The sequence below is a fragment of the Nothoprocta perdicaria genome, unplaced genomic scaffold, assembly GCF_003342845.1.
Source record: "Nothoprocta perdicaria isolate Ctin4 unplaced genomic scaffold, notPer1 scaffold_22, whole genome shotgun sequence".
In the NCBI taxonomy this organism is placed as follows: Eukaryota; Metazoa; Chordata; class Aves; order Tinamiformes; family Tinamidae; genus Nothoprocta; species Nothoprocta perdicaria.
Window position 1 is genome coordinate 5,634,788 of NW_020455415.1, and position 144,179 is coordinate 5,778,966.

The 144,179-nt window shown below is 44.9% G+C and overlaps 1 protein-coding gene across 1 annotated transcript; it reads left to right on the forward strand.

Moving 5' to 3' along the window:
• The first annotated feature begins 35,045 nt into the window (after positions 1 to 35,045).
• LOC112947066 (vascular endothelial growth factor receptor kdr-like) lies at positions 35,046 to 114,690 on the forward strand. The gene is made up of 28 exons (XM_026039073.1): positions 35,046 to 35,223; positions 45,942 to 46,069; positions 49,986 to 50,145; positions 51,600 to 51,736; positions 53,230 to 53,389; positions 53,709 to 53,826; positions 55,625 to 55,800; positions 64,758 to 64,908; positions 66,980 to 67,085; positions 75,072 to 75,180; positions 81,546 to 81,839; positions 83,323 to 83,469; positions 84,693 to 84,818; positions 84,907 to 85,013; positions 86,294 to 86,429; positions 87,816 to 87,920; positions 90,447 to 90,560; positions 92,538 to 92,626; positions 94,002 to 94,167; positions 94,705 to 94,802; positions 95,535 to 95,657; positions 95,755 to 95,866; positions 100,272 to 100,371; positions 100,963 to 101,068; positions 102,798 to 102,919; positions 103,613 to 103,691; positions 105,314 to 105,408; positions 113,745 to 114,690. Exons 1-28 carry the CDS (start codon positions 35,112 to 35,114, stop codon positions 113,953 to 113,955), a joined length of 3,687 nt encoding a protein of 1,228 aa, XP_025894858.1. The 5' UTR covers positions 35,046 to 35,111; the 3' UTR covers positions 113,956 to 114,690.
• Positions 114,691 to 144,179: the final 29,489 nt, after the last annotated feature.

The window sequence follows — 144,179 nt, forward strand, 5'->3', positions numbered from 1 at the left end:
CATATTCTCTATAATATCTTTCCCAGTGTTACGGAAAATAGATAGCTAAGTTTGAGACAATCACCTAAAGAGCATGTTAAACTCCTCCCAGAAATCTTAGAAGTTCAAAAACAGCCCTCTAGCAAAGGGTTTCATCAGTAGAAGTGTCCAGCTTGACCCAGGACAAGGCAATTCCCTATCGGATGGGTATCAGTACCTTGCCTTGCACGTGGTGTTAGATTGGAAGCTAGTGCAGTCCTCAGAGAGTGTCTGTAATGTGCTCCATCTGGCTGACACGTGCAAGGGAGCAGCCAGCTGCATGATGCACCGCGTTTTAGAGGTCTGAATAGTCTGGAAAGGTGGCCTGCAGAAGGCATATTGCAGAAATCCTGATGAATTTCAGAAAGTCTTGGACATTTGTGCATCAGAGAGATAATAAGAAGCACTTGGCAGAAGGCAGAAGGCATGTTTTGCCACAGAGGGTTCCAGAGGTTGCCCAAGGAAGCAGAGTGCATGTACTGCAATTGCTGCAAAGCGGGTAGGGGAAGAGTCCAGGTAGCCACTTCTCTGTGCTGACTTTGTTCCTAATTTCCTAGTCATTTTAGTCCTAATAATTTTGGAATTTCATCCAGAGTCACATCAGTGCCTGGCATGGAGAGGGCAAGAGAAAGCCATGTCTGCATCTGGTGACAAAGGAAGATGGGCAGAACACAAACTGTCCCTGTAGGCAAAGGCTGATGATGGATTTGGAAGCAGCTTTATGGATGTCAAACCTTTGTCCATCATTAGGAAAAGATAATCTGTTAGCACAGTCTCTGTGCGCCCTAATTAGGCTGGAAGCCAAACTGAAACAGGGCCAGGAAGTCAGAGTATTCTAGATAGCACTGATGTTACTGAGATATTAACATCTTGGTGCCCGTTTGCTCCAAGTTCCCCTCCAGCAGTGCTGGCTTCCCAAGGCACAGGAGTGGAGCACAGATGCATCTCTCTGCAGGCTGAACCTTCTCTGGGAACTTTGTGGACTAATTAGGCATCACTGCACAGAAGAATTTGGAGCTGATCTACATCCAAACCACCTCTGCAATGCAGATAGAGGACTTTGCAATTAGGAAGCACGTTCACAGGGCTTGCTGCATGAGGGCAGTCCAGCCCAAGGGGTGCTCCCTGCTCAAATTACTGCATGCCCAAGTGAAGGAAAGTCTTAGCTCTTACCAGATCTTAGCATAGCTCTCCTTGCATATTAGCGGCAGATTGCAGCCATCATGTCCTTTTGCCTTGCTGTGAGCAGATCGTGCAGGCTGCCTGCATGTGTGGTATAAAAGAAGAAAAATGTTTCAGTTTTGGTCCTGAACTGACCCAGGCAGATGGAAGTTAACCAGAGCTATAAAGCTCATACTTACACAGACACACGATCAGCGGATGGTCTCCCGCTTTGCAGAGTTCCTAACCTGTGTGGCTTAGTCTGTCCTCATATTTTGCTGGCTTGGGTGGCCATGCCAACTTCAGCCCAGCAATTTCCTCCTTATAAAAAAGAATTTCAAAATGTCATACAGGTCTTTAAATTTCCTAAGACAGTTCTACAGGTATCATGACATTTCTTGTTACTACTCCTTATAGTACTCCTCAGAGGGCTTCTGCTCAAGACCTTTCTGTAGTAATTGCTGCAGATAGCAACAGCTGGTCCATGTTTTTGGTAGGGAGTGGGTTGGTTAAGAATTATTGACACTGGCAACACTTTATATCTTGTACGAAAAATTTAAAGCCTTTCATCCCCTGATCTTATCATCAGGATAAAGAAAAAAAAGTTTTAATATCTTAGCAGTCCAAATAACTTTTTGCAGGGTTGAAATAAACTCAGTTATTTCAATGACTTAACACTGGAAAGCTAACAATATTCAAGAATAAAAATTAGGTCCTGACCAATCCCTTTGAAATTAAAGCAAGCTTGATTTTTTTTTTTCATTTTGCAACATATCCTACAGATAAAACATATATAGCTTATCTTCCTAATATATGTGTTTCAAATATGCCATGTATAGGTGGCTGAGACACTCGCTGGTTTAGTGACTGAATAATTGTTGCAGGTCGTGAGAGGAACGTGAGCTCGGTGGTGCCGCGGAACTGAGCGAGGCGCAGGGAGGGTCTGGAGACCTTCCTGGAGGCAGTCGCTGCTGCAAAGGCGAGGATCAGATAGCGGACAATGGGGGCTGTTGATCACCAAACCAAAAATCTGTCTCTTAATTGGTGTTATTTGTAAATATTTGCTTTACTATGGGAAAATGTTATAAACAGCAGAGAAAACTTCTTTTAAGCTTGTGATATATGAGCCTCCCTGCCTGAAGCTGCCACAGTCAAAACCAACTGGAAATGTCTTTACACTAATTAATTTATATAAGGCAAGGAAAAAAATGTAAAGTATTTCTGAATTCTTCCCTAACTTCTAAAAACCAGCCTCTTACCCAAAGAATATTGAGAACACAAACCAGATTGTTTGCAAAAGGTTTCTGTATGAGAACTTCATATCCTATCTTCTTTAAAAATTTCTACAAAATATATCTCTACACATTTCCCCTTTGCTCTGCTAATATGCATGAATCAAAACAAGATCAGAAAGATGCATTTGAGTTATCTCTGTGCTTTTATATGTGCTTTGAATTGTTCGCTTTATGATGAAGTACTTGGGAAAAGCAGTAGTTCAGTCTGCTTCAGTTTGAGGCAATATATCAACTTGAGCCACAGATGAAGTATTTATGTTGCTAGCAGGTTTATGTGTAGGTGAAAAAGTTTGCAACAACCACAGGAGATTTCTCTGGTACAGTCAGTGATAGGTGATCTTGTCTTTTCCTAAATATGTCTTCCAAATTGCCAGCATGATTTGGAGGGTGAGAATCTGCCGCACGCTGCGTACCGTCGCTGAGATTAAATGTGAGTTTTCCTTCCCAGGACATTTGTAGCAACCTGCAATGAGGACCTGCTCATCAGCAAAGAGCAGGGTGATCAGGGAAGCTGCTTTCAGTTTATGCTTGCAAAGCAGTTTAGGGGCAGCAGCAGCAGCAACCTGAATGCTGACAATTTCTAGGAGTCTGACTTTCTCAGTGAGGGAAATGTCCTGGGAAGGACACTGACAGGCTTGGCCCTGTTGCAGATCACCTGGTTTGACATTTCCCCTGATTTTGTCCCTTACTCTGCCTTTATTTTTTCTTTGGACTAGCCAGATGTCTTTGGAATGGGAACTACAAGTGGAATTAATTAAAAGATGTTTCGAACATCTAAACAACTAGGAACAAAAAAGGGCTGTCTTAAACACTGTCCTTCAGCACCCGTCCCAAAGGACTGACAGGGCACTAGGGCTCCTGAGTGCTCATCATGACATTCTTGTACTTCTGCTCCTCACCTAACTGTAAAGCATCTAACTGTAGTCAACGACAGAAAAAGAAAATAGGCTACTTAAATAAACTGGCATAAAACATGTGTGATAGAGAACTGATTTCCTCATTAAGTTAGACACTTCTTTTAAGGCCACAGAGAAAATAGCAGAACCTGCCAAAACCAACCAGCCAAGGTTATTATCTGGAAATGGCATTTAATATAAGCACATATGCTTGAAGCTTGCCCCAGGGAGCAGAATTTGAGCAGCAGAGAGCTTGCAATCACCACGAGCAAGGCAAGATTAGAGCAAGTCATTTGAAGCGAGGATTTTTGTATGAGAGGTGTGATCTTAAAGACTCATCCATGAGCTGTTTTCCTCAAGTGGGGAAAGAGGAAGATTGAGAGAAGGTGGGGATTCAAGTCTTACGAGGCTGTGAGAGCAACCCTGCTTGCTGCTGTTTTGCGCCAGTCGCAAGCTACCCAAGTGCTGAGCACACACAGGTGGGGAACCTGGCTCACCTGAAACCCTGGGGTAACATAAATTAGGGAAAAAAAAGCTAAGCAAATCTTATGGCTGCTTTTATGACCTGATCACATCTCCTGCATTTGCCAGTGAGTGGATAGAAGACAAAGAATCTATTGGATGAAGTCCAGTCCCCAGTTCACCTGGTTGAATCTGGTGCAAAGAAGATGGTCCCTGCAACGATGCAGCTTTGCAGGATGTGTAGGCATCACTGCATTGCTCCATATGTACCAGAATGAATATCTTAGGCCTGTGTTTTCAAAAACTTTGAAAATGGAGCAAGGAATTGATATAGAGAGGGCAACTGTGCTCCTAGTCTGTGTAAATGTTGCTATCTTTGTCTTAGGCTGTTACGAACAGTGTGATGCAACTAAGTGCTCTCCAGGGTAGTGACTCAAGGCTTTGAGCCCTTTCAAGAGGGAGTCTAATGCCCACGTCTCCAAGTCCTTGGATTAGTGTGTCTTTACAGTACATACGTTCTGTCCTTACTACATCCTACGTCCCGCTGCTGCTCTCACCCCCCTTTCCTGAATGTCTCCAAAACTCCCCTCGGGGCTCAGGATTCCTAGAATTTTTACATTACAAGAAGCCAAGAGGAATTTCTCAGCTGTGTCACAGCAGGGGTCTGCACAGTTTCTCTGCCCTCTACCAAAATACATTTTGCCTTTCACATTGCGCCTGGTGCAGAGGTTTGGCTGGGATGGGATCAGCCAAGCCCTGCAGCTGAACCCTTGGGTTTCTGCAGACAGATGAGCTGCATCTTCACGTCTCCTGCCAGCCCCCAAGAGCGTGTGGAGAGGCAGGAGCAGCCCCAGCGAGCGGGTGGTGCCCTGTGAGCAGTGCAGGGGCTTCTGTCATGGCTCTGAGCGGTAAAGTTTCTAGCACGGCGATGGAGAAGGAATTCCTGACCTTGCTGAGCAAGGGAGGAAGAGCCTTGTCCAACCCTGCAGCCGACGAGAGGCTGCACAAGGCACTCTGTCTGCCGTGAAGGGAATGGCAAAAACACATGGTCCTCAAGCTTTCAAAATTCTGCCAAAAACTAGACTCAGGTCCAGAATGTAAAGGAAATATATGGACTAGCCTTCTATTTTCAGATCACTTGCTTTGTCTTTTGCATTTCCACATAGGTTTCCTTAGATCTTCCTGTGTTTTTGTGAACTGTGGGAACCTGATTGCCAAGGAAATAGAGAGGGGAGTTTTCAGCCTTGCTGGGATTGTTCTTGATTTGAGGTCAAGGAAGTTTGACCTAGTCATTACCTGTTCCATTTTTTAAATTAAAAAAACTCCTCAAATCTAAAATACCTCAGTCGAAATGTTTGCTTCCTTCGAGCCTTCAGCTCTGAAAGCGCACACCTTAAATTGCTCCTCAAAGATACACAAAGGTCAGTTTGCAGGAAAACTACCCACCACCAGGGGATACTCTGCCTATGCAGTTGTGCATAAAATGCAGTGACCCATGCTGCTCGCAGAGGTAATGTGCCCAAAAATACACCCTAAAGCAGCAGTTCGAGAAGGCATCAGGTTTGTGTGTGGTGTCAACTGCTCCCCAATGAACTGAAGTCAGTGCTGGGTACAGTGTGGGCACTCAGGCCTTATGCAAAAACCCTCTTCTGACTGCTTTCTAGATAGGTCAGCGTAGACTTGGGCCCCACAGAGAGAACAGTTTTAGGAGTGAAAGCAATTTTCTTTCCATGCCCAGAAAAGTACAGCTGCTGATGTGGAGCCTTCCAAATCCCTGTCCTGATCCTACAGTCCCTCATGGCTCCTCAGAAGGCCTTAATTTGGCCCTGGGGAGTCATAGGGATCACGCCTGGAAGTCAATACTGAGCCTGGCCTTCCTTAGCTTTCGGATTTGGTTGCACATGGGCTGGTGTTTCAGACCTTTAATGTGCTGATGCCTACCAAAACATGTCCTTCAGGGCTATAAAAAGTGTTTTTCCCCTCCGCTTCTTCAGTTGTCCTTCCAGCTGCCTCCCAGCGGGGCCGTAGGCCTTGCCCGCGCAGTAGCGATTGGAAGCCCTTCTTGTGGGCAGCGCTAATTACAGTGCGTCTCCGTGCAGGAAATGCCTGTAGGGAGAGATTGCCCGGAGCCTGAGCAGGAAGGCATATGTAGCTGTGTTTGAAAGGAGGGAAGTGCAACACTGGGGGTTATAATTTGCCAACCTCAAGGTCTCTGTCTTTCCTTGCAGAAAAATAAATCCCGCAGGTGTGCAATACGCAGCGCTCGCCAGTGCGGGGTTGTCAGATCCATTCTCCTCTCCGCTTAGGGAATTGGACCCGCTCCGATCGCGGCCACGTCTCTCCCGAGTCGATACTGCCATGGCTAGTTTGCTTGGCAAAGATCACAGGATCACGGAATCGGAGAGTGGTTGAGGTTGGAAGGGACCTCTAGAGATATCTCGTGAAACCCCCTGCTCCACCAGGGACACTCAGAGCATGTGGCACAGGGCGGCATCCAGGTGGGTTTCGAAGATCTCCAAAGGAGACTCCACAACCTCCCTGGGCAGCCTGTTCCAGGGCTCTGTCACCCTCACGGTGAAGAAGTTCTTCCTCACAGGCAGGTGGAACCTCCTGTGTTTTAATTCATACCCCTTACCCCTTGTCCCATCACTGGCCACCACCAAGAAGAGTTTGGCCCCATTTTCTTTACATTGTCCCCTCAGGTTTTATATATATAAGGAAACTTTCTGAACAGACAGATTCATGAAGGAACCTGCTTAAAAGGAGACCTAGGCAGTGCCTTAGCTTCTCATCCCATAAGGGATGAGCCGGGAAATAATGTGGTGCCCGGGCGTGCGGAGAGCTGCTTTTCCCAGGTCCCTCTGTCCATAGGGATGAGGACCAGAGGTTCTACCAGTGTTTGCTGCATGACCCAGCAAGAGGGAGCGAAGCAGCAAACGGGGCTGCTTAAAAGGGTTTTGTGCTCCTGCAGTCAGAGGATGATCCGAGCGGGTGTAAACAATGATGTCACCCTGGGAGCCTTTGCAACACCATTTAAGCCATTACATGGTGTGAAGCAGGGCGAATCAGCTAACCTTTTGGCCTGCCACATTCTTCCTGCACAAATGCATGGTGTCTGGATTATTTTCATTTCATGCACAAGCATTTGGGACAAGCCTCACGCTCAGTTACATGAGTTTACAGTGGTAGCTTGGCTGGAGACAATTGCCCGTCTTTGAATCTACCTGCCCGAGAACATTTATTTTGTTATGGTTCTTTATAAACCTCGTGGTAGAATCGGAATGAGAAAAGCTCTCCCTGAAAGCTGCTGTAACGCCTGCATAATGTGTAAAGGTAGAGATTTCACTGACCCCGTCTGAAAATCCCAATTTGTTTTGAAGGGAAAATTCACTGCAAGAAAGCCCAGTGACACGTAGCTACTTTCTCTCTGCCCTTCCATTTAAGTATTCCTCTGTGAATATTCCCAGCTATATGTTGAACGAAGTCAGTATATGGCCCTTTCCCATAGTCTAGCATAGTCTGGTTGTAGAAGGCAGCACACAGGAATGCACCTGGGGCTGATAATCCCCTGCCTGTTTATTTTGGTGCCAAAGAGCTCCCCAAAAGGTTGCTCAGCCTTCCGAGGGCTCGCATACTTAAACGTCTTTTCCTCAGTCTTGGCAAACTTTCTGTTTAGTAAAGACTAAATAACAGGAGAAAGAGCAAGGTTTGGCCCATTGCACTCACCCAAGGAAAGGATTAAACTGCAGAACCACGTGCAAACAGGGAGACAGCAGGGCAAGCAGCACAGGAGGATTCCTGGGGCAGCAGCTCCTCTGGCTGTAACCTCAGTGCTCTTGTCCGGTGATCCCGCAGCTCTCTGGGAAAGGAAAGCCCAGTGGTTACCCTGAAGCTGCTAACAGTTGCATTAATGATTTTATTCCTTAATCCACTTTTACCTCAGGTTCAGACTCTGTGCAACTCAGTCTTCGTATAATGTATTTTTAGGCTTGGAATTGTTCCTGTGTTCCAGCCTGTGCTCACATTTGGACTGTTTTTTCATGGCTTTCACACCAAGTCAAATAAACAGTGGCGGCTTCAAACTCTAGGTCACTGTAGCTCTGTACATTTTGCCTCATGTAAAATGCAGTTTAGCTCTAATATCACCCTGCCCTAATGGAAGAGAAGGGCAGGTCAAACCAACTGGCCCAATGTGCCACAGATAGCGGGACGGAGGAGCAGGCAGGAAGCGACAGGGTGTGCGAAACATTCCCCTCACCTGCCACCTGATAGTGCCCACAGCTGCAATCCCCACGGGAGGTTGTGTTGTTGCATTTGAAGGAGGGTCTATGCAAGGCTGATTCCTTCTTCTGGGCTTTCCACTCGAGTTTATTCAGGGATGCTGTGTAATCTTTACACTTTTCAACTAGAAAAACTTAGTTATTCATATGCTATTGCCTATATCAGGAGCAAACTGGTAGAAAACTGGGGTGGGGGAACACAGAGAGACCCCTAAAAACATCTGGCTTTCCGCATTATATTAATTAGAGTATGATTTTTCTATCAGAGATAAAAAAAAGATTGTTTTGTACTTGGTCTTTTCTATTGTTATATAGTTTTGAAATGTAATGTTCAAGCCGGCATGGTCAAATTCCATAATTAATTTAATAAATTCTTTTTAAAAATAAATTGTGAAGGAGTGTAGTATGCCTTCTGCTGGTTGCTGAAGTTGATCTCTGTTGAAGTTTGTGCCTAACTGTGGTGGTTATAATGTTGTTATCATCAAAGTGCCAACTTTCCTGATGTACGGCGCAGCATGTCAGAGCTGGAATCCCATCTCCTGGAGGGCAGGCAGCCACAAAGAGGCACTGCAACATCCCGCAAGGCTGCGAATGCCGACTGATGCTCCCAAGAGAAGGCTCTGCCTTTTCCCATCCTAAGAACACATGCCACATTTTGTTTTAACATTCTTCATGATCGTATCTTCAACTTTCTAGAGGGTTTCTGCCAGAAGGACAAGGGAAGAGAAAAGGAGATTTTTTTTTCCAAATATAAACCGCAGTTTTAATCTGCCAAACCTGTCCTGCACTTCTGGGAAAATCAGGGCAGAAAAGCTGAAAAGCCTGTGCTAAAGATGAGGTTCCTGGAAAAGCTAAAACTGAGCTCGTTTGGATTTCCACGGGGCAGAGTTTGCACAGCTGCTGTTCAAAGGCATCTGCCCCTCCACTGCATCGTGTCCCAGGATGGGTGTGCTTTAAAACGTTTATCTTGTCCTTTAAGTAAGACATAGATTTGTGGCGTGTTGTTGAGCAGCAAACCTGTGACAGTCTCCTGCCCACCTGGGATGGTGACATCCTTCAGTCCAGCCACTTGAGCTGAGGGCTTTGGTTTAAACCAGTCCTGGTGGAACTGGAACTTTTCTATAGGGAACTTTTCTGGATAGTTTTCATGAAAAAGATAAAGGCAACTTTCAGCAATGGGCAGCTGTCTCTTGGGAAGAGATCAGGAGTGATAACGGCAGGAGAAGGGCCTGGAGAGAAGCAGCTGAGCCAGAAATAGGTGATGTAAAGCTGAGAGCCTGAGCTCTCACAAGGGTGAAACAAATCAGCTTGGAACAAACAGCCAGGTATAATCTACAAATTTACAGTCCAGTGCATGAAGGAGATACAGAAGGTTTAGGCTGGGATTCCTGCTACAGGTTGTGGACATTTCTGAGGTAGAGGTCCTGTGGGCAGCAGAGAGGGCAGTTAGTAAAGCCGTTGTTAAAACCATCATCCTTAGGGTGCAGGGTTAATGCTTCACCATGATGAATCACATAGCTGAAGCCTTGCAGAGTCTCCGTTTCAGACTTCTGGTCAGCTCTTGCCTGGTGTTCCCTTACACGAGCTCCTTAAATTTAAATCTTTCCCCTTGTAAGATCTTTCTGCATATCAGAACTCAGGTCTTGACATCTGCTGGTAGTGAATGCAAAATTGTGACAGCCGGGTGTGGTGGGATGTGAGGAGAGTATCTGATACTGCCATCTCCTTGCATGAATCTGATGGAGGAGTTGAGAGGAATTCTGGACATACACAGGGCAAAGGTCTCTCGCCGCCGCGCTTTAATTTCGCCGCTGAGGCGATGTCCTTCAGCATGCATTGTAACGCTCGCCTTTGAAAGGCTGCCTGTTTTGTTTTGATTCTATATTGTTCTGAGTTAAATACTAGGAAAAGAGAAATCTCTGCTGCCATAACATTCTCTTATAGGTCTATTCATTATAGATCCTGAGAGGAAACTGCGAGCTCCCCGGGACAATGCTCTCATATACAAACGAGCATACATTAACTTTCTGTGCTTGGGTAGTTCATTTTTGGCCGTGTTTCCTTCATGTTCTTAGGAGCAGGGATTCAGGTGTGATTTTGGTTTGATGTCTCTCTCTGTGGTTCAGAAATGCTTTCTGCTTCTTCAGTGCCTCTGCTCTTCTGCAAAACAGGGAGATGAGCCTCCTTCCTCCCTGGGGTGTAAGGACTATCAGCATTTTGAAGAGAAAAAGCAGCTCCTGCAGTAGTGGGAGTCATAAATTTGCTTCATCTTTCACTTCCATCACCACAGAAAAAATCTTTTGAACCTACGAGGATATTGAGGCATTTCAAGTAGTAATGTTTAGGCCTGGGATAGCTTGGTAGGCCATAGGTCATTTCTGAACGGACAGGAAGGAGCTTGGCGTTGGCTGGTGCTCTTTTGCATTAACGTGTTGTGCTCTCAGCTGTTTTGCAAGGGAGGAAAGCCAAGTAAAAAGATTAGAGCCTCGCTCCGTCCTTGTTAGCCTGTCTTCTGTCAACAGCTCTGCCCTGGCTGAAGGGAGACGTCTGCTCCTAAAATGGAGCCACCCGTACGCGTAGGTTGCTGCTGGCTTCCTTGGAGGTAGCGTGAAGAGCACAGACACACATAGACACACATATCTACATGCACATGGGTGTGGACACGTGCGGTGTCACTCCACTAGCTACCAGATTGCACAAAGCTTCTTGGTGCATTCTCACCGTATCTTCTGGTGAGTAAATCTCAGATTCCAGATTGAGGATTCCAGGCTGAGAGTTTGTTCTGGGCTCCCCTAGGCACACTGTGTCGGAGGGGCTTCGTGGAGCGCTGGTGCAACCTGGTTTGTGCTGACATGGGAAGACGTTCCCACACCTCAGCGCTGCTGGGTGTCCCTTGCCCCGTCACAGCCCACACGTCTGCTGCCGACATCCAGCCCGGCAGAAATCGGGCATTTCTAGGTGCTAGAGTGACGGTGCCAGGGCTGAGAGGGAACATGGTGTTTATCAAAGCAGGAGGAAGCTCCCGTCCTGGGAGCTTGCTTGTTATGAAGTTCGCAAGCCACAGGGCAAGGACCTGCAGCTGGGCTGCAGCCAGCAAGGTTTGGAATACGCTCCCCATCTGCTCTTTTCTCCTTACTCTGTTTGAAGTTTACCCTATTGAACACCTTCACAGCAGAGAGCATCGCACTCCACAACACCAGACCCATCAGTCTCAGCTCTTTCCAGCTCCAGGGGCAAGCGGGGACCTCCCTCTGGACAATTCTGCAGCTCAGGCACAGGACTGGGAGTCCGTTCGCTTGAGCCCTAATTGCTGCTGTGCTGCAGGCTTCCTGCCTGACCTTCAGCAAGATACTTATCTGTCCTCAGTTTCCAGCAGTATATAATAGTAATTACCAACTTCACAAACACGTTGCAAGGTTAAAACCCCTTGCGAGCCATCCCACAACTAATCTTAGAAGGGCAGAATGTTAGGATTATTTTTCTTACCATTTCAGCACTGCCTTTTCTCTGCCTCTTTTCTTTTTTTTTTTTTCACCATGTCCAGACCTACCTGAACCCTACAGATAGGGGTTATCTATAAATTTCCCCTAGAGACTCTATGACTTTCTAAGCCCAGCATACACGATCCTCATTCCCAAAGGCCCTTAGAAAGAAGACCCCTGTAGGTCTTGCTGTTCTCCTGCTGTCCTAAAAGAGGAGCTGCAAGTCCCTGGCAATGGAATGAGCAGGAGGCAGCAGAAGGATGCTCCAGAGGCCAAAATGTCCCACTGAAGCCCTGTGTGGTGGTCGCTGGAGGTGACAGAGGTGTCAGGATGTGCTGGCCAGGCTCTAACTGGTAGAGGAGAAGACTGCCTCACCACTGGGGTACACAAACACCTTGTGCTCTGTTGAATTAGCAGGGATCTGGTGGGTTTGTGGATGGCTCTCATTCAGACACTCCTTTGGATACACAGGACTGATCATCTGGCACTTTCCACATTCAGTTAAGTTGAGTCATTTTAGAAAGATTGTTCAAGAAGTAGAAGGTTGATCTTTGCACTCAGGCTAAGCAATTCATTTGCTTAATCTCTTACAGAGCTGTTTCCCTCACTTGAAATGGGACAGCATAAATGAGTTTTCCTTGGAATATGCTATCCTGACCTTTTAATTAAGAAGAAAATGTCTATTTAAAACAAAATACCTGCCCATTATCAATTTTCATGGCTATTATTCTATTTGTCAGCTGTGGCAACGCATTTGCTGTGTGAACTGCAATGCTAAGGGTTCAGTATCTTTGTGCTCAGGAGCAACATATTCCCAAGCTTGTTGTCTTTGGCTTGGCCAATATTTTATCTGCCAGAGCCAACGTTAATGAAAAATTCCTGAAAAATTCCACATTTCAGCACAGCAGCCCTCTGATGGGAATAACAATTTCTTCTGACCCCGTTCAAAAGCGGAGATTGGGCAGGATACAAAACAGTGGAGGTATTTCCAAAATCCCCTACCCAGGAAGGGGGGTCGGATGCTTTATGCTCAGATTTTGATCTTTGCCAGCCTTTATAAATGATACCAACTGCTGGGCTGTCTGCTCCCGTCTCCAAAATCAGGATTTCTCGGAACTGACATGGATGCCATCCGCAACACGGGTTAGTGCAGCACAGATGAGTGGCCTTCCAGTGTTACTGCACAACAGCCTCATCTCTTTGCAGCAATCCAAACAATACAGCTCCTTTACGAGGAGCTTCTCTAAGCTGGATCTTGTCTCTGTAGAAGTAGGTTTTCCCTTCTGAGGCATCACCGGTGCAGCCCTGACTTTGTCTCTTTGCCATTACACTCAGCAGTAGCCACATCCTTTGTAATATATGGGCTCAGCTCCTCTTGGCCCAAGACAGCATGGAAAATTAAGGTCAGTCAAATAAAGCTGTGAAATAAAAGCCTGCCCACCAGTAAGGTGGCCTTAAATCACTGCTAGTGACTGCAGTGTGCCAGTGCAGGGACACGGAAGGCATTAGTTTACTGTGACTTGCGGGAATCACATTCACACAGCCAGTCGTTCGGGCCAGACTACTGAAGGAAAAGGAAGATCAGGGCTTACAAGCAGCAGGCCTCCAAAGCTGCCGCAGACACCTCACACCTGGCAAAAGGCCGGGAAGGGAGTGGGGTTTATACCTTCTGCCACTGTCAGAGTAGGTGGCAGCGGCTCCTATCGCCGCGGGCTGCCGGGCCCTGCAGCGGTGGCAGAGATGCATGTGGATAAGAGCAGGTGCTAACGGGATGTGGGGCAGCACGTAGGCACAATGCTGAGCAAAGACCCTGGTTGCAGCCACTGGAAAACCCCATCCTGCCAAATTCTCCTGCGCTTTGGAGCCGCTCTGACGAGCAGCTGCTGGGCTCTGTCCGTGGCGGGGACAAGATCTTAGACGCACTCAGGTTCGCAGTTAAAGGGGACTGTGAAGCGAGCACCGTGCTCGTGCCAGTCACAGCCTCGCCGAAATGTTTCTCTCTGCTACAAACAGCTTCGTTCCTGGAGTTAGCCCAGGGTTGATTCTGATGAGAGACATCAAACATAACATACAGGAATTGGGGACGGCACATCTGGCGTTGCCTTGTGCTGTAGGAATATAAATAAAGGAGCCAGTAAACTCCAGGTGCTGAGTTATTCCTACCGCAGCCCGGCTGTCAGCCTTCGAGGGTGCCGCGAGCCTCGCGGGGCTGCTCGGGGTCTCGTGCTGACCCAACTCTTTCTCTTAGCGCACAGCAATGAGGCGAGGGATCAGAAACGCTTTTTTTGCAAGCGAGCCACGAGAGGACTGTATTCCCTGAAAATCGTGGCAGGCCAAGGCAGTGGCACTGCCAATATTTAGGGCATTTCTCTGACACGACGGTATTTTATTTTTGGAAGTATCTGATAGAAATGCTCTTTTCCTGGAAAGATTCCTGCTCCTGCCTCCTCCCCCGCCTCCCCATGCCTGCCGGTGCCAATATTTCTGTTGCAACTTCCTTGCTCCCGGCAGTTTCCTACTATGGATCTCCGCCCCGCGCTGCTGCGGTTGCTGGTCCAGGTTGCACCCTGCATTGTTCTGGTCTCGAAGGAGGCGGATGTCAGACCTTGATTCTCTTGCCCTGCAAAGGCACCTTGGGCTGTCAAGATGTCCCAGGACAACCCTGATGGTTCCTAGTGCAGACAGAGGAAGGACACGAGCATCTCTGCAGGGTCCTGTGCCTGGTTGTCCTGCAAGGATGTCTCCAATACCCAAATAAAACCTTTCAGTTGATGCCCATCTTCTTTCTAGCTGCAGCGTGATCAGAGCACATTGCAGCGCTGCAGCCAGACGTGGTGTGGCCAGTGCAGAGAACTGACAGAGCTCTGCACACAAGTGCATGCGAAGCCATCTACTTATAAGCAGCATCTTGCCCCTTCCCATCCAGCACTCCCGCCCAAGCGGAGCACTGTCCATCGGTGCTTTTCAGTCCCTCATGCTGAAAACTGTGTGACCTCCTTGCAAGCGATAAGCATGACCTTCACCCAGGCAAAATTCAACATGGAGACGGGAGCTGAAGCGGCAGAGCAGAGAGTTAATAAAAACTGCAGTGCTCAGAGAAAAGTCCACTTTGATCACCTTTAACAAAATCACTATGCAGAGCAGCCGTGGAGAAAGACTTTGCCGGTCCTTTCCTGATTAGCACAGAGCACTGAGTTGAGGTGCTGGTAAAACAGTGGAGGTCAAATTTACTATGGAGGGAAAAGTCTAGTGATTCATTTTTCCTTATTCTTTACAGTTACTTTTCACCTTGAAGAACAAAAGGGCCTAAGACAGAAAATGTTTGTTCTTGAGTCTTGCCAAGGCCTTAGTTTTTTTAATAAGCCATAATTAAAATCTGGGCCTGTTGCCTCGACAAAAGAATATATTTGTGTATACTTAGGAGACGGGAAAGAGACTGGGAGCCAGGCCTGGTCACAGATAAAGGAATTCCGGACATTATTCCTTGTGCTCGTAGGGGTTGTGACATGGGATTTCCTTTCGAAGTGGTAAATAGCCCCACAGTTGTTGTACAACAGGGTGGAGCGGTCAGTGGCTGCTTTAAAATGGTAAGAGATGAAAGGCATTATGAGAAGCAAGAGAAGCTGAGCCCATGTGTGCACAGGGAACCTCGCAACGTGGCGGGACGGGCGTGAATTCAAAGCCGGGTGCTCCTGGGTTTCCGTGGTTTAGAGGTGCTCGCAGCTGAGCTCTGCTTTGGGTTGTGCTCACAGTGAGGTTTAACACTTAGGAAGTTGCTTGTCAGCACCTTGATGGTTGCTCCTGGGTCTGCGGGCGATGGAGCTTGTGGAATAACATCTTAGGGAGGCTCCTGAGGCTTCACGCCTTTTCCCACACATGGGGAAGCTGGAAGAGGGAAGCATGTGAATCACAGGGCTAGGGAGAACTTTGAGCTGATTTTATGTCTGAATCTGAATACAGAACAATTCCCCCTTCCTTCTTCCTTCATCTGTCCTAGAGGGCTGGCAAAACCTGCAAATCCTAAACATCATAGTTCAAACCGGGTTTAGTGAGAAGGGGAAAGAAGCTTTGCATGCTACTGTTCTCCACATCCCAGGATTCAGGTCTTTAATCCTAAATGTTCACTGCAGAGAGCATCACAACAGAGAATTTAACAAACTGCAGTGAATCAGACACCCAAGAAAGGCTGGAGAGACTGTGGAGTCCTGGCTGCGTTCAACCCATAGTGCAGAACAGGAGCTGGTGCCCAGCAGTGCAGCTCATGTGAGTCAGGCCCAGAGATGGCACCCAGACATCAGTGCATCTCTCTGTGGGCACAGGGCTGGTCACGCATCAGGAGGGCACCCTCGTGCATTTGTGAAGCGGATCGTGTTTTCTGAGCCACATAGCAGGTTCCTGAATCATGCTTTCTTGATCTCCTGGTAAATTCACATTAAATCTCTTAAGATGAAATATATTTTCATGGACCAAATCCAAACAAGCAAAATTCATTAAAAATAAACAAACAGAAATCCTTTAAAAGGACTTTAGAAAGCTCAACAGACCCAATGCTTCATTCAGGAGCTCATAACTTGAAAACAGCCCAAATGTATAAGAACATCAAAATTCAACTCCCATCCTTTTTCCCAGTGGGGTGCGAGCACAGGGGACATTGTGTTTTGTGTTCTTAGCAGTGGAAATGACCCTGCCCACTGCCACGGGCTCCATGTCTGCTGCAAGGTGGAGCAGCTCATGGCAATGGCTTTCTTCCCTGTTACAGCCTTCTCCCCACCAGGCTTGGGTCACAGTTTTCTCCTCTTCGAGTCCTGCTCCTCCAACTGCTGTCACAGAAGCGTTCTCCTGGACCGATGTCCCAAATAACACAATAGCTCCCAAGAACAGGGACTCAGGATGGGTGCATGGCAGCCGTTTCTACTCTCAACCCATTTTTTTTTTTGTTTCTGAATCCGTTGACCTTGTAGTAAAACCCCAATGAAATGCCTTGCAATCTTGCTAAATACTGGCTTTATTCTTAAGGCTCCTGTATGAACCACTGTTATGCAGTTAATGCTGTGCAGTTGTTTCTACCCTAAGACATTTTAGCCATGGGTTTACAACTTGGCATCTGAGGGCTCAGCCTGAAAATTCATCTTTGTTTTCGTACTCTCCCCAGCAGTCTGTTTTAAATTGATATAAACATTTCAAAAGCTTAAGAGTACAACAAAGTGGTTGGCCTCCCTTTCCAGCTGGAAAACAAGCATGTTCCTTTGAGTCAAATATCTCTTGTTGGCTGGACTAGTGGTTGCTCTCAGCTTGGCTTGGTCCTGCAGGTTCAGGCGCCTGCGCAAATTTAAGGCAAATCTAGAGCAAATTTAAAAAGCACCTTTACTTGAGTGTGCAAGGTTTGCTTTTTCAATGTACATGTCTTTGAGATGGGCTTTGCTTCCCCATACGTATCACACACAAATACCTCCGTATTCAGCAGGAGGCACTGGGAATCTGTTGGTTTTCTTCAGTACGGGGAGGAATAGCGCAGTCCACATCTGCCGGGCCAGAATTCGTATGTTGTACTAAGAACCGTGCTGACAGACGAAGGCAGGCGGGAACAGAGCTCTCATCGGGGAAAGACTCCAGCTCGTGACGGCTCTGCCTTGATAAGCTGTTTGCTTTCACTGCAGCCTGGCTCAGATCTGAGTTTCATTGCTGGGATTAATCCTCTGAACTCTTAGCATAGCAAATCAAGTGTGGATTCAGTATGGCAAGAAACCCTATTAATTGACTGTGCATTTGCATTATTCTTTCATCTCCTGCCGCAGTTCTTCTCTTTTCCTGAATCCAAGTGGTGACATTTTTCTTTTTTTGGTGATATTAAGGTTTCCCTTTGCTTTCATTCACTACTCACTTAACTTTCATGATTCTCTTTTCTCTTAATCATTTCCTTATAGATCTCTGTTTCTTAGCAGGACTTCTGTTACACACACAAAGTAGTCAGAAGACAGCTCCAAAAACAGGAGGTGCTTTCTTCATTTAATTGCTTTTAGAGTCATATTTGTTGACTTTGTTAACTATCTGGCATGAGAACTAATTTTACTCTTCAAAGGGCACCTTCACATTTTGTCCGTGCATGGGAACTACAATAAACTCATGGGCTGAAGAGGTGAAATTTTTAGGAAAACACAACGGTGGTGGCTTTGCCTCTGCTCTCTTTGAAATCCACTGTAAAAATATAATGACAGGGGGGGTTTATGGCAAAATAGATTTCCTTAGGAAATTACAACGTGGCAAAATTTTGTGTAGATCAGAGCAATGCCAGCACCTTGTTACCGAGAAGCATGTGGAGGATGTTGGAGACACCATGTTCCTTGGCGGGACTGCGCCTCCGAATCTGTGTCTTCCACTACTGGGGACTGCCCTAAATATCCGGCTATTTTTAGACAAGTCTTTTTCTGTTACTGCTTTTCATAATAATCATCATTAAAAAAAAAAAAGAAAGAAACCTTTGAAGGATTTTTGTTTCATCCCTATGCACAACGGGGATTAAAATAAATAAATACGTCTTAAATATTTAGGCAGGAAGAGAGAAGAATTTCCTGCCCAGCTTCTGCTCAATAGCGTAGGTGGCTTCAGCACAAACAGGGCTTGCTCGTGAGTACCCAGCACTGTTTGCTTTTTCCTGCGAGTGATTGTAGTGGAAGAGCTTTGAAATTGGGATGCCCCAAGCAAATCCTCCACTTCCACCAAAGTGAAGAGAGAAGGGGCATTTCCAGAGGGTGACCGGCTCCGTGGCTGCCTATCTCACCTCTCTCCAAAGGGACTTGCTGCAGCCACAGGGGCCGGGGCAGCAGCGGGGACACAGCCGGCAACCTGACAGCAAGGGCAGCGCTTCGCACCGATTCCAAGGTTCCCTAAAGAACCCGGCTCTGCTCTGGGTGTTGCACAGGGTGCGTCTCCCACCTCTGCCCCTTCCCAGGGCTTCCGGCAGCTGCGCTCACTGCCAGTGGTGGCTTTTGCTCCCAACCTTTGCCGGTCATGTTGGCTGAGCTGGAAACCAGTGGGGGAAGCGGAGCAAGGACTTTTGTCAACAGGCAGCCCTGCTATGCAGCCTCGCTCCATGGGCGCAGTGCTAATTCGAAGCAGATTCCTGCTTCACCACGAGCAGAATTCCTCCCGAGGCTGCCATCAAAAACATGATGTCACAGCTGTGGAGCAGCCCGACAAACAGGGAGACGCGGGGTCAGGCGAGGGGAACGGCGCAGCAGAGCCCGCCAGGCAGGGATTGAAGCCCTGTCCGTGGCTCGGTGCAGTTTGTCATTAAGGAGGATTTCACAAGTGATTTGCAATCGATGCCCTGGCTCTGACTGGGACTTTGCAGCTCCCAGACCACGTTTGGCCGAACGGCGCGGGGAGGCTGCCAACGAGCATGGCCGAAAACCACCGGGGCCGAGCAACTGTGACGGAAATGGCGGCGGGTTTAAGGAGCTCGTTAGGTTCCCTCTGCCTGTCTCAAGCAAACAACTTTTATCTTGTCGCCCAAAATAGCAGCCTCCCACCCTTCAGAGCAACTAAAAATAAGAATAAAAAGCAAAGCCTCCCGAGAGTCACACACGAGGAGACAGCGCTAATAGAAAACAGATTCTGGTGGCAAGGCCAAGGCGGTTTCAGGCCATTTCTTCTTCATGGGAAAAGCTATAAAAAAGGGGAGAAGACAAAGTATTCCCCCCTCAGAGCAGGTTTTACTGTCAGGTTTTAGCTTTTGCCCTGTGGTGACATGCACAAACCTTGCAGTCTGCTCAAACCACCCCTGCTCGGGGCAGAGCAGGGCGAGCTGCCCGCAGCAGGGGCCGGCTCGCTGGCCTCCCCCCGCGTTAGGCTGACACGAGCCACATGTGGCTCAGTGATCCGGGGCTACTCTTGTTCTGCCTCACCATAACCATCCACCTTCCCCATCCTGATGTGGAGTCCAGGCCTCCCTGTGCCCTCCGTTGGCATCAGCCTTCTGCAGGTCAATGATTCATCACACAGAGGGACACAGATGTTCCTTACAGAGAAGTGTTTCTGTAGAACTTAATGGTTTTCCTAGAAGAGAGCGCTGGGGTGGAGAGGGGAAGGAATTCACCACTGTGCAGAGGCCTGAGGTTAAGTGTCACTGGGTTCCTCTGGGGTCGCTGTGATGCTGCTTACACAATGCCCTGGAAGTGATGGGGAGCAGTGGCCAGGGCACGTGGGCTGTGTGGAGGTGGGAGGATGCATGGACACTGCCCAGAAGCAGTTCAGCAGAAGCAAGTTGACACAGAGGTGCTACCTCACCCTTTCCTCATATGATAGATGCTCCAGGCCCTTCATCGTCTTAGTAGCCCTTCACTGGACTTGTTCCAGTAGCTCTGTTGCCCCTCTGTAGTGGGGAGCCCAGAATTACACACTACTGCAGGTATTCCAGAATCTTCCTTCAATCAGCTCTTGCTTCATCAGTGACAGCCCTAGTCCCCTTCTGAAATCCCCTTCACTCCACATGTGAGAGCAACCACCTTGCCTTTGAATCTCATCAGTGCTGAGGTAGTACCAAAAAAGTTTGGAAGAGGAAAGGACCTGTTGGCCAGGTCAGACCCTGGTAGACCATCTGAGCAGAACAACATGGCATTAATACTGCCCTAAATGTGGCAGCTGAAACACTTGAAGCTTGCTTCATGTAGGTCACCAGCAAATGTTTTCTGAAGGACATCTCCTAGTACTTTATCTGGTCTAATTTTAAATATTCCTAAAGATAGGGCTGGCATCATTGCTTCCTTTGGGAGAATTATACAGGCTGAACTCAGCCTTGGGAAGATTTTCTCTCCCTAGACTCTTGCCACTTGCAACAGAAAAAAACAGATAAATAGCTGTCCTTGCCCCATGATTCCAACCCTCTTGACTTTTATTTACCAAACTATTATTATTGTAGTACCTAAGGGCCCATGGCAATGTGTGTATAAGGAGCTAGCCTTAGACCAAGCCAGAGGGCTCTGGGTCTTCAGGTTTAGACAAAGTGGCAGTGTTAGGTAAAGGAAAAGAGAGGGGGCATTTAAACAGCAATGACATTTTTGCCTGAGTCAAAATTCTTTGTATGAATAACAGCTGACACCTGAGACATCAAATTTGAGATACAAAACAGAGATCCAAATGCTTATACTTAGTAACCTGAGTTTTCCTTGGCCTAGGTTTGAGTAATTGATACTTGACTGAATATCAAAGAACATGCAGAAAATATTAATGTGCAGTATGTAACTTCTCTTTTCCTAGAAATCTCCATGGCACTGCTAGATTTCCATCTTTGGTGAATTTGAGCCACCAGCCTTGATGCAGGGCCAAATTTCCATGTTCTTTGTCTTGCCACTGAACAGGTTCCCTCACTGAACCATGCGTCCATTGAAGGTTCATGGTGCTGAGTTTAGGAGTGTGTTGGTCTTATCTCGGTGTTTTCACAGAGCCTGGTTGAACAAAGGGCCATATTACTCAGTCTCCATCTTAAGCCTCATCTGACTCTACCAAAGGGGCAGACAAAACAAGAAGCAAAGCTGGGGAGCCTCTAGTTTACTCTGGGGATGGTAGAAGAGGCGTGTGCATGGGAATCATCCTCCCATTTGCTAAGTGTTGCTGGAGGCTGATTGCTATCAGTCCTTACCTGGCAGTTGTGGAAATGTGCTTTCTCCTGAGTCCGGCTTGTTGGGATTTCATAATCTCTCTCCTCTTCCTCTCACGTGATGTCAACACCTTTAGGATATCCTTACAGTTTTCCAAAGAATTTAATTGGATCCTATTTCACTGACTTGTAGTGCAGTATTTCAGTGGGCTCAGTAGTTTGAAACATTGTGCTGTGCTTAAGTATTGCCATAGGTTGCATGCAAAATATTTCTGTTAATGCACGTTCTGGCTTAGAACTTAAATAGCCAGGTTAGGTTAATTTAAAAGTTATGATTCCTTAACAGCATTGTAACTATGTGCTATATATTTATACATATAAACATATCTATATAAGCCTTGTAGGATCATACAAATTCAGGGATGATTTGGAGTATAGTGGCCATTGCTTTGATATGTGTGTTATAGGCAAGTGAAACTCTGCAGACTGGCCTCTCTAACTTGAGATATTGTCCTTTTCTCCCTTCCATTTGTTTCGGATTTCTGCAACTGTTATTTGCCCAGACCTCCACGATGTCAGGGTTCTCCTCCCGAAACAAGTGTGACTGCTAGAGATTAGCACTGAAGTCTGTTTCGTGGTTGTACTTGGGAGATGAGGAGGATGGGATTAGGCTTCCGAAGGTAACAGTGTGCTTTGGACGCCTGCAGACAGACAGCAGGGCAGATTTTAGGCATATGTGAAACAAGAATCATGTTATTGAGTCCTGTCAAAAGTTTCATTTCACCCCGATGTCCTCTCCTGTGAGCATCTTTCCAGGTCTTAGCATTTCATGTTGCCAGTTTAAAGTCTGACCTCTACTGGCAGTAGGGATGAAGTATTAACTGGAGTGTGTACGGACTATTGCCTTGTCTCCTGGACACCAAACTGCAGGTGGTTTCTTGATTTCAGAACAAATCCCATGGCATTGATCCTCTCATCTGCCTTACTAACAGAGTGACCTGCAGGTAGCTTTAATTTTGCCTTGGTGCCCTCTGTTCCCCCTCCAGGAAACACTCTTATGTTGTAGGATCCATTGGATGTATTCCCAATCTGCCAAAAGTGTGTAATAGCATCATGATTGACAAGTAAAGCAATATTACTGTTTCATATCCACGCTGAAAAGAAAATTACTCTTTTGTGGGCTTTGGGGGAATTTAGTGGTTATTATCACTTCAATATGGAAAGCTTAGAAAGGTATGAAACTATACAGAAGACCTGTTAGAAATCTTTTCTATCAATGCCCTACCCTAAAAAAGGCCTTTCTCTTTCATGAAAAAATCATCTTAAAGAGCTTTATTCTTGCCAGAGCAAAGGCAGGCACTTTACTGCAAGTTAAAAATCCAGCATAAATGTTAAAACTGGGCAGGACCAGGACAGAAATCATTGCTTGCATCAATAGAGATTTACTGCTTGTTCTTTCACGAGAGGTCCTGGCTTACATCAAGACAGTTTTCTCTAGTGACTGATTCCTTCTGTGAGCAGGTTGGGGAATAGTTCTTGGAATGGAGTCAGTGCAGCAATTGCTTTCATTATTTGCAGCTGTACAAAACAAATAAGTTTGAAAGAAATATAATAAAGGTGCCAAATTCACTGCCATTGATGTGTGAGTGAACACAGTGCTGTGCTAAATGACACATGTGAAGTCTGTGAGTTACTGCTGTTGACTTTTCAACCTCACATCACCTCTGATAAATGAGCTAATCTGCTGATAGCTACTCAAAATAATAAAGTAATTAAATTAAAGGCGTTTTAAAATATTCCTTCTTTAGCATCCAGAACTCACTGCATACAAATTATCCTCCATAGAGCAATTCTGGTTAGATTAAAGGGATGAATGTAGTGTTTTGACAAGCAGGAGTCATAAGCTGGTCCATGATTTACTGTCTGTAACTATGGGGTAGCATGTTGTAAAATGATCTATCCATGAACATACAAATGGTTTCCCAGGAATTCACCTGTGGTGACAATTCTGTGTTGACAAAGTGACATAGGAATGCCTGGCAAGGACCTAGTAGAGACCTATCTGCACAGTCTTCAACTTTGCCATTTTATTAGCCAGTGCTCTGGAGGAAGGAGAGAAATCTTGGCCAGATTCACTTGCAGATCCATGTTAGGTCATATCTGAAGACAGAGAAAATAAAATCCTCATTTGTTGAGCCTTGTGGGAAGAGTTAAAGAGCAGGCAGAATATAAGCTGTGGTGGATTGCAGTGACCGAAGACAGGTCCCTAAGATTGTGGTGGGAAAGTGGAGTGTGAATCTTCCTAGGGATTCTTTTAGACGGTTGGTAATGGAAAGATCCCTATTGACCTCCGTGTACTTGGGGCCAAGCCCCAGGATCGGAGAACTAGGACAAGCTCTTGGGCTGGCTGTTCCCCATACTCGTGATCAATATGTGCCCTTGTTCCTCCTTGGACTAGGAGCCTTGTGTGAAGAATGTGCCCTCTCCTCATGATAGTCAAGGAGAGGAAGAATGAAAGTTATGTCTGGAGCTCCTATGAAGTAATCCTGTCTGGGAATCCTTGGAAACACTTGCATCTGTAGCCCTAAAACTTTCTCAGGAAATCACGCTGGGGGAGAAGCAAAGACAGTTTCATAGCCCACATTTCTTTCTTTTTTTTTCTTTTTCTTTTTCTTTTTTTTTTTTTTTTTTTCCTATAAAGTCTTCAGTACATAGCATAGTTCCTTTTCTCCCTCTCTTTCTCTCCCACTGGGTCTACATATCTGATAATCATGGACATGTGCCAGGCCTCCTCTTTCCCAGAGGAATTGCCATGGTTGGGATCAAGAAATAGTAACATTCCCAGCATTTTTTTTCTTCCCATTGACATGAGATTACTGCATTTCCTAAATACTTCACACTGTGCTTAAATGCACGGCAGATGACAGCAGATGTTGCCACCTCCTTTCCCAGATCTCGTGTTTGGTTTACGGCTATAGATCTAAATTCTGGGCTAGTCATACAGCTACGAAGAAAGGACATGTCCCCTCTCTGCATGACTCAGTGGAGGCACTGGGCAGCAGTATCTGTCATTCCTCAGGGCTCCACACTCTGCCATGTCAGAGGGAAAACAATAGCTCTGATTAATGAGCTGCTGTCGCTGAAGACCAAACAGTTTTGACCTAGAGTTGCTTTCTGTGGCCTCTTTCCATAACTCTGCAACTGATACAGTGATCCAGATGATGCGGAGTCGAGGAAGCACATGGCATCACACACTCAGGGAGTCACCTCTGAGCAGGTGGTGTTGAAATCCAAAGGTTAGATTTAGAATAGAGAAAAACAGAATAAAGTTCCTGTTAATTAACAGGGGGGCTCTAAGTGTCAGCCCAGCCTGCTGAGCAATCAGGCAACCTTGCTGAAGGGTTTCTGTTGATTACAGAAGGAAGCCAGAGCAACCCTGTGCCACTTCCCAGGAAATGCTGATCCGTCTACAGGCAAGGGAAGCCTTGTAGGAACAAATCCCCAAAGAAAGGCCAGTGTCTTATCTTATCTTTAAACACTTGCTGTACTTAGCAGTTGTTTTTACTGCGCTAGGGTAGGTGTCTCCTCCACTTGAGACTAATGATTTAATTTTTTGTTATTGTCACCAGGAACAAACTACTACACCCAAACTACTGCCCCCTGGCTGAGCCACACACAACTTCTATTAGTGGAGGGCAGAGGACAAGAAGGGGTGTGAACTGCTCCCCTTTCTCATGATTCAGCTGAACAAATACTAGCTCCTCTCACTTGGAAAATCAACAAAACCATGGAGCCTGTTGCTTTGCCAGCAGAAACTGCTCTTGGGTTAGCACAGCACTGCACTGCCCTGGGAGTCAGCTTTCTCTCCTGATGAGTTTGTGATTGCTGACTTAATTTTGTTGAGCTTTGCAGGGATGGAAGCTCAGACTTTAACCTGCAAGTTGCTAGCTATGTTCCCACACACAGGACTGCTGTTGCTGACCTGTTCTTGGGTGTTCCTGAGTATTTCTGGGTAGGAATCAACAGGAAGATGGGATTCTTGCAACCATATCCCAAAACAAAATAAAGAAAATAGCAGAGTCTTTAAAAATGGATGAGCCATTTTTCCTTAAAAATAATTTTTGCTTAAGTCACAGCAAATGCTGCAGTGCAATCCAGGGAGGCAGAAAGCTCCAAGCCTGCCGATTGCCAAGGCTGTACCAATAACATCCTTTCCTCTTGTTCCTTCCTGTTCCAAAGGAGGAATTCTCTCAGAAAGAACTTTTGGGCTTTGGGCATCTTGCTTATGTGGCGGAATCCCTCCAGAGGCCTAGCTAGCAGAAAGGGGGGAAATGGATAACTGAGCAAATGAGCCCAGGTCCCTGGACAGGGGCAGCTCAAAGCAAGCTGCCCACGCAGCGGGATTGCTCTGCACTCGGCTGCCCTGGCAGAGCTGCAGCACACACATTTTCCAAAGATAGGCTTTTCAGGGTGATTGTTTTTTCCCATTACAGTTAGGGCTATTTCTTGGAGGTGATTAAACATCTGCTTCCATTGTATTTGGCTCTGCAATTGTGCTTGCTCTGGGAGAGTTATAAACAAATGGGCTTTCTGGTTTTTTTNTTTTTTTTTTTTGGTGGGAGTGTGTGTGAGTGTGGTGAATCCACCAGTTTGCTGGCAACCCTCCCTTGCATCTCTGTGTGTTTTGGTTTCCTGAGCAAAGGTGGAAGGGCTATCTTGATTTTATTTTGTCTATTGCCTTGGGTGATTTTTCTCAGCTTTGCAGTTATTGTGGAGGCATCATGTAACCAAGATACACAGTCTGGGTATGCAAGGAATAGCTGGGTTATCAGCCTCACAAAATAGATGGGTTTGGAAAGGACCTCTGCAGATCATCTGGTCTAACCTCCCGGTTCATGCAGGGTCTCCTAGAACAGGCTGCCGAGGCCCCTCTCCAGGTGGATTTAGAGTATCTGCAAGGATACTCAGCATGGAGCACTTGCTAAAGTGCCATTCCCACCCTGTGTGCGAACAGACAGTCTGCACCCTTACTCATCTCCTCCTTAGAAAAATAATAAACAGGAGAAGAAGTTACAGCCCCTGTACACTCAGCACTGTGCAGATGCACAGATAAAAGATCAATGGTGTAAATCTTTATGGACAAGTTAATTATTAACACACAGATGGGGAACTGGGACTTGGGAGATCAAGAGCAGCTCCATGGACAAATCTTGGAATAAAAGAGAAACAATCAAACTGCATCAGCTCTAGAGAGTGAGTGACCCTCAAGCACCTCCTACAAAGCAGCCCACTCCTCACGTCCAGACCAGCCTTTGCCCTCCGGACTGCCTCCATACCTTTCACGTGGTCTCACACACCACTCATTAGCTGACAGAAAAGAAGGAATCTGGGGCATCTGTTCCTGACTTATAGCCGTGTTGTTCACGCCAAGAGCATCCCTTCTTTGCTGGGAGGGTCAATCCCAACAATGACATTTCATTTAGAAACAAAATGCATTTTGAATAGAGACCATGAGTCATTTTATCTCTGCCAATACGAGAGTCTAGAGGAATCAAGAATCATATGTCCACCTCCCACCCAAAATTGCCACAAAATAGGGGAAAAGTGAGAGGAGAGGTGGCCGTCCCTCCTGCCTGTCACTTAGTGCTGTGGACACAGAGCGGTTGTGAGAGACTGAGCTGCCGTCAGCTCTTCCCTGGCAGGGGCATCGCTAATCCATACTGCTGGTGATGGGACCCAGACATGCCATGCACAGAGCCCTGCTGACTCCACAGAGTGTGCCCAGAGCACAATTATGATCTTGATCCAGCCTCTAACTTGCAAAAATGCTTTCAGCTTTGCCCAAAACATTTAAGTTGCTTCAGGCTAAGCATGGCTTACAGTTAAGAGCGTTCCTCATCTATTACCAGCAAAGAAGAAATACTTTTTAAATACTGTATTTGTGCATCTCTCCTTCTCCCACTAAAATCAACTCTGAAACTTGGTCTTCCAGTCTTTTCTAATGAGCCCTGACATTAGCTGTCACTATGTACCACACCTAGATATGTTCAGTCCCAGCAAGCCCTTCTGAGTGCTCTCTTTAGGATACCTACTGGGTAGCTACAGTACCCAAAGGCTGCTTGAAGAAAGGCTGTTATTACAGTAAGCAATAGAGATTAAAAAGAGTTTTTATCAGTGCTTAGCAATGGCGCTCGCAAGAGCAATCAGACATGAGCTTAGTGTGGGAGGGATCTCCCTCCGCCAAGTGAGATAGAGCTAGAAATCCTCTGACGGAGAGGTGAGGGAGGTCACACATAATCCTCTGCTTGGGATCCTCCCTAGTTTAATGTTGGCTATGCTACAAAATCAGATTATCACAGAAGAAATGGTTTTAAATAGAGTTTTCTTCTCTGGATAATGTATCAGTCAACCATTCACGTTTCACTCCCAAGGGTTCGGGTAGCGGTGCTGTGTTTGCAGTTTCACTGTCATGGGAAGAATGGTTAAACTAACTAAGAATAATTTCTTGGGAATAACCCCTGAAAACTGCTCGAACTCAAGACAGACCCTCAGTCCAGGTGTGACCTTTTCACCTTGAGCCTGGTCACACTAAGCTCTCAAGTTTATCTGGCTTCAGGAGCGAGTTTTGGAGGGCAGACCCTACCACGAGGCTCTCCAGGTCACTTCTCAGGAGGAACCTGTTTCAGTGGGCTAATTTGGCAATGCGATCTCCGAAGCACCCTATCCCAAAGCACCACAGCAGGTGGTCCTGCTGTTCCTCACAGCTTTTCTGCCTCTTTCTCTGGTCTGGTTGGCTGTTCCTCTCTAATGACATGGCTGGCATGAGTGCTTGTTTTGAGTTCTATGACCCTTGCAGTCCTAGCACAGCACCAACGTTACTCAGCAGGGAAGGAAGAATATTATTTTAGGCCCAGATGGCGTAACTGGAGCTGTGCAAGCAGAGATGCTCGCTCCAGCGGGACCCTGGGCAGCGTCATGGATCTCCCAGCCCAGCCCACCCCACCACGGACAGGCTGTAGACCCTGGGTTTGTTGGGTGCTGCCTCAAAGCCATGTCCCTCTAGTGTGACTTGCACACAGAGCATAGGAGCCTCAGTGTCTGTGCAAACTGACCAGGACCTCGCTGCAACACAGGTTCCCCTGCCACCACCGACCAACACAAAGGGAGCTCTGGCCAGAAAGCAGTGTCAGGGGACCCTGGAAGGACGAGGGTTTTGTGCAACGTCATCCTGCTGCTTTTGGCATTCGAACGTGCTGCTCGAGCGCAGTCCAACCTCCTCCGCCAGCACGGCCTCCAGCCCTTTTTCTTTCAGTGCCCTTGGCTTTGGCCCTGGCGTGGCCGAAAGGGCCCACGCCGTGTTTATAAACCCCCTCCGTCCGCTGGCAGCAGTGCCGAGATGCGTGTGTGGCGCAGGAATTGCTGCCCCTGCTCTCGGTGGGGTAGGAAAGCACTGACATTACCCTTTGCCTCTGCTTTGCTTCAGCTCCTGAGGCCAAAATAAGCTCTGTAAAAGAAGTAGCTTGGAAATATAAACAGGCTAATTGAAAAACACTTTTCTTCCTTGTAGAAAAAGTGGCCTCAAGTATTATAAAAGGGACCTCTGCAGCTGCATGAGCTGCTCGGGCCTAATGGTGGCCACTGCAGAGCCCTCGGCTACCATCACCCTCACTCCCATAAGGGAAGCTCAGCCCTGCTTAAATCTCAGGAGAGCAGCTAAGCTCCCACAAGCCCTGAGAAGAGTTCAAGGCACAAGAGAAACCAAATCCAAGCTTATTATAAAGACGATTTTTTAAAGTCAAGGCAGCACCTGGCTGAAGTCACAACATGCACAGCCCCAGGTGCACCATGACACTCACTGTGTCCTCAGAGAACTATGTGGGATCAAAGAGACACCCAGATATCTAGTGAAAAGATACTCGAAAAACATTTCCAAAGCTATTGGCCATACTGGCCCTTCAAGGGGAAGGAGCTTGGACTGGTCAATGTTGCATCCTCATCCTGCAGCAGGCACTGGAGCTGGGCCTACGGCATCAGCAGTCCCACAAAACACTATGGTGTGTGCAGGTGGGCATGTGGATGGGCAACGTTGTGAATAGTGGTCAGGACTAGTCTAAAATCTTCACTACAGTCCATAGGAAGGATCAGTCTGCCTTCAGGAGGCATCTCACCATGTGGTTGCTGGGCAAAGTCTCCTTTGGGCAGCTGGTACCGTGAGATGTTAGCAGGTCATTTCTGGTGGCAGTTCGAATGGCTTGTAGAAGAAACCAGATAGTCCAACATGGGAGTGATTCACTCTCCTCTGTGAGCGAATATGCCAGGCAAAGAGCATTTCAATAGAATCCAGGAAAAGGGAGATGAGAGGAGATGGGAGGTGGGAGGCAAGAAAATCACTGTTCCATCCAGTTGAAAAGTTAAACCCTCATGTTTCTCTTTTTGTTAGATATGTTATCATCACTGTTCTGCTGAGAATAAAGCCTCTGTTATAAGCTCAGCTGAAGATTTTTGGCTTATCAAATTCAAGGCAAAGGAGAAGATAGAGATGTGAGGAGCAGGAGGGGAAAGAAAACATAAGGCTTTAATGTCATAGCTTTGGAAATTGAGATGCTTATCTAAGCCTGTTTTGTCCTTTCCTTGATTATGTTACTTTGAGTTTGCACAAGGAAGCCAGCCTAGTCAGCCTCACTTCTGTTTCTTCTCAGTTCACTTTCTGAAAATTATATCATCACAGATGTACACTCAGATATGCATCTCATTTAGGACAGTTTCATGTTAAACTTTCTGAAGCTGGCCATCAGGAGGACTCAGAATGCTGAATCTGCTGAATTCAGGCCCAGAAAGCAGCAGCATGATGCACAATCCAAACCCCACGCTGGTGTTGGCAGTCACGACCTGCTCTCCAGGCCCTGCATATGAGCTGTGAGGGGCCAGGCAGGTCACGTCGCTTTTTCTTTGTGCTTTGAACAGAGCAGCAACAGTGGTCACACACTGTTTGGGAACTGCTTATGCATAAACTAGGCATTAATGCAATGCAGAGCAAAGTAAAATTGTATTTGCAATCGTGTCCTGCTGCTGCAGGACTGTTCAGGAGACATCTCCAGAGCCAGGAGATGCTGATAGACACTTAGTATTAATGACCGTCATCATTAGAGACCTGACCATCCTTGTCACACCAACACTGGTGATCATGTCCAAGACACCACTGCAAATTTGCCTTGAAACATTCTACCAGAATATAACCATAACCATAATATAACTTTTGTCACCTCAAGTAAGGCAGTTCACTATTTAGTTCAAATGCAATACTTGTGTATATTGCTTCAGAAAATATTTGACTTTTGCTTTGCTTTTAATGTATCAGATTCTTTGCAGATGTTAACTGAAAGGAGTTGCTGCTCCAAATCTTTGTGTTTTTTTTTCTTCCATTGATTAAAATGTTAGTAATTTAAATACTAATTACAAATCTCATACATCAAATTATTTCCTAAAGACATGATTCTCTCCACTTTAAGTGTATGTAAAATCCTTTTGAAGTTAATTTGTTTTCCTAAAATTGCAATAATCCAGTGATACAGCCAACTCTGAATAAATAGAGGAGAGAGCAGCAGAAATGCAGGTGCCAATGTTAGGGAAGAGAGAGATGAATAACAGAATGAAAAACAAACTAAAGGGAGCTCACTATGTAGGCTCAACTGAATTGCATCAATATAAATGAAAGCCTTGTATGGGCCTCCAAATTAGGCACTACTTACAAAACAAAAAGCTTCCTCAGCAGTGTTGTGTCTGTTCAAAACATGCTGAATAGCCTTGCCTAATGATGCCTTTTCTTTATTTGGATCAGGTCTCGCTGCAGAAGAACTTTTTGAGAAACCAACCCTGAGCATTGCAAAGGAACGAATTGTCATCTCTCCGGGAGACATCCTAAAAATAAAATGCAGGTAAAGATTGCTCCAGCAGCGCTGGATTTCCTTGATTCTCTTGACTACCTCGGCCCAGTGAAGCTTCTAGATAAAGGACAGCAAAGATTGCTGCGCAGCCATGATCCCTCACCTGCTCTTCCGTGCAAAGTAGAGTTTAACAGGCTTTATTAGAGCAGGGAGGAAAGTATTTTGTCAACATTCAGCTTGGATGGCGTCTGTACATTGTAAAGGGACCTGAGTCAGCACAGAGGAAAGCTTATGCTAGGGGAATGTATCTTACTTAAGGACATGGCTGGAAAATCCTCCTCTGCAGATAGGTTCACATTCAGCTCCTGCAGAGCTCAAATCAGTCTCTCACTCCCTGTGCATAAGTAACTGACTCACAAGATGCATAGCCCATTCTGTGTGTGATGAGCCCGTTCTCTATATATTTGCTTAAACTTCCTGACCTTGAATACTGTCCAGCTTATGAGATGACAATTAAATAATCAGCAATTAGCATGTGTACATTCAAAGTCCTTACCTGTTTGAAAAGACCATGTTCTTTAAATCAAAGATAGCCGGACTCTTAAAGACCAGAGTGTTGTTCATAGCTTTGGAAGGCTCTTTTGGCCCAGCATATAGAAACCAGCCCTGTAAGGAAAATGCAGAACTTTAGTAATGACTCGTACTTACAGGGAGATGATATGCTAGAAATGTGCAATATAGAGTGCCTGGTAAGAGCTGATTGGCAGTAAACGCTGTGAGTCAGGGCACCTTCCACTGTGCCAGAGCATACGATTCAGCTTGCTCAGTCACACCAAAGCCTCAGACCGTGGGGTAAGGAGACACCACTTGTTTCAAGTGTGATCTTTATGACAAGCTCTGGGGACAGGTTGATTTTTTAATTTCTTCAGAAAGCCCTGTAAGAGAGAAGGCTTAAGGTAATACAAATTATCCACAATTTCCCCCACTCTACTCACACACACACAAACGGTTTTTACACCTTCTTGGCATACCTGTAACCAGAATGTTTATTGCAACAGAAATAACTGGAGACAGTGAGATGACAGTGGGAAGGTGAATGCGAGCTATTATTTTGCTGACAGATACGATTTTTGTCCCCGTCTGTTTAGTTGAGTTTTATAGTAAAAAGCAAGTTGGTTGCTTCTGCATAAATTTGCAATGTTTTCTGCAGTGCAAGGCAGTTTTTTTTCCCCAAATACCTGCAGCTAGCCACGTGGCTTATGAGGTCAAAATAACCTTCTAGTGATATTTTTAGTGTGGCAGGCAGCAAGCATGATGGCAATAAAGTTTAAACTGTCCTTTAAAATCTGAATGCCCCATAAACCATGTTATGTGGGCTTGAGTTCAGTGTGGTGCTCCAGGCCAATTAAATCATCACTTTCCAACAGTTCTCCATGCATTGCCCATCTAATCTTTAGGAACATCCTATTTTTCTCATATCACCAGATGAAAGAATGAATAAAGAAATTATTACTATGTCTTTAGCACTTCTGTAGTGCTGGCAGTCATCCCAAATTACTTTATGGATGTGAAGCAATAAATCCACACAGCAGGCCTGAGAGGTACAAAAGCATTAGCTTCCATGCTAACATGGAAAAGGAGGCCCGGAGCAGTTCAGTTAGTTGCTTCACATGATGCAACAGCAGGGAATAGAAGTTAGAAATAAGATTTCTTCATTTTGAGCCTGAGATCCCCCTGTATCAGGTCCTCTAATATTGGTCATGGAGACTGAGTACCTGCACACTCACACATTATCCCCACATAAGCCCAGAAGGAAGCTCTCAAGTTATTCCTGCTTCCAAGGAGCATTAGGGCTGAGTGGAGCGCAGCACGGGAGAGCAGAAAGAGCTGTTGAAGACTGAGGTAACTGTGTGAATTTCCCTTCTTCCTCAAACTCCTTTCTTCGGAGATTCTTGGCCAAGATTTCCTCATGTTTGGCAGCCTGGCCAGAGCTGCTGCTGCAACTCCCTTCTGCCAAATGTGTGAAAATCCCAAAGCTAAGGCCAAACTCTTCATCTTCTACCTAGATAACATGGAAATGCTACTGGAATAACTGGGCACATTTATGGAAACACAGGTGTGTGAAATCCCTCATCTCTTCTGCAGAGCTACTGCTGCAGATTTCCAACCCTGGCAGGCATCAGGCTGCAGAGCACAGAGTGACAGGAGAGGGGCAGAGGCCTGATAGTGGATGCTGAATGTGTGCAGCAGCATCGCGCAGTACGCAGGGCCACGAGTCCCATATTTTGACGAGGTGCTCATTCCGTCACCGGTGACGTTAGTAAAGTTGGGAAAGAGCTCAGGGTAGGGACTTCCCCTCCAAAAGTAATTCCGCGCTCTGAAGGACGGGAAGCTGGTGTGACGGATGAGGTGGGGTTGTTCAAGTCAACCGTGCATCCAAAACCAAGGGCGAGGCTGTTCACCAGAGGATATTCACCCTTTTCTAATGCTTTCAGTCAGCTACGTGCTGGGAATAACCTCAAGAGTTCAGGCCCATGTCCGCATCATCTTCAGGAAGGCGACAAAAGGACGGGCAGAAACGGGCGCCAAGAGGATGTTTGTTTAAGTATCACTGGGAGTTTACAGGCAAACACGTTCCCTTGCTGCACCTACTGCACCATTAGAAAGCAACTGGCACAGAGCGACTAGCTCGTCCCGAGCCGACCGGAAATCTTACACAGCCCGCCTGGTGGGCGCATTCAGTGTGCGCATCCCTGCGCTCAGTGCATGTGGCCAGACCGGATTTCTCCCTGGCTACTCTCAGTTGGAGAAGTTCAGAGTCTCCTTCCTCAGCTCAGCAAATGCCGCTGGGTCAGTGGGAATTCACTGAGCAGTGAGTGACTCCCTGTGCTTTCAGAGTGGCTTCTCTGCAAACATGGAAAGAGAAACTGCCTCCCTTAATAATAACATAAACTCCAGCTTCTCCAGAAGAAGCCATGGACAGGTACTCCCAATGGTCCATCAGTGTCCACACTGATCAACAGAAACCAGTCCCCTACAGCAAGACCATAATCTTCACTGCATGAGCACCTAGTGCTCCACTAGAGCCCTCCAAGTGCATCCCACACCGAACAGGGCTCCGGGAGCTCCTGCTCCCACGCAGTGCCCTGATGTTTCTAACATAACTGGATCAGCACAACCAGGGTCTGTTGCCAAGATAATTTAGGTCAACTGAAAGCTCTGAGTTCCACAACAGGTTATGAAAAGACCTTGCTTTTTGTCAGCGAACTATGTAGAATTGTATTTGACACGAGCTGTAATCAGAGATAAGACAAAGAATAGGTCAGGTGGGTGAAATGGTGTATTTACCCTGCTAGTTGTATGTTCTGACCACAATGACAAGTTGAATAGGAAAAATGTGTCTTGAGCAGATATTCTGAGCTCTGTAATCTGATTAGTTCCAGACCCTTCACAAAATCAAGATTCAGTCACTGCTGATTAAGCAAGAAAGGTGAGGAGAAGTTACGTAAGTGTTCTCCTCTCTCGATGCAACTTTACAGATGAAAGAAAGTATAAGTTAATTTAGTTGTTAAAATATGCAAAGTCTGCAGTTTGGAAGAAACATATACTTTTATCTAGTACTTTCTAATGTTTGAGGCATCTAAAATATAGTTTGTTTATTTTTTTTAAAGGCTTCTGTTGAGGATATCTCTTAGAATAAAAAATAACTTTCCTCCAGGAATAGCTTGCTGCAGTTACTACAGGCTGCTCTGGGGAAGAGTGTGGGATGATCCACCTTATCTTCTTCTGGCTGGGAACACAAACCAGCCTGCAGCTTTTCTCATTGCCAAATAGCAAGAGGATGAACACTGGGAATATTGATACGAGCTCGCCAGATCGAAGCCCAAGTTTTGTCTGAGCTCACAACCCGTCTTTAATTTCATGTGTTGTGTTGACAGGGGGGCACCCTCGGTGAGCTGGCTTTTGCGGGAGAACCAGAGGGAAGACCCTAGGATACACGTAACTAACTGCCGTAACAGCACAGGGCAGAGCTGCAGCATGCTTGTCGTCAGGAAGGTCACCGCAAACGACACCGGCTACTTCACCTGCATTCATGATGATTTTCCAACTAATGAGGATCTCATGACCAGAATTTATGTGTTTGTTAAAGGTAAGAACTTCACATTGCATCCGGGCATTAGGAATATAGGCTGCGTTCCTGCATTACTGTTGGATCTGTGCTAGCTGGAACAGGCAATCCAGCTGAGATGCATTAAAGACCCCACCTCCCCATGGACCCTGTGCTGGAGCAAACAGCAGCTTTGGTGTTTTGGAGGCTGGATTACATTTTGGGTTTCTGTGGAAGCTGAATTCACAGGGATACACACATGAGAACTGGAAGATACCTATCTTGCTTAATTCCAAGACTTGAAAATTATTTTGTCTCATCTACTTTTGTGTCCTAAATAACCGATAGAGCCACTTCAGTAAAACCTCCTTCTTCAATATTCCTGGAAAATTATTATTTTTTCCAATCTATTTGACAAATGCATTATTAAACTATTGAGTCATCCAGTGTCTTCCAAGTTCTGACTGTAAGCATAGTATAGCTGACCTTTTGTGTTGTGAATGGGGTATGACACAAACTGCACGGGTCCTGAGCAGTGTTGCCATTCAGTTTCCCACACATACTCATGCAAATGTGTGAGGTTTTTTTTCCAGTAATTACTAATTTGTGATTGTTTGAATATTCTTATTAAAAAAAATGCTAGAGAGGGAATGAGTTTGGCGAATACTATTTGAATAGTTCATTAAATCATCTGCTGACAGGAAACACTTAAGCATTTGCTAGCCAACTCTAGTAGTCTCATGGTACTGTTAATTGGTGGAACCATCAGGAGGCTTGATGACCGTCCTAAGAGGATTTTTATGTCCACACAGCTAATTTAACTTCTGAGCTACCAGGTGAACCCATCTGTTTGATTCATGTGAATTAGATTTTCCTGTCTTTCTCTATCTGATGAAAATAGTCCTCTTGTGCCCTTATCCTGCTGTCCCAGTAAGTCTTCCTCTATCGGAAAACTGCTTTTTGGTGCTACTTGTTAGTTCCTGCAGTCATTTTTTTCTCCCTTTCTATTTCCTTGTTTTCCTTGTTTTCCCTTGTTACTCTAAGCCCTGGTTTCTTTATCCACCCTACGTCTTGTGCTGAGCTGTTTCCTTTTCACATTACACACTGCTCAGATGCCCCCCATCCCATATTGTTAACCCAACCCAGTGCCTAAACTACAGGAAACGGTGCATTGAAAACTCAGTCTTCTGTCCCGATTCAGTGCCCTGGCTGGCTGTGCAGGACTTCATTACTCTATGGTGGGCGCACGTGCAGGAAATGTTATGGATCTTTTGGGACTGCCTGAGCACTTTTCTTAAGAAAATATCTCCAGTTATGAAATGCTTGCCGATGATGGAAGCACTTGGAACACTGCTAATGTGAAAAAAATCACCGGATGTCCTCCTGCTTGCCTGAGCCTCCTAATGCCAAGGTTCCCCTTCAAAACAGCGACTAAAGAAATGACTATTTTCTCTAAAGCACCTCAAAGAATCCCCCCTCACAGCTGCAGTTTCCTTGTGTGATAGGCCCTTCCTTCTCTATCAACTCTTACCCAGGCTCCTAGGCTTTAAAAGTTGTGGAGGGAAGTGTAGGCAAAATAATGAGCCACCTTGTGCTATGCACGACATGGCTGAATGGGTGGGAATAGAAGGCCAGTGGGAAAGTGTCTGGCAGAGCCCACAAGGCTCAAATGAAGCGTTTTCTAGCTCAGCGTGGACGCTGTCCGTGGGGCACACTCTTCTTCCCCTGCAGTTCCTGTGTACAGTTGCTGTTCTGGGGACATGCAAGCTGCTGGCCAGAGCGGGCTGTGTGGCTGAGAGCATGGAGTTCAGAACGTGTTCGTGCTTCTCTTCAACCTTCAAACCCGCCTTTCTAAGGAACCTGGCTACTCTGCCTGGGCATCGTCTGTTTCCAGGGGAAAATCAAAGTTCCCCACTGGTGCTGGGCAGGGGACAGGTGCAGAAGACCTCCCTGGAGGAGGAGAGACCCTGCAAGTGCTCAGCAGGGTATTTATATGTCCAAGCCAGGTGGAGTGAGAAAATCTTGGGCCAGTCCCTAAAGGCTGGCAGTTCCTCAGTGGTTACAAGCCACGATTGCCTAAAAAGGAGAGGGAATGGGATTTTTCCCTTCATTCCCCTCATGCTGCTTGAAACTGAACTGAGAACACGATTGTATTGGAAGCGCAGCTTACTGGCTCTTATTTCCTGTGCTCGCTTCTGTTTTGCCAGCCTCCCTGGTGCAGAGTCTCAGCTCCACTGCAGCCTGGCACTGGGCAGCCCTCCCGGCCCGGGGCAGTCGAGCCGTGAGCCCTGCACATCGGTCGGATCATAAGGGACCGGCAGCAGCGGGGTCGGCCTCCAGGCTGCAGCTGCGTGGGGACGGGCTGCCGCAGAGAGACCTGGGGATGCTCATCCTGAATCATTGCTCCCGGGGCCACTGCTGCTTCCCGCTGCAGCTGCAAGCCCCAGCCATCTTAATTAAAAAGCAGGCAGCCCCTTTTCCCATTACTCACCTCCTTGTTGTAAATACACTGCAGCTCGTGGCCGGAGCAGAAATAGTTGGGAGTTTTTTAACTTCACAGTTTAACGTCATTGCAAGGGAGTCCAGGAAGCCCCTCCTCGATGCTCAGATCATCTCCTCGCCACAAACTTGCTGCCCACCTAGGAACCCTGAGAGAAAAGGGCTCCTGTGGAGCTGGACAAAAGGCAGTGCCACCTGCTCCTGTCTCCTGCAGTCACCCTTCCCACATAAGCAGATGCTTCTTTGGGACAAAGAGCTTCTTTTCTTTTAACCTTTGTGATTCTGGGCCCAAGCAGAGTGTGGGCTGTCTTGTTTTGTGGTCTGGTATATTGTGTTTCCCAGAGCATGTGTAAAATTTAACAGGGCTTAGGAAAGGGAGGAAAGAAGGACAAAAAAGCACATCAAGCAAAGATTTTCTCTCCCTGCCCAAAGCACCACCCCAGGCCTCAGCCTAGGCAGAAGTTAGAACTTGCAGCTCTCAGCACTTTGAAATACAGGTACAGTCAGCAGAGCAAGTGCTTCAAAGCAAGGCAGTGCTCAGGGCGCTAGCTGGGAGGGCTCCCGGTGCTGTGGGAAATGCAGCTACAACTTTTGCTCTCGCTTCCCCTGCAGTCCTTAGCTCCGTACTGTAACAGCCTCACTTCTGCTGCACGCCTTTTGCTGCACTCAGTGAACGTATCAGGAGTGGGAGCACAAGCGAGGTTCTGCCTCGCTTCCTGCCACGGGCAGCCTCTCTGACATTATCTGGTCCTATCTTGCCAAATACTGTCTGGACAAGCTCGTCCATATTTCCAAGCTGTGCATCCCTGTCCATGCACCCAAACAGTGCTGCTTTACTAGAACAGTAGATTAAAGATGCAGTGACTCCTCAAAGACATGGGACTAGCAATGCCAACAACAGATATCCCTTTTTTATGTTTTAAGCAAAAGAAGTCTGTTATCTTGTTTCTGAAAATAATTACAGCTATGGTAGGGCTGGTTCTCAGCTAACTACTTTAAAAAAACAGAAGTCCCACCTCCTCTGGCCTGTAATAGGCACAAGGGGTTTGTATGAATATGATACATCACGATACATCAGTGATTGCTGCCCCACAAGTCCGAATCCAAATGGTTCAGAAAATCTGCCACCCACTGCAGTGTCTGAATCCCAAATAGTGGCAAAGACAGGGATCACCTGAAAGGTGAGCAGAGAAGCACTGCAGTCCCAGGGCCTGCCAGTCATAATGTAGCACTTCATGAGTTGCATCGGTAATTCACAAACTAAAGAATCCTAGAATGTCCTTCAAACATTAAGGACAGCTTTCCTGGGTGAGCAAGGCCATAGACAAATACCTACATCCTTATTATTTTGTTAAGCAACATAGTTCTGGAAATGACAGAGATAACTAACACATAAGATTTTATCCACTTTTCTTTTTACAAATACCTTTCCCTGTTTTTACTTCCCTCTAGCAGAACTGTGCCAAGTTTTCATTCCAAAAGCTTTGTGAGGCATCAGCTTCATTTTAAGTGTTTTTTTTTTTACTTATTTTCTTCCTTCTCTGCTTCTTGGGCATTTTTAAAGCCTGGTAACTCAGTTATGTAGCTTGCATGGATTCTCCTACCTCCTGGGCTCCACCGGAAGGATGATATATTTACAGGCATGCCACAAAGCTCTTAAAAAGGGAATGAGAGCTCCATAACTTTTGACTGGATATACATCAAATGAATTCTTCTTTCTTTTGCCCTTGTTTTTATTTGCTAGTTTATTTTATACTGGGTCTTAGAGGCTCCTGGTGACATACAGACACCCCTCGTGCTGTCAGCAGGCACGCGGAGGCATTTGGGAGCAGTGCGCTCCCAGTTTCCCTGGTCACCTTTGGTGATTTTCCGTAACAAATGAACATGTACCAAATGAAAACACAGAACAGTCTTGTGTGTGTTGTCAAAGACCTGGTGGGCCTCTCTAAATAGGAGGTTTGGACACTATTACCCCTTGCTTTTGTTAACTTCTGGTTTTCAGCCAGAAATAAGGAGGTGAAAAATAATAAAGCTGGAAGTTGAAGTCACTGTGAGTGAGGTACGTGGCAGGGTAACTGGACTAATTTGTTTCCACATCTTTGACTTTCTGGACTGCCATTTAAATGGTGTTACTATTGCAAAGAATAGGGAGGGAAGGTGGTGCAGGAACTGCATCAGGACAGGCGCTGCCTTAGCAGGGAGTGCAGCCCTGAGGTGTGAAGCCCCATCTTTCTCATCCTTCCCCACTGAGCAAAACCCACAGAGGCTGGAGGTGCGGGAAAGCACCCCTCACATGAGATCATACTTTGGTTCTGGCATCCTTTGAAGCTGATTTCTGCCTCCTTAATTTACTTGACAGTCCACAGAGATAATCTGAATGTGAGAAATAGACATGCAGGGCCAGGGTGATAGCCCTGACTTGGGCTTTGGCTTGCTTTCCAGGAGATATTACCAGTGAGAGGTGAGCTGGGGCTGCATTTCTTTCTTCTTATGCACTGGAGACACTGAGACAGCTACACTTGCTGCCAGACACTCAGCAAGCTGAGATAGGCAAATAGTGTCCTGTCTGCTCAGTGTGGAGCCTAGCAGATAAGCCGACAGTCTCACAGAGTCGTGGAAGGCTCTGGCACCCATATTCTACTCAGCAGAGGTTAGGGCCACGTCAAGTGGGAACACAGGCTATGTCAACATGTGGGGCCCTCAGTGGTGTTCCTCAAACTGTGAGTGCTTGATCCAGGGGAACCATAGACCACTTTCAATCCTGAATCAAGACATCCAGTATCTTCAAGTTCTATCCTAAAGGGGCATTTTCAAATGGTGGAGCTTTGTGAGCTATGGTGTGAGTGAGCAGCATCAATTTCTGGCATGAAGTCAGTGACAGCATTTAACATTGCAGCAGGAGGATGTAACAGTCTCCTCCGTCTCATTGATAAAGAACTTCTAAATGAAAGGCTGACACTCCGGATCACACACACATTCCCTATGTCTTCCTTCCCATTGCTTATATGCCCAGAAATTGCTAATTGCTGAGTCTTACCCAAGCTGTGTCGTTGGCAGCAGCTCATGTAGGAGACCAATTTTTTAATGGTCATCTGATCCATCAAACATCATTTCAGACCTATTAAAAAAAAAAAAAAGAAAAAAGAAAAACAGTTCTATTTTGGCTTTATTTTGTTTGGCAATGAAACCTTTTTGTTTCTACAATTTTTGAAGCAACATTTTTAAAGTAATATTTTTCTCTAAAAACGTTCTTGTGTTTCTGCAGTCTCCAAGGGAAGAATGTATTTCATTTGACCAAAGCAGAATGCTTTATGTCGACTCAGAATGGGTTCGGAGAGGTTGCAGTAATTTGTGTTTTGCCTAAAGATAAAATATGCTGTTTTCTGTTTAATCTACACATTCCAGCACCAGCGCTTTTTCTTTTGCCTGGCAAATTGAAAAATCCTTTTATTTTAAAAGACGCAGTTTCTGGACAAGTGACTTTATAAAGTTACTCGTATTCCTAGAAGAAGGAGGCGGGGCTGGTAGGTTAGCATGAGGAGTGCAGCAGATTAGGCAATTCCTTGTAATGCTGTCCATAACACTCTGACCAAAGTGCTGCTTCCCTGCTAATGGTCCTGTTAGCATAAAGAACAGCCTATGAACCTCCTCTTAGTGTGTTTGACAGCAAACAAGAGAAACTTTATGGAAATTATGTCAAAAAAAGACCTGTGAAACTTTCATCATCCAGGCTTCCCAGCTAGTCTGCTCTTTTAAGGTAGGACTGAATGAAGAAAATGGATAGTGAAGGTGAGAGAATTCTCTGTGCAGGAACAGAGAGAGACGCAAAATGAGAACATTCTGGGATTTCACAGAAATGTTCAGAAGTGGATGAATGTCCTCAAGAGACATTTAGCGTTCATCATCTCTGTGGGGTGATGGATTATATCTGAAGGCAGAGGTGATGTTAATTCCACCATTTCAGAGATGATACAAATATCAAGAGACAAATTGCTTTCTCAGCGTAAGAAACCCAAACCAAAATGAGAAGTGCCAGGAAGCCTGTACAAAATCTTGTGCGTGTGTCTCGAGGGGACGCTTTGAACACGCTGGCCATGTAAGGCTGAACGTGAGACGCTGCCGGCGAGCGCCAGGGTTTGAGCACGCTGGGTTGCTACACGTGGGGTGCTGAGCGCTTCCGAGTCCTGCTGTCACCATGGGGGCTCCAACAGGGACCCGCATGGACCCAGGCGAGCACTACTACAGCGCGGAGTTAAAAGGGACCCTCCCTGAGCTCAGCTCGAGCTGCAATTAATCTCCTCTGAGACAGAATGGGAATTTAAACATGAAGGGCCTTGCTGCCTTAAGATAAACAATGTCCTTGTAGGCACTTGACCTTTGAGTTTCCTTTGTGTGCAGCAGTGCCTGATGCTCCTGCCGCCCGGGCCCCTTCCCCTCGCCGTCCTGCTTCCTGCACCCCCGGAGCCGCGCTGGGTAAAGAGCAGCGGCCGGGCCGTGCTGCGCCCGCCTGCAGGCTCCCACTGGCCTGCACGGCCCGTCTGAGACCCGAGGGAACGGCTTTCCCTCCGAGTGCTGCCCGGCTGCGTGCGCAGAGCTTCCCATCTTGGGCTGCAGGACGGCACGGGCGTCTCCCGCTCTGCATCTCTCCACACTGTAGCAGCTGAGTGGAACTGAGCTACAGCAGCTGGGAGCAGAGATCTTCCCTGCAGCCAAGGTTATCGTTTTTTAAGAACAGTGATCCTGAAGCTGTTGTTCGGAGCAGTTTGGTTTCTGAGACACCTCTTTACAAGGAGACACCTAACTGCTGATTAGCTTAAGGCAGGAACATATTGATAGGGGCCAGTGGGGATGCTCCTGGTGTCCCCTTCCATGCCGTGCTCATCCGAGCTACGCAGGAGTTCCACTGGGAAGTATTTAGCTCTCTGTGCAAACCATTCCCAAGGTACCCGCTGGCAGCTGCTCAGTTCCCTGCACAGTCATTTTCAAACCCTCTCTAGATTTCCATTCCTGATGGTAGAAGGTCAGATTTATATGCTTTGGCTTCCAGCTCAGCCTGTAGTTTGTGATCTGCGACAGGGTAATTCTAGCTACCGGCTAGGCATGTGGCAATTCAGGTGCTGATTCCCATTAAAAAATAATTAGGAATGAAATATAGTTTCTGGAACATATGGGGTCAATTCATGCTTCCCATTGAGGTGTTTTCCAGCAGTTTGCAAGTGTCATGCTGAGTATCTGTTGTCTTTATGGCTGAAAAGAAATGGATTCTTTTTAGATCTGTTGTAAAACTGAGAAGCTGGGTGAAGTCAGTCTTGGAGGTACGGAGGTATTAAGCAGGATTAATGCTCATAGACAACCTTTAAAGACGTTTTTGTAATGTAATTCAATATAACAACTTAGCAGACCTGTTTGGGAAAGTGCATTAGACAAAATGACTTAGTGTAAATATTTTGTATTGGTTTTAAGGTTTGGAATCAGCTACAAAGCTGTGGTTTGGTGATCAGGTTTCTCAGATGGAGGCTTGACTAGACCCAGTGCTGGCCTATCCATAAAGCCCAGCTATGTATCTGATGCTTCTTAAATGTGGGCAGATTACAGCTCTAATTTGGGATTCTAATTAATATCTTTCATGTAAGGTTTTCTCCAGTGCCCTTGCTCCAAAGTACCTGCTTGTTTATAGACCAGATGATAGAATCAGTGAGTACGTGGAATAGAAGCTGGCAGGAAAAGGCAGCATTAGAAGTGATGCAGCGTGCGGATTTGTGGTCCTTTTTTCCTGCCTCGCGCTGAGCTCAAGAAGGGCACGGAAGAGCTTGGAGGAGCTCTGGGCTCCTCCACGTCACGGCCCCGCTGTTGTCCATCCCGTGGCCCCGGCACTCACACAGTGACCTGGGCGCCGCTGCAGAGCATCGCTGCAGCATCTCTGACCTTTCCCAGCCCTGTCAGCACTTGCTCCTCTCGCACCTCATCATGTGGAGCACTTGCTCTGCAAAGATACCGATTTCTAAGTCTCCAAGCTAAAATTAAGCTGACAAGAATACAAAGGGCATCAGCCTGTCTTCCCTGTCCCAAAGGCCACCTTTCACCATTGGTGGTTTGAGTGAAGCTCTTCTGGGCAGGGGAGGGGAGGAACTTGTGCTCATGAGCACCAAGCTCATGGTCTGAAGATTAATTCCAAGTGACAGCACTTACATATTTCCATGATGACCCTTAAGACTGCTGTCAAAAATTGAACACCAGTAGGTCCAAATGAATGACCTGTTCCCAGATGAGTCATAGGGTCATCAACCCAAAGTAGAGAAGATGATAAAGCAGCTCTTTGCTTCTCTTTCTTGCTGGAGCTGTGCTGGGGTAAGAAAGAGCAAACCCAGACCTCACGTCCCATATCCGAACTGCCTGCAGATGACCAGCAACCAGCACCAATATCTAGCAAGAAACTAGAAGTCCTCAGGCTCACATATGCCCCTTGGAGGAACATAGTGACCAGTGAAACATCTTTTACCATCTAAACAGTGCATCTGTTTAAGTGAAAGAAGTTGACAACTAGATAAAAACACAGCACGAGCACAAGTTATATCACTTTCACCAGCTTCGTTACCCAGAAGAAGTCCATCACACACGAGCACTTCATGTACAATTTAAATGAAGATCTTCCTGCATGAAATAACCACAGTTCCCTAGGAGGGAGCCCCCAGGGATTGGAAGCAAAATAATGTTTGCCAGGGATTGGGTACGGGGGAAGAAGTTGTTCCCGCTGGGAACTGTCCAGCAAGGGCTGCCTGAAGGTGCCGTGCGCGGCTGCCCGTCGCCGGCCCTGCTCGCCCCCGCGCGCTGCCGCGAGCCTCTCTGCTGGGGACAGCAGCGAGGGGCCCTGCAAATACCACCCCGTCTCGCCAAAATAGCACCCTCGACTCAAGTTGGTGACAAAGTGGACTTTTTTCATGTGCTTGCACTGAAGTATGCCATTATAGGGCATATATCTCTGTATTCCCTGTATTATAGGGATTTCCCTGTTTCTAAAGCCATGCAAAGTGTGGTCTTTGTTGGAGACCTCCTCATCCATCCACAGTGCTAGACATGTTAGGCCACGGCAGCCGCATCCATTCCCAGCTCAGCCTAGGAGCAGTTAAACATTCTTTCAAAGCCTGGTTTTCATTTCCCCACAGCACATCCTCCCGTTTAAAGCATTACCAGAGTACTTTGGAAGCTGATTCCTGCAAGCTGCATTGTGCACAACCCCTTCGCATCAGCTACTTTGCAGGCTTTAGGTGAAGCTGCTTGGAGCCATGATATAAAGAAGTGCGTGGAGGCCGGTCCCCGGCCAAGGCTAAGAGTGTGGAGGTTATCGCACAGCGGGCGCCTCCTTTCCTGTAAACAGCAGAATCCAAAGCAAAGGCGGGGCAGCGCCTACGCGATGTGCTGCCGTCTGCAATATTTGCTGAACAGTATTTGAAACTTAAGGGTAAGGCAAGATATCTGACAAGGAGGAACTAAAAGCTCAAATCAAAGAATGCTTTTTAGAGAAATCTGGAGGTTTCTACATTTCACAAATGTTCTTCTTGGGTTTCTCGATGGCCCTCACTTATTCATGCAATGAACCATCGGTGTAGCGGGCTCCGAATTTTTGTGACTTAAACTACCTCCAACTCTTATTTATTTCCACTATATATGAAAATTCAGCCTGATTTACAGGTGCAAATGTGTGCCAAATCCCACAGTTCCCCACAGGAGTGAGCAAGTTAGCTCCCTGTTAGTTTAAACAGATTATTCTTGCCATTTTGGGGGTGTCTTGGGTGTACTTGCCCTTTTGCAGTACTTTCCGCAGAGCTCTAGGGATTCTCATTTGCTTTCAGTGGCTTTACCTTAACTTCTAAAACCTGCTGTAGCACCAGACTGCTGGGGAAATCCAAATCATTTAGTATCTCCTAGGAGAGCAATACAAAGCACCAAGGAGAGAACTCAGCTGCCACCAAGACCTGTGTTGTTGATATCTGGGCTTTTACCGCAGGAGAATCAATGGGAAAAGCAACTTCTATAGGATTTCCCTGCAAACTAGTAAAAGGAAGTTAGAAATGGGGCAGTCTGATCTGTAGCCAGTGACTCCAACCCCTAAATGACATTGCCTTTTGTAAGCAGGCAGGATATCGGGGAGCATCTCGTCACTTTCCAGGGGTAATTCAGCTCCCAGATCAGTATTTCCGGGCTGCTCTGTTCACTGTCCAGGAGAGAAAGAGTTTTACAAACCCGTGTTCTTTTCTCTGCAGACTACAGAAATCCGTTTGTGCAGATTTACCCAGAACATCCCGATATCATCTACATTTTAGATGCTAAAAAAGCAGTGGTTGTGCCCTGCCGTGTTACCTCTCCAGACATCAAGCCCAAGCTTCTACAGGTAAGTGACTGCTTCAGAGGAACCAAAGCAATTCAGAGGTTTGGGTAAAACTACAAAATAAAATGGATGAAGCTAGGAAAGGTTAAAAAAAAAAACATACCATAGGCATTGGAAGTCCAGAAGCACAGCCCTGTTTTAGCAAGGCATTAGCATGGAATAATGAGTGATTAGTTGGGATCAGGTTGAGTGGGTCCAAAATTTTTCCCATTCCAAGGGAATTTTTCCCATTGCCTTGATGTTCCTACATGCATTAGAGAAGATGGATGGCAATAGAGTATTTTACTTGAAAATTCTTTGCAAGACATCTGGCTGTTAGCTAGCCCCTGAAGGCTTATTCCCTGGGGTTCCTTCCTCTGAAGAGCTGCCCGATTATGTTTGATTTCATAAATTAGAAGCAAGTTAGGAAAATGGCTGCAGCTTCTGCTCCTTGAGCAGCAGTCACATCTGAATATCAAAGTTGCACAGTAGCCTGTGGAGACCAAGGGCATTTTGCAGAATATGAATGGAAATTTAAGGCCAGGGACTTCCTCAAAGTCAAGGAATTGGTGTGGTGATAGTCACTCACTTAAAGGGCTTTAGAGCTGTTCTCCAGAGGCTGCCAGCAGAGAGGGAGCAGAGCACAGGTCTCCTGACTGCCGCCCAACCTCTGCCTCAGTGCCTTCCTCCACAGCCTGCCCTGGAGGAGCTGTGAGCAAGAGGCTGTTTGGCTGCGTAGGCCTTGACAAGGGCATGCACAGAGGCTGAGCCACTTCTCCTGGCTGTTATGTGTCTCCTGCTCCTGGGAGACGGCACGTGGAATCATGGAAGCCGGGGACAGTGCTGCAGCTCTGGCTGAAGCCGGTGGCAGATTTCCAGGAGACGTGCATGGGGACAGCGCTAACCTTATTACTTTAGCAGATGCCTATTTTTAAGTTTTGCCAGTAGGGATTAAAGCAGAGGGGAATAAAACTCTTCGGCATTTATAGCTTATCACTTTAACCCAAATAAGTGTTATCAAGGTCTCTTTTTGACTATAAAAATGAAACTTCCCCATCCTACTTCAGCCTGCTTCAACCAAATTCATTGCTGGAGAATCGCTGTCCCCTGCAGCAGACGACGAGTCTAAACGTGGCCCTGGAAGCCCCACCAAGCAGAGCTCCAGATTTGTCTCTCTCCTCCTTTGTGGTCAGCGAGCTCAGCTCTATCCCAGGCATTTCTTCCAACACAAGCTGAGGTCCTTGATCTTGCTGCATGGAATGAGATCTCTGCTGATTTCCCCTTTGAATTGCAGAGAAAACTGTTCCCCAACACGAGCCCTTTCCTCTTCAAGAGGACTGCAGGGAAGGGGGAGGTGCTGAGTGGGGCTCCCCAAAGGCAGCTCCGTGGGCCATGAGCAGCGGAGACGTCCCCAGCGCTGCCGGGGATGCGCAGGGAGGTGCCTGTCGGCGCGGGAGCCGCCCGGCCGGCCCGGCTGCCGGCTGCGCAGCGTCGCCGCCTCCTTTGGCCCCGTCTGAGAATTTCCTCGTGCCGTGTGGAGCCGCCGTGGCTGCTTCCCAGGCAAAGAGGAAGCGGGGCGGGAGAGGGGTGGAGGTAAGGATGGCGGGGAGAGGTGAACAGGGCCATCAGACAAATTTAGAACATCCTCTGCTTCCAAATTTAATCGCTGATAGACAGTGGACTTCAAAGGGAGGAAAGCCACTGCGGTTCCCTTCAAGCAGCACTGACGCGTTTTGTTTGGTCGTTTAAATATATATTTTTGAATATTTTATGAAAGCATTTTATGTGTGTGTAGTGTTGAAAAGGGCCCCCTGAGTAGGGTTATTTTTTCTTTCCCCTTCCTCTAACCATCAGGGAGCAGAACTGCCAAACCATGAAATTCAGCTTTATCACATTTCATTATTCTTGTAGAAAATGCACTTTTTTCCCCCCCATAAATTACGTTTCTTATGTTACCATTATACTTTAAAATCACTGCACTCTCTGGCTTTTAAATATGTATGGGGCAAGGTAGTGCTGCTAATACTAAACAGACCCTGGCTAACTCTACATATCATCTGTGTTATTAAGAAAGCCAGAGCAAGACATAACAGTTCACATTGTTACATAACACTTCAAATTGTTAATTTGCTTAACATGCTCTTAATTTGGGGTGAGAAGCGATGCTCAGTCTTGGCACATCTATTTGCTGACTGCTCTGCTTCAGTGGATTTTTGCCTCTTACAACTTTGACCTTCACATGTGCTAAAGTGTGATTAAGCTGCAGGTCTCAGATCTCGTTTGGTAATTTCCCTAAATTTTCTGAACGGATCTGAGCCACAGAATGATTTGAGCGAAACCTTTGAAAGCGTTGACATGAAATCTGTGTTTCCTGCGACTGCCTGGAGGAAAACGCTGTTCCGAAAGGAAGCGGCTGCCGGCATCCCCGTGGCGCCGCCGAGCCCCGTCCCGCACTCTTTGCTCCATGCCAAATATGGAAAAATAAGGGATCAAAAATAACACCAAAGGGATAAGCAGCTTGTTCCCGCAAGTGGCACGAGTATCAGCTCTCAAGGCCTGAAGCTGAAATTGCTTTAGAGCAAGAGCATCATTTGAGGTGAATCGTATTTAAACTGCAGTGCCACGAATGGCAGCTGCTTGTTTGGAGACAGAAAACTAGATTAGCTGCTGTGCTTGTGCTGCGCTGCTAAGCACGAGGATAAGAGCACAACTAACTGCGTCACTTGGGACATCCCCACCTGCAGTCCCTAGTGCAGCTCTTCCCCTGGTTAGACCCGGAAGCGAAAGCGAGGGAATCCCGCAGAGCAAAACGTTCACTCGCCTTGGCTCCGAGGAGCCCGGACAGGGGCAAGAGCCGCGGGCTCCTCGGCTGCCGCCACCTTGCTGTGTCCCGCTGGGCAGCCCAGCCCAGCCCCTGCTTCCATCCACCCCACGGGGCACCTGCAGCGCTCTGTGCTTTCACCCACCTCTGTGTTTAATTTCACACATTTCTTTCCTCACTGTAATCCAAATTTTCCCGGAATGATTAGAAAGTAAATTGTATTTTCTGTAGCAAATAAAGGGTTTCCCTGCCTGTTAATATTAAACTCATTATTCCCACTCAGAAAAGCTAACCTGTTTGACATTGGTGCTGTTCAAGAATATACTCAGGTTTCATACTGAGTTAATATTTGCTTGAGCCTATTTTCCACCTTACTCTTTAATATCCTCATTTCTTCCCCACAAGCAGAAATTAAATATGTCATTTTTTTTTCAAGAATCTCAGAATACAACAAATTCTTATGGATTTTGGGAAAAAAAAAATCTCTGTGCTTCTAAATTCCCTTATTGCAGCCATCTTATAATTTAGCAGCTTAACCAAACCAGCTAGGCTGCTTCTGTGGAGATCAGCAGGGTCCTCTGGAAGTGACTCATCCCTTCCTGCACTGTAGGGAGAAGCTGATGACTAGTCAAACTGGACCTGACTTACAGATGCCTGTCAGCAAGTGAGTCAGTGACATGAGGCCTTCCGAATTTGGGGGGTCCAGCTGCACATGTATTTTTACTGTCCCTAGAAAATGTGTGGTAGGAACATATAAATTTAGGAGAAGCATATTTCATTCTTAGGCACTGGCAGAAAGATTACTGCAAAACTCCTCCAAGGTATGTTTAATTATTTCCCAGAGAGAGGTGAAGGACCTGCAGTAGGTAGGACAGTTTACAGCAGAAGAGCTGAGAGGACTGGAGCTACTGAATCAAGGGCTCCACTTAGGATCATCCAATTTTTTTGATTTCAAAGACAGTCATACATTAGGGAGGGCTGTTCTCTTTGCATATGTTGATGTTGCCTCAGATACATGTGGAACGAGACCACCAACCACTCCAGAAAGGTCATATATTCTATGGTCTGAGCGGAAAGAGAAAGTCTCACCAGCCTTCCTATCTGTCTCTTCTCTCTCAGTATCCTTCTTCTGTAGAGATGAACTCTGAGAGGATGATGTGGGACCCCACAAGAGGATTTGTCATCCCCTCCCATTCATTTGTTTACTCTGGAGTACTCAAATGCACCGCAAATGTCAACGGAACTGTGTTCACATCCTACTACCTGACCCAGAGACTGGGTGAGTGCCTGTGCGTGCCAAGGAACGACCGTAGTGTTTCTGTTCCACAGCTCTCCCTGTATCTGATCTACCTCACTGCTTTGTATCCTGAGCAAGTTCACACTGGAACACTTAAACTCATTTTCCCCCTTTTTTTCCTACACAATCGAATTTGGATTTGATCCACTCTTTGTTTAGAAAAACCACCAGTTATTGAGGTGGTACAAAACAGGAGTCATTTATCCAAACCCCACCAAAGCTCAATTCTTTTGGACAGAGAGATATTTGCATTAAAACACCTGCTGTTTTAGGACAAACCAGTTACTTTCTTCTCACTTCTGGTCATTAAACACTGAAGATCATGGTATAAAAATCACATTAAGGTGCTGATTTCCCCCCCAGATTGTTTATCCTGGTGCTTTATCATACCCTCTCCCTTATATTCATACTTGAGCTTCAGTTCAGAATTAAAATAGGAATTGGAAGCAAGTACAAATTAGATTTTGAAGTGCTGGGGATTTACATGAAGCCACTTACAATTTATTTTCCCTTTGTTTTCTGTGTATTTTCTTGCTCTCCTTGTAGATTCTTTTTCACATAGGAGAGCTTACTGTGACTTCTTTCCCATTAGATCATTGCATCCTTCTATACAATTAGCATTCAGCTTTAAACAACAGACTGGTAAATTTGTATGGCAGCCAAATAGAAATGCTGGAAATCTCTCTTGCCCTTTTTTTCACTGCTGAAATAATTATTTATTACTGCAGTCATTCATGCCCAGCTAAAAGAAAACATTAGGTCATCCCCATTTAGCCCCCAAGGACCCAGGCAAGACCTTACCCTGGAATCCACAGTGAGGGGTAGGAGCGTTTTCGGGATGTGGTGGCACAGTTACCAAGACCTGGCCTCGACGCAGGCTGATTTCAGAGTTGATGCATGTAGGGTGTCAGTAAGACTGTAACACCAAGATCTGTGGATGCTATTCAGAAAGGAAAGGAAGCTTATCATCAGGGCAGGAGAGATATGGGTCATGTTTTGCAGAAATTAACCTTCTCTTAGATAATCAGATGTTGAGGTACTCAATAGGATGAGTCACTGCTAAAAAACTTTTCTGAGTTAGGAGTTAAGGCAAGGAGGCGATTAGCATGAGAAGGGCTGCGGAACTGTTGGTGATTGCTGAGGGTTAGAGCCCAACATGGCAAAAGCAAGGAAAATAATTCATGTATCACTGCGTCCATGTGTGATCGATGAGCTGTAATGCAGTGACGTTCAGCCATTTACACAGGTGATCTCATTTTTCCACCACATTGGAGTTTCCAACAATTTTCATAGAGATGTCAGAGGAAGGTTAGGTATTTCTGAAGAAAGGAATGATGCTGGAGAGGCATCATTTTGGAGTGTAGAGTCCATCTGGAATGTCATTGCTGCAGATAAAGACCTGTATTTGGTTTTGTTTGTTTGTTTTTTCATTTCAGAGGGCAGAATACAGAACTTGGCTTTGAAAGCAACTCCCAAAAAGCTGCTGGTTGGAGATACCCTCTATTTGGACTGCAGAGCAGAAACCTTCTTCAATGGACGCATTGAGTTCGTATGGACATGTCCGAGCGGGAGGGTGAGTCCATGAAAATTTGGGATTCTGGTCGGATGCTGTGTCTCCCCACCCACCCCGAGAAAGATGTATTCATGGGGCTGAGTAAATCCTAAGTATTCATTAGTCTGAAAAACAGCCAGCCATTTGTAAGCATACAATTGATCATATTTTTAGTTCAGATGAGAATGAAACTTATCTGACCACCTTGATCCAGCAAATTGAACTGCAAAGCACAGGCTAATGGAATAGCCCGCAAGAGAAGCCAGAAGTTTCTTGTTGGAAAGAACAGCTGTCTCGTTTCTGGTGGCCCCTGTATTGATCCTGATCACAGCAGCAGGTCTCAAAGCAGCCATGAAGGTTGCAGATTGTCAGTCTGTTCATCCATCTTGCTATTTATAGAGGAGGTAAAAGTGAAACACAGGCTAGCTGCATCTGCTAAAATCTCACCTACAAATTCAGTTTACATTCTGAGTGCAGGTTCATGAGCTTTCTGTGGAACACAGAACAGAAATGCCTGATTTGCAATTGAAAATACAAGGGATGGAGCATTTCCTCTGGTGTACTAAAATATTTCAGTTCTCCCAAGGAAAAATGGAAGGAAGAAAGGAAATTTTTGAGATCAGTTCATGTGTCCAAGATCAGTACTTCAGGTTCCATTTGATTCTCAGAATTAAAATGTTTTCTTTCAATTCAGCAAAATATGCATTTCAAAGAAGCATCGAAGGTGCTCCGAGCAAGTAGAAAATGTGACCTTTAAAATTTGATTATTTTTGGATTTCTTCTGTTTACATAAAGCATGTTTCATTTTGTTTCTTCAAAGAAACTACAGAATATATGTACAGACTTTACAGAGGTGCAAGCAATACGGTCCTACCATATTTTGTTTCTTGAAGCCCATATGTTGGGTGTGAAAGCGGTCTTTCTGCTGTTGTTTTTCCATGAGCCCTTCTTAGGATTCTAACACAGTAACTGTAAAATATCTTGCCAAATCTGTGTGGTCAAAACTGCTACCAGAAGCACATCATGCTTTCCCAAATTTTGCAGGAATTTGCATTGGCATTTGGCTGTCAAAATATATCTTTTGTTCTTTTAGAAAACAGGTTTTCTTTTTAAGACATGAAAGCTGACTTTGACCAAAAAAAGGCAAAAACGCAACAAAATGCACAACTCGGACTCTACCAAAGCCAACAAGACTGTGCCAACACTGTTTGCACTGTGCTCTGTGGTCCTTGAGTAGGGCTGATCTTTCATGCATCCAGTTATCTACCTCCCTGCCTATATTTCAGTCAAAAAGTACCAGAGTATCATTCTATAAGATTGTGTCTATCTCTTATCACTTGGTAATGAAAACTCAAACCAGAGCATTTCCTGCTGATTTGTGCCTCACTTATTTCAGTGATGGAGAGACAGAAGAATTTTGACCTGAATTGCTGCTTTTCTTACCTGTCCGATTTAGGCAGGAAGAACAAAATAATCCCAAAGTACTTTCTGATACCCTTCTTTCTGACCTCCAGCACCCTTATCCTAGAAGAACGATAGACAAAAGCGGCATGGTGTATAAGCTGGGCAGTAGCCTGACAATTGAGAACGTCACCATGGAAGATGGAGGCTCCTATGTGTGCAGAACAGTCAATGTAACAAGGCTGGAGGCCAATGTCACGGTCACAGTGTACGGTAAGTTCTGCAGCTAAACTAGAACAATACTGAGAACCAAGATTATTTAGTGCAAAGGATAAATATGCATAAAGATATTGCAGGTTTTACTGATTCCCCTCCTTAAATAAGATCTTTATTTGGAAATGAAGCATACCGATGTTGATAGAGCTTTGCAAGGCAACTGCTATAACAGCTTGTCCTTCCATTTGGTTATATGTAGCTTCTGCAGATCTTTATTGCAAAGAAATCCAGTGCAGACACAAAAATATTTAAAAATTGCACTGCACCCTGGCTGATCTACCATTGCTTGACTTTCTTTTTCTGTTTCTCTTTCAAGACAAACCTTTCATTACGGTTTCGCATAAGAAAGGGCCCTACTATGAGATCACATCAGGACACAAGTCACTGAAACTGGTGGCCAAAGTGGATGCCTTTCCACGTCCGAGTGTTACCTGGTGAGTAACATCATCTTATGCAAAATCCTCTTTTCTAGGCTCTTTCCCTCCTGAGTGTGTAAGAAAAGTCCCTGTCACAAAAATGTGAGTTTCATTTGTCCCAGACCCAGAAGTATTTGGAAGATTCAAATAGAAAGTGACTGGAGAAGGACTGTCATTTAACCAGCATTACCGGTGGCCAGTTTGCAAAGAGGGCCAGTTTGCAGCTCTTACTAGAAAGTTGCTCCATGAGAAATGCTTTCTCTGTTAAATATTTTTTTCTACTTGGGTGAAAACTTGACTGTCACCTGCAATGTTTTGTGGAAAATTAATCTGGTCTGTTCCCTACCAGGGACATATGGACCATACCAGGACCTCTGGCCTGTGCCACTTGTGAAAAATATAGATGTTACTATGGCATTAATTCTATTAATTCTGCTACTGATTTCTAGTCAACAACTGAGCAATATTACCCAAGTCATCCCCAGTATCTCCACATAGTCACAACCCCTCTCACTGCCTACCCAACATCCTTGCAGACAGTGCACAGAATCCTGCCAAGTAACCCCAAGGCTGCACTATTAGGGTGTGATGGATCAACTTAATAGGGGTGCAGCATGTCAGCAGCACCAGGAGCCACTCATCCTCTCTCTTGCTGCTTTTGTCCTCTCTCTTGCTGCTTTTCTTGCACCTCATTTTATAGGGAGACTTTAATTACCCCATCCATCACTTATACATCTTTATCTATATGAATTCCTCTCCCACAGCTGTTGTGGATCTGCCTATGTTGGCAGACAAGGCTGGTTTGCATGGGCACCTTCACGGTGCACTTGTCATTGGCTAGCTGAGGTCCACTCAGGGTGGGCTGGCAGTCAGCAAACACTGCTGGTCAGGGATCATTTGCTCTATTATTTTTTTTTTAGCAGTGAAATAACATGAAATTCTGTAACATTCATTTCAAAGCAGGAACCTCAGCCCTGCCAGGGGATACTTGCAATTGTTGGAGTTTCTTAGGAGATGGGAACCTTTCTGTGAGCTGAGGTGGGGACCATCCCCCTTCTCTCTGCCAAGGCTTTGTTCTCCGGGCTCAGCACGGAGCATCCTCTGGTAGCTGCCTGGGACCACCAGAGCTGCCTCTCCTGTGTGTTCCCAGCTACAGCTGTTGTTGTTGGAGGTCTCTCAGGACAAGCAGTTTCAATGACTGTAAAGGAGGTTTTCAGCATTCTCATACAGTAGGACACGTGTCCCAGCCTCTCCTTCCACCAACTCTGAAGCACTGTGTGTGGCAAACTCTTGCCTATTTGATATTCAAACCCCAAATCTGCATAGCAGCTTAGCAGTGAAGAGGGAGAAGGCCAGGCAGACTGCTATTAGTCATAGCTAGTGAAGGTTCAAGACTGTAAAATTATCGCTGCCCTTCCTATTGAAATTCTCCAAAACAGAGGCCTCAGCATTTTTAGAAGCATTTTCATACATACACACTGAAAAATAATTCTGCTTAATTAATTTGGCATTAATTTGGCTGCAAAATTCAGCATCACATCTCTGATTATAATTGAGCATGCAACAGGCGCAGTTAATTCAGACCCATTAAAATATCCTTTTCTTGCCAGTTGGATGAAGCTCCCGTAGCACTGCACGTTACTCACTTCTGGTGTGGTGGGATGAAAGGGATAGGTGTCCAATTCCAACATGATAACAGAGCTGAATTTCCCTTGCTTTTTCCAAAGGATGATCCATTCTGATCTGGATAATAAGTAGTTTTTCTGAGGGGTAACATGCAAACACATGATGAATCTTGATGGGACTTCCACAACAGGTACAAAGATGGCAAACTGATCAAGGACAACCACACCTGCTACGAGCCAGATCCAATGAAGTACAGACTGGGCATAAGAGACGTGAGACCCAAGCATGCTGGCAACTACACAATTGTCTTGAGCAATGCAAAATACGGCCTGTACAAGAACCTCACCATGCAGCTCGTAGTGACAGGTAGGGACAACATGTTTATAACAATTCTTCTGTTTTTTTTTTTTTTCCCCTCATTTCTCTGTGTGATCCAACTTCACCAGTCAACAGGAATGGGTGACATTACCTCATGTCTAGCAGAGATGAGCTGATCTTTTCAGAGCTCAGGTTAGCACAAGCAAAAGTGGGTGAAGGCTGATGTTAGTGCAGTAGAACTGGTAAGATTAGAATACAACAGACATGGGCTTTTTCAGCAACAAAGAGGCATTTAGAAAGGGTTTCCCAAGGCTAAGCTGGTGAAGAGCCTAGCCTGGGTGAACTCTACAGTATTCTGTGTTGGTGATCATTGCATAACATGGAGTGCAGCAGTTAATACACTGACCACCTCATATCCACATATACTCTAGGTTCTAGAGTGTATGACTGTGGGCATCTATGCAGCAAAGTGCTTGAGAGCAGATGGTCATCACATTAGCCACAGATAACAAGTATTCAGAGAAACATCTTTATCTTATGAGGAATTTGCATTTCAGAAGGTCTGTGCATAGACCATCACCTTCTTGAGGATGCATCAGTCCCACATCACCTCATGTTAAACAGAAGCAGCACCCTTTCCAAAGAGGGATTTGTCATGAGGAAACAGTCTGAAACCAGGTCTTCTACAGTCACTTAATTTTCACTCTTAATTGCACCTCAGAAGTAGATGGAGAGATCGTTGTGTCAGGACAGTGTCTTGCAGAAGGAAGCAGAAATGGCTTGAAAATGAACAAAGGCAAAGTTACTTTTAATAGGAGTTCTTGCGGAGATGTCTAGCAGCAAGCTCTTGGAGATGGGGTCATAGTTTCCCAAGAGAGGTGGAAATTTTATCCCTTGAGATTAAAAACTAGTCTAGGCAAAGCACTGGAGAACATCCTGCCGTGATAAGAGGGGTCCCAAAAGGGCTGACAGAAGGAACTGGATGAGCTACCCTGTCTTTTATGTCTCTCCATCATCCTGCTACAGAAATACCTTCTAAGTCTGCATCTCATGTATTGTCATTTATCTGATGGGAGCAATTGAGAGACAGGGTCATTTCCAAGGGATTCCTGGGAAAACTGGCATAAACTGTGTGCACTGAGGCAGGTTCATTTGACACAGGAACAATAGATACTGGAATCACATTTATTAATCTCCCTTGCTAGGATAATGAAAGACAGAGCCACATTGTCTCCCTGAATATCCACTGCCTCTTTTAATCCATTGAATTTGGGAGCAGAGAGATTGGATCATGAAGCCAAATAGGATTTCAGAAAAATCAGCTCTGCTTTCTTTTGTATTTTTTTGAGGTTCAGCCAGGCAGTGAGATAAATGAAGTTATTGAGGCAGGTTTGTTTTCTTTTCTTTCATGAATTCTTTTCTCCTTTTTCTCTTCACACCTAAAAATATTCTCAATTGTCCTGGTTTGTATCACTTATGTGCTGCTCAACCATGCAGCTTCCAGCATTTGTGTTTTTCTCATTTCACCTTTCACAAGGGAGCAGTGCCTGACGAATGGAGAACAGTCTGTTTTGGCACTTTTCACCTATTAGAAATGCTAAATAAAATCTGCCAGCTTAAACTACATTGGTGATGCTATAGATTAAGGTGTGTAATTTAGGAGGGGGTAGAGCTGGGGCTGTGTTTAAGGGCAGCTGCGGCCGCTTGCCTGATGAGCAGTAATGTGTTAAGCTGCTGTAATTTGCTCACTCAACATTGTTTATCCATAAAATGGTCTTGCGGTCTTGTTTGAGAACGGAAACATTTAAAGGAAGAGAAAATTAAGAATGATAATAAATCATCCTGTCAAGGTAAATATTAGTGTCTGCATGCACAAGCGAATGTTTAGTTGAAGAGCAGCCATTCCCCAAATAGGCGTATGAAAAAAAAAAAACAAACAGCCTGGGTCTGTGTGAACAAGATGCTATTTGAGGATCAAACCCTCCCTTGCTATAAACGGCAGCACAAGCCTTTCACGTTGCGCGTGCGGAGCAGCACGCGGTGCCCGGCGCACGCCTCACACCGCCAGCCTTCCTGGGAGAGCCGCACAGCAGAAGTGCCAACGGGGAATGGTCATTGCCCAAATGCTGCCCAAACCCCATTTCTGCACCAACATCTGCAGCGTCCAGCCATGCAGGAGGGTTCCTGGCTGCAGAAGGTGCTGCGTGCTGAAGCACAAGGTGATGAAACGGCTAAGAACAGACCATGGCCAAAGTGAAGCATACGCCAAGGGAAACACCTGCCAGAGGGCAGCGCTCCTTGTGAGCCCGTGGCTGCAGGCGCTGCAGGGGACGCGGCCTGCACCCGCCGGTGCCCTTGCCGGGCTCCTCACTGCAGCACGAGCCCTGCGTGCTCCGTCTGAAGGGCTTGGCCCCAGGGGAGGCTCATTTTGTCCAAGCGCCTGTCGCCTGACAGGAGTTCGGCTCTCCGGCTATTTTAAGCAAGGATTACTTTGCCCACCATGGAGACACAAGCACTTCTGAGCTGGAAACGGCTCGGAGGGGAGATTTTAGCAGCTCTGCTTAGAGCCAGAGGACACAGAGCCTGCAATTACTGGGGCTGCAGTTTGAGCACAGGGATTAGCAGACTGCAGGAAAAATCCCTTGGCCTTGCAGTGAGCACAGAGGCGGGAGCAGCGCTTTTACACCTGTCGGGACGATGCTGCCTGCGGCAGGGCAGCGCTGGAGAAGCCTCGTGCCAGGAGCTGGTTCTGCACCAGCTCACTGGCACGGAGCAGCAAGTCACATTCACTGGAGTAGCAGCCCTATGGTTCCCCCTGCCCAAACCGAGGCCAGCCTTCTAAATCCCAGTGCTACCTCTGTGGGAAGCAGCAAGTCCTCATCTGTATCATGTAGGAGAAGATGGAAAATTATTTAAATAGCTTCTTGGAAGAGACAGTAAATGTTATTTGGATTTGTCATCATCTTCTGCAAAACGTCACTGCGCTGGGGAAGTGGAAGTGAGCTCCGAAGCACCGGGTGCTGCTGCTCCCAGGCACCATGTGCGGTCTGCGTGGTGCCCTGTGGGCTGTGGCAAAGCCACCACTGTCACTTTGAACTAGGCGCAAAGGAAGACGATCTACAGGGGGCAGAGGGATCCACGGTGCCAGCTCCAATGGCCAAATTCCAGTTGGAACCTGCAGCAATGCCTGCCCAAGGCAAGGATCTGGCTCGTCTTATGCAAAACGCAGCATGTGGACACGTGGCCTGCTGCGTGGCCTGGAGGAGAGTGGCCACTGGGATCCCACTGCTATTCCAAAAATGTCTCTTTAAGACATGGCTTAACTGTGCTGCTGGTCACCCGTGCCCCTGCTGCAGCTGGAATTTAATCTCGCAGGCGCACGTAGCTGCTTGGCGGAGTCACGTTGCCTCCTGGTAGGACTTGAGTCCCCAGGAGGTAGCTGATTGCATTTTCAAAATGCTCCTTCTTTACATATTTACACATCAAACACTGTCCAAGAAACGGCGGGTTGCTGTGTTTTTGTTTTGTTTGATTAAATTCTTATTGAGAAAAGCCTCGAGAAAATAAAGTCCTGAGGAGTTTGGAGGAGAGGGAGCAAGGAGAGGGGACAATCCTAGCAAACAGCTGGTGGCAGCACATCCGAGGCAGCCAGGGAGAAATGTGGGAGAGAACAGTTATCCCGTGGGAGTGCAAAGGAGTTTCGGAACCAAACCTAAACCAAAGCCCCAAATCTCCATGGGGAAGAGGCAGCGCTGCAGCCGCACCGCACACAAGGCACCTGCGGCCCGGGCTCCTGCTGAGCGCTGTGTGGGGCGCTCGGCATCCTCTGACTGCCGCGACGCGGATTGTAGCGAAGAGAATTGAGAACGATGGGACGAATGATCTCCTGATGGGACGAATAATCTCCCAATGGGATGAATAATCTCCATCACCGCTTTGTCTTTCTGCTTTGTGCCTTCATACCTGCCCCTTTGGACAGGTGGGAGGAACACGTTGTCAGGATGTGTTAGGACAGCAGTGCAACACAGCTGATGGTTGGGTCAAAGGGCTGAGCCAGGTAGGAGCAGCAGGGCTGCATACAGTGACCTGCCTTCTTGCCTGCGTGCTCAGAGGTTCTGCCAGCTCGGGCTTTCCTTTGTGTGTCCTCCTGGTCTCCTGCAGAGCCCCTTGGAGAAGGACTCACTCAGGAAAAGTCAAAATAGAAGGTAATATTTTCCATCTTCTGGGCCAGCCAAGCAAACGAGAAACCCCAAAATAAAGCAGAGCCTGTCTGGGTCTGACTGCTGGTCCTAAGAGCTCCTGCCCAGCCCCAGGCTTTGCTTTCCTTGGGGCATGGCCCCAGGTTGTGACCTGCCAGGCTAAGCAAGAGGAGAGGAGGAGCGCGGCAGCCTTCCCGCACGCTCCTTGCTAGTGATTTATGAGGAGCTTCCCTCAGGCAACCTGCCATCCCAGCAGGAGAGCCCCTAGGGAAGAAGTCAGAGCCCTTCTCCTCGGGAAGCAGCAGGGAGGTCAGGAAGAGGCAGTTTCCAGGCTGTCTCCCAGGCACGCCTGCAGGTTGATTAACTCGTGGTTTTCCTCCATGGGAAGGCACACGGAGTGGGCCAAAGAAAATCCTAGCAAGCCACTGGCAATTAGGCAGCACTTCATTGAGCACTTTGCTTTGAGCCTTGCTTAGCCACGAAAATTAAGAAGGGTAGAGAGGCAGGAGGAGGAGATCACTTTTAAACTGAACACCAATTTCCATTTTCCCTGCGTTGTTCGGCCAGTCCCAGCTCACATCACTGTGTTTCCTACCCACCCTACTGCAGTGTGTGGAGCTGGGGCTTCCACAAAGCACTGCACAACCCTTAGGGGAAAACTGTGAAGTGCAAATTATTTTCACTTTTCGGAAACAGGGTGAATAGAAAACAAGTCGCCTCCCTGCCACTAGCTTTAATGAAGGCCCCTGTCCAACAGAGCGCAGCGCGTTGTGCCTAGCGGCTTTGCTGGGCCGCTCTGTGCTCTCTTAGTGATGAACCTAATGCAAAAATGCAGAAAGATTTTCTCAAAGCAGGTGAGACTGCAGTGGGGAAGGTGGGTGAGCAGCATTTGAGCCAGAAGTCCCTGGGAATAAAGCAAAGCTTCTCTACAAAAACCAGGTAGATGCTTTATGGGTTGTCCTCTCTGGGTGCTCCTTTGGGTGGCAAGTGGGCAACCCCATAATAACATCTGTAGTGATTTGAGAGCCTGAGGAATCCTGTGCTAAAGCAATAATGTCAGGGGAAAGGTCTGTGTCCCAAACACCATATGCACTATTTACTTCTAATGCCCCAAGACTAAACATTGTGCTAGAAGCTAAGGTGAGATTTACATAATGCTGATAAATTGAAACTTGCAGGGAAGGGAACTGCTTTCCATTGCACTTCGCAGCGCAGCAGCAGGGAAGTCTTTAGGTATTCAGGTCAGCTCTCACACCAGCAATTGCACCTCTGCAAAGAGGGCTGGGATACAATCACACTTGAAACCTGCACGGACAAAATCCCATGTGTATCAACGGATTTAGAGCCATCTGAACATTGTGCCTTCCAAAAGCAGCCAGAGAATCAGAAAACTTTAAGGTTCGCTTGGCTTCTGCTTGAGAAAACTCAGCCTGGGGAGGGCAATGGCCAAGGGAGGGTGGAAGCAGGAGGGCAGATGTCTGGGGGCAAGTGGGAGACAAGAAATTGCGTCCTGGGAATGCGCAGGGCAGGAACGAGGTGTCCAGTGCCTGCTCAAGCTCCCATTTCCCCACAGCTTATTTTTAAGAAACAGCAATGCAAATGTATGTGTTGATGAAATCCATATTTGAGATGCATAATTTAAGGTGCAACCAGAGATAGACTTGGCTGCTGGCAAATGGGTTGCAAATGCATTCGTGGCCCCGGCCCTCTCCATCCCTCCGTGCCACCCAGGAGCCAGGGTGCCTGGTTGCTGCAGAGCCCGGCAGACGCGGACGAGGGTGCAGAGGGAGGGGGTGTCTGAGCCGCATGCTGCTTGGGGCTCAGTGGATCATCACCGGCTTCAGGGACAGCCTCGTGCTAAAGTGGCAATTAAGGCAAACCTTTCTGCGGGCAGGACAAAGTCAGTTAGCTACTTAGAGACCGAGTAAATTTGAAAGGCCAGCAGAAACCAGCTCATGTGGTGGGTCCTAGTGTTTCCAGCACTGATGGAGGCAACTGCTGAACATGGGATGTGGCCCCGCAGAGCAAGGTGCCTGGAAATGTGGCAGCTGGACACAGTGGGAGAGTGGACAGAGCCTCTGAACCTTTTCAGTCCAAGAAATCCACTCCCAGTGATTCCAATCCAGTCCTAACATTTTACAGGTCCAGCAATTCAGCTCAAAAATCAAAATGTCACGGCAAAACAGCCCACCCCAGACCAACTTGGCTTAACTCAGACTTGAAACTTGTCTTGTGGGAGCCATCAGAGCATCCCACGCTGCACCACACAAACTTGCAGCACATCGGGCCAATGCTGACAGTTCTAAAACCACAAAGATGGGGCTTAAAGGATTTCAAAAGTACAACAGAAGTCTTCTGCACCAGAAGTCATTGACACCTACCACCATTACACATTTTGTGGTAAAAGAAAGAGAGGGAGGTATAAAAACTGCCACCATTTCTGAGTGCTGTGCCCCAAATTAGCTACTACTCCCCACTCATGGTGTTATGAGACACCATGAAACAAGTGCTGGAGAGTCATTTTTAGCCAACTCCTCAAGCTATAAGAAAATAATTGCTTAAGCTTCATAAATTATTGTTATTTCATTTAATGAATCATTTTGACTTACTTTAGGTTTCAAGTTATATTTAATAGTGCCATGCAGCAAAGTTACAGTGGAATTAGGAATTCATTTGTCACTCATGTATGTTCTTATTTTAATTAGATCAAGTTAAAATTATTTCTTTTTTTAGAGAAATAAGTGACAGTCAATGTGTTCCTCATTTCACCAAGAGTATAAAAAATGCTTCTCGTATTCCAAGATAATAACCAAACTCTTCCCCCCATATTCTTTCATACAACCACACATCTTATTTCTCTCCGTAAGTGAGCAAAGCTTCGTTCTTACATCCCAGGCAACGTAGCACTGGAGTAACCTTCCGCACTAAACTTGGCACCTCTTCTTCTGGGGGGAGTCGTGCTTTTGGGTTCAGTCCAGACACGTTGAACAAAGGATTGGGGGCTGAAAGGAAAGTGTCTGAGAAGATGAAAAATGTGCTTCTACCTCTGTGGTGTTTTTTAGAATAATTTTTAACAACCATCAGGAATAATTTAGTGATGGGAAATGAGCTACTAGTTATAAGGAAGCTCAACATTAGTCCCCATAATATGTCCTGTGAATTGTCTGTACATGCACAAATCTCAAAGCCTGTGGACTGTGGGACATTTGGGGACCCAGCAGTGACATGGTGCAGCTGAAGACGTGAGTGCCAGGGGGCCCAGGCACAGTCTTCTGGGCTGCTCTATCTGCTGCCTTCCCTATCTCCTTCCTTACCAACACTGCCCGTTCTGCTCTGAAAGGACAAGGAGGGAGACGTGGGATTTTGGAGACCGCCAGAACATCTGAGAAGGGCAAAAAATACAGTCAAAGGGGAGCAAAGCAGCAAAGTGGAGCACAAATGAGTGCTGTCTATCTTAACACCAAGAAGGCCACTCCTTTTTTTTTTTTTTAAGTAACTGAACTGATAATTAGGACATAATGTAGATGCCATAAGGCAGCTGATGTTTTACTATAGCATGGGAATTAGGGTATGGCCAAACCAATCCCACTTAGTGCTCCTTATTTCATCTAATGAAGAAGGGATGGCTAACATAGTTTCAGGCAGTGGTGAGGTCAGAAGATCACTCAAACTCTGACCTGGTAGCGATGAGAAATGGGAAGTGAGGATCCCACTGAGACACGGGATCAGCCTGGTCAGGGCTCTAGTAAGAGCAGAGGGCTGGAGGGGGAAAAAAAAGAAAAAAAGGGAGCGAAAGAAAGGGCTGCAGATTGATGAGGTGGGCAGCAGCTCATATTTACATATCTGGGGCCTCCTTAACAGCATTAAAAATAAGTTAACCCACAAAATAGAAATGTAATCTCTGTTCACTTCCCAACTTGTGGCAGCCCGGGGCGCAAAGCGGCGGCGCTCGGCCGCGCGGAGCTGCTGTGTGCAGGGACCCCCACCATAAATCTGCGCGACTTCCTGTTATGAGAAGCGGACAAAGAGATATGGGCAGGGATGGGCAGAGCTGTCCGCACAAGGGAAGAGCCTGCGCTTTCAGCCCCAACTTCAACCCACCCTTGCTAAGGTTAGGAAAAGTTCAGGTTACTTTGGGGATTTTTTAACCTTATTTCTCATTTTTGCCTGTTCCCGTGGGAGCTGGAAGTGGAAGGGACAAAGCATTTCTTTCCTGCTGGCAACGAGCAGTGCTCAAAGTGTCACACACAAGTTTGTTCTTGCAAGACGTGCAGGCCAAGGGTGTGATCTCGTAGCCCTGCAGATGTGAATAACACAGGTTTTGCTCTTGGGCAGAATTTCTCGGCATTAGTCTGCAATCTTCCCCCCACCATTTCTTCCCTGCCGCCCTCCATCCAGTGCACGCTGCACAGGCTCAAAAGGCAAGCGGCGTTTCCCAGTGAAACCGTGTTCCCCAGGAGCCCCCAGGGAGGACGTGCACAGCGGCAACCGCGCTGCAGAGCCCCAGCTGCCTGATAAGACTCCTCGCAGGCAGTGACACCAGAAGCCGAGTGCTGTTCTGTCCACAGCACCTGCACAAACAGCCTGATCCTGCAGTCTCACTGCACACGTTTTCTAGAAGTGTAGAAGGTCCAGCACATCGGACAGCAATTAGGACAAACATGATGGTGTTCAGAGTATTTGCCCATGTTCCTGCAAACAGAGGTTCACTGTTGGTACTCTACAACTTCAGCAACCTCACTGTCTCACCACCTCCAGCTTCAAGCTTCATGGGTATAAACTCTGTTTCTTTTTTCCTTTTTTTAGAGAGACCCAAAATCTATGAAAAGGAGACGGATTTTGATAAGATCGAGCGGGTGGAATTAAGAAGCAAACACAAAATCCAGTGCACCGTAAGCGGGAACCCTGACCCAAAGGTCGAGTGGCAGTGGCAGCCCTGCAGCCTCACGGACACAGTGTAAGTGGGTGCTCAGGGAGCTCTCACCCAAGGGTGAACGTGCTGTCATGGGATCTGGTCGTTTCGGGACATTTTTTTCTTTTCAATGTGTCTTATTTATCTGTGTTAAAAATCACTAGAAGTGATTTCTACCTGAAGATTACAAGGGGGTTGTCTATGATCCATTTTGGCATTGCAAGCACTTTTTATAATATCAAAATTGTATCAAATACTTTCAAAGTAACTGACTATCAGACTTGAATTTTCTTTAACGTGACCAGCGAGGCACCTCAAACTTACTAAGGCTTTTCTTACACCTCTTGGATGCAGCCTGTGATACTGATGAAGAAAAAAAAGATAGGTGTGAGTGACCAGTGAAGGGAAGATCTCAAGGACTCAAGGAGTGTGCAGAGATGACATATGCTTTTCTGTGTAGAGGTGACATATGTTTCTACCCCCATAAGAGATAGTGTCAGACAAACCTGCCGGAGGCTAGTTAAAAGCTAAGATGTCCCCTGTAGTTTGTGTCATCCCTGCTGCTCTGTGAGCAAAGTGGTCGGTGGGGAGAGGTCCTGGCTCTGGTCTGGAAGAGTTTGTAGCCCCGGAGGATGCACAGGAGCCAGGTGAGATGACTCTGAAAACACTTGAAGTCTTCCCTTTCCCTCTTTAAAAAGATTAACGCAGATCTCGGCAGCAGGGGAGAAATTTTCCTGGATCGTTTCTTAGTTTCTCACAGCTTCTCCAAATCCCGGGAATGGCAGGGCACAAGCCTGAGACAAGCCACCGAGAGATGCTCCTGTCCCAGGTGCCCTGCAGCAGCAGCCACCACAGTGGTGGGTAATCCTGGCTCAGATCAGGTCTCGGAAGCCGCTCTCTGTCTTTCCATGAGGGAAGAAGCCTGTTACCTAGGTTAGCATTTGGCCAGGAGCTACATTGCTGCTGGTCATGAGGGCTGAATTCAGCCAGATTCAAACCAAGGAGCTGGTGGCAAAAGACCTCGTATAACCCTCGTTCCAGCTCCCTGGCCCTCTGATGTTATCGACTTAAATACAATTGCAGAGTGGCGTCCACCTCTTCTGGCCTCCGGGGCAGCCTTATCTTTCTCCAGCAGAAGCTGTAGGAGGATTCCTGTGGGAAATGACACAGCCCCCATTTCCTCCTGTTGTCTCACTTCCTCTGGCTCCCTCTCTCTCTCCCCCTTCCTCACTGGAGTGCTCTGAATCCCAGAACACATCATTGTCCTTCGAGCCGTGATGTGATTTGCTTCCTTTGAGTTTTTTCCCTTCATCCTTAAGACAGAATTATGCCTTGCAGGAAGTCGCCTAAGCCATCTTTTAATTAAGATGTTTTGAAAGCTAGAAACCCTCCCTGACCCAGGGTGGTAACTGGGTGTCTTCTGAGGACTTGGCAGAGGCTCAGCCGTCTGACGGACTGGTTGTCTGCAGTGCTGGCCCTTGGGCATCACCTCCAGAGAGCCCTGTTCATTTTCCATCCTGTGGGGCCGCGGGAACCGCGTCGCCTTGGCGGGAGCACAGGTGCTCACCCCTGCCCTGCATGGCAATCTTCCAGGGAGGATGCAGTGTGAACAGGGCCTTCTGCCACTGTCACCCCAATATTCGCGCACTCTGCCCGCTCAGGGACCGCCAGCTGCACCTCCTCCCGTGCTCTGCCGGGACTGATCTCTCCGCCGCCCTGATTAGTGACTGGCACGTTGAGTTTCAAAACGTGGTGTGAGGGCTCAAAGAACAGCTAGAGCGGCTGGGAGCTGGGGTATTTTGTGTATTCATCACATTAAACTCACATAACTTGATTTACGTGTTCACGCTTTTCTGTTTTCAGTCTTTAGAAAGTTTGAGACATGTCCTTGCTGGTCGGCTTGTGCTCTTTGTCCTGCTGAGGTGGATCCTATGTGAAATGCTTTGAAATGTTGTGCAGGAATATCACAGTTGCTGCAGAAGGTAAAATGCAGCGACAATTTAGGAGTTTTGAAGACCTAGGACTATTGCTTCAGTATGACACCTTTAATGCTGGATCCTTGGGTTGTCCGCAGTAAGTTGGGCTTTGAACAGCACCTTTGCTTTTCCACCTCCAGATGTAACCCTCGTGGGCCAAGAATAGTGGTGGAGGAAAACATGCACACAGGCAACAAGATCAGGAGCATTGAAAACATCAGCACGAAGCTTGGCGAGAAAAGAAAGGTATGTGTCTGCTGGGCAGTTGAGCACTGATGTCACGGAATAGCAGTGGTTTTATGGCTGGGACGCTGCGCTCACACGGCGGGCCGCTCGCCGGCAGTTCCCAAGCTGCTGCTCCTTGTTAGCATGCTTGGAATTCCACAGCCCTGGGGTCACTCGCAGATCGCCGCTGTTCATAAACGCCGGGATTCTGGCAATGATGTCACTTACCCTGCTTAAAGCCCTCCAAAGACTTGTGGGTCAAAAACTTCTCTGTCTCACTCAGTCTTGAGAAACTGTAAGAGTGACTCGGTGCAAGCGGGGTCTTGTGAAGCGCACCCCGCTGATAAGGACTCTACATGCATTGAATTGCTTAGCACTTACAGAGCACGTTGTGCTGCCCAAAGAGACTCACAAAACCTTGCCTACTCCGGCAGCAGTAGGAGTTGAGCAGTGGGGTTGTTTAAGGGATCTCCCACGGCCAGGAGTAGCTGGCCTGATTGGCAGAGTGCTTTGGGTGCCACAGGTGCTGCCTGTCCTGCCTGAAGTTGGAGATATTTCCTTATCCATTTGAGTGCCAACCACGTAACCAAGCAGGAGAAGGTGGGAAGACCTCCTTCCTTCTCCACTTCCCTGCTTGCTGCAGTCTATATTCTGATGTACTTTAAGCACGTGATAAAGTTTGGGGGCTACTTGCAGGCTTATAAGTTAAGCACAAAGCTAAAGTGCTTTTCTGGATGAGGTCCAGACTAAATCAGCATCTGGCAGGATCAGTGCCTTAGCCATCTGCTCTTTCTCATGGAGACTTTCCAGCTCAAAACATAATCTAAAACAGAGCTCTGAAAACATGGAGGTTGGGCTTGGAAGGAGAAAATCTCTGTTCCCTTTTCATCCCTGAGTTTTCCCTATGCTGGAAGATATTTATAGATTGGACTCCTGTAGTTAGCATAGTGTCCCATAAGCTCTGTCTTTAACGGATTCTCCAGAATTTTAGATCTTAGGTAAAAAGCAACCACCTACAAAGCTTCAACTAGTTGTGAGAATTGAGACAAGTGACTTGGACCTACAAAGGTACTTCCTTTTCAAAGACTCTTGGGTTGCTGCATGGACATAGAAGAGTTTTTTGTCTTTCATAACTGCTGTTTCTCTCTTTATGGAGAGTCTATCTAGCTATATGATCATGTGCCCAAGACCATAATTTAGGTCTGATGATCAGTTTTAGTTACATTAGTCCCCATATGAATGAGAAGGGCTTCATGATTGCTGTGGCTCAAAAGATTTCCATTTCAATACTCTTTGGTTGATGACTTGTTCTTAGGCTGGGACAGTGAAGCACACCTACTACAGAAAATCAATTCTATAACAAAAAATGTATTAAAACAACTTTTTGTTGTTGTTTTTTGCATATATATGCCCCTCCCATTTCTTATCTTGCCAACTTAGCTGAGGCAAATATACAACTGGATGAAATTCTAGTCTGTTAGTGGAGGTAGTATGGGACTTTATGATGGGGAAGATGCTCAGTGGAAATGGGGCTATGAGAAACCTCAGCCAGCCTCATTCACCTGCGGAAGCCTCCTCTCTTTCTGCAAGAGCTTTGCTGCTGCTGGCAGCTTGGCCTCCCCTGTGTCTGCTCCCAGCTCTGCCCTGCAGCAGCCGTCTCTGCTCTCTGCCCTTTCTCTAGACTCTGGCATCCTGAAGGGTTCTGTTTTTAGACTTGTTCAAAGCTCTGCCCACACTCCCTTAACTGGAGCTGCTATATATTACATTATTCAAGTTCCTTGAAACACAAGTTACATAACTGTATAATTTATAGGACATTTATTATTTTCATCTCCTCCCGAACCACTGGTTGAAAAAAACACACACTGAGGTGTTTCCTACTAATGTTTATGTCCCAGTTAAGATTTATTCAAATTAATAAAAATAGATATTTTTGAATCTCAGATTTCAGCACTTTGTCTCCCTGCTTACATTAGCAGACAATTCCTCTCCTTCCCCCCGCCTGAAGTTCAAGGCTATCTGCACTGAGTTAAGTGGAGTCCTTAGATAATAGAATATAATTCAAAAAAGGCACCAATGAAATCTCATAGCCCTCAGACTTTTCCTTGTTTTTTATCAGTCGTTATTCCCACCAGAAATGCAATAGACAGGAAACAGCCCAATCCATTCCCACCATGTCCTAGCAAGTAATTCATCGGCATTGACTAGCCAGATGAAATAATAAAGATGTTGGAGTCTGAGCTTTTATTGACTGTGTTCTGAAGCCAGGATTAGCCAAGATTGGTTATTTTTCTTGTGTGATTTGAGCCAGTCCGATGACAGCCGGAGTCTCAGAGCAGAAGGTGGAATGTACCTAGTCTCAAAGATTTCATCTGTTTCACAGGGTCCCTAAAGTTCATCCTCAAAGACTTGTAGCGATAAATGTTCCTTCAGTGACAACTTAAAAGAAATACATTAACTTTTTAGAGCTTCTATGAATAGAGGAGCAAATCCCCAGAAATTCCCAGATCCAGATTTTTGCTTAGAAGCAAGCCCACCAAGGCAGCAAGCAAGGGTTCCTCCATCAGAGCAGTGATGCTATCTCACACTGAGATCTTATGTCTGTTTGACGTGTGTCATGTAAAATCAAAGTCTCTCTAATTATCTGAGTCATCATAATAACGATTATTCCATTATTACTGCAGAGGTAGGGAGGTGAATCTCTCTCTTTCCCATCTTCCTAAAGACTGAGTCTCACTCCCAAGGAAAAGCATGTGCTTACCATTAACGTTATAACATCGTGTCATTAATGTTATAAGCTCATAGGAGTCTTGGTCACACACTGCTTGACGTAATTACATTGTGCCAGCCTATTTTTTCTCTGTGGTTTTGAATCAATACTGAAGTTTTCATTTTGTGATTTAAACTGCCATGTAGCTACCTCTGAAAACTGCTTTTTAATGCCAGGTGAAACAGCTCTGAGTGCAGGAATTGCCTGAGTTCCCTACTCAAGCTGCAAGGAGCTAGGTTGCAATTTTAGTTTCTTCCTCTTAGTGAACTGAACATCCTGGTCTGAGCTGGGGAGAACAGGTCGCTGTAGAAGAGAACAGCAAGATCCATACATAATTCAGTCCTCCTGGGGAATTTCTTTTCATCTCTCTTTCCTCTCTCACACGTGTATATGAGAGAGATGGCCCTGCTACATAGATGCTTGGACATGTTTTTGCAATGAAACTCATGAATTTATTTAGCTTGTGAAATTCATAAGCAGTCAAGAAAGTCCACCTGAAAATGCCGGGTTTAAACCTCCTGAAGGAACTAAGGGACAAAACATTGGATGGGTTCAGTAAGAAGCATGGGAGCAGCTCAGTAGGGCTGGTTAAATCTGTCACCTCTCATGGGTGCCTGTTTGAGCGAGCTGCCACCAACCTTGGCACACCAGTCTCTGGCAGGGGAGGGGAACTGGGTTTAGGACAAAATGTTCACAGCCCACAGGCTTCAGGCACTTCCCATCCTTGGAAAGTCGTCTTGAGAGAGCCTGGCTAGCAGCAAGGATGTAAGAAACAGTCCCCTGTCTTTCCTGCCCATTTTAACTGGTTAGCTCTAATCATAGCCAAGAGGAAGATGCATGGGGTGGTTGTGGCTCCTGGACAGCCAACACCTGCCTGCCAGTCCTCAGGCCAGTGATCAGTTCACCCACATAAGAAACAGATCTCCCTCAGATCTCCAACTGATTGCAATTTTCTGCCCCATTCAGCACCTCCCCTAAGGAGACGGTCCCACAGCATAACCATGAGCTCTGCTGTATTCCTGAGGAAGGCACTGAGCAGCAACTTTTACAGGCAGAAAACGAGAGGTGCAAAATGTCACTGCAGAAATGAGAGCAAACCCCAGAAATTCACAGTCGACACAGATTTCTTCTCTCATCCCCTGTCCTCGGCCCATCCTTTATCATGTTTTAAATGGATGAACTAAGATCGGGGGTAGGAATTGTCAGGCAATAAAAATAAGCGTTGTTCTGTGCCATTCCAATAGATGGATTGGGAGCTAGCTGAATATTTTCTTTACACTCTGGGTCTCTGCTGAAGTTCCTATTAATTTCCTCTCTCTCTAGCCACCTCCACCTCAGCTCTGCCAGAGTTAGACAGCTGAGAAGTTTTCCACCCACTTTTTCTACTCCCCATCCTCGCCCACATGCAGCTAACGAAGTGAAAGAGAGAAGAACTGCTAATGAAAGCCATTGAGGGGAGGGATTCGAAAGGCAAGAGAAAGCGAGGAATAACAAAATGTATTAATCTGTGCTGGCTCCAGATTAAAAATAAGGCCTTGCTGTTCTGTCCTTAGCATGAGATGTCTTAAAACACTCATGCTACATGGCTGTGGAATGTTATTTGGCTGCTTCTGAAACAGCTTGTTTTATCCATTAGGAACATTTCAGTGCAAGACATATGGACTCTACTGAATTGCTCCACTATGGGTTTTCCTAGCAGCAGTGCCTAGTTGCTTCCTATAGTTGTTCTTCAGACCTTGGTCATTTGCTCTTTTTTATTGAATTTTAAACTTAATTTATTCTTATGTAATAATTATTTATTAGCTAGTAATCCCTTCCTCGGGCGGGCAGTGTCGAGTGGCCTCCAGGTTGAGCAGAGGAAATGGAGACCTTTGCCTCCAAATTGAACACAGGCGAGCAGAACTGCTCCCTATCCGAAGGCTGTTTAGTGCTGGGCATGCAGGGAGCTTGCAGAATCTCAGCCCCACTCCTGCTAGGAAGAGGTCTAGACACTCAGGCCAGTAGTTTGTTATTCATTATAGTTGGGTTCAGCACTGTCTGCGAAGAAGCAAAGGACTGAAGAGCCACAAAGCTTGTGCTGCAGCTTGTGCCTGGAGAGCATTGTCAAGGGCTGATGTGTCATTAGTTTGAACTGCTCTTGATTTGGATGTTGGATGGAAGGTCAAATTAAAAAAAAGTGCAAAATTGCAGGCTGTCAATAGTTCATGAATAGCAATTTTGGTGCAGTGATACCCTGTTTCGAGGTAATTGCAGATTTCACATTAGCATCTTGTCTTGGCTAAGCAGAAGGCATTGCCTTCTGCCTGGGAACAGCTTTCTGAGTACAAGGAATGAAATGCAGCTTTGACGTCAGCCCGGCTTTGAGTAAGAGGTTGGACAGGAGACCTACACAGATCCCGTTCAGTTAAAGTCATTTCAAGATTGTATGGATCTAGATAAACTTTTCTACCCAGAAATGGAGAGTGCAATGACAGTCACATGCACAAAGCACGGCAGTGAATGATCCCCTCAGAATACCCCTCAATAATGTTTTTCTACACTCTAGTGAAGGTCCCTAGAAGCTGTGACCATGTTCTATTGAGAGACAGCTCTGATAACAGTTTTCACTTTTAATAAAGACAAAAGATTCCTATGTTGTTTGCTTGAGCTCATATCCTTTTCACATTCAGCTGCTTCTTGCATGCTTTTCTGGAAGTGCCTGCACTGAAATTATATGGATGGGATTTAGAAAAACAGCTCTCTCCTCACTACTTGCAGTTATGACCAAATTCAGAGAAATGTCGTGGAGGTCATGCCTGGTCAGATTGGGCTGGCTATATTAACAAGTGATGAACATCCACCAAAACATCTGTATGGAAAATGCCATGGGGATTTCTTGGGATTTTTTTTTTTTTACAATCTGGGTTATTAGGGGTAGCTTTTCAATGGGATCTGCTTAAATGATTTGTCCAGGCATTTCAAAAAGCAGGTGCTGATAAACTGCATGGTTTTATGGAGGGCAGGAAGATTTGCATAGTGTTGTCAGCACCCTCTGATACCTCCCGAGTGTGCTCCAAAGCTTCCAAAGTCTATTGAAGACTAATGCAGGATTAGGTTAGTTTGGCACTTGCAGACTTGCGGTGAGATACTGCAAAGATAATTGGACTCCCTATCTCAGGGATTTACGGTGGGAGTAAAAGGCTGATGCATAGTGGTTTCTAGGGATTCATCTTATTAAAAGGAAATCACTCCTGGTCCTTTATTTCCATCACTGAAATCATATACATTTCTGCACTGGATGGTGCTAGTTTGAAAGTCACATTTTAGAGGACTTTGGGAGGACTTTCTGAGACAAGACACTCAAGTGACCTCTGTCTTGTGCTCAGCTGTGTAGCAAACTGGTACCCAGGTGCGTAACAAGGATTTTAAGCCCACAAACAAGAGAATTACTTTCTCTCTTTGTCTATGAATTCTTCTCAAGAATTCATTGAGGGCCTGATTGCCCTTGAATCAGGCTTGTTTCCCTCCATCCTTTCAGCATCCTTTCACCTTCTCATCTAGGCACGCCTGACATTAGCCATGTCTCGGGATAGCCGTTTGCTCGTTTCTCCCCACTACCACACCAGATCTTTCCTCAGTTACACAGTCAAAGGTGTCAGTGTCTGTGTGTGCTCGTGACCTCTGGGCCACCAAGTGTACACTGAGACCTTCCAGTAGAGTTCATAAGAGTTGCAGTAACTCCCCTAACTCCACATTGGCCTTTGCCATTCCTAAATACAAAATACTGAGATCTAGTGATCATGAGAAGAAAAATTTTGGTCCTGAATCAGTGATTCAGAAGGAAGTGGCTAAAGCCAAAAGCCAGGGCAATGCCATGAATTTGGGCTTGGGAGTGATGCACGCCGGCAGAAGCAGGAAAAGGAGCTGCGGTCCTGGGGATTCCTACCCAAGGCAGAGCTCTTTCCACAGCAGCAATAAGCACGAGGACTACACAGCCCTTTCTTTGGTGGACACCAGAGGGAGCTGGGTTTGCTGCTCTCCTTTCACCCTTAAATTTGGTTTGTGCCTGGTAATGGTTATTTCTGTGTTGGGTACCCTGGGGAGGTGAGTGCTTTCCTTTCTCCTCTGCCACTGCTCTGTTATTCCACAGAGGTGAGGAGGAAAATGTTCCCTATTAGGATGTGAAATGCACATGGGATCAAAACCTTCGAAACTCATTTCCCTATGGGATTTAAGGTGCCAAAGCTCAGAAAATCTGAAATAACTCTTTTAAAATATATCCCACACAGCTAGAGACACAGTCATATTGTAGCTTTACGGAGAGCAAAGGAAGGTCTTGTGTGAATTTAGTTTAGGATATTAAAAAAGAGGGAAAAGAAAAAGAAATCTCAAGAGATGCTTTCCTGCACATCAAAGCAGTCTGGGGAGATCAGGGCAAAGGGCCAGGGAGCAGTATAAGTTTTGATTCTTAAAATCCTTAGAAAGGATTGCAAAGAAAGTGCTATTTGTTCCAAATGTGAGGGCTCCGAGCTCCTCAGGTGAACGGCTGCAGGAAAAGCAAAGTCATCCTGGCTTGGTGACTTGGACCCTGCCTTCTTGCTAGCAGCACGAAGGGAGCCCCAGAATTAATTAAAGCCGCGACCTGGCTGAGGTGACGAGCTGACATGAGGCTGCAAGGGGTGTTGGGTCAAGGGTCTCCCAAGGACAATATGTAAAAGTAATCTGAGGCCTGGAGGGGCCACTTGCCTTCCTGCTCTGGGGTCTATCACCACAAAGTGGCTCCAGGAAACATTTCTTATAGCACATCCACCAGAACAGCCTGTTCCCTGCGCAACTGTACATGTCCTCCCACCTCTGAAAAGCATTTGTACCTGAAATGAAAATTTGCAGACGTGGGGCTAGTATCTTGGGTGTCTTTCCAGTGCCTTGAATGAATCTTTGGAGTCCTTCACTTCAGCTCTATGCTGATGTTGCCACAATTAGACTGCATCAGGCTGGCAGACTGCATCACTGGCAGAAATAGGAAGAAAAGAAGGAATGTTTTAGGACTAAAGAAGGAAGAGAACTTTCTGAGCTGAGGTGATGTGAGCTGAGAGACTAAAGGACTGGCAGGAGCGCTCATCTGTGAGCCCCCCTCGCTGCTAGAAGCTCCTTGGCAGTTTTTCTGCCATAATATATATATTTACCCACTAATCTCAAGCCTCTCTGCTCAGCCCACACTGTGTTCAAAGCCCTCTCTATTCCTACTCTTCCGGCAGATCGTGAGCACACTGACCATGGAGAACAGCAGCGCGTCTGGGATCTACTACTGCGTGGCCTCCAACAAGATCGACACAGAGGAGAGGAGCATTGAGTTCTACGTTTCAGGTAACCAACACGAGGGACGCTACACAAAACCTAGGTGCTCATGGTGATTACTGATTTACCGTAAAGTTTTATGAGGTGGTTGCATGCTGGTTAAACCCCTGGGGACTGTTGGCTCTGCAGGGAATTCAAATCACATCAAGTCCTGGCTCTCCAACACATGCCAGGCTGGGTCCCATGTCCATGAACGACTGAGTCTGGCATGTCCAGCCTCAGACCTGGGGCCTGTTTTGCCCTTTTCAGACACTTGTGACACTTGAGCCCTGTCCTCAAGAAACCTTTCACAAGTCCTCTGCAATCTTCCAAAGACCTCAAGCTTCTCCCTGATGCAGGACAACAGTGGGTTTCTGGTTAAGCCAGGGGACCTAGTGAAGGTGGGCAAGGACAATATTCCAACCTAGTCCAGGGCCACTGCTGTCACTGGGAGCTGCTGTGACTCTGAATCTCTGCCTGAGCCATTAGCCTTTCCAGTGCCCTTTTGGGAACAGGGAGCTGGACATGCGATTTCTTCAAAGAACACAAATCCAAACAAGTATCTGCTTAACCTTTTAACACAGAAATTCCTGAGCAGTGAGATCAAGACCTATATATTGCTTTATGAAAGATGGGAGTTTAAAAAAGAGAGGAGTCCAGGGACAGTCTTGTTCAAATGTTTAACTAGACTAAACTGAATCACTTCTGTGCTCACTTTCTGGATGAGTGGATGTTGGCTGGTAGAATTTGCATCAAAATAACACTTTTCAGAACAAAGAGTGCACAAGTGTCCTGGAAGGTAAATGTCCAATTCTTACCACGTACTTTCTTCCCCACAAAACACACGGAGGCCGGAGCTCCCTATTGACTGTGCTGCACCCTCCCCTGACTCCTGCACCCTGTGTGGTTTGACTCCTTTGCTCTAAAGCATTTCAACACATTGCAAATCAAGCCGAGCCAAAATGTGCTCACTAAACCCTGCTGCCATCCTTATTACACAGAAGTGCTAATAGGAAAAATGTCTCCCATGATAATGAAGCCGGTGCCATATGGAGGCAAGATTTCACCTCTGACTGCAGTTTCCTTGCACTGCTGCAATGCCATATGGAGGCAGAAGAGGTTTTTAGCCTCCAGAAGATTTGCTCCCGATCCTAACTTGGCTTATCTAGGATAAAGCCCATCATGGGGCATGTTTGTGGGATGCAGCACAGACAGAAGAGGTCCCGTCCCCAGGATGATCAGGGTGGCTCACGATGGATGACCAGGCCTGATGGGTGTCGCAAAGCAGCATGTTCCCAAACTATTCACAGTCCTTTGCTATACAAAAGGACTAAAACCAGTGTGGCAGCAACTAATCTGCAGCTAGAAGGTGGTCAGTGCCAAAGGGTTAGGCCAATCTAGGCACCTTTCACTATAATGTTTTCTGTCTGTGCCTTTTAGAGAGAGCTTGTTTTACAAAAAAACACTGCTCAAAAAAACACTGCCTAGTGAAAATGGCATAAATTATCACCAGAGAAAATTACTGACAGTGGTTATAGTGGAAATGTTCTTTCTCCACCTGAGCCATGCTAGGAGGTGACTTGGGCCTAGCAAGCCAAGACATTCTTGCCCTTGTGGAGAAGAGTGTGGGACTCTGCCATCCTGGGGAGAAGTAGATGCTGAACAAGTCTGACTGACTTCTATAAACTGTGTGTTTAAAAATAACCGTGTTTATGGATTATGAAGAAGCTAAATGGGGAATCTCTATCCTAAAATGGGCCATGTTGCAGTGGTTAAAAGCAAATCCAAGCCCCGCAGTGACCTCCTCCTTTGCTTCTTTATGCCGTGGTCTCTGATGAGCAATACATGTTACTCCAACCAGTCTAAAATGAATAGAGGGAATATTTGTTGGGCAGAGGTGATAGACTATCCTGTAACAGCACATGTTGAGAGATCCTCACCTCAAAATTCAAGTATTTAGCCGTTCTGATCTAACCACTGCTACAAAGCTGACAGTTTGGTAAGCAGTAGGTGAGAAGAAAACTACTTTACAACTGCCAGGCTGCTTTCCCTTCTGTGCACTGAATGTGAGAGCTGACGGCGACGGCTGGGTTAAGGCCTGGAGCATCCAGGCAACACGTGTGCCTTTAGGGCCACATCTAGCAAATGCTCCTGGCATTTTGCAGTCGGCTGCTCTGTTTTCTGCAAATCAGCAACTGCTTGTGGGACTCCACAGTTAATTCTGCAATTTGCTGAATCCTGCTGACCAGCGCTATGATGGGCCCTGAAAGCAGCAGCCGTGCCAGGCTCCACCTGCTCAGTGAGGAAGCATCTCTCTTCAGTCTGGTGTTTTCATCACCACCCCACTCATGTCAGAAAACTGTATTTATCCCAAAGGAATAATGACAACAGCCATTTTGTTCTTCCATTGCAGAGCCCCCTCAAAAACTCCCACAGACACCAGAAATAGCACTGATATCTATTTTTAAAGCATTTCTTTGCCAGCAGAATGCATTTCCCTGCAAGGTCACCAGTGTTTGCAGATCACTCTGAAACCAAACCATATAAGGGGTCCAGGGAGATGAGAAATCTTATCATTAAGTGACAGAGCTAAAGCCTCTCTAAGCTCTTTCTGCAGATGTCCTGAGCGTCCATGGCCCACTGAAGCTCTCCCAAAGCTGCTCAGAGAAACAGAAACTCCCCTCCTGATGCAGCAGAGGTTTTATCTCCACTGCCTGGCCTAAGCCTGATCCCAGCCTTGCCAGGTTGCCCTGGGTAAATCCTTTTACAGTTTTATTTGAAACTGAAGCCATCCCCTGGGCATCCTGCCTGCAGCAGCTCTGACACCCAAGCTCCCCTTTAACTCAGCTTGCTGTTTGATCACGGCAGGAGTGATGTGGATGACCTGTCAGATGCTCAGAGCTGCCTCGTGCCATTGCCCACCACCAGCCATGTCAGACAGTGCTCACAGCAGGTTCCAGAAAGCTGGGCTGCTTCTCCTAGTGGTAGTTTGGGCCACCAATGAGGGTTATTTAACCTCTAATTTCTGGTCTATACCTGGCAAAGAGCATTACAGTGTATGCATTACATCCGCAGAAACTCAAATTTGAACACTATCTGGCTGTGCTCCGTACAACAAAATAGGATCACACCAATTTGGAGTCTCTGAATGTTCCTGCAATACAAGTGAATTAGGATAAGAGTAACAAATATTAACAAAAGCCCATTTCATCTCTTATCTGACTGCAAAAAGCAACTCAGGAAAATGGAGCTAAAGATTTCTACCAGAAAGAAAATACTGTATTTCAGGCATCAGATAAGAAGCTGCTTGCAGATAGAGAACAAGGCATGAACTGGGCTTTTCCACAACTGCTGCCACTCTCCATTTGTTTATTCCTGACATGTTTACCGGATTTATGCAAGGATCTGGGCTGTTTCAGATCACAGGGCTCACCCCATCTTCTCACTCGCCCTATTTCATACATGCGGGACCCCCCCTGCCCAGCCCTGCTGTGGAATTTGGGACACAGCAGAAGTTTTGAATTATACAGATTACTGTGCAAAGCACAGGAAATTAAAACCAATTAATTCCTTGTAAATACAAATGGCCTCAGACTTGCTTTTGATTTATGCTGCCTCTTTACCTTCCCCCAATGGCTCATGTCCTGACTGTGCCACGGAATCCCGCACAGTCTAGAGCAAAATCCGCTGCTACCCGGCCGTAATATAATATGAAAGACAAATGTTTGGTAACTGCTGATAAAAGAGAAGAGGCCCCACGGTGCATTCTTTTAGCCAACTTATTAGGAGTCTTATAAAACACTGTATCTGTTCAGAGAAAGGAGTTAATCACCGCTTAGGTTCAAGATTGTGTAAGCAAAGTAGCCTAAGAAATGAGCTGACTTATACTGTGCTCTCAAAGCTGCAGCTACTCCCCAGAGGATCCAGGTAGGAGGAGGAAAGAGAAAGGAGAGCAAGAGAGACGGATATTTTCTCTTTCCTTCCACTGCAATGTAAAGCAATGAATATTCTATTGGAGCAGAAAGAGCTTATTGAAAGGCTAACAAGAGAATAGCAGAAGTCTCGACTAAAAATATTCAAAATCCTAAATAAAAAATGCCTGTAGAAGGAATGATAAGAAAAACAAGCCAGTTGTCTGCTCGCAGAATGTTAAGTCGGTAGAAACCCGCCTGCAGACGCAGAGTCCAGCAGCAAGGCGGAAACACCGAGCAACCTGCAGCTTCCAAGTTAACACTCACGAGGTGCACTGACAAAAATGTCAGTGATCTCTGGGTGCTCCAGCCCACGGGACTTTATACAGGAGAGCTGCAGGATTTCCCCCAGGGCAGGATTTCTCCCACAGCTTGTAGGGGAAACTCGCTCTGCAAAACGAATAGGGCTGCAAGTTGTAAGCACTGTTTCTCCTGGAGAAGGAGCTTCCTTGGAGGCAGAAGCAAGGGCCAAGCGGCAAGGCCGAGCTCCAGCTCTGCGTGTCCAACGGAGCTTTCCCGCTGTTTCTCTTGCGAGCTTCTAGCAGATGGCACCCAGGGACTTCAGAGAGCAGGGAGAGGTCGCTCTTCGTCATGCTTGGCTGCCTATATTCTGGACTTCATTGAAATATTTTGAATGATTCAAGAGGGCTGCTGCCTGTGCCAAACACTGCAGTTTTCACTGGACCTTACTTCTCCCTGTTTAGAGAGGTTCTTTTGCCCTCAGACTTTTCTCCCTTCTTGAACAGCATCATCTTGACAGAGGACAGCAGACCTGAGGAGGGGACGGATCACGCAGGTCAATTAGCTCATGCCGTGAGCAGTGAGCAAGGCAGCCACGGAGGCTACCAGTGATACATAAACGGAATCGAGATTTTATGAGATAGGGAAGAAGAGAAAAATAATTTCCACAGCAGTGGCCTGAGGGGTCTCGTCTCTTTTTGGGTCTTTGGTAAAACCTTGCTGGTGCCAGTCTTTAAGAACCATGATGCAAAGTTTATGGGTTCTATTCCAGGTGACCTGTGAAGGAGAAAGACTTTAATCATATTGGAAAGCCCCTCCAGGGCTCTGTATTGTATATAATATATGATATATTATAGGGCAGATTGGTCATTTCAACAGCCTCACCATTAATCCTGCACTGCAGCTTCCACAGTATTTTGTGCACGCGTTTGCAGTGTAAGCCCCTGGCCAGATTCCAGGTCCCATGTAGGATCTGCCAGAGTGCAAGTGCAATGTGAACTTGCTTCCTTGTAACTTCTGTCCTTCTCAAAGCACCATCCATTTTATCACAGTCTGAGAAAACATCTTACTAATAGCTTGGCATTGAAGCCATGATCTGTCAGAGTTATTGCAAGAAATTCTCATGCTCAGAGGGTGACCCAGTCTTCCCAAAGTGTCCCAGCCAGGTGCTCTGCCTGAGTCTTACATGTAATTTATAACGGAGCCTCCACAGCCCTCCCTTCAGCTGCTTCAAAGCCATGTTCTAATAGATGGAAGAGGAAGAATCACAAGGTCACTCTGGTTATAAATGCCCTTTCATTCAAGTCTGCTGGAGGGATGTAGCGTTGAAAGCAACAGAATAAAAATAGGAAGAATGTACTTCAGACAGGATCGAAGTGCAGCTCTCTCATGGCTAACGCAGCAGGGATAGGAACATGTCTGTTGGCCAGTTTCTACAATTCTTACTTATTTTTGCTTTTCTTCAAAAGGATTCAGCCTGGCACTTCAGGAAAACTGAGGTTTTTTTCTGGAGTGAAAAGTTACTAAAAATAGAGCAAGGAACTGCCGATTCTTTTGTGGATAGATTGGACTTAGGCCTCCAATTATTTCTCTATTAAATATTAAGGCCTCAAGGATTTATACTTTACCGGATCAGTTAATCCATGCAGTGAGCAAGTATATACCAATGAGGAACAGCTGATGAAAACAAATATTGGCATAGCTGCTGAGATAAGAAAGCATTGGGAGCTTGCTCAGTGGTAAAGAAAGCGAGTGTTGCTTCTGAGAAATGTGGTCAGATCTCCTTATTCTTACATAATTAGACTTTGAGGCACTGATTGCAGATAGCAAGAGAACAGCTCACGAACACACATTTGTCTGCTTGGATAGCAGTCTCTCTTGATTAAACATTCGTAGTCCATTAACTAATTCTATATATAAACTTTCAATTAATTACATGAAAACAGAATGATTAGAATACTCTGGGCCACATTTCCCCAAGTCTGTATTGTGTCGTGACTAGTCCAGACACCCAGCTCACAAGTGCCCGTGCCCACACAAATGCAGCTTTAAGCTTTAAGTGAGCTTAAACTTGTCTCACCCCAACACAGCCACTCTTTGGCATTTGACCATCCAGTTGAAAGCAGCAACCAAAGATGTTCTCAGATATGCCTTAGTGGTGACCATGTTTTCTTCTCCTCCTAGATGTGCCCTTTGGACTGCACACAGACCCAAAGATTACAACTATTGTGGGCAATGATGTTCAGCTGACCTGCAGGGCCTCCAAATACATCTACACCAACCTGGCCTGGTACTACCCCTCCTCAGAGGTGGCTCATAGTGACTCAGTGATCAAGAACATTGACAACTACTCCATTTCTTTGACGTTGGTCATCAAGAACGTCACAAGGGATGACGGTGGCCTCTACAAGTGCAGAGTGCAGAACCAGCACAACTTCACCGACACGCTGGAGCAGCACACGCAGCTCCTGGTCAAAGGTAGGTCCTGCCTCTGAGCGGAGGTGCTGAGCGTCCTCTCTTCCCTTTTGGTGCTCACCTGCTCAGCATCTCTCATGAACAATCCTAGCAGATACTGTTTGCTCTGTATTTGCTTTTTGTTCCCATAGCAAAGGGAGAACTGACACCACAGGATCCCACATATTTTGGTATAAAATGTTCACCTTGCACAGAAAGGAGATGGTGGCAGCATTTGAGTTTTCTGACTCGGTGCTGGGCACAGATTTATTGCTGACTGAGGGGAGAAATATCACCCATCACCTTATTAACACCACAGCACTATCATTCAGGACTACTACCCCTCTATAGGATTTTGGTAGAGGTCCTTTCCAGCTGCCAGCATTATATATATGTAACTATAGATGTGGACCTAGCAGATGTAATCACAAATGTTACTGGTTAAATGTATACTCAAGTGCTGTGCATTACTTACGCACTTGGGGTAAGTGGAAAGCACTTCATTGCAAGAGTATTTTCGTGCTTGCACCAAACTCTTTTTGTTCATATCCACAAAAATAGTAACAGTGCAGATCTTAAAACCTGTTTTCTTTGAATATATGAATCTAAAGAGCAGGAAATACTTCTTTCAGGTCTACCCCAGCAGAAACTCACTGACAACCCATGGAGTTGTTTCTGCTTCACAGTGAAGAATGTGAGAGCAATCAGCCCTGAGCCCTCTCAGAAGAAAACTTGCTCTGAAAAGGGAGAAATTTAGTGATCTTCTAATGGGAAGAAAGACTCAAAAAGTGCAGAAATAAGTAGAATTGAAGTAAACAAGGCACAGAAAACACTTTAGAAGCAGAGTTAAGCAACGAATTTTAACTTGGTTTCCCACTTATGTTAACGAGCAATGTGACAACAAAGGGACTGTGATGCTGCTACAGTACTTGTCACTTAGGCCCCTTGGGAGCACTGGGCTTTCAGTGCACCCTGCGGTCAGGTAATTCTCCAGATATTTTTATTCATTTAGAATTTCCACCCACACATGACACAACACGACATATACACGTGATGGCTATGGGGAAAACACAGCTAGCCCGGGAACTCGGCCATGGGAGAACTAAAATCTTAATCCCATCCTTGTAGGAATTGCTGGGGTTGGTGTTTGTCTGGTTCCTGTCAGAGAGGCAGGTTTTCTGGAGAACATGCATGGAAACAGCCCTCCCCAGCAGTTTTCCTGGCCCTGTACAAACTAGCTTTTAGATCCCTCTTTTTTATGTATTGATGCATAGAGAGGTCCAAGCTGGAGTTGAATTGAAATTTAGTTAATTTGAAAATAAGCAAAATGAACTCCCCCATTGCTCCCACAGTCGCTGGGGAGGCTGCTGCCTTGCTTTCTCCAACAAATCTCTGCCCCTTCCAGCCCAGCAAGGCCATGCAGGCAGTCAAGGTGATGAGGAGGAGGCAGAGCTGTAGGAGCTGCCTCCTGAAAACTTCTCTGTTTTTCCCTTTGTGACAACTGCAGCAAAGGCTGCCCCGTATATCATACAAAACCTCACAGACTTGGAGGTGAACATCAGTGGCAAGATCATCCTGGAGTGCAGGGTGAGTGGAACGCCGGAGCCGCAGATCACATGGAAGAAGAACGGCTACCCCATCTCTGCAGCCTCAGGTGAGTACACAGGGCCACCGGGCAGGCCACAAGTGCCCAGGAGCCTTGCTGAATCCCCATGGGATATCCGACCCCCAGAAACACGAGCACAGAGCCCAGAATACCGGACCACTGCAGAGCGTGGCCTCTGTGGTCAAGGCTGCCAGCTCCTTGTGCACTTGTCCCTTTGCAGGTGGCAGTGTCCGGGCCTGCCCAGGCAGCCGGATCCCCTGCATACATTAGCATGGCATTAGCCCGAGCGAGGAGCGCACGGCCTGCTCACAACAGACTGCAGCAAGCTGTTAGGCAGGCACCCTCTTGGGGAGGGCCCTTGCTTTGCTACTGCACATCCCACAGCATCTCCTTACTTCCCACAGCACCGTAAGGAGGAATCTCAGCTCATGTCACAGAGCTGCCTGGGGCAGGGAGCGGGAGCTCCCCTATCTGTACCTGGAATTCCTTCCCATCTCCCTGGCCTACAATTCCCTATAAATCATGGAGAAATCCGGGTGAGAGCTAGTCTTGTGACTTTAATTTTGCATCTCGAGCTAGGTAGGAAATCTAGGATCATCCATAATTCAGATCAGACTGTACGGAGCAGATACTCTTTATAGCTACTGAAATTTTATAAATAATTCTAGAAGGACAAGAATGTAACTCATCCAACCAATGGAAACATAAATAAAATATTTGGAAAAAACACCTCAGGGTAAATATTTCAGCATAGTGCATGGCAAGTTCTGTGCAGTACTTCTGTTAACAACAACAGGATCCATGGCAGAACACCCAGCAACTCAAAATGTGCTTCTCTTTTGGATTCATAGCCCTGTCTGTTCCCATTTCCACCCCAAACACAGTCTTAGGGAAACAGATGATCTCTCCATCTTGTGCCACAGAAGCAGGAAAAATAACTATGGAAGTAAATATGCTGCTGTGGATCAGAACATCCCACCAACTTCTTTGAAGGTTTTGTCAGGCTCCATCTGCGCATGATAAATTAGCAGCCAGGTCTGATGTTGATTAAATAATCCACAAACAATTTATGCAGGTATTGAGGAGAAAGCAAACGACGGGGAAGGTCGTTGCCAGACCACAGGGAAGAGAATAGCTTTGAAGTGACTCCTAGCAGAGATCAGCACCAGGCCTGCATGGACTTGACCTCCCTTTCAGTGCTCTGCTTCCTAAAAGCATTTGTGGGCAGACAGATCACTGTAATTAAATTAACCCTAAGTCCCTCACTACAGGAATTTCCATGGAAAATAATACCCTGGTCATCGAGCGAGTGAAAAAGGATGATGAAGGCCTCTATGAATGCAAGGCATCCAATGACATGGGCCAGGAAAGCACATCGGCCTTTATTAAAATACAAGGTGAGGTAAAATGAGTTGGACCAATGGGAACTATTTTTCTGACAAAGACCTTGCTAAATTTAAAATTGCCTGTACGTTTAACCTGCAGGTTCTGAGGAGAAATCCAACATTGAAGTTATCATTTTGGTCTGCACTGGCCTAGCAGCTACCCTCTTCTGGCTTCTTCTGACCCTTTTCATTCGAAAGCTGAGAAAAGTAAGAGAGCGTCAAGCCGGTGTGAATGTCTGGGGCAGATGGTAAAAAAATCTGTGCAAAATGTTCCTATAAAATTTCAGTACAAGTTTTCTGCTGATAGTCCCATGACATCTCAAGAGGTCACTTGTACTTGCGAGATTTCTACCCCCTTCCTCAGTATCAGAAAGTCAGGCTCCTCCTTTCTACGAGTTAAATTGGCTTGCAAGATTAGCAGATGAAATTTTTAATCCTCTCAGGAAAGGGCTTCATTTCAGCACTTGTCTAATAAGATTTCCCTAAAATACTCAGAGCAAAGGAAGCCCTGTTTTAAGGGCTTTAACTAGGATATTCTAGGATGTTTGTTCTACAAATAAGCCCAAACTACACAGTTTGTTTTATCTTTGAGGCTCTCTGTTGCTTTACCTCCCACTTGGGACTTGGAAAAAGTAAAGTTACAGTGATGTTCCAAAGAGCATTTGATAAAGTCGATCAATTTTAAATTTGATTTTCCTATAACAAACAGCAAGTAGAGTGGAAACCACAGGTTTGTGCTGTGAAGCTCACACTAGGACTATAATCCTAATGCTGATCCTTAACAGTTGAATATTTCCCCTCCTATTGAAAATACAGTGATTACATGCACATTTTCTCTCTTTGCAGCCAGTCTAACAGAGTTGTGAATAGTAAATTTCCTATTACATTTTACCCTCATACGCTCTGGTCTACAGGTTCCACCCAATCCCAGTTTTTCACCAAACAGCATTAGCAGTAGCTTTTTTCAACATCTTACAACTAATTCTGAGTTAGAATAAGCAGTAGCTATGACAAGGATAACTGTGGAGTCAGGCCCTCAGTTTTATGAATGGTAAAGTCACATAACGTGTTTCTGATTGTGCAAAGCAAAATGCTGATGAACTGCCAAAATGCATCCAAATATGCTCAGCAGGGTCCTCAGAAATGCAACTCATGGAGTCCCCCTAAAAAGCTCTGCCTTCCTTTAATAGCTACAGGCAGAAGAAGGTGATAGATTTTGTGTCCTCAGAGTTTACCAACATTAATCAGTGACTCTTCTGAATATCCACAAGTGGCAGGAATATATAAACATTTATTTCCCAGATGAAGGGGAAAAGAAAAAAGGCAGGAAGCTGGGAAGATGCATCCATGGTTCAGAATAAATTTCAGAGGTCAGACTGGAATTCAAGGAACGCCCCCCCTTGCACTCAGTCTCCTGGATGTCAGCTTGCTCCCATTAGAGTTGTGGGGTAAATACTGTGAATTAATTCTCTGCATCCTGTTTTTAGCCTGATGCCACGGACATTAAAACAGGATACCTGTCAATTATAATGGATCCAGAGGAAATGCCTCTTGATGAGCAGTGCGACCGCCTTCCCTACGACAGCAGTAAATGGGAGTTCCCAAGAGACAGACTGCGGCTGGGTGAGTGGCTGGGCATTGCTGTCGTAGAGAATGATGATTTCTGATGGGCCTCAGTTTCCCTGCACAGATTGTATAGTCCAAGGACCAACTTACCATTTAGTGCCTGTGGAGTCCCAGCCTTGGGGATGAATTGGAGATGAGGCAAAGAATTCAAGACCATCCTTGTTGGGGGCTGAGCTAGAGATTTGATAAGAAAAGCAAAGATGCCACCTCTCAAACCAGCCATTGCCTCTTCTTGCCCTTGAAGAAGTGACACCAGGTTCTTGGCAGAGAAGACATCAGGGTGGCAGTACCTGCCCTGTCAAGAGCTTCATTTCACTCCCACCGAGGACAAGGGGAATGGACGTGAATGTTAAACAGCACAGACTTTCAGTGAGTTTGCTATGGAAGAAACTCATCAAGTCATTAACTATTCAGCTCTTTATCGACCATTTGAACTTGGCTTTGAGTTGTAAAGAAAAGTCAGGAAAATGAACAGTCATTTTTACAAAAGTCTTCTTTCAAAAAAAGAACCAAATTTCATTCAGTAGGTTGGCACAAGGGATGATAGAGCCTGTGCTCTAGAGCCAATCTACTGAATGTACAAAACAGATAGGTATGTACAAAACAGACTGTATTTACACTAGGAACCAGCAGCAACCAAATGCACCAATGTACACACTGAATATATGTGTGCTGGTGTCTGCTCTTGGTGCTTTAGCTGGGAAAGGTGGAGGAAGGAGAAAGACAAAAATGAAAATGCCTGGGAAGATGGTGAATCACAGGGACAAAGTGGCAGCACCAGAGCATCAGACAGTGATGCCCCCGGGGCCTGCTGCATTGTGGCTCAGAGCCCTCAGAGCTCACGAGGTAATACAGGTTGGAAAATTCAAGTGAAAGGGAAAATAAGAAAGATTATCAGCTTAAATTCCACTTAATAAAGCTTTTATGTCAACTTAATGTCTATAATGGAAGGTTTACAAGTCCAGGCTCTCTCCATGATTGTAAGTCATGATATATCAGAATTCCACAATTCCATGTTCAATGTGAACTCTTAATTTTTCTAGGCTTGGGGATATTTATACATAATGTTTTTTGTCTTTGGTATACATATTTGTCAAGTCATTGATATATATTCACCCTTGCCTCCAACTGAATCCAGATTTATTTATTCTACTCTGTTCTATCACATTCTGTATTGCATTAAAGTCATATGGATATAAACCATAGGGTTCATATGCATATGCTGCAATATGTGATACAGGCTGCCGGTGACTCTCGGTCTGTGCTGTGCCTGGGCTTTGGAGTCTTGTGTTCCTTGCATAGCTGAGAATGCACGCTCCCCTTTTATCTGATGCAGACTGTCGTAAGTCCCCCTTGGCTCACTCTTGACTCTTGCTTCTCTAGGTAAAACACTGGGTCACGGTGCTTTTGGGAAGGTGGTGGAAGCCTCTGCTTTTGGCATTGATAAATCTTCAACCTGCAAAACAGTTGCTGTTAAAATGCTTAAAGGTACATATCCCTCTGAGATTCAGAAGACTCCTCAGGGAACCTGCGGCTAGAAGGCGGCTAGAAGGTTTTCAGTTCTCAACTCCAAGCCAGTCCCAAGTTCATTGTGTTCAGGAGGGAGTGGGTTTGCCATATGGGAGCAATTAGTCGTTAGACAGTGGATGCTAATGCGTAGGAAACGACAAGCGGGCTCCATGCTGTGCTGCTGATTAAGTCTTGTATTCCTAGAGGAGGAGAATGGCAGCTTCCAGGTCCGCAGGGTTAGGAGGGAAGCAGATTACAGAATGTAATTACATCAGATAGGCTGAAATTGGATCTAAGGCTTCGATCACAGCCCTTCCAGATGTAGAACAGTTCAAGGGGCTGAAGAAAAGCAATGCCAAGGGATTGCATTAGGAACAACTTGCTTGCAATTATTGAAATTAAGGAATGCTGTTGCTATTCAGTGGTGAGGAAAGGGTGAACTCACAGACTATTCTTCCATTTTACATTTACATGCAAAGACTTTGCAGACAGCTTATGAATAAATACATCAGCCAGCACATTGACTGCTAGGGTTGCAGGTTTTTAGCTGTTCACTTCAGATTCTGTCTAAGGTATAAACTGAATGTCTTTCCATAGCCCAAAGTGCTTTGCATTGCTGTTGCATGATGTATTAACCCCTGCAATGCCATAATTCAGGAACTTCTCTTATATCATAGTATTCGGCTTCTGTTGCCAGCTACTGCTCCTGCTGCTCAGCTACCTCCCGTTTCTCTGAAATGCCAAAATCCATCAGTTTGTCACCATTCTGGGCCTCCTCTGCTCCTGGTCTCCTTTCTCTGCATCACTAAAGAGATCTTTAGATCACCTGCTGCCTGTTCCTTCCACTCGCATGCCCATCTCCAGATCCTGCCCTGAAAGACCCTAGGAGTCCCTCATCCATCCAACTTCCCTCTCCATCAAAAACTCACTGCCCTGGATAACTCCAGGTTTTCATTTACTTCCATGTGTGTTTGTCAGCTGACCCTCATGGCAAATTCACCCTGCCTGCACATACTCCATAAGTTCTGACAATTCCTCCATCTAATTTTACGCCTTTCTCCCCCAGTGGACACAGCAGCCTCCTGCTCTAACCTGGCCTGCCCTAGCTGACATGTCCATAAATCTGCATTTTTCTGAATATCCTCTAGTGTGAGTCAGCCCATTCAGAAGAAGAAGCAAACTAAAAAAAAAAAAAACAAAAAAAGAAAAAAAGAAAAGCTCTGGAGATGGCTGCATTACTGTAATTCCAGCATATCTGTCATTTCCAAGAAGTATCTTGGTATCTGTCCTGGGCTGAAGGCTCTATCTTAATGCACTAGATTATCTGGAGCCTTTCAGAGGCTGTTGTGTTTGGATTTTACTCGGCATGTGTCCCAGCTCATGCCAGGATAAATCAGAAGCAATGGCACCGGAGGCAACAGCGAGACGCCCGTGTTCAGCACCGGCTGACTGCAGGAATCTTGGCCTTGGAGTAGCCCCTTCTTCATGACACATAAGTTGGTGGAATATTTGTTTATGCAGAATTCTGCCGACCGATAAGGAGGTTCCGTTTGTCACACCAAACAGTTTATTTTGTAACTATTTCTTCATCTTTAAATCTTACATGATGCAAAGGCGGAACTGGAGGATACACTATGCCAACAGGCCACAGGCCCTTTTATTAAAATTCAGTTTGATTATGAAAGTTTTGTCAAGATGTTGGTGGAAGCAAGCCAGCATCTGAACTACATATTATACAGGGACTGGGACAGATTAGGAAGGAATGTCTATGTAATCCAAATCTTCCTTTCCATTCTGGCCTGGTGATGCCTTCACTTTGGTACCAACAGAGAACTAAAAATCTTACAATTGGCTAACCAGTGCTCTGTTGAGTGCTGAGGTAATGGTTCACAAGCAAATATTCCCCTGCTTTGCTGGGAGATGTATTTCTTGAGTTGCTGAGATCTCACCTGCAGGAGATTTAGTAGCATTCTCCCAGGACACGTCCTACTGCACATTCTGCAGTGTGTTTTGGGACCCGTCTTGCAGATGTGTTGGGCTCCACCATCACCTGCACTGCAGAGTTGCTCTGTACTCAGGAAAACTAGACTGAGGTGCTGCAGAGAGGTACTGCTCAAGCACACAGCACTTAAAAAAGGGAGCATAGTTTTCCCCGTTGTTGTTGCTTGGCTGGTTGTTTGCTCCTTTGCCAAGCTTGCAGAATTCAGTCCTTGCAAAGGCTCTCCAGTATCTGATGTGGGGGGTTCTGCTGCGGGGCAGTAACCCTCGGTAACCCATGCTGGAGAAAGGAAGAATCACTCAAAAGATAAAGTGTTATTTCACCCTGGAAAGGTCAACAGCAGACAGTGAAGCGGATGAATTCTTATCCGCTTAGGAGTCTGAAAGGCAGAGATACTGCAAGTAACCTGGGTGGGTTTCATTCTCAAGAATAAACAGGATCTCGCTGTGTCCTGTTAAAAATATCCTGTTGTGTAAATATGTTTTTGTCCTGTTTATCTTAAGCAGAATGTGCAACTACTAATGAGTGCAAGGCTTTAATGTCTGAGCTGAAGATCCTCATCCATATCGGACATCATCTGAATGTCGTCAACCTGCTGGGAGCCTGCACCAAAGCTGGAGGTGAGAAATGCTGAATCTCCTAAGTAAATAAGGAGCAAAGAAAAAACACTTTTCAGATTCCATGGGCTTTGGATGTGTCTTGTGGGGAGAGATTTGAGAGTACTTGAGGACAGGTGTTTTGTGTAGTATACAGGAAGCTTTAGGCATTCCAGGCCAAATGGAGCAAGAGCTGAGGACCTTCACGGGGCTGAGCTGACACGAGTGGCTCTCCATCACAGACTTGGACAAAGGGGTCTATAAAACTTAGAACTTTGTCACGGAAACATCCCTTCCTTTCCCATGTTGCCATACAAGGCATCCTTGTCTCTTACTATACCATGCTTTAAATTCAGGCTAACATCTCTCAAAGATGCCTCTTCACTGCTTACAATGAACTTTAAACCAGTCCCCAGCGCGCAGATTTAGGAGTGCTGAAGACAAAGAAACCAGAGTAAATAAATGAAGGGGAGAGAGTGAGAGAGCTGGTGTGCACATCTGCTGTCAGCTGAGACTCTGAAGCAAAGGTTTCTCAAAGAACATGTGGTTGTCCAGTCAAGAGAGAAAAAGAAAACTTCAGTGAGGCGGATTTGGTAGGATGCCAGGAAAGAAATCTCCCCTCCAGCAAGATATTCCCAGCTCTTCAAGGAGCCATCAGCAAATGGCAGCCGCAGATACTGCTGCAATCTGGGAGCTGTGGATGGGGAATTTCCACAACTTGTTGCAGCTCTGCGAGCCCCAAAAGCTTGCTTGGGAGGACGGCTTTACAAGATTCACATGCATATGCAAGTAGCCCTAGCCAGCAGCAAGGACACAGCCTCTGAATAGCAGGGAAGCAACACTGTGAACACGGGGGACTTTTCTCTCCTGTCAAGTCAATGAGGCAGCTTAACACACACAGGTGCCTAAAACATGGCAGCATTGCTAAGAAGACAATATTTATTAACCAAAACACTAATTTAGCCACAGGCTTCTAGTTGCATAGCAAAATACATCCAAGTAATGGATCGGGTAGTGTGACTGTCCCTTCTGCAAGGGGCTCTTCCTTGCAGGCACCCCTGGGCTTCCTGCTGTCGCGGCGGGCTGTTCACCTGCGAGCAACGCAACCACTTGAAAGAAAAACAGCCTCAAGCTCTCGAGACAGGCAAGAGAGTAACTGCTAAAGAGCTGTTCTGCTGTTGCAGAATACTGCGATCTCTCCTTCCTTGTTGAGTTATACATAAGCACGTAACGCTGTTCCTGATGAGAATGGCTCCTAAGCAGGCATGAACATTATTTTAACAATATAACAAATAACAAATCTTAACACCTTGGTAGAGAGACTGGTGTTAAGCAGCTCACACTAATGTGTAGAATGTGATCTACAACGAGGATATAAAATATGGGGAGGTTATGCCTAGGAAGCATTTCAGAAACATGAATAAAGCACTCAGTGGAGCCTTGAAGCTGTAGTGGATCCTCAGGGCCCTCATGAGGGACCTTTGACTTTAGGTTGCTCAGAAGAACGGCCGGCAGAGACGCCCTTTGCACAGCAGTCACATTGAATCCTACCATAGTTTACACAGAAACAAGAAAGGAATAAAATGACAGGACTTTTCTGGCTTTGAAACAGACCAAATATTTTGCAAACTTTTGATTCAGACCTGGCCGTGACCCTGGGTTTTTATTGCTTGCCCTGGCATTAGCCTCACCCCAAACAGACATTCATAAAGGCCGCAGAGAAAAAGGGCTTTTGCATGATAAACAATCTTAATAACATATGGGGCTGTATGTATACATGGGACTGTATATTCTCCTTTATCATTAGGAATCTTCCTTTGCCTAGAGGTGAAGAATTAAAAAACAACTGTTCTCATGTAGTGGGGAAAAGGGAAGACTCAGCCCCGTATTCCCATCTTTCCATACCTGTACTAGCATGACTGCCCATGTACCCCTAGGGTGTCACCTAAGTAAGTGCTTTGCTGAGCTTCTAAATTCACTTGACTTTCCCTTTCTTTTTAGGTCCTTTGATGGTCATAGTAGAATACTGCAAATATGGAAATCTATCCAATTACCTAAGAGGAAAGCGAGGAGATTTCATTGCATACAAGGTAAAAAAAATCAAAAAACAAAGCTCAGAAACAAAAAGGCTTCTCATCATCCAAGACAAAGGATTCACGGCCATTGACAACAGGCTGAGTTTTGTTCTGCCTTCACCCTGAGACAGCTCAGTTTCTATTTATATATTTATACAGGCACTTTAATTTCCCACCACATTTCAGTTCATATGAGCAAAGAAATGTAACTTTTCCCCTGAGGGTCTCACTGCCAGACTCTCTCCAGCACCTCCTAAAGGATCAGTTGCAAATGCCCAAGCACCCCTGGGTACTTGGGACAGAAAGGAGACTTCTCGGGAGATGCCACCCAGCACAAGGAGGCACAATAAAAGCCCTGAAAAGCTGTCAGGAACTGAGCTAGGAGGACAAGTCGGATGTGGGGATTTATTTGGTTTCCCAGTATTGTGAGCAGCATTTGTGTTGGTGCGAGCACAAAGCAGAGGAGCGTAACGGGGACTGCGGCAGCCATGGGGAGAGGCTGGTGCTGCCTCCTCGCTGCGAAATCCAGTGTCAAAAGGGCTCTCGGAGCCAAGCCCTGCCAGAAACTGCAGTCTCCCTAGGATCATTTTTACAGATCATTCAGTTATTATTACAGGGTACTGTGCACAGGCCTGACAGCACAGAAGGTGCCTTATGTAAGAAAAGGAGATTTTTCTGGCACAGTCACTCAGCCATATCCCTTTCCCAACATGGTTTCCATGGACTGCAGGGACAGCTATGCTCCTGCCCTGGGAGAGTGACACAGCTTTGTTTCTGTGTACATCACACCCATACCTTGCTGTGATTTTAGCCTGGGTGCCTAAATGTACAGAGGTACACTCTGTGATCATCTAACAGTTTTACCCAGGCAGCTTCAAGCCATTTGTCTTAGAGCAGGAGCATTTGTCGGCCCAATATGGTCAATATTACGTTTATACAGTCTTCAAAGCAAATAAAGGCTGTGTTACCTGAGTCTGGAGGATAGCAAGGTTAGTTTAGCTAAGGGCATAGTACAGCTAAAAGCCACCTTAGCAAGCCAGGCAGCAGCACATTCTCCAAACCAGCCACCACTTGGCCTCTTTCCAATTGGTAAAAGAGCCCACAGTGGAGATACAAGAGGGAACTGAGGACTACAGAGGGAAGCTCTCACGGGACAAGTATGAAGCTATTGGGGTATGAGTGGTAGGAAGCACTGTACGAATCAGTAGGAAATCAGACTTCATTAGTTCTGCTACTGCTCATGGATCATCATGTTCAAACATGCTTTGAGCACCTTCAAAGGACCCTTATCCATATGGCGCTCTATTAAGCACCTTCATTCCATCAGGTATCTTTGAATGCCCAGGCATTGCATCATCAAAGCTGAAAATCAGATTCATATCATTTCTAGTCCCAGGAAAACTCGGACCAAGCAGAGAAAAGTCTCGACGAGTCCAACAGTGATTTAACCGAACTGATCAAGAGGCGCCTTGAGAGCGTAGCCAGCACAGGAAGCTCTGCCAGCTCAGGATTCATTGAAGATAAGAGTTACAGTGACTCAGAAGAAGATGAAGAAGGTAAAATAAACCTTCCTACTCCCAGATCTTTTATTGTAAAGATTTCTGTTACTTCTCGCTCAACCTTGAACGCTGCCATACATGGTTTCACACTTTATGTCCAGGCCTTATTCTGGTTGCTGACTTGTTTTGAAAATCAGAAGTTCTTTTTCTTCCCTGTACCCGCCTCTAACTTTCTCACGTCAAAAGATCTGCAATAATGTATATGTATAAAAGGGTTTTTTGAGGTGTGGGAGGAGCAATAGCCCATATATTACCAGATCTGGGGGGGCAGGCTGCCCCCAGTCTCTTCACACTGTGACTATGAACAGGCCCTTTCACTTTTATCCCCAGATGTTGTTTTCCCCAGTGGTAAATGATATGACTAATGGTGGGTAGAGCTTCTTCAAGGTGGAGTTATGACACTTTGAAGAGGGCCCATGAACCTAACAACGTTCAGCTGCAGGGCTGGGATTATCAGCCCGGAACTGGGACTGATGGTGCAGAAGTTTGAGAGCTGCTGCTCTACTGCCTTGCTGTGTCTGTGATCTCTCCTAGATGCTGAGGATTTGTACAAGCGGCCCTTGACTTTGGAGGATCTGATTTGCTACAGCTTCCAAGTGGCTAAAGGCATGGAGTTTCTTGCCTCAAGAAAAGTGAGCTTACTAAAACTTTGGGGCTGAACTTCTGGCATGAAATCATAGCTATCAGATGTGAAGGAATCCAAATATACTTTTGAGACTGATTAATCTTTTATTTGCATCTGTAATACAGTGTTGGAGATCACATTAGCTCTCCTCATGATGTAGTAAGTAGCATGGAAGGAGCTATGGAGGAGTCTTCAGCATGTTCTTGGCCAAAAGGACTGGCATTTGTAATGTAAGTTTAGATAGAAGGAGTGAAAATATCAGTCCATTGACAGCACTGTCTTATAAATTCAGGAACTCTTTGTCATAGAAGAAGATCCTTCTAGTACAGTCAGCAAAAGTACTTCTGAAAAATGTAGAAGGAGTGCACACCTACTTGTCAGTAATGGCAACTACGAGCCAAGTTAGTGTCTCTTGCTGCTTTGTAGCTGCTTTGGACCTCTTGGGACCCCTTTTGCACCTCTCCCAAGTTTGCTGCAGAATGGTTAACTCCAAAATGGCACTGCCCTAGACTCATGGTACCTGGGGAAGTTATTTCACATCAAAAAAGTGTGAAAATCGACTACTTTTCTCAGCTTGTTTCCTACTTTCTCTTTTGCAATATAGTTAGAACAGATTCCCAGAGGTATCTGCCCTCTCTAACCTTTTCCCAACAAAAGCCCTTTACCTTTCCACTTCCCAAGGAGGCCTTAAGCCATTCCTGGGATAGCCTCTGATCTATCCCACCCTGTTTCTCCCCAGTGCATTCATCGGGATTTGGCAGCAAGGAACATCCTGCTGTCAGAAAACAACGTGGTGAAGATCTGTGACTTTGGGCTCGCCAGGGATATTTACAAAGACCCCGACTACGTCCGGAAAGGAGATGTAAGTGGAAGGGAAATGCTCAGCTCAAGTTTTTCTCCCCCTTGGGCTGGGGCAGACGGGTAACAACCACAACATGCCATGTCCTCTCCATCTTTAGGCAAGGCTTCCCCTCAAATGGATGGCTCCAGAGGCTATTTTTGATAAAATCTACACGACTCAGAGTGATGTATGGTCTTTTGGAGTGCTGCTGTGGGAAATATTTTCTCTAGGTAAGAGTGGTTTAAAGCATGTGTTTTGTTTTTATTTTTTTCTGATCTATGGCATTATAGTCGTGAAAAGTCCTTAACAGAAAAAGACAATATGGTGCCCTGTTTCTATCCCAGCTAGTACAAGTGCCTAGTGCCTATCAGGTGCAAAATGAAGTTCCTGGGCTGAAGGCAATGAGAACTCTGTCAGGCAAAGCACAGGAATACAGTGAATATTGGGGCAAGGGAACAAAACAAAATAAAAACCCTGGAATTGACATTTGTAATAACTGAGGCCACCAGAGCGTAGAGATAATGCAAACATCGCTGTTGCTCTAGAGTAAAATATTTCTTCCAGAGCAATGAAATCGCTTCCCTGTCAGGCCGTATGTCCCCCGAAGCAGCTCCCTTCGTGGGCTGACATTGCCAGGGGCAAACCACGGAACGTGAGGGGCTTTGTCCACACAGCCCTTTCTCCCAGCCTCATTATCTCCTCTACAAAATCTACAAAAAAAGTTTTTCTAAGCAAGAAAAATGTATTGGCAAGAGCCACCATCAGATTGATATGGGAACCAGGGCTAGACTTTGCGTAAGTTATTTTGGCAGCACACAGGTGGACTGCATACTTTTCTGGCCATATCATTTGCAAGCCACAAAGTTCCTGAAAGAACTGTAATATTGTCCTTTACGTTCCATAGATTTGCCTTATGCTGCTGCTAGAAATGGGGGCCTCGCTGGGATCTGGTTACTGTCCAGCAGATAAAGCCCTGAAATTCAGACAAGCGTTACAGATAGTTGGACTACACTGCTCCCAAATTCTCCTTGCAGAGTGGCAAGGCTTTTTTTCCAGAGGGAGTTTAGGAATGTCAGCTTCTGGCTTCTTAATCAGCATTTGCAGACAGAAGAAAACAAGAAGCATTGTGAGCTTAAGCTGCTGAATCTTAAAGCAAGCCCTGTAATCCCCTGCTATCTGTGGTTCATGGATCAGCTGGAATTAATGATTGGGCTCAAGATGCCAAGTCCAGATCTGGATGCAAAGTCTGGAGCTGTTCTTATCCTAAGCTTTAGTTAAGGTTGGCTGCAAAGATCACAACCTGATTTCAGTCCCAGTCTTTGATTTGGGCTTTTCTCTAGTTTACATTAGCATGTGACAGAGAAAGTCAAAGTTTTAACCACTCAGGTGGTTAAAATCCACAAGTGGAAGTTTTGGCTTTCTCTGGAGTTCAGTCATAAACATATACACACACATTCAGAGTTTGCCACTCTGGGGCACCACCTCCACGGCTTTATAAGGCAGTACCTGCTGCCCGTGCTTTGAAATATCCTAGAAGGATGAAGCTCAGATGAAGCTCAGCAATGTGCCAGTACTAACGGATGATTAGGGAGCAGGGACCAGCAGGAACAAGCGTGGTCAGAGACAGACAGTCTCTCCACCCCGCATCTCCAAGGAACCAAATGAATTGACTGCTGATAAATGGCAAGGACCACTTCGGAAAGCAGACTGTTAGTGCCATTCCTAAAGGTCCTCATGGTGCTGAACAGATGTGAACTGCTGATCATTTGGCCTTTAATACCAAAAGCCAATAAAAATAATAGCATATTCACTAAAGTTCATCCCTATTATTACCTTTCTTCATCAGTTAGCTACTTTCCTTTCATTTGATGTGGCCTCCGCTCTTAATGAAAGTGCTCAGCTACGACAATAGCCCGTCCTCTTCTGCAGCCAGAGGAAGCCGCTAAATGCCGCCGGGGCTGCAGTGCGGGGAAGAGCTGCTGCCCTCCCCGGGCTGGAGATCACAAGCCACGCTCTCCACTCATGGCACATGTTCAAAAGCCACTCATTTTCTCTAAGAGGGTTTTTCATACAGCTCATCCAGGCATGTCTGTGGTTTGGCACTGCTCACATCTGCAGCTTGCATGATAAATATTTAATTAAGGATTTGTGTCACTGATTGAACTCTCTTATGTAAAAGTTTTACAGATCATTGAGAGCCAGGGGATGGAAAGTTATTTGTTGTTGCTACAGGGTATGTTTTGGCCCATGTCTACAGCTGCTGCCATTTACAGGGTCCTCCAGGTTTAGCACTCTAAAAGAAAAGGAAAGATAGAGACTAGCAAGATGCCCCGATTCCTTTGGACGTGGGTCCTGCCAGGATCGGAAGGTGGATGAAGCACTACAAGCTCCCTCTGGAATGGTGGCCCACTGGATCCAGGGAAAGGTTGTCCCGAGGGACTGATCATTTAGATTTGTGGCTGCTTCTGCACCAGGCTTTGCTATTAACTGTTGAAATGGGGTCAGAGCACCTGGTGTCAGGTAATGCCAGCAGTTTTTAATACATCTTGAAATCACTTCTACAGCGCATTACAAAATGTCAGTGTCTCCTGGAATGTAAATGTGCAGCACTCACAAGGCAATCAAAGGTAATTATGTCAACAAGCAGCGCCAGGCAGTAAAACATCAGCATCTTATTATCCTACTGAAATAAAAGCAAGATCAAAAGACTGATACCATATCCAGTGCATGCCACATCTTTGAGCGTTTTGCAACAGATTTTCCCTAAGGAAAACGTCATGTTTAGACCTTATACCATATGTCTGAACCTCAGGATCTCAAATCCAAGTTATTAGGCATATCACAAAGTGTAGATGATATATGAATGGAGGGGGAAAAGGGGGAATTAGTTGCCTGCCTTTGAGATCAGAGCTGCCTCCAGCTGGTAAGAGCTAGCACGGGCCAAAACACAAACCAACACCAAGATCCATTAGATCCATTTTTCCTTGTCTTCTCTGTCCTCTCTCCCACCAAAATACTGTATTAGATTTCCATAGGATATAATCACGGAAAGGTAACTCAGATTGCCAGAGCAAGTCAAGTTCTCCATCCCTCCTCATCCCATCCTACCAAGTGTTGTCCTAAGATCATCAGTCCCAATCAGTGTATTTGCAAATCTAGTTCTTACCAGTAAACTCTGCTGTGATCATGAGCAGGAGGTAGCCAGTGAGCTCAGCAAAGCACAGGCTCTGCCGTGCCGCAGCTGGAATGGCTGCTGTGTGACATCACTGCAGGCACCTATGGCATATAATGGCACGAGATCGCGGAACACAGCTGGAAATGAAAGGAGAAGGCTACGCAGCCCTGCTATTCCTTTAGCAGAGGATGCTCCCTGATATTTCCAGGCTATCTAACTCCAGGGAACAGTCTGATACTGTGATTTGATACTTCTAATGGTATTTTTCACACCAAGGGATTGCAGAGGAGCTGTGGCTAAGAGTGCAGAGCATCACCTGCCTGCTTGCTGCGCTGAGATGCTCTCACAGGGAGCTGCCAGTGCTTTTGCCCCCAGTGCAGTTTTGCAGATTGAGTGGTCACATTCAGAGAGCTGAATAATTCTGCACACAGCCACATTTTGGCATCATTTTCAGTTCTTCATCCAAAACATTTCTGCTGTACTTGTTGTGCCCCCAAGTGCACAGTATATGATGGTGTTTCCAAACTGGTAAAAATATATGCAGGAAATCAGACAGGAATGTCAGAGAGAGTAAATCATACACAGATTTCTCAAGGCCTGGCTGTAGATCCTGATCCCCTTCAGCCCCCTGCGTTAAGACCTGATTAAATGTTCTTCCAAATTCACCATCCAGCCTCTGGAGTGCCAGAATGTGGAAGGAAGGGTTTGCTTCCATTTCAGATGCAGATCTGAAATGTGTGCTGAGGAGGAGGGGAAGGAGGAGAGCTTACACAGCTCCAGACACATCAGCAATTCATTCAGGAACATTTCTAGCTTCAGACATGCTTGAATTTTATCTGTGAGGTCTGGATTAATAAGTGATTAGCAGGTCTTAATTTACTTCATGTGTCTTCACTTAGTGGAAGGTGCTGGTAGACAGACAAGCTAGAAAGCAGTACAAAATTAGTTGAATTACCAAGAGGTCACTGAAATCTCAAACCAAAAACATTTGTTTCTCTTCTACCCTGGCTATATTACAAATGCAGAGGAGTGAGCATGACTGAAATCTCTGAAAGAAAGAGCTAGTTTTGTTTGCAACGAAAACGTGTGGGGAGGTTTTAGTGGATTGGATGCATCTGCAGCAGCGTTGGGGACTGCTCAGTCATTGCTATAGAGCAATGAGTAGTCTGGTGCATTGGCAGCATCAGCACGCACCTTCCAAAGGGCTTTGCTGGCTGAATTCGTATCAGAGTGGCCACGTTTCAAAGCTGTGAGCAATTTGTCTGTTATGCCATTAATGCAAAACCCACTTTTGATGGGTCAAACTTATGAAAATGCTTAAGTATCTGCATATTACTCTGACTGAAAGAGAGTGGGCCTGACCTCAAGGAAGCTTTTGAGCCCCATGAAATGCACTGAGATTCCTGTGGGCCAGCTGAGCTGGCATTCCCAGATTGAGCCGTTCTGGATTTCTCCATCAGGTGCCTCACCATATCCTGGAGTGCAGATAGATGAAGATTTCTGTCGCCGGCTCAAAGAAGGAACCCGGATGAGATCTCCTGAGTACTCTACTCCAGAAGTGTAAGAGCTCCTCTTGGTGTATTAAGAGCTAATAAATGCCATCCAAGTAACACAAAATACAGTGTATTTAAGTGAAGATAAGGAAGTTGTCATCTCATCAGTTCACAGCTATATGTTCTGTACTCGCTTTTAGTAAATGTTTTGGCTGTGCAAATCTTGGTGTCCTGATACCACAGACCAAAGCTAAAGAAAAAGCAAGCTGTGACTTTTGCCTAGTAAGGGAACTGACAGATAACATCAGTTGCAGCTTGTGAATCTCAGTTCAGGAGACTATTGTGTCTGCCTTGCCTTCCAGACAGAAATTAGGCATCCACAGCTATAACCTACTTCAGCAACATCAGTGGGGCCCATCATTCATATTTGAAGTTAGGTGAGAATAAAATCTGCTGGCTCAAATGAAACAGGAATATAGAAAGAAAGAACATCCTGTGTGGAAAATAGAATTGAATTTGAGCATAAGCGGATTTGAACCTATTTTATCCCAAACTGTCCAAAGAACGATGACCAAGACGAGCAGTAACAGTAAGAAACTGCTTGGAAGCACAGACCTTACCCTCCTTTCCTTTGATCACTGTGTGTGTGTGTGTGCAGCTACCAAACGATGCTGGACTGCTGGCATGGAGTGCCCACAGAGAGACCGACCTTCACTGAGCTTGTGGAGCGCTTAGGAGACCTTCTTCAGGCAAATGTACAGCAGGTACAGCAATGCAAACATTCCTTACACAAATGTGTACATAGGTGTACGTATGTGTATGTGCATGTGCACAGGCAAAGACTAGGTTGAGCAGCAGTGTGCAGTATTTGACTCTGTAACAGCTCTTGTAAGGACTCTGGCTGCTGGGATGAGTAAAGAAAATGTTACCTATTCAAAGGGGATTATATTGAAAAACTGGATGTTTATCCATCCATAATAAGCAGAAACTTGCAGTACATTAATTAAAAAAGGGCTCAGTTGCCCCTTAGAGGAACAATAGTGCTTTATCTCACAAACAATTTTAATTAGATGCCAGCACAATCAACTGCCAAGTTAGTCTGAACTTTCTCATTTTCTGAGCTTGTGTTCATCAGTGCTCTTAGGAGCTTTAAAATGATGTGGTTTAAACCTCAGAAAGCCAATTACATAATTATTAATTTCATAAAAGCTAAATAAACTTTTTTTTTCTTTGGTAAAAACAGCCAGGGTAGTTATATAACTGTAAATTTAATTTAAGAGGAAACCAAACACTCTCCTTTAGCTCCTTCCTGTTTGTAAACAAATTTAAGTGAAGCTAAGGGGGCCAGTTTGCCCTGTGAAGAGCTTAAATTTTATACTGTAGCCAAAGGAAATTAAGGAGACGTAAGACGCATGATAAGGGAACACGGCACTTAATTGCTTCTCAGAATTAAAAAAAGTCAAGCAAAGTGAAAGTTGGAAAATACTTTTAGGACTTAAGCAGAGAGCCATTTCTAAGGATTACTGCAATGCTGCGGCGAGGCTGCATAGCTCATTAAGATGTGTAAGGAATTCCATTAAAGTTACAGCACCAATTTCCTGTCGAGTCAAGGAATAAAGTATTTTTCAGCTGCAGTATTAAGGACTGGCTCTTGCTAAACTGTAATCCTTAAGAAGGACACAAGCAAAAATCTGTTTATGGGGGAATATTCCTTTTCCAAGTCCAAAACCCCATTGGGGTTGTATCAGCAATCGGTGCTTTGTGATTTCATGCTGTTCCCTCCCTACTCCTGAGCAGGTAGCTTAAACTTGGAATTAACTCCCCGTGAGATGGGTGCCCTGCGCTTCCCGAGGAGGCCGTCACAGTGGGAACGCAGAGGATGGCTTTCCTCCAGTGCAAATCCGTGCAGTTGTGCTCAGCCTGGCTGAGGCAGAATGGCCACATGTTTAGGAAGCAGCACTAAGGAGGACACGCTGTAAACTCACCAGAGGGGTGGCAGAGGCAGCTCTCTTAAAGGGGTGCATATATATATATATAGAGAGAGAGAGAGAGAGAGAGAGAGACCCACTCAAGGTGGCCGTTGGTTCACAGCACCGTATGTGAGGGTCATTTGGAAGTCTGGTCCATGCTAGGAGGAGCGATCGAGCGATGGGTCAGGCTGAGATGCCTGGGAGAGAAAAGGTGCTAATTGCAGCTGAGACAGGAACTGCCGAAACAATTTTCAGCTATTCTGCTTAGTGCATTTCCAAGTGACTGATTTTCCTCATGCAAAGCCTCCTACATAACAAATATTGAGTAGAGCCACACGTCCTCATTTCTACATGTTGCACGGAACATCCTAACCATGTTAAAGGAATATCAAAATCTAAAATCAAAATAGAATATAGACTCTTCTCAGTGTAAAGCTCTGCAGAATGTAACCTTTAATAGCTGAGATGCAGTGCAAAGTAATCTTTCCTGGATTTGTTTTCTTTCATGTAACTAATTATCTAGGACGGTAAAGACTATATTCCACTGAACATCACATTGTGCCCTGATGGAGAATCTAACTCCAAAACTGGCCCAGTGGAAGAAAATCTGAACTCCGTCAACCGCTGGAGTGCAGTGGAAACTGGGTAAGAAAAATGTGTAAGTGCATGGGAGAAAGAGAAAGATTAACTATAGCGGGCTCCGCTTGTCATCCGTTCTTAAAACTACCATTTTGAAGGAATTTGCCAGACAAGTTCCTGGCTCATCAGCTCAGGTGACACGAGGCTGGGGGACAAAGTCTGACTTGCTTGAGGGCTCTTGACTGTGAAGCTTCTTTGTGTGACCTGCTAAGTTTGCAAGGTCTCTCTCCTGCATAGCAGAGATGACTGAGCCCCATTCTATGCTTTCTGCACCACTTTTTCATCCATTCTCCCTGATCTGTGAAGGTGGGGGAGGATAATGGGGAGCAGTGATCTTCAAGTGTGCAGTTCCCCTCTGCACCTGTTCCCCTGTAACAGAGGGACTCTTTGCAAAATCAAGGATGGTTGGAGCCATAATGGGCTACTATCTAATAGGTATTGGGACAATCCTAGCAGCATCTACATCTACTTCGTTCAGCATTAATACGTAGTAAGTCTAGGGATTTTCCTTTATCGGATCATCAGTGTTTTGTACTTAATAAATAAAAACAAGATCAAGCAGGTCAATTTTGACTTTATAAACCACTGGTGTGTTTGGTGAAGATGGAATAGACAGGTAGATCCTAGCAGGAGCTCCAATGCAGGAGCTCCAGCATCTGCTCGTGTTTCATGCTGACCCCTCAGCTTTCTTGCTTTCAGTAACAACAGCAAGAAGCGACCACTGAGTGTGAAGACGTTTGATGAGGTGCCAGTGGAAAAGCAGAAAGTGAAGCATGAGGTAAGTGAGGTGATTGTGTCTTTCTCCACCAGCTTCACACATCAGATATCACCAGCACCAGAAACCATTACTAAAGCTTTTGCAAGCTGTGTTTGGTAAGAAAAAGCTTTAAATCAAGCAGAAGATTAGGCTGTAGGGTTGCACACATAAGTCTGTGCAAGAACAAAGAGGGTTCTGCATTTTGTTTAATGAATAATTTAAAGAGAAGCTCATGGATGATTATTCCAGCTCTGATCAGACTAATGAGCTTTATGTTACAACTGGTCAGGAATATATTTCAGTATATGTTTTTTTTCCCCATAAGAAAATTGCTCTTCACTGAAACACAGTCTTGTGGTGGAAGTGTGTCCAGAGCAGAACTGCTGAGCTAGCCAACAGTTTGGTGGGGAGGACATTCAGTCCAGACAGACAGGACCAACATCCATGGTCCTGCTTTACTCGATTTAGAGGGCTTTACCCCTGGATATTCCCCACCTTAGGACACCTTCGTTGCCTTGTTAAGAGCTCTACAGGGGGGAGGCAGTTGAAATGCTTTGCTTTGACCCCTGTGGAGAGCTTGTTTTGTTGCAGGACAGTTCTGCTTATTGGATTCCTCTGAAATTATAGGTTCCAAGCGTGTTTAGGTGTTTTGCTACTTTTTATTCCTTATTGAAAATAAAATGAAAAATAAAAAAGCTCCGGAACCTCCTGTACGGTTGAGGTGCTGATTGGCTTCAGTGTCCTATGCACTCCACCCTTCTTATCTGGAGATGCTCTTGGTGTCACCGAGGAGGAAGCCTTGTGCTGAATGCTGGAAGCAGGTAGAAGCCTGGGGAGGAAGCGTGGAGCCCTCAGGAAAGCTTCTAGCACAGGAAGGGGGCTTTGGATTTTCTCTGTCTCTTCCCTGTTGCAGGATACAAATCCATTTCTCACTCAGAGAGGTTTTCTAGATAGATGTGGTACCACTACAAAGTTACCATGGCCATCACGAGTGCTACTCTCCCAAGTGCTCCTCATTCATGGCATTTCTATCACCCATCCATGGAGAGAGAATTTTCCCCAAATTCCTGAAAAGGGTAAAACCCCAACAGCTCAGCAGTGAGCGTGGGAATGCAACAAGGATCTTTTAAAGCAAAACTGTGGTGTCATCTACTTTTGGACACAGTAAATGCACTTAAATGACTATAATTAAGTTAAATACCACAACATTAATACTGATTAGGTCATTATTTCAAATAGCTGCCCAGGAACTGCTGAAGTGCTGCACTACACCTTCCAGCACTTACGCTACTTATCTGTAGTCCCTGATGATATTTTTCTTAATAATTTTTCTGCAAGCTAAATGAAAAGTAGCAATTCAGATAAATTGTTTCTAGACTCAGATATTTTAGAGGGAAAAGAGCCAAGATAAAAACGACAGAAATGCTTGCTGCTACTGACTTGAGCTTTTGACAAACTAATTAACTTAAGATTTTACTTTACATACTGCAAACCAGTTTCCTGACAGTTATTGGCAACTGATCCCTTACCAAACCATTTCTAATAAACTTGCTTTTTATTTATTTATCACTGTGATTATTTGTTCTATTTCAGTCGGTCTCATTACTAAAATAAGGCTGATATTCTCTCCTTTCGCTACACAGGAGTCAGATAGCGGGATGGTGTTGACTTCTGATGAGATAAAAAGCCCGAAGCGACTGGAAATCCGTTCCTGGCCCTACGGAATCATGGCTTTAGCGTGAGTATTTCCTGCCTGTTCCTTTGAAACCAGTGTTTCATTCAATAAATGCTCTTGACATTTGCAATTTTATTTCTGGTTCTGGCCCCCTAGTGTTAGACTATCTAACCAGGCTGGAAGGAGAAACCTCTGGATTTCAATACTATGATACAAAGAGTGTGGTTTAGGTATTTTAAGATCATGAAAACTATAATTTAAACCTTGCTTCCAGAAGGAAGTTGAACATAAAGCACAGTTCCGGGTCTCTGCAAAGAAAGCTGCATTGCCATACCTACACTGCAGGAATAATAATGAAAATCACTGATCGTGTGATAAAAATGAAAACTCATTTCATCAACTTTGAGCACATAATGTTTGTTAAACCAATTTAACTCCTTTTCCAAAAAAAAAAAAAAAAAGACAAAATTGCCTTGCAATTCTTGCAATTCTGCATCATATTCAAAGAACAAAAATGTCAACTTTCTAGTAACTCTGGCTTTCTCATGTTCATGGTCTGTTCTCTTGAGACTCAGTATTTTGCACAAGGCAGGTGACAGGAGCTGAGAATAGACATAGCTGCATTAGTTTTCTCTTTACTGCCTCTCCAAATGTTCTCCTTTACTCAGGGAAGAAAATGTTGATTTTATTTATTAATCCATGGAACAACATTTATAAATATACTTGTAACAACCAAAGATATATCTAACTTTAGACAACAAGAAGGACTGACACCTTTGCAGCTGATGGGAGGTGAGAAAATTTACGAAGCAATGTTTCACAGAGAACCTAAGCACTGCAAAGCAAGTATATTTAGCAGAACTCCTCTCTCTGCATTTGCTCCTTCATAAATATGATGGAGTCCAGAGAAATCCTTAGTCCTGCTATCACCATAACTGCAAGACTTAGATTTTTCATGCTCGGTTTCCAAATAGAGACTATGGCAAAGTTGGCTATGTGCTTATGCACTCATAGAATGGAGCACCAGAGAATAAAAGCCCTCCGTTTTTTTATTTCTCTAACAATCCACAAAATATAAGCAGACACAAGCACAGAGCATTAACCTGGTAGTGAAATAGATCTCTGCTATTTCTACCTTGCTAGGAAAGTATAATAGAACTAGTAACCCTTTTATAGATACAAATGTCAACTCACAAACTGTCACAAACAGTTCTGTAGCAAGGAATTCCATGTCTTTTCAATTAATTAACTTAATTAGATGCTAACTGAATTTCTGAGAGTTTTCTAAGAAATCTGCTGATAAGTCTTCCTTCTCATTAAAGTCAGTGTATCTTTCCCATCAGATCAATTGCTTGTCCAGTGTGACGTTGGTTTTTCTACATCAGAGGAGGATGATCGCTTAGGGAAAGCCCAGTCCTGCACAGTGGGAGCGCTCGCTCGCGGGAGCTGTTGGGGGGTTAGTGGAGCTCTAGCTAAGATTCTTCTGGACATGCTAAGCGTGGCTGCACAGCACTGGGCATTGCTAAGGAGACCAAGTGGCACCAGCCCTCCAGAAAGCCGCTTGTGCAGGACGAGCATCAGGCTGCGTGGCTCTGCCGCCTGATTTACCTTGCTCTTCTGCATAATGTCATGCTGACACAAACCCAACCAACACAGGGAAACGACCTTCCTGATAAGATTTGTCCTTCTAAAGGTTTCCATGAAAAATCTTTGACTGATGTTTTCCACCCTGCAGTTTCCCACTGTTTGGACAAATATCTGGAGGGAATAGTGGCAGAGGAGAGTTTCCTGCCTTCCCCCTTACAAGGTTTCCACTGAATATCAGAAAAATCAACAGCCAAACAGAAGCAGAGACACAGAGTTCCCTAATGGCCTGTTCTTCTGAGATTTCCCAGAAAACCTTCTGAGCTGATAGGGGTCCCCTGGGAGTGAATGTGAACCAGTTCTGCTCCGCTGCCTTCAGTGAGTTGGACTAACCACCTGGGGCTCTTTCCACCTACAGCTGACCCTTTCCTAGGGATCCCATCCTGCCCAAGACACTTCTGTGCCAGCCAGACCATGAAAGACCTTCTTAAAGGTCTGCTATAAAAGCCAACCCTGCTGCAAGTTGCTTGCCTCCTCATTGCCTGGACTTAGCTACCAGTGAAAGGGCAGGCGATTGTGTCTTCTTGGCCAGATCCTTTACTGAGGGCTTGAGGTCGAGCTGAGAAGGCTTTTTGTTAGTGTTTTTTGAAATGATCCTGCAGACTATCTTGGTACAAATAACATTTTCTTACATATTAATCACAGAGCATCTTGATGCCCTCTCATCTCAGAACATGTCACCCCTTGGCCCTCCCACACTGCTAATTTGAAAAACAGACCCAACAAGTACATGGAAGAGCCTCCAAATGCATAGGAGAGGTCAGGCGAGAGGGCTGCTTTAATGGGAACGATAAAGTCACCTTTCTTAATTGTGTATCTCTCTCTATCAAAAACATTTACCCTGGATCCCTTTCAAACAGCCTTTCTCTTCTAACACAAAACTGTTCAAAGGCTTTGCCTGTTTTCTAAACCAGGGTGGCTAAATGTATTATTTTTGCCAAAAAGTTTGCTGTTTATTTATCTTGTACTCATTTCCCTATCGACTCTAAAATTTGGCAACACTACACACCCCATCAACTCGGGTGTCAAGAGTTTACTGCAGATGAAGCTGATACTCTGGGCTAGGCAGGAGTCTGAGCTCCAAGCAGTTTCTTTAGGTAGGCGAGAGACAGCCCAAGTGACCAGGCTGATGACATTGGAGTTGGCGTTCAAGGAAACGTTCAGTGTGGAGGGGACATGACGGTGGGATGACTCTGGTGTCAGGTTTCATCTCATAATATTAACAGGCCGCTGCCAAGCACTGCTTTAAAATTCTCCCAGAGACTCTTTAATCAAGTTATTGTTTAAGATTATAATAGATTCTATCTGCTTCATCGTCCTCCCTGCGTCCTCTTGCCGCCCACACCCGATCTGATGATCCGCAGTTGCTCCCAAGTGACTTGCCTGGTTCCAGCGCAGTCGCGTGACCGCAGCAGAGCCAGGCTGGATGTGCCGGGGCTCTGGACACTGCAGATGCCATCCCTGAAGGCTCCGCCTTTGCCAAGCCCAGCGGAGCCTAAGGAGGAGTCAGCAGTATTGAAACAAAATGATCCTGCGCAAAAGCGTCAGGCGTTCGCGTCCAGCCACGAGGTGCCCGAAGGAGATGTCCCCAAGCTGAGCGGGCTACACTGCTGTTGCTACATCTCACTAAACTGAACTTTGGGAATAAGCTCACAGCAGGAATTAGTTTTAGCACACTGGGGTAGCAAATGTCATTACTGCAGTGTTATGCAGTTACCTTGCACAGCGACCTGACCTGAGCTTCCAAAACATACTGAACTGGAATCAGCAGGAGTGCGGAGGGTTATGTAAGAGGATTTTTTTCAAGGGTCATTCTAGATGCTGGCAGTGGCAAGGACCCAGAGGACCCAGAGGAGAGGTATGAAAGGCTGTGGCTCCCAGCCTGGGCTTGACTGCAGTGCTTTTCATCTCCCTTGTTTTCCAAGGGCTGGATCTGGTGTCTGAGGCTTTCCTCCTGGGTGGCTTAAATTTTAGGTGACTGCTTAGCTTTGCCACAGGTGCACACACAATCAGGGGGTGACTTTGGCCTGTTAGAACTTCAGTTGCGCTGTATTTTGGGCTTAGAGAGGTTCCAGGACATTGGTACTGCCAGAGGGGAGCTGAGTATTAATTCCTACCATGCTGTGCTCCTTGCAGAATGTATTAAAGCAAACTGTGAATCAATCATAGCTGCTAAAAGAAAAAGCAACCCTTCTATTTATTTCATTCCAGAAAAAAAATGAAAAAAGTTAATCATGTAAGTCCATGCCTCATTAAATACCTATGAAAGTTGTTTTAAGGCCCTGGAGCTGCTACATGTTATTACAAGATGTGGCCCTAAGACAAACTGCTGTACTTGGCAAGGCTCAGCCCAATTTCTCATCTTCCCTAAACGCAGCTTCCAAACAGGTCCAGGATTTCTAAATGGACATAAGAGTCTATTAGCTTTTCCTACTGAGGGCAAGATAGTTGGGCATTTTACTGCAAAGCAATAAAAGCAGCCCCACAGTTCTGGGAATAAGGGCTGCGCCTTGTGCCAGAGTTACTCCCTGGGTTGGGTGGTTTCGTTAGTCATCTCTCCTCCTCTATGCTCCCCTTCAAGCCACTGACCCTGAGATGTACACTATTAGAAACTGGTTCCCTCTCACATAAAAAAAAACACAGCCCCAGTAATGATTTCCCAGCTCTTCGGTGATTTCAGTATTTATCTACTTGTAACCAAAGTCATGATTCATGGAGTGGGATGAGAAAGTCTCATTAGGTCATTTAGGCTTTCTATTTCAGGATCATCCTCTCTGCTGTCTTCTAAACAACTTTGATACTTCTCTGGAAAACCTAAAAAAGCTTGTGAACCATTACTTAATATTCAAGCTGTCTCTCTTTGCCTAGTTTAGTTACTAGTCTTTCCAGGTTCATCAGTACCAGATTATCTGACAGACCAAATGGGGACTGCAGAGAGATCTCAGTGCAGCACCGATGTAGAAGGTGCTGGCCAAGCTGTGGCTGGTCATGAGACCTACCAACGGTATGGCAGCCCCACGCAGCCCCACTGCACAGGTGCGTGACGGCACAGAGCCCAGGCAGGCTCCGGGGTACAATTCTCCCCACCATTTGCTTTTGTACCTAAGAAACTCAACATTGGGACTGAGCTCAGGGATGCTATGGAAACAGAGCCTGAAGACTAGGAGGATTTGCTGGTAATTAGCGATGTCACTCTTAGTTGCTTCACCTGATGTCTGTTCTTCTAATCTTTCCATGCGAGCTCCTCCAGTGCTTTCCCTGGTTTTGTACTCCCATCCTGGAAGCTCCCCGCTATGGAGGGATCTCACTGGAAGAGTCCAGCACGGTGCCGAGGCCAGGTGTACCCTCTGATCCGCCTATGAAACCGGGCTGAAGCCAGAGCCCCACCTTCTGTGACCATGTTTCCCCAAGCAGCACTGCATACGAAGGGGCACTTTGGGAAAATGGTCCTTTTGCCTACAGTGTGTCTTGGAGGTCAGGGAATGACAGTGCTCAGATTCTCATCTCTCCCCTTATGCTGCCCCCAATGACACATATTCTTGCAAGGACAAAATCATGAGTGTTCAGATTGGTCATGGGGTAAAATGTCAATCCAGGAAAAGCACTGAATCAAATAATGGCTAACTTGTAACAAGATTATTTTATTATATGGCCACTATTAGCTTCTGTGGCTACATAATCCCGTGATTAATCAAATTGTGTGCGTTGGGTCAGAAAAGGCTCATCTGTGGAGCTCAGGGAGGGCCTTGTCCTCCTCTACAGGACAGTATCATTGACTCAGAGCACAGAGGGAGTTTTGCTTCCCCCTGAAGCATCAAGTACTGACCAGTACTGGAGGTGAGATCCGGACAGCTTCGCTGTCTGATTCAGCGTGGCAGCTTCTATGAAGCAAGTGGGATTTCAAGGACAGACGGAAGAGGGAAGCTGCAGCCGTTTTCCAGTACGCCCAATACACTGTTGCTGAGCATGAACAGCAGAACGAAGTACCAATAAATATAGAGCATTAAGAGGAAAATGCAAAGACCCTTGGATAGCTTTAATGTACGCAATGTATTTAGAATGAAAGGAACAGTTTTGAAAGTTCATTGCATTTTGGTCTGCTGTAAGATGGTTAATGACCAAACTTGCTTCTGACCTAACTCATCAGCTTTCTGCCATCGCAGCAAATATTAGATGTCAGTGTTTAAAAGTCCTTCTTCAAACATCAGCATGATTTCAGTGATGGGCAAAGTCATTCCCAGACCTGATCTCCTGACCTAGGGGGGCAGAAATCTAACAAACAGGAACACTTGCTGGGAGTCTGCATGTCTCTAAACCCTAATAACATTTCTATTCTCCAGTGCTCTGAGACATGCAGGCGGGAGGCCAAGTTAAACAGATACTTTCAAGCTTCTCTCTTCTTCCACTGACAACTTTAATACCTGGCAGGTCAGGAGTCAGAGCATCCATAGAACTGGCCAACGTGAGTCAATAGGACTGAGCAGCAAAATGAAAAATATATAAATAAGCAATGAAGCAGAGTGGCGGTTCTGTTGCTCATTTATGCAGGAGAAGAAGTTATCTACAGAGAAAGTGGTACCTTGTTGGAGCTATCAGGGTAGTATTTTCCATTTTCTGCTTTGACATCCAAGTTTGGTTTCAATTGGCAGATCTAAGAGTGCAGTAATGTTGCCCTAAATCTGTAATCTCTGTTTTTGCATTCTAGAAGTTTAGTTTAAACCCCAGTTTAGTCTAGGAGTGTAAGAGATGGCTGCTTGGTTCTTACAACACAAGGTCCTGGGTTTGTTTCATAGGGGCCAAGTTGGAGATACAAACAGTGTGTGAGGAGCCACCATCTCATGCTAAAATCAGGCCAGCTATAAAGCAGTCAATCTCCCATTGCAGCTGATGAGAGTTACAGCTGTTTATGTCTGATTTTGGCTGAACATCTCAATTAGCTCATGGCTAACTGAATGAATGGCTTCTTGGACTATGATAGACAGAGTATCATGGCTCCACAGACTTCCCCAAGAGGTGAACTATGGGTAGGGAGGATTCACAGATGGACACTACAGTTCGTTAAATGTGGCTGGAGACAGGTTCATAAACCAGTGTTTTACCCTAGCCAACACACTGCATTATCTGTGCACACTCATGACCTTTCCAGAAATACCAAAATATTAAATGAAGATAACAACATGAACTGTCAGCCAGACTGAGGTTACCTGCAGCCTGTTGGAAACATGAAGCTTTGGGCAGGTTCCAGATTCAGAGGCAAGATAACCCAGCTTCTAAGGACATGGTAACATAACATAGCAGGACATATTTATTTACCCCTTCAGGTGAAATGCGCTGTGCCAGTCATACTGAGCATCAAGTCTGCAATGCTCTTAAGTCTGCAGTGGTTTTCTCAGCTATAATATCTACAAATCACAACAGTGCAGACATTTTGTGTCTTGCACCTACTATTCTTATTCAACACTTTTGTCTCCCTTCCTCCAATTGCTGTATTTGTCTCTTAGCTATTGTTTTATGTTTCCTGGGGCAGGAACTGGCTTTGCCTTCTTTATAAAACACCCAGCACTCTGGATTCCTGATCTACTAGGCACTGCAGCAATACAAACAAATAAAATAATTGTAATGAATAATATGATTATTTAATGAACTGTCAATTATTTTATTTTGTTTTAGAGTCATTAGAATGCAACTTTATGCTTCTTGAAACACATGTGAAAGAGGGACACAAAGTGCTTGAATATTTTCTAATTTTAAATTTTCCCAGGCACATTCATGAATCACGCCGAACTGAGACATAAGCAGTGCCATAGTCAGTCTGTGAGTGTGGCTTATTTCAAAGAGATGCAGGATAGATAGTCGTAAGCAAAGCAGAAAAACTCCAAAGACTATTGTCAGGTTGAGATTCTTATTAGGACAAACTCTAAATTATACAGAAATTTTCCATAAAATTCCTCAGGTGGAAGATACTAGGCTTAACAAATCATGATTTTTACAGCAGCCTGTAACAGAAAGAGTCTTTTTGTTCACAACTCTTACCTTTCCTCAAGGTCACCTCGTGATATGAATACTCTCCAGGGCTCTCCAGCATTCTCCAGTGGGCTTGCTCTAAGGTTGTGTCTCTCCCACTGCCTGCATCACCTGTAATAAGAGAAGACAGCAGAAAATGAGACCCGACTCTCTTTTAACAACATCAGTCACAGGCCAACAGTTATAACGTGCAGAAGCACTGCTCTTCACTGGCTGGCTGCACAGTTATTTTAAAGGGCTAAAGAACAGGAGAGACATTTTTGCCCTACACTGCCTTGTTCAACATACACTACTGCTTTCTGTATTACTTCAAATTAGAGTCTATCAGAGATTTGTCAGTAATTCAACTTTTATTATACTTAGAGAAAAGCCATAGCCTTAAGTTTTGATTTGAGAAAAGTCAGATTTTATTGATTCATGTTAGAATAAGAGAGAATATTCCTGTATGTATAGGACAGGAGCACTTATAACTAAGGTGAAAACTGGTAAATTAAACAGACATGGCATGAGGATCTCTGGATTCAGTTTCAAATCTACCTTTGATACACTCAGTTATTTGGAATAATTCAGTTCCCTTATAACCCAATACGTAAAATGTTACTGTCTTACTGGTGCTGCAAAGTTGTATTCAAATGATTCTTTATATTTAAAATTATTTTTGACCATTAATTACAGAGGCAAACCCTTGTGAAGACAGCATCAATCAATATGTTACATTTTCTTCTCAACAGGCGGAGAGCTGTTAGCAAGAGCAAGGAATCCATACTGTCCGACCACGAGCGTGAGACCGTCAAGTACCAGCCAGCAGTCCAGGTTGAAGAGGACACCATGGACTTCACACTGGAAGACTCTGTTCTCCTTCCTATGGATCCAAACCTGGAATGTCACAGCCCACCTCCAGATTACAACTCTGTCATTCACTACTCTGCCCCTCCGGTGTAACGGGCCCGAGCTGATCCAGGGCCTCTCGCGCCTCTCTCGACACCGCTAAATTCTCATACGCCTCCACGCCTGGGGAAAGAGGCTGGGGAGGAGGAGAAGGGAAGTCTGATGGCACACTGTTGATGTGTTTCTTCTGGCACATCTCTGATGTGCATGAAACCCTTTAGGAGCTCCCATCTTGCTGCCTTGAAAGCAGCATAGTGCAACATATGTAATACATTGAAATTTTGCCTCTCAGAATCATAAATAGGAGCTGCAGTCCAGAGTTGCCTCCTCTCCACCTTTCCCTAACTGGGGCTGGTCACTGGCCCCTGCAATTCCTTGCAATTCCCACGCATTCCAAGGAATGAAGTTCCTTCATTCACTTTTTACTCCGTATGAGTCACCAAGAGTCATGTCAAGCTAGTCTGAAAGCAGGAGTCATCCATCTGGCCTTGCATGCAGCCTGCAAGGATTAGACAGCACAGTGCTGTAAAGGATCAGTCAAAAACAGCCATAAATGTTAACGTTTTGTTTTTGGAGAAAATCCAAAATTACAACATTTTTCTTAACTCGGCATCTTGCCCTGCTTAAACAATCTTGAAATACCTGAAACATTTTTGTTACAATTTGCAATGTACTTTCTCTGCCTACAAAACTCATTCTTAAAATGCACAACACAGACAGCACCCATGCAGCACGGCCCGAGCTGTTTGTGGGGCACGCACTGCAACTAAACCTACTTCCTGAGCTTTCTCCTTGTGAAACCAGCAATTTATTTTGGGATGCACCTTGATTGAGATACATCTTTAATGGTTGCAAGGCATCCTCAATGCCTTAAGTAAGAGTCTGCAAAGGTAAAATAAAGCAAATTTCCTGGCACACATGCGCATGTTTATGTGAGTGTGCACACAACACCCTTTAGGAACGGCATTGTACACACACATGTGCATATGCCCTCGAGGCACCAGCAGTGTAGCAGCAATGTTGTGTTTCCTTTTGGGAAACACATAATTTTTTTCTTCTTTTAAAGCACATCCTCTGGTATCCATCACAGATGCCACACAGTTTGATCTTGTGAATACAAGTCCATGCTAAACTGTGAGCATATGTGATATATATTTGTCCCTGACTGCCTCACCAAGGTAAATATTGCTATGAGAAGCAATGCCCTCTGCATCCAAGCCCTTCACGCATGAGTCAAAGCTTTTCTCATATGCTAATCACACAGACCGAGTGGATCCAAAATCTTCACATTTGAGAAATTCAAGCTGTTTGTAACCCCAGCACTCGGATGCTGTGTGTGGTAGGGACTGCTGGTGTGCAAGCAGGCACAGCCCAGTCCCATGCACACCCCGTCCCACTCACAGCACTAAGACAATAATTGCTGTCATTCAGTGTGCTGTGAGGTGATCAGAGCTGGCTTTAGGAAACTAGAAGGGATAAAATCTCACAAGCCCAAAATTCACAAGCCCAAAATCCAAGGCTGAGAAAGATGTTCACGGGCAGTCAAGCCTTTGACCTGCTAAATTATAAGCCTAGGTCTGTATGTAAACTTCTGTCTGTGCGCAGACCTCCTCCAAGGTCTGCACAATCCTTTCTTTTCTTTTTTCAAAGAGAATTTGCCTTCTTCAGAGAGAAAGACTTTTTCTTCAGGATTCAAACTAAAGGAAGAAAAGAAATTTCAATGCTTGCAAAGCAATCATTTTGCCTTGGTGAAGACAGTCTAAATGCTTTTGCAGCAGTGAAGAAAACATTTCTGGATGATCAGTTAGAGTTGATTACATTGCAATAAATATGAAAAAAACAAAAGCCTCAGGTATTACCAAATGGGAAAAAACTCTCCAGACCCCATACCATGCTAACTGTGAATGCTAAAGCATCTGAAGAAAGGGCTCTTGGGACCTGCACTTCTGGCTCTCCTCAGCTTCACAACTGACCTGGTGAAGAAATCCCCTGAAGCGACTCAAGAGCCCCTCCTTTATAGTGGACCTGCTAAGAAGTTGTGGTCTGTAGTTGCTTTATGGTCATTTTTGCACTTGTTTATATTTTAGTACCTATGTATTAAGTAGCAATGGTCAAACAACAGAAGAAACTACTGGAAAAATATTTAATCTGGTGAGCCTAGTAAGCTCATTATAGCAGTATTTCATCAGATAGGAAATCAGCTATCTATACATCTCATCAAATTGTAAATCACTTCTGGGAATAATTTATTCACATGGCAAAATGTAAAAAGCTGTGCGTACAGTCTGGCTGTGCTGTCAAAGGCATCCGTGTGAGATGGTTCGTTATTGCGCCTTGGTCTGTAGCCTAGGAAAGCATCTGTGTAAAAACCTTTGTGTTTAAACTTTAAAATAAGAGCATATAAGGGAAAACCTGAAAGTACCCACTCTGTTTTGGAAAGGAATGGGAAACTGCTGCATGACTTGTGTGCTTGCATGAGAGCTGAGTCTCTTTTCTCCCCTGTTTATCAAGGACAAGGTATAGAAGTTTCTCTGCAACCAGAGGAATAGGAAGGATGTCTCCAGAGTGGGAGCTGGGAGGACACTGACTGGGCACTCAGAGCCACAGCAGCCTTTCCTACACCAAACTGGAAGGTCTGCAAACATGTGCTCACGATGCATCTTAAAACACTGGCTGCATCAACAGCTCCAAAGAGCTGAGGGCTCCTCTGCTGTGTTAGTCAACGGCTGTCTTGAGCTCCATCCACGTCTCCAGACCGCACAGATACTCTCCAAACCCATAGTGTTGGCTGTCAGGTGTTCTGAAAATGGCTAGTGACTGATGGTTGGGCAGCTGTTTCCACCCTTTATTCTGAGTGGAAGGTTTCTCCTACTTAGGGTAAATGCAACAAGCAAAAATATTGCCTGAAAAGTATTATTGAACATATGTCTTCGATTTTATCTACTAATATTTTGTCCTTTTCTTTCCTCCCTTAATTTAATTATGGTTCTTTTCTTACAATGATGTATATAATTTACCCAGTAGACTCAAATATAGCAATCCATTTATGTGGTAATATTTGTAACATTTTAGTCAAATGAGAAAGAGATACCTTCATATAATAGATTTAAGTATCTTTACTAAACATTTCACTAATGCTTGCAGGCCAGGCTCCAGTTTACAGTACCTTACTAGTGCCATGTCCTAGCAATTCTCCTTTAGGCTGGAAGTATCACTGGCTCTCTCTCATTCCCGATTGGTATGTAGTGTGTCAATTAGGAAACAGGGATCTGGAGGAATCTGGCAGGTTTATCTCGTTCCTGGAGTGTTGCCATGCAGCTCAAGGTAAAGGAGAGTTTTGCTGCCTCTCTTTTACCTTGAGACTAGTCTCTTGGCTAGAGCAAGAGAAGGGGCCAAATGTTACGTTTACGTTTGATATTTTTTTTTTTCAGTCTTCTCAGGGATTTCTATTTGACTCCTGTCAGCCCCCTGCTTTTTCAAACCTTTGTGAGCTCGGTGCCGTCTCAGATTAGCAAGTACCTTTTTCTTCTTTCATAGGGCTTCCTTCTGCTGCTCGTTTCTCCCGAGATCCTGGAGAGTTAGAGCAAAGTCACCCAGCGCTCACAGGAGAAAAGCACCATCTTCTCCCCACAGCCATCTGCCTTCCCCTGCGTGCTACTGTTCAGGCTGCTGTTTATGACAGCCTGGTTTCCTACCTCTTCTTTTTTCTGCTTTTCATGGATTTCTTGATCCTTGATGTTCTTCACAGTCCCTCCAAATGGTTTTCTCTGCCTTTTGACCAAGAGCAGGTATAGAGCAGGCTTCACCATGCTGTTATCTGTGCTCTCTGTTCTTGCGGAGGCTGAATTAGATAATCTAATGCAAGCTTTTTTTTCACCTTAAAAATGTTTCTAATTCAGCAAGGGGAACTAGTTTATATTGCTTTGCCTGGAAGCCTCTCTGTATCCTTCCCTGATCAAGAGAAGCTTTTTCCTTTTCTGTTATTTCAGTATTTGATACTTGGAGCAAGTTGAAGGTTTTTATATATCTATCTGAATCTCTTTCTTAGCCCTTTCTCCAACAATTTGGTTTCTCTTTGATTCTTCAAAGTCATCCTCATCCTTACCAGGATGCTGCATCCACACCATCTACCCAGAATATCAAGAAATGTCAAATACAAAGTCTTTCTCAGTAATGGTCTCAAACAAAAAAACAAAAAATTGAACTACATTTAAGGCTGCCTGCAGGTTTAAATTCTCCTGGTTGCCTGCTGGGATTAACTGCTCTTATTCACACTAAGATGAGCACTGCTCTTCAGTTTGTTTGGCAGTTGCGTAGAATAATGTAGAGTGTCCAGGCATTTTATTCCTTCTATTTGGCTTCTTTATAATGTAGGAACTGACCAGTCAATACCTTATGACTTATTTTCTTAATGCTGAGCACTGGCACTGCCTTGTCCTGTCCCATCTTGCTCTGCAATTCTCCTGTGGCCCTGTCCCTGCTGCGGGGCTGTGCTCTTGGGCCAGTGCTCCCTGCAGCACCCTCTGGAGAGCACCACGAGATCAAGCTGCTATAGGGAAACCTCATTAGTTGGTAGCTCCATAGCCAGGTAAAGCACTGCAGGGTTTTCCTGAGCACAGCAGCTAGCCAGGATCAGCATCATGTTCAGAGCTCAATCTGCTTTTTTTTTTCCTTATGATAAAGTGGATGAAAAATACAGAAGATACCAATAGTTTCTTAGTCCCTCCAGGCCAAATGCTGGGATCCATATTCCTGTTTTCATATCACCCCATAAAAAACAAAAGGAATTTTGCCTATGTAATGACACCAGCACCGTGTTATGCAAGTAAAATTCAGAGAAGCCTTCAAGATTTTTGATCCTATCACAAATCGGTCAGAGCATACCTAGAGTGTAAATGTAAGCACAGGCTTGTTTGTTGGATATGTTTGGTTTCATATTGTGTCAACACAGAAACCTTGCTAGGATGGGCCCTACGGGACCCCAAGCAAACCCAGTTCTACAAGGGCCCTGGTTACAGGGAGGCTCACGTGGAATGCGGGGAGCAGCGTCCCCTTGTCCTGCCCTACAGTCCTGTTCCACGCCAGCCCGCCCAGCCTTAGTGCTGCCTTCCTTTTCCCTTGAGCTGTCAAAGCAGCTGTCATGAAAACAGGGAAAACCCAATAACCAGGGACTGAAATAAAAGAAACTAAGTGCCATGTAATACTCAAAACACTAAGGAATGTTTGTCTGCCCTGTTCCTGTCTGTCTGAAGAATGTATGCACTGAAAACTCTGCTTTCTTATGTAGTCAAAAATTGTATTGTATCTATTAACCCCCAAATAAAAAGATTCTATATTTATACAGCCATGGGCTCCTTTGTATAGTCTCTTGGCTTGGGAAGTGTTGACCTTGAAGCAGAATATAAATAAATATTGCAACAGTTTCAAGAGATTTTTTACAAGGCAAAAATCTTGCATTAATTTCTACTGGAGGTTCAAAACCAGGACATGAACCTGCTGCACTGACATTGCTCGCAGATATCTAGCTGCTACATTTGCTTAAAACATTCACAGATCTTAGAAAATGTTAGCCCAGTTCGATGGAGAAATCAACAAATCCATCCAGTCCATGAAATACAGGAGACAGTCCCCTCATAATCAAATCAATGAGATGATAGAGGCAGTATTAGAATTACGCTTTCTCAATAAAAGCCATGTTCACCAAAATACATAAGCACTTAAGTATGTGAAAATAATTTGCAAAAAAAAATATCATTTTAGGTTGTTCAGATGGACAACTTCAGAAAGAGTATTTAATTTAATTTGCAATAATATTCTAAAAAGAGAACAAATATCTTGACAGTGAGGGGGACTGAGCACTGGAACAGGCTGCCCAGGGAGGTTGTGGAGTCTCTTTCTTTGGAGATCTTTAAAACCCGCTTGGACGCAGCCCTGTGCCGCGTGCTCTAGGTGACCCTGCGTGAGCAGGGGGGTTGGACTCGATGACCTCTGAGGTCCCTTCCAACCTTCGGCATTCTATGATTCTATGATTTTCAAAAGCACTGACAGAAAGATGATGCTGAATTTTTACTTGAATGAAATCTGCACTGTTGAAATACAGACTATGCCACACTCTTACTTCACTGTCACTATTAGCATTTAGAAAGGTGAAGATAAAAAACCTCTCTAACATATTCAGGTGAAGCAGGATGCCATTTTCCTTACCATTTGACTAATCTCCCTGAAATACTACTTCCAATCCCTCTTTACATTGGTAGCATGGCAGGTAACTACTGGCTGAGAAATACGAAATCTTTGCCATTTTATACAAACTGACAAATATTAGTTTCTATTATACCTTAAGATAATGTTATTAGAAAAGATTATGTTAGAGTTTAGCCTGTGATAGAGTTTCAGAGTCATTCTTCCATTACCACAGTCTTCAGTGTTATTGGCCTGTGTGTTTCGTTACTCACATTAAAAAACACGAAGCACTCTAGTCTTCTTACAGTTTCCCTTCATTCCCTGCTCAAACAGTTTCAGAAAGAGGTGTCTAAATTATACATCTCATTCGAAATGCAACCATCTCCTCTCATCCACATAGCGAGCAGGAACATTCTTCTCAGTAAAATATAAAATGTTTTAGTGATTTATGTAATGCATGACTCATGTATAAGCTTGCTAGGCAATATAGAGCCTCCCACTTTATGGGAAACTAATGTATTAAATGGTGTAAGGAAAATATAGAAAGTTAACTGTGATTTGCTTTTAACACAAAATGTGAATTATTGATCACTTGGTATTAAACACAGCTTGAGCTACAAGCTGCTTTTTGCAAGGGGCCCTGTTTTGGCATGCCTTAGAAAAATGTTCTGGGGAGGAAATACAAAATTAAATCAAGAAACACAAGCTCTCCTCTTAGGTCTTGGCCAAGGTACTTAATTTCTCAGTCCCTTGCTTATGCCACAAGTGAAATCAAAGTTTTCTGTTTGGTTGCTTTTAGTGCAGCAGCACGTACAGATACAAGATCAGAAAATCTCCATCTGAAGGGTTGAAATTTGGTATCTTAAACTGAAAATAATACAAGAAATCTAGCCCTGACAGTTCACTTCTTCTCCACCAACATGGACACAGGAAATGAGATTAGCCCTTTCCTCTCCTCTGTGCTTCTTCCATACTTCTGTAAATGGCACTGAAGACAGGACTGTCATTTGGAAAGATGAAAAAGGACTGAAGGACATCTCAAAACATAAGCTGTCACGCTATCAAATGCCAAGTGCCAAGGTGACGGAAATTAATGAGGTAAGACACTATTCTTTCTGTGTATTTGTCACAGGTGGTATTTAATCGGAATATCTGATCTTCACCAAATCCCTTGGGCCTAAATCTACCCTGTTATTTACCAAGCTTCATACCCAATAAAGAAGAAAGATTTCCTTGGTGGTTTAAGCTACACACAGCTGAGGTCCCGAGGTTCTTCTCTGGACTTCAGAGTGACCACAAAGGAGGCAGAGGTGCCTTTCACCTGCCAGCCCTTCCTAGTTGGTCATTGTGCAGAAGCTGGAATGAGAACTCACAACACACAGAGAAAAATAAGTTTGCATGTAACCCAGTGTGGGCCAATGCAGCTGCTTGTCTCCCTTTAATGGCAGGTCCTAATAGGAGGAATTCAGCCTGCTCTTATGTCCTGTTTACAGGGTTTATTCTTTTAGTTCAAGAGTGATCTGGTTTGCAGGGTAAGAAGTGTCCAGATTCAGTCCAGAATCTCTTCCAACCTCAGCTATCCTCTAAGCAAATAGGTTCAAATCTACCTCTCTGCTTGTAAAGTGCATTTGCCTAAACAGTCAAATTATCAGCATAAAACCTCTCTGTCTACCTTAATTTATGTTTAGTGATTCACCTTGAGACTTAACAGAGCTCATAGAATCATATATCACTTGGCATCTGCTAAGAGTTCATTTGTTTTTTATTTGTTCGCATCATAACAAATATATGCTGGTGGAACAACCGGTGTTTCAGCTTTCCTTTTCTTATTTTTTTTTCTTCTTTTTCCTTTTTCCCTCTTTCTGCCAGTGTAATATTACAAAAAAAAAATCAAGTGAAACAGCAGATAAGATCAAAGAAACCAACAGCATGATGCAGCCCTTGTTTCCTCACTACAATAGGAGAAAAATGACCTCCCATGTGCAGGTCGATGCCTCCTGTCCTCCAGGCTGCCGTGGGTGAGCAGTATCAGCACAACTGTTTAAAACCAAGACTAGGGAGTTCGTGATCTTCAGGGTCAGTGGAATAAACTGGGGTATCATTGGACACTGTACTTGGAGTAGCAGTTGTTTATTTTCCAGCTGAACCATTGTCACAGTGAATTCCTCAAAAACTCAAAGGTTAATTTGCTTTTCATAACTGTGCATTAACAAAAAAAAAAAAAAAAAAAAAAAAAAAAAAAAAAAAAAAAAAAAAAAAAAAAAAAAAGAAAAAAGAAAAAAGAAAAAAGAAAGAACTTCATTCTTTCCTGGGAGAGTTTTGACCTTTTATCCATGTATATTTTTCAAATCTTGTCTTCTGCTGTTTATGCCCTAAGCTAGGATGTCACAAGCCATCTTAGCACAGAGCAGAACTACAAAGACAAGCAGGGATAAGGCAAGGAGAGCAGGTGGAAGGGGTGAGACACATTGAGGTGCTGAATCAAGGTACTGGCTTCCCAAGTCATCTCTCCTAAAAAAATCTGAGTTGTACAGAATTCCCTTCCTCTATTTTCTTGAAAACCCTACAGGAAGCACCTGACACACTGTCAAAATAGGAGCATAATATAACTTTACAGTCCCACAGATGGTACAGTGGATTGAAACAAAAACTCTACCTCTCCCAGCACTGAAATAGCTGGATCAAAATCTGAACATCACCGATGACTTCTTTGCTATCTGATGATTGATTCCAAACTTCGAGCTGCACTTGAGGTTACATAAATAATTCCTCCTATTGGCAGGATGAGATGGATCCCACTGGCGCGTGGACACCTATTGACTCAGCATCCCTCTACTGCTGACTGGCATTTTTTTGTGTTGATTCAGCACCATTTTGCCTCTGTGATAATCCTGGATGTTGTCAGATCCCAAATTCCCTCAGGATTCGTTTACAATAAATGTTATGTGCCAACAGATTGCAAAGAAAAACTGACATTTTCTTCTTTCCCTGAGCAACAAGTGGCTGCTTCTTGCTAGCACCAACTAACTAAAGAGTGATACTTTAATAAGCTGCAATATTAACGAAAAAAGTATACTGGGGAACCTCATGGAGCTACTGATTGTTAAGAACATATTTCTTTAACAGTATGAGGACTTTAAGTCTTCTAGCAATGTGAGATACCAGTAATGTCTATACAAGCATCTCATATGAAGTGGATAGGTAAAGCCAGAACAGTTGTACTTTGGCCTACAGGCCAATCACCATTTAAAATCCTCTGCCTCATAGATAGTAGAAAAATACCTCCCAAAAAACAAAAAATGGGACTAGTTACAAGGACTTCCAGTACATCAGGCAGCAAAGCAGTTCTAAATACCTGCGCTTCTTGAGCAGGTGCCCAAACTGATCACTAACTTTCAGGGCAGATCCAAGACTTTCTGTTGGTTTGGGGCCCATGTACTTTACAACACTCCCCATTCCCTATTTTGGACTGGGCCTTCCTGATACCTTGATCGCTTCCTCTCTCTCAGTCCAGGAAAAAGCAATCCACCACTGTGTCACATGAGGGAAAGCTACACTGTCCTTTACAAGGTAATGCCCAGTTTTATGATTTCCAACCTGTGACTGTCTGTTAGTATCACCTTGATAATGAATATCATGATCTTCCTTGTTTTCTGCAGTACCCTTGTCTTAAACCCCCCACTGCATTATAGCACCACTGCATGCAGCTATTAGAAAAGAAAAACAAAGAAAGATTTTAGAAAGGTTTATAAAACTCTAACAGAGGTCGACCCCCAAAGTAAGAGCTGCCCATGCTGGGTTAAACAATGTTATGTAGATGACAACAAATCAGCTTAAAGTTCATCCTGGTTTGGGTCTGTAAATCCAAATAATGCAACCAAATAAGCACACCTGCTATCTGATCAGCACCACTGATCAAAGCCTGCACAGTCTATCTCCAAAACATGAATGCAAAATAGTTTGGTGTAGTTACTTCTGAATTTGAAACCAGTATATTCAAATCAAATGACTATGCAGGGCACATACTTGATTTGCTTTAAAGGGAGAAAATGCTACAAATGTTTTTGCAAGAACAGTGCAAGTTAGGAAAAATATGTGAAAAATGTCCTGCAAATGACAGCGTAAATCCCAAGAGAGATTCAAGATCTTCCCTCTGTTTTTGAAGACTCTTCAATGGGAGTTTGAAGTCTGGGAAGAACAACTGTATAGGCTGCATGTTATGGGAGGACACTTTTAGTGTTTATATTCCCACACTTCAGATACTGGCCTAACCATTTCCAGCTACTCCCTCTGGGTTGGCTTGGGCTTCAGCTGTTCCTCTGCTGAAGTGGGGCATATTTTTGGCTAGTACTAACAGCTAAAAGGTTTTGTCTTGATCTGTGCCAAAACTTCAAGCAAATAATTTATGTTTCATACATAATTTGCATTCCTAAAAGACAGACATTTTAAAAATACGGATGTTAGGGCAGATTTTACCTGTGGACACTCCATCCCTGGCACAGGCAGCGGTACAAACCCAGTTTCTAAAATATTATCACTTCTGACATGCAAGGCAATTTAGCTGCCTGGAGATTAAAGCAAACGCCATGAACTCAAAAACCAGTCCAAAAGAGCCCAAAGTGGAAGAGCCAGAAGCTGAGATGTCAGTGGAGCAGCACGGCTCTTCCAAGGCAAGAGCAGCAGCAGGACAGAGAGCCAGAGTACAGCCCGCCCAGGTGTTTCCTACTGATGCCATAGCAGGCTCTTAGGACACTTCTAGCAAAACTCTTTTTTGCCATCATCAAGACGTGCTCGGGAAGTTTGGAATACCAGAATGGAATTAGGAAAATGATATTGCAAGGAGACAACTGACAACACGCTGGCAAAACCAATCGTTGTAGAAAATAAGAGCTCTACACTAGAATAAGAAGAAAAAGAGGAAAAAAGAAGGAAAGAGAGGAAAAAAAGAGGAAAAAGCTCATTTTCCAGACTGATTATACGTGTGTGCTGGAATTAACTTACAATATCATCCAATTAAAGACTCCCATAAAGGAAAAATTCCTTTTTCATACTGTAGCTTTTACTTTCTTTTTTTAAGAAGATGAGGCATTATACAAAACATTTCAAATATGGAAGAGGAAAAAATTTTTCCAAACAGCTAAAAGAAGAGAGTCAAAGTTGGTCACATAGGTCTGCAGAGACTGCTTTTTTAAGACTCTATTTTAATGTGGGATGAAAGGGATTGTAAAGATAGTCAATGAGATTTTAGTGCAGCTTCAATATTTACAATTCCTGGTAAACATTATTTGCTCGCAAAAAGATTGAAAATGTAATATGGTGACTTCATATTTCAATATTTTTCTTTGACACACAGATAAAAATGTATATACACTTCTAGAATCACTTTGCTCTATCATCACTGGATCACATGTTTAAACAGTGGAGAGAATGTGGGGAAACTAAAAATTAGTAATGTGTATATTCCTATACAGATGGAGAGCCAGGACATGAAACCATTCGGGAAGTTTCTTCCTTACACTGGATTCTTCTCAGATCCCTTGTCAGGCCTGTTAGCATTTGAGCAGATTTGAGTCACTTATAAACATCTTTTGATGAATGAACTTTGTTTAACAAGGCTCCAGCAAAGGGGAATCCAAGAGTCAACGCTAGTGCAGGAGTATTTCAACCCCCCGCTAAACCATCATCACCACAGCCCGATCACAATGACTTTGTTTAATGACAGTGAAGGACTACACGCCACTAGAGTTTTGGACAATTTACTGTGAACACTTGTTGCAATAAAGAAGTAGCACAAGACTTCCACTGTGTTTCGTTTTTGCTTCTTTTATAGTAACATCACTGAACATTTAAGTAAATCAAAAGAAAAATAAAACTGAGCATCAGCCCTGCAGAGCGTTACAAGTTCATTCTCAGGCAAAACCATCCTTCTAGCTCCTTCACACAGGGAGTTACACATTTTGAAATGGGTTTTTAATCACTTTCCTAGCTGTGACACACAAAAACCTGACATCGACCTTGCAAAAACGAGACAGCTACATGGTGACATGTGGCATTAGGTCAGGCTCCAATGAACCTTGGTGCATCCTCAAGACATTCCAGGTAGCATGAATAGCGTGCATTGAACAGGTTGAACAGGCTGAAAATTTCAAGGTTTTATGAGGTGGCAAAGGGTGATGAGGATGCAAGAAGAAATTTCCATTTCCTACTCAATGTGCACAGGATACTGCACAAAACAACACACGGTCCTGAAGCCTTGGGAGTAATTTTTTTTTCCAGTGTGGGAAATATTTTTCAAGCAATGCTAGAGAAAGCACCCTTGAATTGTGCTTTATTCCTAAAGGCAAAGACTTTCCAAAAATCACTCATGTTTTTTCATTAAGACACATGTCCACTCAGCAGCTTCTGAAAAAAAGGCTTCTTGCCAAACCTCTTTCCCTGACCCTGTAAAGATCCTGGTGAAGTCGGCACACGGTGAGGTTGATTCTACCACCAGTCTCAGCCCCGGCACTCAGGCAAATTCTGCTTACAATCAACTACAACAGTGAAAGCAGTTGTATTCAAAGTGCAAACTTGGCTACCAAAGCATTCAGCCCACCACACTGCTTAAGAAAGCCAAGGGCAGTGCCAAGAGGAAACCGAGGGTAAGAAAGTACTAAGGCAAAAGTGTGAACAAACTCCTAACTGGCCTATAGATGGTACACAATATATTCTAAAAGTGAAAAGCATCTTGAGGCATCTTTAAAGCATTTATTTCTTCTAAGTATTTTGAAAAAGGAGGAATTTGAGCAAAAATCTGCAGTAAAAGTTATTAATTTATTTTCATTCCTGATTCCAGCCCAGGAATGGGGCAAGGGAAAAGGGAAGGCAAAAATCTCTGTAGGCAGCCTTGGCACCCTCCATCAATCCAGGCAAAATGATGACTTCTGACATACTCGGGAGGCAGCAGACTTAGAGCACCCAGCAAGGTGCTCTGGCCTTCCTCAGCACCCCAAGAGGGCAGGTAGCACTGAGATGACTCGTGCCGGGAGATTCCTGGTTTTCGTAAGGGTCTTCATGGAGTGGAAAAATACCTATTTGTCATGAACTGGGGTGTACTGAGCAAAAACAAGGACAGGGGAATTTTGCTACTTCTGCTTCCTTCCCCAGCAGGAGCACAGGGAAGAGCTCTGCCCTTGCAGGCAATGTTGATGTTAGGTGCCTAGTGACTCCTGTGCAGCAATACGTCATCTCAGGATCAACTCCTGCCCTTCGAAATTATTCAAACCCAGCACATCTTTTGAATGAGGAATGAAAACTGCTCTCCAGTAAACCCTAAAACTGCTTGTTTTGCTGGCAGCTATGTTAAAATAAGGACGTTCAAATAAAATTCCTATTAAAAAAAATTGAATTGAACTTTTCAATAGAATTAGATTTTCCTGAAATTTTATTAGCTGGCAGGTTCATAAACTACAAGAGAAACAAAGGTGGAAAACTGAATCATTCTTTATGGAATATAAAAGAGAGCAGAGGGGACCAAGAAAAAAAAAAGCACTTTTTTTTGAAATGCTAAGTCTACAAATGATAATTTTATCTTTCTGGCAGTAAATGGCTCCTACAGATATGTTGAGGTTATTAGCTCATAAAAAGCAGAGTAAAATGAGCTTCTCTATTAAATTCCACCCATCACTCCCAGCTCCATTCCTATTACAACCATGGGGATGAGAGGGGAAGAAGGGTGCCAACACTCTCCCCAAACCATCAGCCCCAAGAGGGTTTTTGTCAAGGCTCCACGTGTCCACACGGGACAGAGAGTTTCCTTGTTCCTGGCTGGGCCTAGCTTGGAAAACTGCTACCCAGCATCACAGCGAATCTTCTGCGGAGACTCGCCTGTCTTGCCTCTGCTCCTCAGCCCTGTGCCCCAGCTCACCACCAGGCCGAAATCAAAGCCACGCTGGGTACGAGAGGAGGCTGTGACCCCGAGCAGGCAAATGAGCCTTCCCTTTTCTCAGGAGGGCTTCGGCAGAAAAGAGTCTCTCCATCTGACAACTGCTTTTGAAGATTTATTAAAGCTGCTCTGGAAGGGCAGCAGCTGATTCACCATCACCTTCACTCCACACACTTCTAATGCCCACCAGAGCACGGGTTAGAAACACTTCCCATTGCTTCTCAGCTAGGAAATTCTCTTGCCCTAAATTTTACAGCTGTTTACCAACCAAACACACACACAGCCCTATTTCTGGTATATTAGTTTAGCTGTGTGCCTCTTAGGAGCACTCAGTAAAACAAGGTCTTTGCCTCATGGAATCAGCTGTCACTAAAAAAAGAAAAAAAAAAAGGAAGAAAAATGAAACCACCTGAGGTCACACAGGTCTTTGACCAGGATGCACAGTTCAAACCTGTCCAAAAAGCTCCTGGATCCCTAAGCAAACAACAGCACCCATAGATCAGTGTTTTAAAATTAAGTGACGTGTGTTCCATCACTTCTGATCCATCTTTGGAATTTCCCCCACATGTTTCATTTTTGAACCCAAAAGTTCATTTTTGAAATGACTTGAGATATTTTTAATCAAAGTAACAATTTTCTTAACATTTGTTTATGACTTTTAAAGCAATTTATGGATTTTTTTTCGGCACCTTTCTGAGAAGAGTTAGCTTAATTCTGAAGTGGCTGAAATGAATCATCTTTCATTAAAGATGTTATTTTTCTTTTTTAGCTATTTCTTCTTTTTTTCTAAGGAGAGGTGAAACTGAGCTGATATTAACCCTGAGAAAGCTGGGTCTTACCTCCTAATCTTATCATTTTAATTCTCAGACATTTAAGAAGCATCCCCAGTGATACATGCTGTAAGTCCTAATGTTCATGGAGCAAGTGGAGACAGAGTCTGTTACGTAGTTGAAATTCTTCTCAGCAAATGAATCAAGAGCACAGAATATCAGCTTGGCTGCAAACTACAGACAGGTATTTCATGTCCTGAGTACATTACTATTTGGATTATACTGCATCTGTGCCTGGTAGCACTTCTTGTTTTGTTTGTTACAAGGTGAAACTCTTACAAAGTCCCTATTTGCATTCAAGAACAGGGTACATATGATACAAGCTAACAGAATCATTGTTCCTTGGATCCCTGGCACCAAAGACCAGACGGCATTAGAACCATTAGTGCTAGCACAGAAAGATACTTGCTGGGCATACAAACTCTTCAAAACAGATCAGGTTCAAGGAGTGACTTCCAACGAGCCTCTCTTTCTTGGAGATCCTGGGAAAGGTAACAGCTCTGCGTCATGGCAGCTCCTCTGGGCAAGGGATACCTGGTGCCACGGACACACCGCTTGTTGCTGCTTATACATAACCCCTGCTGTGGACTGTATTTCCATTGCTCCAAAAGGAAAGTAACTTCCTCACCGAACGGTAAATACATTTCTGATTTAAATCAAGGCAAGATGACAGAACTTCACAGGAGGCCCAAGGAAGGGGCTTCTTTGAGATGACGTCTACAAGAGTCACCGGGATGTTCCTGTGCAGCCGGCTAAGGGTCAGGCTGTCCTAACTGCAGACGTTTCTGCATATTCAGCAGTGACTCATGAAATTATGAGAGGTAGCTGGTGACCTGCACAAGCTCGGTAAGAGCCAAAATAGAACTGGACATTTATGTGGATAATTACAACATCCACTTTTAGAACAGGTCAAAGAAATACCACATTAAAGGAAAAACAGAGAGCCCTTGGGATTCAAAGCCAGAATGCAAGTAAGAAACTTTCCCAGAAGCTGCTTATTACATTATTGCCCTCTCTGCAACTTCTTGCTCCTACCTCTGCAACTTCTTGTCCTGGCAAACATTGGATATTAAAAGTCACAGCACCCAGCTATGAGCTGGCACCCTGTGTTCCCACGTACAAATGATTTCAAAAACATTCACTGCGAAGTGAGAACTGCAAGTTCCTCCTCTATACAAGCTGAGGGTGAAGAAATCACTTCTCAGAAGCAGAAGTGAGTGCTCCATGAGGAGCAGTATCTGCACTCCGTGAAGTCTCTGAAAAGCAAGCAATAATTCAGGTGCATTCCCAGTGCCAGGGCTCTGTAATATCGAAAGTACAAGGAAAAGTCCAGTACATGGAAAAGTCCCTCCATTTGCACTATTGCTGAGCAGAGATCCACACAGTTTCTTAAATATGTTGCCTTCAAATCTCTTCACTGATAGTTCTTGCCAGTGGAGGGCAAGAACCCTTTTTGACCAAGAAAGAAGTAGAGCACCAGGTATATGGCTTGGTGATAGACATCCATCTCTAATGAGAGTGCTCTTCTGTGATTCCCTTCATTCTTCTCTCCGGTAGAAATCATGAATGCAAACAGAAGAGCTACGATGTGATGAGAAAACCTCATCTCTCTAGTAGAAGAGTCAGCTTCACCGATTTATATCATCTACTCAGCAATATTTCTAGGGCTTGGCTCTGAATTAGGAATATTTCCCTGCTAGGGAGCTGAGATTTGCTGTCAAAATATGGGAAGTAAGGCAGGCAGAACACCCTGCTCCTGCAGTGATCCCGCACCTCTTCCAGACTGCGGGACTGTCCCACAAGGAATTTGGCTTCTAGAAGCTGTGACCTGCATCCAAAGCACAGCAAAGCAGAGGATACCTTGGGACCCTTGGCTACAGTAACCATTTTGTTAGCTCTTCAGAGATCTGAGTATCACCATTGGCAGCTTTCCAAAAGCACTTGCTGCAGCAGAGACCACAACTGTGTGTGCTCCAACTGCAACGTATTAATGCTCAAGAATTGCTCTACACATCATCTTGATGGGTTTCAAGTTTTAATTTTCTTCAGTGAGACAAAGAGGGAAGCAAATCAGCACAGCAAGGAAACTGCCATATCTATAATGTTTTCTACATAGTCTTCTGAGGAAAAGGTCAATACATGTCGCTTCACAAATCTCTGCAGGGCACATGGGAATGTGGGCGCTTTGCTGAGAGCGCTCTGTTCAGGTAGCACACGCAGCACAATAAGTACTTCACATTCTCAAAATGCTCATGTTGCCTTCAGCAAAGAATGATTCCTTGTTTCTTTCTATTTCTAAAACTGAATTTAAAGTGCTATTTCATAGAATAAATTTACTCAGATAAAATAGAGTTAAGGGACTGCCTTAAGTCAGCAGAAAGTCTAGAAATGATTTCCTCTTATATCACTGTAAATCAGTGTAGCTCCCCTGCAGCCTGTGAGACAACATAAGTCTAAATGAAAGGAGACTTGAAACCATGAGTTTTTGTTTGATTAGTGAGTTCTTACTTATTCAAATACCTACTTTATCTGAATAAATTAAACTGCAACATGAACAAGACGACAAAATGTCCTTAACCTTTAAGTCCTTTAATTTTTTTTTCACATTTCGAGAAGCTCTCAAGAGAAAAAAGTACAAGAAGAAAAGAAAACATGGAAGACCAAAGGTCTGGATTTTAGCTGGTTATTTGAGCCTAGGAGCATCTTTCTGAAACAAGGTGCCCATTTTACACCAGTATAAACCTCACTGGAGGATAGCGTTACACCAATATGAACACATTATTGACAAATTTCTTGGCAATCACACTACACTGAGGATTTCTTTAACCTTGCTGTGTGCATATCCAAAGTTTAGGAAACTGGAAAAAACAGAAACTGGAGTAACTAGAACAAAAGTCATCCATGGCATTTGTTGATGTAAATTTAGTTCTCCGATAACTCTTCAGAAATAGCAGCTCTACTGAGAAAAAAAGTTCACATTCAAAGAGCTTTCACACCTCCTAAAAGAATAAAATAGTCTAAGGAATTTATGGCAAGCAAAGTCTCCATGTACTGACTGTGAAACCGCCTTCAAAGACATCTGACTAAGGACACGCTCTGCAAAACAAATGTCTACCTGGCAGACCAGATCAATCCTGGCTAAAGCACAACCCAAGAGTAGGGATGATAGTGCAGATCTGCTCTGACTGAGAATGTGACACTACTGATGGAAACTGAGATGTCTCTGAAACAATCTCTCTGAGAAAGCAGCAGGAGCCAAGCAGCAGCACTGGTAGAACAGAGCATGGTTCTTTACCACCACCTTTTATTAAAATAGATGAAGACCAGACTGTGATTCAAAGAAGAGTGTGAACAGAGAGTAAGGCAGGAAGTATACAAAAGAGCAAGTAATACTGATATTTATTTGTTCTTACAATGCAGTGAAACAGCATGAAGTAAACTTAGCATTGAGAAAAAGCACCAGCTTCATACAAGGCAGAGAAAACTGTAGAATTTCAGGTCTTCCAATGTTACTGAGCCAAACTTTCACAGCAATCCAGAACTATTAAATATCCACTATCACACCAGCAAGGAATAAGCAAACTAAACCTTCACTCTCTAGAGAACAATAACAGACAATAATCTAATAAAGCCACCTCTTTGCTCAACGAGCACTGTGTGGTTCCAAGAGTTTCCTGCACAGTTTTGTGAAGTTCTGAGCAGTTCTTAGGTGCCAGAGAGGCTTTAATGGCAATGAGACCCAATGGTCTAACACAGTGCAGCAATCCTATGCAGCCCCAATCTGTCATATCACAGAGCATCGAGCACACACCATCCTTCAAATCAGCCTTAAATACAATGTTCTGCACACCTGCACTTAAGAAAAATACCATAGACAAGTCAAATATTTTTAAAAGAATTTGCATTCAATCTGATGGCCTGACAAAATTGCTACTTGCATAATTATAGACTGCTTTTGCAAAATTTCCTTTGTGAATTTAAACAAGACAGAATCTTTCTTTGCTTCCTCATCTGCACTGCTGAACACTGTCATTCGGAGATTTCAAACTACTGTGCTCCACGTCGTGGTAAAGCACATTTCTTACATAACCCTGCTCATCTGTAGGTGTCTTCACTTCACTGGTAAAGTTATTGTTCCAGGTTAAATCATCACATTTAGAACAGTTTAGGTTCTAAAAACATGTAGTAAAAANAAAAAAAAAAAAAAAAAAAAAAAAAAGGAAACGTGATGTTTGGGTTGTGATTTATTTGTCTTATTATTATTAAGCATTCAGTTGCCTGGCAACTTGGTCAAGATCATTTTTCCCCAGGGCACAATGAAGACTTTTACAATGCAGATATCCCTATCACTTTCTGGGAGCCCTGTGTTATTAGATTTAAAGCCTTGGAAGAGAAAATGGACTTCAGACACAATCTTGGCAGCAAAATAACAACCTCTAAGTTTATGTCGGCTATTCCGAGCCCACAGAATAAACACTGGCCTAATAATCTCATTAGGAACTAATTCCATGCAGTGGCTGTTCTTATGATGACTTCACTGATAAACAATCTCAGGCATTTAGGATGGATTTGGACTGTAGGTTAGTAATATTAGATAAAAAAAAGAGAGAAAGAAGAGTTCAAATTTCAGTGCTGCAGTTTAAATGGTACTACAGTAATCCTGTTTCTCTGCTAGCTTTCTAATCACCAAAGGCTCTATATCACTTTCCCCAAGGTGAATGGCACGAAGGTATATGGAATAAAACAAACCTGCCTTTTTTAGGATTGCTTTATCACGTTATTTTAACAGATGAACAATAGTAAACCTCTGCTCTTCTGCACAACAAATCTTCATACCACTTTATTCTACATTACTATGTATGCTGCCATATTTAACGCTTCATACATCCAAGATATCGAGCAGAGAAGCAGTCACTTGAGCAGAGAAGCATCTCTTGACCTAGAGGACCAAGGGCTATGTACCTAGGATGACATTCCAATAGCTTCTGGGAGCCGCTGCTTTCCTGGGCTGCCCTTTGCCTCCTGGGCTGCCTGGCAGCGCTGCTCTCTGCACCAATCTCCCCAGGTCCCCTCTGTGCTGGGCCCCGCTGTGGCCGGGCTGGGCGCAGGCAGGACGCAGCCAGGCGCAGCGGGCGGACACGGCAGCGGGAACGCTGATCGCTCAGAGACATCTAACGGCGGAATCAGCGAAGTGAAAAAGCCCCTACATCCCTGGAGAGGGACCGCTTCAGACACAGCCCGGTTCAGAAAAGAGCATGAGGCCAAGCCTCTGCTTGCTCTCCGAGGGGGCATGCAGGGCAGCGCAGGAGGCCCAGGCAGTTCACAGGAGTCAGTATCACAGGGGCCAAGAAAAGCAAAAGAGCCCAGGAGTATCCTCCACAGCAGCCTTGCAGGAGCTTCGCTCAGCCTGAGCAGCTTGCAGCCTGCTGAGCCCGTAAGGAGAAACATGGTTTTAAGATTGCAACCAGACATGTGTATTTATTTATTTATTTGTTTGTTTGTTTCTAGGTTTAGAAATAGCTTCCTTTCCTTTCTTCTTTTTACTTTTTTCTTTTTTTGTGTTGAATTGCTGGGAAAGTCCAACTCCTCTCCTCCTTTCCTTAGTGGGCTTGATCCAGCAGAAGAGAATTTAAACTCATGGGGGATTTAACTTTTTTTCTTTTTTTTCCTTCAAAACTGCCTTCTGATTCACAGAAATCTGATGTGTGGAACTTTCAAGCCCTGGGATGGGACTTGGAAGTGCTCTCAGCTTGAATCAGCTTAATGGAAGTGCAATCAAAATAAGCGGAATAGTGTCTTAACATCTGCCAAGCTCGTTGAATTAGAGCATAAGGTTAGGATAAATATGCAACATGCTGTTGCATACAAGGGCTTCCTTAAGTCTCTTGGAGTCTGCACAAAGCCTGTAAAGAGAGTTCCATTTTTTTAACAAAATTTTAAAATATACTTCATCAGTTGCCAGTGAAATGAAATACAATTTAAGTAAAAGGACCTGAGAAATAAGAGTAATAATCAGTATCTTGCTTTATAGACCTGCAGTTGCTTTCTCATAGCCATCTTTCTAGCATTTCCCCCATCATGATCATCTTACAGCATTCCTAAGATCCATGCTGGTAGCACAAACGATAGCCCTTTGCATTTTCTGTGAGGCAGCAAGAACCAATGCACTCTACAGGCATTTAGGATTGTTCTAATATAAGCTCATTGGGCCTAATCCCCATGCAACTCCAGAGGAAATTTTTCCTTGAAGATGGAATAACTTAAAATAGCCTTTCAGCAAGGCAGAGAAATTGAAGTGTGCTAAGATAAGAAAGGGCCATCTGGATTTCTGAGCTCTCGTGGGTCTCGGAGGCAGGAAGGAACTTCCTCTCTCTAGAGAAGACAATGTGTATTGTGGCCTCTTCCATTCCTGGCCAAAAGAAGGAGTGTTAAAGCTATCTGCTGGAGTGATGCTTAGGCTTGCACTGGAGAAACTCCTTTTAACCGCAGGGAGATGCCAGCTCCATCCAAGGCACGTCAGACGACCAGTCAGATGGTTTCCACAAGCTGTTCGCTTTCTCCATTCCTGGAGGGGTAGCGTGAAGCCCCGCTGAGCACAGGAAAAGCGACACTCTGTGATCTCCACTGGAATCCGAGACGAGCGCTGAGCTTCCCAGTTTTGACTTCAGCACAGAACTGAGCACTTTAGCGTGTCCAGGCCTCATCCTGCACATGCCTGCACCATCCGATAGCAGGTGTCGTATTAGCACTACTCCTCAGACTCCTCAGTCTACTCCTTCTACTGCCACGCTAAATCCTCCATAAGACACTCTTCAGGGATCGGATGTATATAAAGGACTTGAAAGTACCACAGGCCATTCAAAAAAGTCTGTAATGCTGTTAGAAACATGAACATGTTGTAAATGTTCAAAAGGTGCTTAGTCCATAGCACAGATAAATAGTGCTCTCTGTCCCCTTGTAAGAGTTCAAAACTAGAATCTATGTGGGCAGAAGTTGCCCTGGTTCTGTCATTTAGCTTTCTTGAGCACAAACTGGGAAATGTTTGTCAAGTTTATCCCTAATCTATTAGAAAAAGCTGCCTTACTTGCCTTAGAGTTACTTTTATGTTAGTGTGACCAGGATATATCTGAGCCAAGTTTTTAGAGGTAAATAAAAACCATTCAGTCTAACTGTACTCTCCACACTGTTAAATCAAGCACTGGGTAGCCTTTCATCTTTAAGTGTGCAATTAAACTCCACATCATGATAAGGCAGAAGTCCAAGGGCTGGGTATGCTAGGGGCAGCTGAGAACGTATGGCACCAGCGCGTTCATTTCTACTTTGATGCTGATGCTTAGTGCTCTTCTGACAGTCTCACGTCAAGAGATCCCCACGTGTGCAGGGCATGTGCACAGACAGCCCAGAAGACACTAGTGCTGCTGCAGCCTTCAAAAGTGCTGGAATTTACTAATCAGCCTTTACTGATGCTGAAATTGCATGTTAGGGTATACACAGTTTAAATAGCTGGTCACGCTTTGCTTGCTTGCTCACGTATCAAGGCTTGCTTATTTATTAAGAAATGATCTGGATCATTTGTTAACTTGTCTTACTGGGAAAATTTAATCTTCCAGACTTGTTGCAACTCGCTACCTAATTAGCACATTGTGTTTGTCACTGCTTCAAGCAGTGCCCTCCCAAGACTTCATTATATCAATTACATTCATTGGAAGGTAAAAATACAATATGAGATATTCCACTGTATCTTTAAGTCTTTCTTTTGAAGACTTTGGTGGTGGTTCGTTTTTCACCATGGTTTGTAGCTGGTCTTCAAAGAGTGACAACATCCTTTCAACAAAGCGGGGGAGTAAAATAGGAAATCTTCTATCAGAATACCTCAGAGTGCCACTTATCCATATGCTCCGTGACTCCCTATGCTTAAACTCTTTGTGGCTTGGAACAAAGCAGTCTATGGCAGCTATGAAATGCTATTTTTTTTTCCCCTCCATCTGAAACCGATTTCCAGTTATTGAACAATTAACACAAGTTTTAAGTGGGGTAGCTAAAAATGTTGCTGTTCTATCTGGGAAGCCAGCCTTGCCTATCAGGAACGCAGTGGCAATTTGCAGACCGAGGGCTTAGCGCTCAAGTCACGGGCCGGCACATCCCTTGTAGGTGAACAGGCCAGAAGTGGCTGTGGCAGTGGGGGCTCAGCTCTGCCCCTTTGCAGGTTACTACAGAAGCACACTGCTGCACCTGAAATTAGGAAGTCAGGCAGGGTGAGTGTAAATGCTGTCACTGAGGAAAAGTTCACCTGCTCCCCACTAAGTTTCACAATATTTCTATTTGCTCCTATTCTCATGTCTGTTAATCAGGGCAACTTCTGCTTAAAGGCAACTGACTAGGTGACTGACCACTTTAGCTTCTAATGAAATCAAATGAGGTCACACACGTAGTTTGTGAATGTTTTCAGGTACTGAGTTCTACGAGGTCTTTACGTGTGCAACACAATACATCCAGTTCTACAACTCCCCCATTTCAAGATAAATGTATTCCCATGAAAAGTTGCTTTATCCGAATGCTTTTACTATTGCTACCCATAATGATGTGAATTACTTCCCCAAATAAGTCTTCTGTAAAAAAGCATGGCTCTTTTTTAAATGATGTACATTTTAAACGCACCAGCGGATTTAACATCCTACTTGTTTGTTCTTATTTTCACTTCAAATTCAGCAAAGGTACAAAAGTAGGTGTATACGTGGTATCAATTCTGTTCTCACTCATATCTACAGAGGATTGGTCTTGCAACAGAGAGAAAAACTTACATTTGGGGTACCAAATTCTGGCTGTGATCACAGAATGCTTACAACGACTTGACTGGTATCAAGATTTGTCCTGTCAACACATTCTTCTTGTATTTACCAGTACTTCAGAAAAGTGGCTACCTTGTGCAAGCAGAAAGGTGTCCTGACCGTATCATACAGGGTGAATTTAAGTAAGTGCTTCAACATAAGGCAAAACTGTGGATTCAAAAAGTTCCTCTTCTTTATGGGGATCTAAAGCATATTCAGCAGGGAAGGTATGATGCCAGATTTCACATCAAATTCCTTTCAGAAGCAGCAAGCAGCTGACCAGTGGTATTTCATCTGCTCATGCAATTGTCGGGTTAAGTCCTAAATATTTCACAAAACCTTCATATGCTGACAGATTATCAGTATATTTATCTTGCTTTTGTTCCCTCTAATCCTACTGGACTAAGCAGGTGTGGTCCTTTCAGGTCTGAAGAAAAAGAGGCCTGACTCTTGACAGGCTTTTTTGGCTGTGGCTGAGGACTGTACAGAGGTGAGGGTAGGGGAGCACCTCGTTAACCTTGTAAATTTAAAAGGTAATGAGGCCTCGCTAACCTCCAAGAGCTTATGCCAGGTGTGCAAAGTTCTTATGTGGATGGCTGTGCCTGGCCAGGACAATCCCAGGGAGCATCTTCTGTGCAAAGAGGTTCCTCATCCTTCGCCATGTTTTAACTGAGCAGCGGCTTGGTTGCCTCATTGCTTACGGTTTCAGGTTCAGTACAAGTGAATTGTTTCTGGAGAATACATTTAAATGCCTTTTACATTAGCTATTTATTTGCTCATGAAACACTTACCCAGACTGATGAGTAGTTATTTCCTTATCCTTGCAAGCACCATGAATACAGAGTTAAATCTTTTAAAAACAAGCTGTTGCTGCCACTGAATCGTTCCCTAGCTACTGGTACTCAAGCCTTCCCAGGGGCACAGCTAAAGCAATTCCAGAAGGCTCCCAGACTCTATCAGCTTCTGAAATGAACCTCCTCCTATGAGAGTTTGTTTAGCCCAGCTTAGCTGGAGGCTCTGATGCTGCAGGCTTCAGCAATGCCCCGAGACACATTGGGCTGTGAAAATATCTTCGAGGTGGTTTGCACGTGTGTTTCTGAGCTGATAAGCAAGTGTGATTATTTATCAGATCTCTGAACTGCATCCTCTTTATGAGCTTTGGAGCAAAGTCTCATAAGCCGAGATGGAAAGAAACTCTTAAGTCCAGGATCTAGGATACTAATGCAGAGAAGGCTGGGGTAATTCCTACCAAAATCAAGATGTAAACTGTTCTGGTCTGGTCCCACGGAGTATTTTGATACAGGCTTATTTTGAAATACAAGAACGAAAGGATGCCCCATGAAAGTAAAAAGCTTTAAAAAGTAATACTGACAAAAGGACCGTGGCATAGCTGCTTGAATGTAACTTTGATTCACAATGCCTTCTGAGGTTTGGAAATGCATTTTTGCTCTGCATTGGGACACATACAAGCTCTTTTGATCTTTGTTTATGTATTTATTAATTTTGTAAAACTTAATTGCCAAAATAGTCCTTTTTGAACTGTTTGAAGAAGAATTTAGAGCTCTGTAATCACTTTTTACCAAAGATAGACAGACCCAGGAGGCTGATACTGAGGTGCTGGTCTGAGCAGCAAGTAGAATAGCCCTGAAACCTATCCAGAATGGTTCAAGACAGAGGAAAAACATCCTTTGCTCTGAGTAAAGCAAAGCAGAGACTTCGAATTTTTCAAGACTGTACACCTGTCTCATAAAATCTTGAAAATTCTCAGCCTCCAAGCTTACCAGTTTCGGTGAAATTTGATTTTAAATGCCTTAAAAGTCACTATGTCATTAACCCATAGTGTAAGATGCTCAGGAGCTTTTTAAACTCCTGGATTGCAAACTGGGACAAGACCCACTGGTCTAATGTAAAAATGTATATACTTATCTCTTTTGCAATGTCTGCTTTTCTCTTCAGTTCTAACAATTCTTCTATAAGTGTCTTTCTCACTCACCTATTCCCCCTTCTAAAAGTGTCTTTCCCACTCACCTATCCACCCTGTCTGAAAAAGAGGAGGCAGAAAAGCAGAAGATGTGGAGAGGAACCTTTTAGGGTTAAGTAGCCTTAATGTTCTGCCAGATTTAAAATAGTTGAGAGTGGTAAGAGAGAAACAACACCTCAGCAACTGCACGATGCTGTTCAAGCTAAAGGCCACTCGAGGACAAGGCTGTTGGGGTTTCTGAATGGCCCACAAAGGCACCTCACAGCGAGCAGGACTGACTCCTGCCTCATCTCAGCTCTGAAGGCAAAACAGGAAAAGGGGAAGGTATTTAACGGTTCTCTCCAGGAAACGTTGCAGGAATTTCTACCTGAACAGCATCCAGCTGGCTCCCCTGTGACGCAGCACTGGAGGTGCACGGCGACGTGCAGCACAGCAGCCTTCTCTGGCTGAGCTGCCAGCAGGGGAAACAAATGCTGCTCCCCACCTGCCTCAGTCATTGGCCTCAACTGAGAGGCAGCTGATCAAACACAAGTGAGGCAGCACCCACGCCTGCCCGAGGAGACAGTCACCTCATCAAACTATGCATGTTGGATGCATGGATGTTCTGTCATAGAAAATGAAAAATAGTTGTCCAATGAATGTTTCAGCAAACAGGCATTTGGTAAGGATTAAAAGGTAAGGGGGGGACAGGAAAGGGGAGAGAGTTAGATCAACGCAAGAGAAATTTTACTGCAGCAAGGTTGATAGATGAAAAGTAACAGGGATGGACGAGAAGAAATTGCAATAACTAATTATTATTCAGATTTCCTTAGGAAGAAGAAAAATTATGAAAGTAATAAAATAAACCATTTGCCTACCTCTAAGAACAACTCTATTTATTGCATAGTGTTTTTGTTGACTACTGCAAAAAAAATAAGACCAATTCTAGACCTCTACAAATCCAATTCTCCTAAAACCATTTGTGGGCCGGGCCATTAGGCTAGGATCCTCTACTTCAGGAATTCTGTTCTCTGTTGTATTCCTGCTCTTGCTATGAAGCTCCTAAACGAACATGTTCTACCACAGGGCAGCACTGATTTCACCTAGTCTGGGCTATGTGAAAACAACATCCATTTCACTACAGAAGGAAGGACACTTCACATCATCCTTGTCACATATTATACCTCCTGTTTGAGGCACCAACAGTGAAAAGAGGGAACTCTTGTCTCTTAAGCATCAGATAGCAACACAGCTCATTGGAAGCACTAGAGAAGTTAGCACATCTTTAAATGCATGGATGGGCCTTCAAGCACACACTGCCCAGGACAGGCTTTCCCCATACAGCATTTGCATCTGCACTTGTGTGTATTTCTTTCTACACTGCAGTAACTAACGTCAATGAACTAGATTAGGCCCAAAATGCTGAAGGAGCTGGTAGAGAAAATTATTTCCTACAGAGACAGGGTCAGCATTTCACCAGGACTAGTTCAAAATAAGCTTAAACAATTCATTTCCACTTGCTTGGAATCTGAGTAAATTGAACGTGCTGGAAAATGAAGCAGGTCATCAGCTTTTATCAGTTTGCATAGATATAACAATATTTTTACCTTCTGCTTCTCACAATAGACTTACTGGGTCTCACAGTGTAATCTGTGTCTGTCTATTGGATGCATTCAGCTCAATGAAACAGGTATAGACTTGATTGGAAAAAATACTGTCAGTTACCACAAGGAAAAGTTCTCCAGATCCACACTGTCTATAGTAGCATTGCAATAAAGATGTAACTGATGATACAGGTGGCACAAGTTCTGCAGTGCTAATGCTTTTCAGTTAAGCAAATTTCACCTCTTCTTTTTAAAATTTTATTGTACTCTTTGAAATAAAACAACTTACCTTTTTGTCTCAAAAAATTTTGGTGCCTTTCAGAACTGTGACTGCCTTAACTCATCAGAGTTGTATATTTAAACATGGGGCAGGCTATGAACAAGTTCTGAGCTCTCTAAAACCTAAACAGTTTAGAAGAACCATATTAATCATTTGAATTACCGCACTAAAGAATCTGCTATCGCCCAATTTGGCAGAGCCAAAGGGAAGCGGATGGTTTTACCAGAGCACATGGGCTTCTGCTCTACCAGTTAGTGGGGCTCTTAAGGACTAAAACAAAACACAGGAGAGGCACAAGCTGGTGACTCAGTGTGTCCCATGCCTTGTCCAAACAGCAGCCACGTCTCCGTGGAAGGAAACAACACCACAGCTGGAAGCTGGTAGGCAGTTAGCATAATGGATGTACAAAACAACCATTAATAATATCACAGGTATTTAAATACAGGTGTTCTGATTTGCCTTTCCTAATCTTGATCTTGAGCCTTAAATGTCAAGTGGAAGACGAATGGTGAGTTAATTTTTTTAAAATGGTCTTTGTATTTGCATCCTGCTTTGAGAGGAAGAGGCAATGCTGTACACAGTCCTGCAAAGCCTCTCCCTCCCGTAGAACTTTAAAAGTATGTGTGTACTCACCAAGCCCCAATCCTTGCTGGAGGACCTCATCTTCACTTCATAAATGTCTTTCTTTCCCTTCACCGGTGCCAAAATCAATTAAGTGTCCCTGTCTGAACCAAAGTTTTCCATTAAACAGGCTATTGGACTAGATGAAGACACTGAGTTTAGGTGGCTTACACCTCTCTGTCTTGGAGGGGTTCATCATTCTGCGAATTACATCACTCACTGCAAGTCAGAGAAGCACTGAGGGGCCTACGCACGTTCCCCCAGTTGCACTGACCCCATGTACCACTGTGGGACTGGGGAACAAATGAGGTATGAAAATGCTGCTAATGTTTGCTCCTGCCTGAGATGTGCTATGGGCACGTCTCCTGCAGGCTGAAGATACCAATCTGACATACACCCACTGTGATGTTCCTCCAGCCACGGTATTTCTCTTGGGAGCCTTCCAGCAGCTTTGCTGCCACTTTAGGTCAGCTCTGCTAGCAGAAAGTAGCTGTAGCACAGCCAGAATTTCCTCCTTCATTCCTTGCAAAACAGCTTTCTAGACATGTAAGAAAATGCTTTGTGAATGTGGCAAATGGGTGTGGGAGGTCAAGTCCTCCCTTGCAATACTACAGAAAAGAAAAGAGAGGCAACTTGCTAGGAAACCCCTCAACAGTGCATTAAGCCATGTAGAGACAGACCTATGCGGTCTCCAGGCACAGCACTCTCGGCATTTCCTCTTTCCCATCTCCCACAGCCTCTCCAACTGCTCTTCTATTGCTCTGACATGGGACTTCAAAGCAGCAGAGCCCTGAGTGACACAGGTCTTTACAGCCTCTGACATGGAAATTATCGTTATGTAATCCATGTGCCACCACAAGTTTATTTTTGCAAGCACTGCTGTGCCCTCTCTAAGCACTTGGCAATTACTGGTGATGCATGCGTCATGATTTGGGGACACAGGATTGGAAAGGACAACACTACGTGCAGTCCTCTGTATTAATCTTGTTAACAAGTTAATCAAGCTTTAATTTAGAAATAGGAGCACGGTTTGCCTGTGCTGTTCCTAGTGAATGCCTATTCTGGAGCTTCATTGCCAAGTTCAGCAGAAGACTTTTGCACCAGCAAACCCTGTGTGCAGACAAATGTTGTAGCTGGTTGTGCAGAGACCCAAGTCCTAGCAGCCCCTGTGAGCAATGAAGCCACCATGCTGCAGGTGCATGGAAACTGCACTGCCTCGTTGGAAAGCACTTGCTTCCATGGAAAAAATACAGGTCTTCTTTCCTGACGCTCTTCACTTCTCTGGATCTATTCATTGTTCCTGCCATTGCTGCTGAACAGATTCATTCACTGAGCAGAGAAAGCACATCCGTAGGCTGGCTAGGTGGGAAGGAATCACGGTGTTGCAGCATTTTAGTGTTACAGCTAATTGTTGTAGTCCCCTCTGCAAAGCTCTTAGGATTTCTGAGGAAAAAGGGAGAAAGAGGGGGACCTAGGGGAATGACAGGGGCCCCATGGTGGTAACGCTGCTGCAGATGTGGTAAGCATGCAGGACCTCCTCTAAGGCTCTTGGTTTTGTCCTGCATACTCATCTAATCACTTTGCCTGAAAAATAGTTTTCATAATATTCTTCATTACTTGCTATCAATTCAACCACCTATCTATTTAAAGGTTTTAAAATACAAGTTTAGGAATTATTTCAAGTCTGAAAATTATATGGGTTTCTTTTTCATGTTATGATTAATTTTACATTATTTCCTATTATATCCTCTTGATTATGGAGACACAGTTGCTAAACATGAACAAAACATGAGTACTATATTCACCAGTCTATCAGGAAAAGCTGCTGCATTCATTTACCCATGAGGTTAACTTCAGGTATTTGTATTTCCTAGCAGAGGAGGATTTTGTAGGAGGAAGATTAAAATGACACAGTCAACATCCAGGTGTTATGTAACTACTGCTACTACTTCTGAGCATCAGCAGGATCCATGGTGGCTAATTCTGATAGTTACTGGCAAGAGTAGGAGACGATGCTCACACACAAGGGGAGCAGAGACCTGCAAAAT

What these genes read in the sequence shown, in the direction of transcription:
- LOC112947066 (XM_026039073.1), top strand. Translation starts at nt 35,112, where the DNA reads ATGCTTGTCGTCAGGAAGGTCACCGCAAACGACACCGGCTACTTCACC. An exon ending in CTACCTGACCCAGAGACTGG is followed by an intron (nt 50,146 to 51,599) that starts GTGAGTGCCTGT and finishes TTTTCATTTCAG; the next exon opens with AGGGCAGAATACAGAACTTG. An exon ending in CCACGTCCGAGTGTTACCTG is followed by an intron (nt 53,827 to 55,624) that starts GTGAGTAACATC and finishes CTTCCACAACAG; the next exon opens with GTACAAAGATGGCAAACTGA.